We start from the raw sequence: 116,900 nt of genomic DNA, 5'->3' as shown, positions 1-116,900 counted from the left end.
GTATTGCAGAGTTCACTGTCGGGTTGCATGACAATGGAGCAATACATCGAATCTTGTGACATGGGGAAGTACAGCAAATTCTGTGAAATATATAAACACTTTACAATATGCTTGAATATTAAAAGATAATAAAACAAAGAATAAAACACATAAAAACATAGAATCTCATAACACTCCGGTTTCTCACACTACTGAAAAACAAGATTAACGCCGCCTGCCTGAGACATTTGAGTGTCTCACTTCTTGATTAAACGAAAAAACAACAGACGGCAGCCTCTGTGAACCGTTTGACTCTCTGTACAAAGTCTCTTTGTCATCTTTAGCTTGAGCTGAGCTAAACTGAGTAGACGGGAGAGAAAACTGCTCTGTAAAAGAACAGTGTTACCCGTTTTATCCTGATTATCTTGTTTCATAATCATTTAAACCCAAACTCTAAATCTCACAGCTCCAACATAAATGAACAAAAAATAAATAAGTGATGCAGGGACAGCCGTCAGGTTTCAAATGTCTTTATATTTCAGTAAAATCTACTTTAATACACTTTGAAACAAGAGTACAACAAAATAGAATATACTTCAAATGTTGAATATACAAACAGTTCAGTCTGAACACAAACTTCTCTCTCTCTCTTCTTCTTCCCTCTTTTTAGATTAAAAAAAATGAAATGCAGGAGCCTCGTTTTAAGCTGGAAGTAAAGTGACCTGGGATCCACAGTGAGCCATCTTTGCATAAGCTTGAGAAAAACTTGATTCATTTCTTTCTTGATTTTACAGACATTCCTATTTTCAGATGTGGCAGCATGCATCGGCTCAGAGTCGTGTTTTTTGCATGCAGCCTGACTGCAGGGTCACAAAAATGAATGTTCCAAAATTACCAAGTAAAAGGAGCAGCCAAGATCCTTTCTAGCCACATCCTCAGATGTGCTGTGAGCAGTCTGGCCTGTTAGATTCAACCTGTGTGAGCGTTAAAACAGGCAAATGGAGGCAGAAGAACCAGTAGAAAGAAAAATTAGTTCCCCTAGTTTCAATAATACTGTGCTTGGTACAAGGTATCAAAACACAAAGAAAAAAACAAAACAAACAACAGCTTACCGTTCAGACATCACATGAAGAAGAAAATTAAAATCTAAGGCTGTTCTGTTAACATTAGCTCCGTAAACTGTATAGCAGATATATTTATATTTATGTACATACATGACCGTGTTCTGTCTGATATCGCTCCTCGTGGGAACTCCTCTTCCTCTCACTCTCATAGCACCACCTACACTTGATCGGCACAGTGATATCATAATAATAATAAAAAAAATTGCTGGTTTTAACGTTCGTCTCTATAAAAGCTGCATTACACCCCAAACCCGTCCTCCATGTCCTCTTAAATGTGACGGTTCACATTTTGCTTTTTAATTATTTGCTTTAATTTGTGTTTGTAGTGTTTCGCTTTTTTCCCAGATTTCGAGTCAGTGACGGTGAAACATTTCCAAAGCATAAACTGTAGTGATCAAAAGTTGGTCCCTTTTCCTTTTCCCAACACATCCCTTTCCTTCAAGTCTGTTTTCCTATGTCGGAGAGGTTTCTGTACGGCTCTGAGACAGACATGATTAGTTCTAGGCAGCAACATGGAAGATGTGAAGACGGGCTCGGAAAGAAAAGACACACAAAAAAAAGGGAAAAGGGACTTCTGGGCATCTTTAAAGTCTCACAGACTGCTGCTGGTTATTACGAAGTAAAGTAGAAATGACTTCAGAAATGTACAAACGAGCATGCTCTGGCAGAGGAGACACAGACGCATTTCAACACTCGGGCTCTTCTGTCTTCATCGTCACGTCGGCCGAGTCCGTCAGCTCCGATTTGACGCTCTGGGCCATTTTTGGGTTTGCCTGATTCTGCTGGATCGGCACTGGCACCTGCACGGCCTGTACCTGGACGCCGGCGGCCTTCAGCTTCTCCACTGCTCCGCCTCGTATGACCAGCTCCGAGCCATTGATGACACCGCTAATGATACGAGGCTGCGCTGCCACCGCCTGGTTGGCCGCGGACACCGTCACAACGCCCGCCCCGCTGCCCGGCTGCGAAACCACCAGAGTCTGTTGCTGCGCCTGTGTCGGCACGGTGAGTCTCATCACTTGCGTTCCTGGCGCGACGTTGACGGGCGCGAGGGCGCGGACAGTCAGGGGGCTCCCGAGGAGGCTGATGCCCGCCGGCGAGGCCCCGACACCGGGCTTGTTTGTGCCCGTGGAGGTCTGGATCTGACACTGAGCCAGCTGGTGGGCTGGGATGGTGATGATCTTGGCGAGCTGGACAGTGATCTTGTCTCCGTTCTCCGCAGTGGCCGGCACCATGGTGGGGATGGTCTGGATCACAACCTGATGAAAAATAAAAACCCATCATCATTTTCAGTGCTGCGCAGTGACTTAACCGTTTCATCACCAAAACAAACGTAATTACTCAGAGTTATAAACACATTTCTAAACTTTGTTTTGCATCATTACACAAACAGTTTTCCAGCTTAGAAGGATTTTTGCTTTTGCACACCTTCTGCTGGGAGTTGGTGTTTCTGGCAGCGGCGCCGATAGCCGAGGTGTTGGTGAGCAGAGTGGTTTGGCCGGCTGCTGCTGTTGTTCCCGCCGGCTGCTGCACTGCGACTGTGGAGATCTTCTGACCCAGCGATGTTGTCATGACTACAGGCACCTGCATAGCCACCCGCACCGTCCTGCAGGAGAGACAAAGAGTCAGAAGGGTAAAGATCCGCAGGAGCAAAGACGCCACATAGTGAGCATCTGTGTGCAGGGGCCTCACCTCGGCCCTGTGGCGTTCGGGATGATCGCCGCGTGGGACTGCTGCTTCTGGCTCCCGTCCGACGCCGCTGAGACCGTCACTATTCTTCCTGCCGTCAGCGCTCCTCCTGCTGCTGGCTTGCTGCTTGTGGCAACTGGAGTGTGGACGATGTTGGTTTTGTTAGCGCCCCGCAAGATGTTGGGCTTCTTGGAAGACGACAGCTCGGTGGCGTGGAGCAGCATGTCTGACGGCGGCGGCACACGCTCGTAGGACGCCGCTGTGTCTGAGCCGAGCAGGTCCTCTGGGGCAGGAATCTCCGCCTTATCGTCGTCGATGATGACAATGTTTTTGGGCATCTCTTTGAACTGGTAAACCAGCCGCTGGCCCTCCACCTTGGCGAGGATGCCGCGCTGGTAGTAATATCTGAAGAAAAGACATCAGAACATAAGATGCTGCTTTCAAAGAAAATAAAAATGAAATGTCAGCAGAGGACCAGAAATCAGCCTCTGTGAAGTCCAGCAAGGTAATCCTAAAGAGACCGAGCTATTTTTGTTTATCAAACCTCTACTGTTGCCTTTATCGTTGCCAAATTGTTTGTGTTTATTGGATCATAAAGATGTAAAATACTTTGTTTCTTTCAAAAATGTAACACATCAGATTATAATCACAAATAGGGACAGTCTACCTGAGTGCCCGCCCCATCGTCTCATAGTTCATGTCTGGCTTGTTCTTGTGCTTGCCCCACAGCTTGGACACGGCCTTCGAGTCAACCAGCTTGAAGATGCCCTTCTCCCTCTGGGTCCACTTTATGTATCTGGGACAGGTGTTTTTGTCCTGGAGGAGGTCCAGCAGGAACTCCCAAAGGTAGGTGGTGCTCCCTGCTGGAAATCAAAGATAATTAACATCTGTACTGTACATCTGTGTTTATGCAGCGCTGCTGGACTGCTCTGTAAAAATGCTCCACAATTATTCCTCAAATGAGGAAACCAAAACATGAAACTCAGTCATCACTAAAGAATGTTGAGGTTTTCTCAGTAACATGACTCAGTCTTCGCCTGGCTGTACAAAGCATTCTGAGGCGACTGCTGCTGAGAGTTAAACACTGAGCACTGTATAAATAAAACTGAACTAAAGTGTATTTCATGAAGGAGACCATGAAGGAGAAAAGCTAACTGAAAGGTCATGTTAATATTTAAGGCATGTTGACCGATTCATGAAATAAAAGTGCGAGTTGCCGACAGCTGCAGGCACAGTGACTTTCTGCCTCTATGTTAACCAGAAAGCAGCATTTTTATTGTGTGGAAGAGCTAAAATGCTTGTTTATCATTAATTCACAGAAACTGTGTATTTAATATCACACTGCCTTTTTCTTAGGCCAAGATGCTGCACTGTGCAGGAGTCCTGTTTTCTTATTCCTTCTGTTTGGTGAGCATAAAAGGTATTTAAATCTGCTCCAGTGTCCGAGACTTTGGAGAACAGTGGTTTCCTTGATTATTGCTGTCAAAGTGTTAAATAAAGCATATATGACTTCGATCACAAATGTGAGTGAAATGAGTGAATCCAGCAGTTTTCCATGCCACAGCTGCTTTATTTCAGTAAAATTAAAATGCTTCCTTTAATGTGAAAATACTGATTGCAAGAAAAAAGTTCCCAGTCAAAGTTGGCTTTAAACGTGAACTCATAAAAGTGAAAAGTTGAACCCTGAATGTTTCTGCCAGTGGAAGAAAGTTTAGTTACTGCTCAGATACCTTTTCCTTCTCTTGGTTTCTTCTTGATGCCGACGTCCGGTGAGCCGTTGGAAATAGCTGACTGATGCGTCTTTGGCTTCCGTCCGGCTGGGAAGGGAAACATTTGAAAGAAGTCAGTTGTGAGACCGAGGTGTGACCCCCTCCGTAGGATAAATTGACCTTGCTCTTGGATAAAGTCACTGAGTATAATTACAAGATTCTGGTTTTGGATTTGGATTTACAACTTGGCATCAGTGATTCCAGATGTTTTCCATTTAAATCTTGGCTTGAAACACTAAATATTTTCCTTTTTCCAAAGTTTAACAAGCTCCCAGAAAGTTAAGGATATCAAATTAACATTTTGGGCTCTGGCTTCCTCCACATAACAGATAAGTTAACTTCCAGCTCTTTTAAGTCTACCTCGCTTCTTCCTGACTGGCTCGTGGTCGGGTTCTGGCTCCGGATCGTCCATAACCGTGGCCATATCCTCCTCCTCCTCCTCACAACATTCCTCTGTTGATATCTCCACCTCGGTCTCTGTGATCATGTCAGGCCGCATGGCAGCGTGGAGGAAGTCTTGTGTCGCTCCGCTTTGTGGAACAAACGCTTCTGCACAGAGGAATCCAGGAGAGGGGAGGGATGAGCGGTTAGTGTAATAACAATATTCGTGAATTTGTTCACATGGTTGATGAGGATCTACTTGACTGACCAGCAGTTATACTTTAAGAAACTGAGCGTATAAACCTGAGTGGTGGTCCATTAACAGTGTGTCTGTGTGTGTGTTACCTGGGCTGTGGTCTTCTTTGAGGCTGGACGGCGAATCCATGCGTAGCAGAGCCTCTGCAGCCTCAATGGTTTTGTCAGAGCAGTGGACATTGGTGCCGTGAACAGAAGCCTCCACTGCAACACACAGAAGACACGAAAACAGTCAGCAAACATTCGCCTGGACTTTTAGCGGTTAGTGTTTTTCTTCTTTATTAAGCCTGAGATCCCAGCAATCGACTTCTTTTTCATTTGAATGAAAATATTAAGAAAATTTTAATCTAAACAGATGTTAACTTGATGAGTTTTAAATAACTGAGATTGACTTCTAGCATCAGTCTGCAGAGTGAAGAACAGGAGCAATTCTAAAGCAGGGGGTTCTCCTGGACAAAAAATAAATATCTGGCACCCCCTAAAGGAAACCACCAGTATTGCAATACAAGTATTTTGACAACCTATCCATGTACTTAAGAATAAAATAAACTTTTGCTCATAAAATAGTCAAATGAATTAAAAACCCCTTTATAAATGGTGACAGAATAGTGTTTACGAGCATACCTCAGTTTTTACCACAGGCCTGATCACTTGGTCATGCCTGTATCCTTAAAAAGAAACCCACTACGCTCAAGCACAGCACTGTGCAAAAATCTTGAGCCACCCCTTATTTCTTAAAATTCTGCTAGAAAAATGGGAAATAGGTGTAACATGTATGTGCAAAAATACACGGAAATACAGTTTATAAGAAGCAAAAACAGAGTCTGAACAATTTGTATGAGCTTGACTTGGTATGACCACCTTTACTCTTAACATAGCCTGAACTCTCGAGCAGTTTTCTTGTAATTTCTTTAAACAGTCTTCAGGAATAGTTCTCTAGGCTTGAAGGATATTCAAAGCTCTTCTTCGAATCTTGGCTGCTGTTTGTTCCGTCTTCTGCTAAGATGATCCCACACTGCTTCGAAAACTTTGAGGTCCAGCCTCTGGGGAGGCCAATCCATGACTTTCTATCCAGGTATGCTTTTACTGCATTGGCAGTGTGTTTGGGGTCATTGCTATGCTGACAAATGAAGCTGTCGCCAATCAGGCACTTTTCAGATAGTAGTGCATAGTGCACTAAAATCTGACGGTACTTTTATGAGTTCATAATTTCACCATTTTTGGCTGAAATGAACCTTCAAACCATGACAGTCTCCACTGTGTTTTACAGATTGCCGTAAACACTGTTGTACCTCGCTCCTGAATTACTCCACACACACTTATGATAATTTATGCTGATTTTTCATTCCATATTTCTTATGCACATTGCTTTCCAATACTGTTCCTCTGCTGCACATAGTTTTTAGGCCTGTCAAACTGTTCTCTTTTACTTTTTTTCACAGATTCATTTAAAGAAATGTGAAAAATGATGTGTTTCTCCAACAGGTTGCTTGTAATAATGCGTGTAACGACGCAATTTAAAATTTGCTCTAAGCTGTTATGTGTTCGTCCATTGGTTAGGGGACTTCTTTTTTAATGCTTGCCTGATTCATAGTTCAGGGTTGAATACTTCGACAAAACGGTCAGGTACAAGTATTGGACTGAAAATAAGTGAAAAAGCAGCAAATGTCCAAACAAAGACTTTGTAAGACCTTCATTAATGAACTATTGCTCAAAACCACTTAAAGAATTACTAAGTCTTGTAACCAACATGTAAAGAAATAACATGTGACTCAAGACTTATGCACAGTACTTTATTTCCAGTTCACTCCCTACCTGCTGGATCTTTACAGTGTCACAGTACAATACAATACTGCAATATAGTTACATCAAAAAGGTGTATTCCTATCCAGGAAAACCTTGCAAATCTGGACCGTCTTAATCTTGAACAGCACAAATTTTGCACTGGTTTACAGTAATTAATGTGATTAATCAATGTTTTGTTTATGATATATAATTTAAAGTAATTTGAATGAATTACTGAAGGATACTAAGATCAGATCATCATCATGAACTCACACTGTCAGCACAAAGACCGCATACAAAGTAGATTTAATGTTTTAATTTCAGTTCTTTCACCCCATTTATATATGTATGTTTTCCTCTCCATTGTTTTTTTTTTTTTTGCATGTATGATTTCCCCTTTGAAATGTTTTTGTTTATTCACCCTTCCAAACAAATTAAAACTAGAAACATTTGTCACCTGGGTAAACTAAAACCTGCTTACAGGAACAAAAAAATTAAAAAAATCCTGGTGATTTTTCTTTAGTTAAAGGTCTAAACCTCTCTGAGGACCAATTTTTTTTTTACATGAAGGAACAACACCATTTTCCTGCATATGAAGCCCAAACTCACTTCCTGCAAAGCTGGATGTTTAATTCAATATGTTAACGATCAAACTATTGACCCACTCAGACGTGAGCAGCTCTCCTGTTTTATTCAAAAACAGGATCCAGCCGCTGTCAGGGGAACTGTACATGGACCTGTCTGTGGGAGCCCTGAGAAGGCACCCAGGAGCACCTGCTGTCGTTGTCAATCACCGGTGGGAAACTCGAGATCCCATTACACCCTGCCCTATCCATGTTTGGCTATCTTGCTGAGGCAATGGGCACTGTGTCGAGGAGAGAAATAGGCTATATTTAGGCTGTCCCACTCATTCACAAACAAACAGGACACACAGCAGAGGTCCTGTGGCCCGCAGAGTCGCCCTTGAAAGCAAGCAGAGGTGCTGCAGTAAGGCCACCGAAAGGGTTGAGGTCAAACAGCTGCAGATGTGCCTGACCTACATGTCAAAATCTGAATGATCAATGTTATAACTCATCTCTGATTATCCAATAAATTTGCAAAATTGCTCAGTTTATTAGAACAATTATTTAAGTGTGAGTAAAATTAAAATATATAAAGTTAGGAAAATGTGTCATTCACATTTACAGCTCGGTAACGGTGCCAAGAATAGCAGCAAGTCCGACAAAAAGTAGTGCTGCCCGTGATGACTTCCGTGTTTACACTCCTCACCCGTTCCCTCCAGTTCTCCTCGAAGAGGCACACAAATCCTCCTGTCACTCAACACCCGCTTCGCCTCCTATTGGCTGTCGCTCAGCTCAAGAGCCTGCCCCCAGACGCATCTGATTGGACTACTGCTTACGTTCGGAAGCAGCGCGCGCAGTACAGGACTAACGGACGAGTCAATCAAACACACGCCCCGCCCCCTCACATAAACAATGCTTCCGCCATCGAAATATTAGAAAAAAATACTTTGACATTAAGATTAAACAGAGGCGGAAACAAACGCGGCGTTTAAGCCATAAACGCCCGTTAGCCCGAATCAGGAAACGCACAGGTGAAGCGAGTTTGTAGCTCGAAGTCTGAAGCCAACAACAAACGGCTACAAGGAAGAAAGCGCGTGAGCCAGGCCGTCCCACGCGCCTGCACAGCGGCTGCACAGCACGGTAACGGAAACCGTGAAACACACAAACACACACACCAAAACCCGAGACCCAGAGAGTGCCACCGTGAGCCGATCACACATTAATCCACAAACATCACACAGGACGGCGCCTCACTCCCCGGAGCTGCTAATCAAGGATCAGCCCGCAGATTATTCAGGCTAAACTGACCCGAAACCGAAGCCAGCCGCAGTCAAACACAAAAACAAACGACCATAAAAACGATCACAGGGAATATTTAACTGTGCACGCGTCGTTAATGCTGATAAAAATAAACCCACATGTCCTTCCGACTCAGACAGCGTGGCAAAGACGTAGGAAAGACAACATCTCCACACTTCCTGGTTGTGCAGCCGAGCTGCAGACCGTTATTCTACACCACGCCGAGGGCAGAAAAAACTCCTCCCGCGTGCAAAACACCACTCATGCAGGTAACTCTCCACCTGTACACACCACCGCACCCAACTGAAGTTTCCCTTCTTTCTAAACCGGCTCTGATCAAACCGTGTGGCGACGCCATGCAGGTTGCTAACCAAGGTGATCACTTCCTGATTGCCCTCCATTACTTCACCGCACTTCTTCTCAGCGGACGGCGGCGCAGCGGCCGCACTTAAAAACAACAACCGCGCAGCAGCTCAGATCGAAGCCGTGAGTGCGAAAAATTACGTTACCGGCTCTGATGAGTAGATCGAGTTGGTTTGCGTGCCCCTCATGCTGCGAAGTCGCCATGTTTTCCCCCTCGCTGCAGATTCACATTGACTCCTCACTGAATTGTATGGGAAGCTACTAGTTCAGATCACTCCGCCGCTAATGGGAAATCTCTTCGTATTCAACGCGACGCGTCACAGCGCAAGCAAAGGTACCCATCCGCCACCAACACAGGAAATCCTTCCGTCGACCTCCCCTTGTTGCGTAGTGAGTACGTCAAATAAAAGCTGCACCGTTTTTTAAAATAAGCTCACCGTTTTCACATCGCTGAAGCAAACTGACACGGATTTTTACTTTGAGTCTCTTGAAAAAGCATGTCAGTAATAAGATCCAGCACATTTTTTAAAATAATGCTTTAAAGACCTAATAAAATAAAATTAAATAAGTATTATTTTAGTGACCAGTAAAGTTCTGCTACTGAAAATAGGCTGGAATTATTTATTTTTTATACTTTATATAAACATTTGGGCAAATTTTCTCATGTATCTTATTCAGACTTTTTAGGAACCCAATATGATTTTTTTGGAGCTGGACACATCAGCGTCACTTTGTGCTGAACATTGGGGGGGGGGGTCAAGATCTCTGTCAAAATAAATAAATCTGGGTAAATTCTCAGATGATTAAACATGCAACTATTTTGCTGGTAAGAACTGAAATGAGTAAAGAATATCAATAGCCTAATTACGCAAGATAATTCATAATTTTATTGGGGGGTTATATTGGTTGGGTCTGATTATGGGGGGGGGGGGGTCATAACCCCCCTAACCTCCCTGGAAATTACACCCCTGGAGCTGGAAAGTATTTATTGTTGTTTTATTTATTTTGTCATATTACCATTTTATTAACTTAATTTTGACATATAGATACATATTCATGCATGTGCTTACAGGACACGGCACATAATGCCACAGGAGGGCAGAGCATCACTGTTTTTTTCTGTTAATCATACAGTGGATTATTCTGGACTTTGATATTTTGGATGGATCATCTTTTTTTTAAATAAATGACAGCATTTTGTATTGAAATACAATATATACACAAGGGAATGTGGGTTAATAAGAAAGAAACCTGAATTGTGAGGATTAAAATAAAGAACTTATGCAAACTAAATTACGATTGGACACCTTAAAAGAGCTAGTGGAAAAATAAAGAAGATCAAATCTTGCATATGTTTTGACTTAACACCTTATATTCATACAATTATGTTAAAAGTTATTTATTGATGAATGTCAGTGAGCTTAACTGTGATTCAGTGGTTTCTGAGACGACAAAGAGAAAAATAAACTACCTGATGATGATGCTACACATGAAGCATATAGTATAAAGTATTCACCTGATAGAAAAACCCTGTATGTCTGAATTGATTAGGTATCTTTCTCATCTTGTACTAACTTCAAAGCCTGATTTCAAGCGTGGAGCTCCAGGCCTGTCCAAAAAGGTCAGTGTGCCCCTTCAGCTGAGTCTTACTGACATACTGTTAGTTCAGAATCTCTGCACACCTGAACGAGTGACAGGTTTGTCAGAGGAAAAGTTCCAGTAAACAATTATGGTCTGATTGACCTTCATCGGGTACAAAGGAAAATATTCACACATACAAACAGAAATGTTTTTCTGGCGGTAGTATAGGGGCACAGTTCCTGCTTCTTTGAAGTTATTTAAACATTATTCTGAATTTAATCTTGAGCAGTTCATGTAGTAAATTGTGTTCAAGTAACTAAATAAATGAGTGAAAAACATTTGCCCTATATTTGTGTTATTAATTAATTCACATTGTTTGGAGGTTAACAACTACGCATTCTTCTTCTTTTGACTTGTGCAGATATAGGTAATGATGTAAATTATTTTTATAAAAGAAAAGTTCAGAGGTTGTGTGGATGACCAGTATTATCATCTCATTAATGACAAAGTGTTTGATTTAAGCTTTTTCAGTTAATCAAAATGTGGCTATTTACACGTGTGTGTATGCAATTTAATAAATCTATTATCTATGTGGGAGTTCATTTTAAATCACGTACTTTACAACTTAAGTAAAATTGAGACATGGAGTTTGGTAAAGAAAAGGTTAAATACTCACACATGAACTACTGCACTAACAGCTAGTGTGGTAGGACGACACTTACGCAAGTCAGGCTTTGGAAAGTATTTATGTCTCTTTGGGATTAAAAATAAATCATTTAAAAGCTGACACGGCTAATTTTAAAGCACGATCTCACTGAAAAACTGCAAAACAAATGGAAATGTGTTGAGGATATTCTGCGCTCCGTCAGTGACCCCCAAACCAAGTGTGCGGTGAGTTCATTAATCCACTTCTACACCTTGAGGAAATGCCTTTCCTGTTTTGTGCACTTGGTAATCTAACCCTTTAAAGTCTGAGCCGTGAAATAATTGCAAGAAAACCTTCTGAGCAAATGAAGGGAAAAAAAAGAAAGAAATAATAATTTGCATATATGAGTTTACTACATCATCAGATTTACTACATCAGGTATTTTTTGTGTAGCTAGTAAAAGTTGTCCAGGTTTATTAATTATATCAGACTGCCTCTTACACGTCTTCAGTGCATCATCTTAAACGTGAACTCAACAGGTTTCTTACTGAGAGCCTCCATTCTGTGGACTGTGTCTTTTTTTCCACATAACACACACACAAAAAAGTGTGTTCACGCATGTAACTGCATCTTGAAACAAATATGAGCAGAGGGACAGACTTTTACTAATAAAATTATTATGATAAATTATTCTTATTATTAAATTATTCTTCTAAAGTATTCTATTTTTAAAATACACTTTTTCTATCATCTTTAATAGAGACGCACAGATCGACTGACTAAGGACCAGAATCAAAATTTCCAATGCTCGGGGAGGTCAGTCTCACATATGTCCAGTTATGAGCTGGTCTATTTCATGCACGCACGACATGTGCACAGCGGCACACACACACGCGCACAAACACACACTGATATCTTGTTGGTATGAAAGCTTTTCACTGTAAGTGAAGACACAAAGTTTGTTTAAGTAAACTGTGAGGGGACTGTCTGAAACAACTGTTTGAAACAACAAACACTTAAACCTCCTTCAGTCAGCTGAACATGGACATTTTACAGAAGCTAAGAAAGGCAAAGTGGCTAACGCTAAAGCTATCCACAGTTCAGATCCAGCCACAAGCCAGCGGCCTCGATACGAGCATGGAGCAGGCCAAAGCTTTCACAAGGAAAATTATGGAGATGAGTGAAAAAGAGAAAAAGGACAGATGGTGAATTTATAAACTCGCTGGAAACATACTTGTGTTATATAAATCTGCTGCCCCTGCTTTTGTTTGGTAAGGTAAAATGTGTCAGGTAAAGGTGCGTGTACTCATTTTCAGTTGATTATTTGTTCCACTTTATTTTGAGGTGTTTAAGTGAGAGAAGATCCTAAAACTTAGCAACTTTTTCTTATGATCAAAACTATTATATTTCACTGAAGAAAAGTTGATTTTTGTTGAGAATTTTAATTACATGCTGCAAATTAAAGTTTTTAGAAAGAAAATTAAAATCTATGCATCTCTGATCTTTAAATATGTTCCAAATTACTGAAAACAGCAGGTATCACAAATATGGTAAAAACTAATTATTAGCCAGTAAATACCGGATAAAACCTCATAAAACAGAAAATTCAACAACACAACAACACCCACAAGGTGGCAGTGCACTCCCAGTGTGCTGACTCCCATCACCATAGAAGTGCTGGGAGTTGAATAGTGACAGAAACAAAGGAAGCCCTGCTGTAATCACAGGAATCACTAAAGTGATGTCCACGTATTTTTCATTAGGTTTTATGACAGAGTAAGGCCTGAATGCACCGAGTAACTTTTAAATAGTTTAAATATATTTTAAAGATTCAGAGCTCTAATTTGCACCTCTAAATATATTAAAAGAATGAATTCACACGCTTACCAATTTTCTGCAGTTTTACTCTCTTGCTTTATCTGTAGCACGAGTGTTGATTTCTGACTTCTTAAAAATATTCTTTATTGATCTTTATCACCCGTATTACTGATTTGATTAGTTGGTCAGTTTTGTGCTAACGAAGAGTGAAACGATGGATGAAACACCGCCTGAAGCAGAAAGCCTGAGTTAACAGAAAGTTGATACTCACCATCATAATATTAGTCATCTCTGACCGAGGTTTAAGGATTTACTCATCCAGCTAACACAAAGAAAGCCTGGCTATGTTGAACTTGCACTGCATTAAAGTCCAGCAGTTCTTTTCTTTTTTAAGCACAGCACAGATGTTGCTCAGTTATTTAGTTGGTGTCCTTTGTTAAGCTGACGGGTAGAGTTCAGTGTTATCGAGGTTCTTGTAACTGGCTGGGCCTCTTTAATCTCATGTTTGTATGTTTCTCCTCACACTGCTGTTCTGTATCTTTGGGCAGGACGGTCTGCTGTGGGTCTTTTTTTTAAATACTTGCAGTTTTAAAAATCATTCTGATTGCTTTCAGGCAATAAAATAAGCTCTCCAAAAAATCTGATTTTATGCTGGTTTTAACTGGAAAAACTATTCAAAATCTGATTGATGCAATAACATAACAAAGATCGTGGCACACTTTTAGTAACACAAAACATTTTTGCCTCACCTGGGTCCCGATCTGTCTCCACTTCCTGTTCATTTCCCACTTCCTGCATGATATAGGCCTCATCACCATACAACAAGACTTGGGCTGAGTAATTCTGCCCCTCAGCCAGGCTGGCACTAGGAATCTCTTCCACTATGACTGCTGGGTAGTCCTCAGCCTCCTCCCTTTCCTCTTCATAGGCCTCCTCGGCTTCACACTCACCCTCCACCTCTCCTTCCAGCTCCAAGTCCACCTCACACTCTCCCTCCTCCTGGAGAAAGTTGTCGAGGAGAATAAAGAAAAGAGAAACTGTTACAAAAAGATTTTTCTAACTGAAAGAGTAAGATAGAAATGAGTTTGTGTCTGCCGCACCTGCTCAGGGTCCTCTTCAGCTGTGACATACTCCACCACTGTCCCACCAGTGTCAACCAGCACCACTGAGGTCATGACTCATGCTCGTCTGCAATTTGCCACAGCTGCTCTGCCTGGTGGGCTGGAAAAAAATAGAAGCGGCAACAAAAACAAAAACTCCGTTAATACAAAAAGTCCACACACCAGTCTCACTAAAAAGCTCCCAAAGCTGTGAAAATCAGAGTACAAATCATTACAAAACAGAAGTAAACTGGCCAGCTCCTTGCTACACCTTCCTCCTTTGTCCAAACTACAGGCCAAGATCTCATTAAAGGGAGCAATCTCATCTCGCTCATCTCCACCCTTCTGGCTTTAGCCTACAGGAAGTGCCTTTCTGCTGTAACAGGAAGAAATGCGCTGACAACAAGCCAAATCCATCCCCTGAAACACATGCACAGTGTCCAGTGGAAGATCAAGACAAGGTGGAACCACAGGGCCCTCACTTTCCCGTCAGAGCTGCTCTGCTGGGCCAAAACATATACAAACATGAACACAACAGCAGGAAGTCATTTAAATCTTTAACTGCCCACTGTTTAAAGGGTTGGTGTGGTCTCATGTTGTCAAATGGAAAGTAAGGAAAGAAAGGTACTTCAAACAGAAAAGAAAAGAAAAAACGCAACTCAACTTCTCAGTAAAACTAAAAGCATCAAAGTATCTCACCTCCAACCCTCCCTAAAACAGTCATAGTTCACCAAGTATAGACACTGAAACCCCGTCAAACTTCCTCCATGTACTTGAAAGGGGTTTAACTCTAAATACACTAAAAAGTGTAAGAAGTGAATTAAACAGTGCTTTCATATGCTCTGCAGTGCAAGCATTACTATGTCTGGCTAACTAACTATGTCTGGGTAACAGTAGTAACCAACCCGCAGGGCTTTTACACTGTGTCTGCAACTGCATGTGCAGGACTAGTATATCCACTGTGTGGAGAGCAGTCCTTAAGGTGGACGTATTATGGTTTTCCTTGTTTTTTAACGTGATATAAACTGTTACAATACTTGATGCTCATAACACAAACGAAAATCTCTTCTGAGGCGAGCTCGACTCATGGCAGCTGATAGTTGTTGCAACTCAGAAAAAGAAAAGAAGTCACCACTTCATCTCTGGAATATTAACAGATGTTGAAATAGGAAACAAAGCACTTGAAGCGGTTTCCTTAAATGTTTCTGCAGTAATCTCCCTGTGTGCTAGGAACCTCTGAGCTTCTGCACCCATATGTCATTGACATGCTGGCAGATAGTGGCACAGTCATGCCTCTAGTCATGAGCAGTCGGTCACGATGCCTCACTTGTTGTAAGAATGACAACAGTGAGCATCAGCTGCCTGCCAGTCTTTAAACTCCTCTAAATGCTCACTCTCACTCACTTTTTTCTACTCTTGGATCTGTATAATGTCAAAAAGGAGGAATATTTTTGTTATGATCATTTCAGCACATAGCTCTAAGCCCCACCCAACTGTTGGTTAAACGTTCTGTTTACAGGGGACAGCCAATCAGAAAGAAAGAAAGGGTGGAGAAGAGCTAAAAATGCTTCATGTTTCAGATACAGGATGAACTGAAGGTATTATTTTGAACTGAATAAAAATATAGAGCATAATAAACATAATAGGTCCCCCATTAAATGCCACTAAAACAGAGTGTTGGTTAATATTCTGGCCGTAATTGGCTAGGGGTTGTTTATCCTCCAGTTATTCCACCCAAACTCACTACACAAACAGCCTGTCATCACACGTTCAGTCTCATGCACATAGCCATCGAGTGCATTTTAAAACAAGCCACGTAGCTGGTAGTTAGGATGCTAAAACTTGGTTTTGTAATCTTAAAAACTTTCAGATGTAAGTAAGTATGCATTTCAATACATGTTTACTAATGTTCTGTGCAAGAAAGGAAAGCCAGCATGGACAGGATTTTAAAATAAATATAGGATTTTAATGCAAATATAGCTTATTGCGGATATATTTTATACAAAAAGGTTTGTCTGAAGCATGCACTACACTCTATTTTCAATATCAAAGAGGACACAAACTGAGCAGGTCATTAAGTACAATACACAAGACATGGGATTCATGCATGGACCAGGGCTTTTTGCGCCATAAAAGGCTGATTGGGTATTGTCGTCACCCTGATGGGCAGGTGGGCACACAGCCTGGACACCCAAGTTTGTGAATCCGAGAATGAAGCGATTCATACCATAGGGGCATCTACTAAGAGGCTGAGGGGTACCACTGGCCACTGCTAGTATTTTATAGTTTTATACCCACTCTGGTGTACCAACCTGACCACAAAACGCCCTCTACAGTGTGTTTCAGGTCACTAGGACATGCTCGGTTACTCTGAGTGCTGTATAATGGATGAGCCATGCTGTGCTGGTGTTCCCTCGGCTACTGAAACCAGAATGCTATCAGCTCAGATAGAAGTCCTCTGCTCAATTATTCAGCATCATATGGCAGACACTAATTGGGAGAGCTGTAAGGGCTACGTTATCCTCACAAACATGTTTAGCAATCATGTGACCCCTCTCAAAGAAGGACATTTAGTGTAGAGCCTCCAGAAATCAAGACACCGCAGGTTTCCATTCTGATGTTAAAAATCAGAAAGTACAGATGAGTAAACCTTCCTTTACTCTCAAGCAATCAGGCTACTTAACAGCTAAAATGATTGGGCGACCCCATTGTATTCTATACTGGAATACTTTTTAATGGCTTTTTGGCGTTATCATAACTGTTTGCTTTATCTGTAATAAAATCATAAAATTTCCAGTGCACTTAAAACGAGACGTTAGAGACACTGTACCTTTTCAGGTTTGAGGTTTCATGCCTCCTGCTCTCTGACACAGAAACAGGGTAACCAAATATAGGTGTGTGTGTGCGCGCTTCTCTGTGTTTCATTACTCCGCTCAAACTGTCAGACGTTATTATGCAAGCTCATGGAGAAGTCAGCGATTGTGACACACAGGGTTTTTGTAAACTAAGTTATCTCGCTCTGTCCATCAGAAAGCGACTGAGTGTCAAAGTACAGACTCCTGCGTGTGGCAAGTGTACTGTAGGTTTTCACTAATATGACAACACAGATCAGCAAAAACCCTTTCACCTACTCAACTAAACAATCAGCAGTGGTATTGAATACGTAGGTTGCAGGGCCAGTTCCACAGTGGGTTAATTACATGCACACACACACACACACAAAAGAGATCTGCTAAGAGCCGGCTCTATCAGGCCGGTTGCACTGATTCAAACAAGTATTACAGGAGCTGCCACACGACACGTGGCTGTCTTTCACTTCTCAGCTCAAACATAAATGAGTAAAAAGCTAAAAATCGTAACGTCTCCACAAAACTGAACAGTCATTTTAAGTCAAAAGCAGCCAGTGCAATCTTTTCATTCTTACAGTTAACAGTTAGTCATGCTGGTATTCCAGGAATGGAAAATCTTTGCGCCGGTCTGCATTTCCTCTGCATGTGTGCGAAACCCACCTTTAACTTCATAACCGATTGCCAGGATGAGAGCAGAGTAGCAGCTAAATTTAATTACAAATGTTGTTCTGGATTCACAGTAAGCGAAGTCTCCAGATTTTGTGAGGTTAAGCAGCCATTGTGACATCAGGTAAGCCATCCCACCACCACCACCACCACCACCCAATCTCAACGAACTAAAAAGAAAACTAGAATAAACTTGCCTCGCCGCAGAGCCGATGCGAAATGCTGCGTTGCATCTTTACTGAAATCCAAAAAGAGAATCGAGGACAGTGAAAGAAGGATGTGATGTTTTCTTGCTGTAGAAATGAGAAAGCAACAGAACTTATTCTGAATCTTTCTGCGTCTCTCAAAATGTGTCTGTCTTCTTCTCTGTCCTGACATCCATCCACCCGACCGGCACTCTCCTCTCCCTGTGTGCATGCTCGTTTTCTGCCTGCTCCCTGGGTGGAAGGAACCTCTCAGAGCGACTCAGCACTTCTCAGACCCTGCCCTGAGCTCACATCACATGACAAGGGTGGAACGAACACACACACACACACACACACACACAGTCACATGATCTCTCAACAACAGCCCTTTTGTTCCAAGTAACTGGGGCTGCTGGTCACGATACAACGCCATGCCTTGTGCCCTGCCCTGCTGGCCTTCGCCAAACACACACAGATGACAGAACAAGCACATACACACCAAGTATGACCTCAGGATTTACTTGACACCCACCCGACTCCATTCATACAGGCACACAAAAGAAAAATATACTCCGCTCATATAAAGTATTAAACAGCCATTAAGTTACTGATTATATATTTAATGTTTAGTTTGCTTTACAATACACAAGCCAGCACCGCCAAAATGGTGCGAAGTAAATCAGCTACGCTGAATCTTTAACTTCTGGATGTCAGTTATTCAAATAGTCAGTTTGTGAATTGATGGTGGAGAGTTTAAGTGCCACGCTTCACGGGGGAAAAGCCATTAACAGCCGAGTCCTTGGTCGACCTCTGCTGCATATGAAGTATCTGATATCTCCGTGTTGGTGTTATTCTACCAGATCATAATGCAGTTCCAGGACTATTGTTCATATCATTATCAACATGGAAGATAAGAGACGGACGTAGACATTATGATATCGCCTACTAGTTCTGGAGGCTGCATTTTGAAGCTTGACCGTAATTTATCATGTCAAACTCTAACATGCAGGTGCAATGCACACACACATTCTAGTTAATTATTTGCCAACTAAAAAGAACTAAAGACAAACTTCTCGGATGATCTATACGTCACATCAAACTATAATATCAGTCAGACAATCCATTAAAAACACTCCAAAAGTCTCCAACCTGCACAAACTGACTCAATGTAGTGAATGAAGCTCAATAAAAAAAAATAACACATAAAAACGGATAAAAAATAAATAGATAATTCATCTGTATTTCTGACAGACTAATCAAATATTTAATTCAAGTTTAACTTGTTTCAACTTTCATTTTAAAACTACTTAAAACTGCCTTTTATAAATGTTAGAAGGATTGAATGACACGATTATTACAGAGATATTTATCACAATACAATTTATAAATGAGATGGAATTAGCAGTTTAGAAATGCATTGTTTATTTGTATCCTCTGTGCAAATAGAATAATGCATGTGATTCAGAAAACTCATCATTTACAAATATGGTTTGAACAATTATAAGAACATAATAACTGAGATAAAAATTATTTTGCTTTGTTCCTTTTATACTGTTGATCTTTTGTTTCTTTAGGCTGAAGCATTTTCACTCTTCTCTGAAACCCCAAATTCACTCCCCCTACAGGCTGTTGGAGATTCAGATGAAGTAAAATGACTTCATCTCTTTTGAAACACTTTGGTTTCATGTGTAGTAAGGAGCAAGAGCACAAGTGTATGATGTCCCCAAAATCAAGTTATAACATTAAATAATAATGGGCATAATTTTGGCCACAGTCACACAACAAGTGCAACCTTTTGTGATTTAAACTTGCACACCTCTCTTGTATCCCATTATACATCATCTTCTGTGGCAACCAACCCTTTGTATTCCAGGGTCCATGTTTGCAGTGGAGAACATCTGTGGAACCTTCAGACCACACAGTTCAACTGTTGACTCAAACTGCAGGATACGCTGTCTGGTTAATGATGAACGAGCACAAAGAGTGGACACTCCCAGCCTGTAGCATTTAAATAGGTCCTTTGCCCCCACACAATCAAACTGTAAATACCTCCACACACCAACGCACACAGCTGCGAGAAAGAGGGTGAATTCTTTGGAAATACTAATGTAATAATTACCCATACAAATGATCTCAGATCATTTCAGGAGCTCTAAGAACAGTCGGGATATGTTTAACCTTTCACAGGTTATTCCTCAGAGTCTCAGATAGATTAAGATCAGGACGTTAGGCTGATGCATGCACCAGCAGGGGGGCACATGCTGGGCCAGAATCAGGCCAGAGATAAATTTAAAATAAATAAATAAATCCATTTATCCACTCGTTCACTCACAAGGCAGAACCCCAAAACCATGATGCTACCTCCACCATGCTTCACAACTGCAATAAGGTTTTAGTGTTGGTTTCATTTTTGTCCCACCTGTCCAAGAACTGTTGCAGAAGAACGAGGTGCGACACAGATTTAAGAAAATCTGCAACATGTATTTATTATTATTATATTTATTTTATGTTATCGTATTTATTTATTTAAGTCTTGTAAAGCAATGCACCCCACCCCCCTGCCACTGTTGTGTCATTTCATTTCCTATTCAGGATATTTGTAGGGCCTACATAAAATAAATAAATTAACAACATTGATGGCAAAATGCATTACAGCGTGTAGAGAAAATCTTTCAGTTGTCAGCTAATCACATTTTCTAACAGGAAATGAGGCAAAAAAAAAGAATAAATACATGAGCAACAATGACCTACTTGTGACCACAACACCTGTTACAACATCATAATGCAAATCTGCCTCTTAACCCGCACACTCACCTGTGTTGACACTATTCTAAGTTTGCTCAATGTGGCACCTCTGACGCATAAAAAGCAGTGGAGTCAGATCCAAGATTATAGTTTATATGTTACATGCATGTAGTAGTTACCAGATCCCAACAAACTAAATGTGGAAAAAATTACTGATGTCAAAGGTGTTAATAACTTTAAAAACAAACAGCTGCTGTATTTTGTATTATTGTCTGATGCCTTTCCGAAAGCAAATTAAAACCTCATAAAGACAACATGTTGGTGTGTAGATCTATAAAAGTTATAGATATACTGCATTTTATTTTTATCCAACTTTTACAGCTTCTCATACATATAAATGGATGCTGAAGTCGGGGTTTTTTTTTACGTTGGTGTCTTACAATTATTCTCTGATTGTAACACAATAACTTAAACATGTCAACTGGACTAAGGCTGAAGGTGCTGTGCAGTCCCACACAAACTGGGACACCTGCTAACCCTAACCTGTAGTCAAAGACTATGTTGGACATAAAGAGCAGCCCACAGGAGAGAATCTGTTATTGAAATGATACCTCCATGAACTAATAGTCTACTCAACATGTAACGCCCAAATCTCTTTGAGAGCCCCGAGCAGAAACTGAATGTGGAGCATTAACTTTGCTAACGCTAGCTAGCTAAGTTAGCATTGAAAGAAAAGCAAGTAAACAGAGGATAACAACAAACCATGTGGCTAACGCTGCTACAGTCAGCTCACTCACCGTCTAATCCTTCCTTTCAGCTCCTGATCGGCTCACAGGCAGCAGTGTGTGGTTAGCTGGGTGCTAACCCCCTCCTCCTCTGAACCCGCCGCTGCTGTAAACTGTCAGCCCGGAGGAGTCCCGCTGTTAGCGGACACTGCTCGGCTAGCGTTAGCTGGTCGCCTTCATGGTGAGGAGGGGGAGGAGGAGACCTCCCGGAGCCTCTCGGCCGACCAGAATCAAGTCTTCCGCGATTCTGGGGTGTAAATGCGGGTCAGTGAGTGAGCTGCGAAGCGGTCGTTCGAGTCTGCAGAGGCTCATGGAGACTGGCTCGGTCAGTTTACTCTCTGCTTGTTCAGGCAAGTGACACTAGTGACGTCACACCGTATCATAAACAATCCCAGCCCACCAACACATTAAAGAGTCATTCGTTACAGCAGTACACAGTGGGGTTTAAATCAAACAGTCCACACGTGACTGAAGTGCAGACCACATGCTGTTTCCTCTCATGTTTGTTTGTGGATCTCTGCCTTCGGGTTTGTCTTCAGCAAATGAAAAGCATGCTCTGTTTGCATAGAGAACATGAGATCATTACTTGGCCACTGAAGAATATCTGTTTTTTTGTTGCTTTTGCAGTTTGGGTCATTATCCATTTGCACTGGATCGTGTTTGCCACCTTTGCCAGAATCTAAGCAGAGATTATAGCCCTGTACACTACAGAATTCATCCTGCTGCTTCTGTAAGCAGTCACATCATTAAGGAACTCTGTCCCAGTGGCACATGGCCATGCCATTACACTGCCTCCACTATCTTTGAGTGGTGATATGTTCTTCAGATCATGAGCACAAGTTTTTCTCAGTTTAATCTGTCCAACCCTCTGCAGGATCTTTTAGGTGTTTTCTTGTAAAGTCTAATTTTGTCTCATGTACATTAATGTATCTCTTGATTGTAGACTTTGACGGGATATTGTGAAGTTGTTTTTCGTAACCAAGTAAAGAATTCAGCAATCACCCACCTTAGATGTCTTCTGTGGTCTTCATGGCCTTTTGTTATTGCTGAACTGGCCAGTGCTCAGCAATAACAATAAGCCTCCTTTTTTAAGAATAAAGTGAACTGTAGATTTTGGCACTCCTAAAGTTGACAACACATCAACTTGTTCTGCACCACAAACTTGAGCAAAGGGGACACATAATTTATCTTTCTTCTGTTTGCCTTTGAGCAAGTTAATCCACAAAGATCAAAAAGAACAGACAAATGCTCAAAAACATATGATCTCATGTGTTATTACATCACTTTATTTAAAATTTGAGCACATTATCAGACAACAGAGAAGTCATTTGCAGAGCAATTTGCTAATTACAAGCTTTAAAGTTACTGTTTAATATGCAAATATATTAAACAAAGTTTCAATCTGTATATCTACAATCATTTTCTCTTATTCTCTTACCCAGTCTGCACATAAATGGAGATTTGTGTAAGTATAGACAGGTGTTGGTATGGATGTGGAAGTGTGTTTACGGGATATTTTCTGGCATCAGGTATTTTTCACCTCCGTATGTGTGTATATGTGTCTGTGTTTGTGTGTTTAACCTTTCAACACTTTTTTCTAAACTATTTTAGGTGCTAGTGGTATCAGAAAAGAAGGAAAAGTGCATCAATAACATGTTTATTTCTGTATGTAAAATAAAGCTTTTGTGTCACTCTTACATAACTGGAAGCACTGACGTTCACATACTTAATATTTAAACCACTCAAAGCAAACTTTTGTTGCAGAAGCTAAAATATAAACAACCACAATATTTTTCTGCCATTTGACAAACAAAATTCTTTTTTCCTTTGAGTAAATTAAACCCCACTTATTTTTTTTATTGTAGTTGTAGAGGAAGACTAAAACCTAGAAAATTCTAATATATATGGATAATAAGACAGTCATGTAAGTACCTGCCTTTGTATTATGAGAAAAAGATTGTCATCCATCCATCCATCCATCCATCCATCCATCCATCCATCCATCCATCCATCCATCCATCCATCCATCCATCTTCTGCCGCTTATCTGGGTTTGGATTGTGGGGGAGCAGCTTACACAGAGAAGCCCAGACCTCCCTCTACACAGGCACCTCCTCCACCTTATTTATGGCGACAGCAAGATGTGTCCAAGCCAGCTGAGCGATATAATCTCTCCAGCGTGTGCTGGGTCTGCCCTCACCCAGAGGGCACCCAGGAAGTATCGTAGTCAGATGCTTGAATCACTTCAGCTGGCTCCTTTCAGTGCTGAGGGGTAGCGGCTCCAGTCTAAGCCACTCATAAATAACTGAGCTCCTCACCCGATTTCTAAGTTAGAGGAATTTCCATTACTTGTATTTGAGATGACATTATTGTATTCACTACCTTGAGCTTGTGACCATAGGTAAGGTTGGTAACTGGTAAATGGACAGCTTTATTTTCATGCTCAGCTCTTTCTTCACCACAACAGACCGGTACAGTGTCCGCACTGCGGATGGAACACTGATCTGTTTATCAGTCTCCTGTTCGTTTCACTTGTGAACAAGACCCCAAGATACTTAGACTCTTTCACTTAGCACAGCAACTCATCTCTCACCCAGAGTGAGCACTCCACCCAGGCTCAGAGGAGATCATTTTCATTCTCATTGCTTCAAACTCAGCTGCGAACCACCCCAGTGCGAGCTGGAGGAGGTCACCTGATGAAGCCAACAGAACCACATCCATAAAAACAGATATTAGATGGTAAATAGACTGATTCTTATAGCACTTTTCTACTCTGCTTGAGCACTCAAAGCACTTGAGATCGAGCAGCCACAAAACCGGAGACTTTCCAGTGCTTGGCTACACACAGAAATCCTGTCCATAGAAATTAGGAATATAATCCCCGACAGAGGACAGCACTGGCTGTCAAACTGCGATCAGGACTAAATCCAACTTATTATTGGCAATACGGACCAAGCTCTCACTGTGTTGTAAAAGAACTGAACAGCCTGTAACAACAGGCAAGATAACTCACACTCAAATGGATGGATAGATGGATTTCTCACATGCTTACTTCCCTCAGTGTTTCTTCCTGTCTTGTGGATTGTTTTTTTATTTTATTTTGATAGTTTGTTTTGGGTTTTACTCATCTGTCTGAATATCCTGATTACTTTCACCTGTGTCTCATTCTCCTGTTTTAGTACCATTTCGTTAGAGTAACACAAAACCGGTTAGCCCCGGGTGTATAAATAGTCCTGCCCTTCTCTTCTCTTCTCTTCTCTTCTCTTCTCTTCTCTTCTCTTCTCTTCTCTTCTCTTCTCTTCTCTTCTCTTCTCATTTTTTTAAGTAACCAATATTTGACAACAGCATAATAAAACTGGAAATTCCCAATATTTTTAGTGGCCCCCATATGGCCACTCCTATGAAAAAAAATTCTGAAGATGCCCCTGCTCTTCACTTCATTGTCTGTGATTTGCCTCTTTTGGATTTTGTTATCTGTTATTAAACCTGATGCTTTTCCTCACATTTATACATCTATTTGTGCAGTTCTCATTTTATAAACATTCTACTGTTTTAAGATTGTTTTTTGTAAATATTTTGAAGAACTTTGTAACTCTGGTTCTGAAACAAAGTTATTACATGTATGTGAGCTGATATGAGCAGGTAAATCACACTGAGGTGACACTCCCATTAAAAATTCTTGTCCACATTGGCAAGCTTATTATCTATAAAAGTGGTCTATCACAGTACTAAAATAAAACACAGTATTACAGTAACCCACTTCCACTGCCTACTGAAAGATTTAAAGAAGCCTCAGCTGATCATGAAAGGTTTTGCAACAGTGGCACCTAGAGGACATGATAGGAATCACCTCACAAGCACTAATACAGAAGACAACTCTGATAACATTTCAGAAAGGACGTTCGAGTCAGTTACACCTGTGACTACCTCTATTCATGTTTTTTGTTTTCCGCCGGTCGCTCTGGCTTGGTTGACAGATAGGCGAGTGTTGTGGAAGGCACACTGTCTGTCCCGTCACGACTGGGCTATCACCACCACCGTCGCCTCCATGGCTGCAAGAAAACAAGCACAGCTTCGATTTAAAGGAGACAGAAACGCATTCACTCAGTGTACATGACTGTAGGATTTTGCAGTGCAAATATTGAATTCACAGCTGTGCAGCTCGAACTACATCTTCTAACATTTGAAGCAGAGAAAAGTGTCTGTGAATGTTTATGAGACCCACTGGAGCTGTTACAGTGTGAGCTGCTAAAATATGTGCATATTTGTCCATTTAACTCTCTTTAGGTCCGTGTACAGCTGTGCTGCTTTACCTTCTTAACTGTAAAATTACATGACTGAGCAGCGTTTTACAGTCCAGTTGGACTCCTTTGTCTCTGTGGATACAGGCAGAAATACATCTGGTCAGAGCCAAATACAGGAAAGGCTTTACTGCTGTCTTTGCTTGCTTGTTTTCGAGGGCAAACTTGAACAGGGATAAATTTAGCGTTGGGGGAGTTCACAAAGTTTTCATGAATGAGTGGCAAGGAGGCCGTTAGGGAGCTCATGAGTGACCTACTACTTTATTTATTTACTGATAATGTGTTGTATTTGGTAATCTGGGAAGGTTCGGTCAGCTTTGATGGCCATAACTTTGGTCTTGTTCACCTCTGAGAACCCGAGGTTTTGCCTTCCTGTGGTGATTCTTTTTATCTCTATCTTAGCTTTATCTAAATGTAATATAACTCCCTGTATTTGTCCAATGATTGTGTTGTTGGTTTCTTTTTTTTCTTTGGGATTTGATTTTTGTGTTTGTTGAGTTTTTGGATTCCTGTTTTGATTTTTCTTCATTCCTTGTAGCTCTGCTTTGGTTCTCGTGTTTCTAGCATCCTCATAGTTTCCCTCTCTCTTTGTTTCTGCATGAGCTCCTCTGATCTCTTGTGTTTCCTTTTTTATGCCATCTTGTTTGGTGTTTGTCTCAGTGTTCTTTCCTTTGGGCTGTTTTATTTTAACAATTTGATAATTGTTTTCTTTTATGTGATGTTTTGGGTTTCACTTCCCAATATTTTACCCTTCATATAGTCACAATTCCTGTTCCCGATCCTTAAACAGCAGTAAAGTGCACACAAAACCTGAGAACATATATTAATACACACTACAAACTAAGTTCTAGAGCTTTTTTATACTAAGAGATAAAACTTGTTTGTTCAACCTGATAGGGAAGTGCTACAGAAATATCACCAGACAGAGCTGTAAGTCTACTGAATTCCTCCCCTGTGTCACTGTGGCTGCACTTCAAGTCACGCCACTATGAAGCTGGTCATGCCGTGCACCAACATTTGCAACATACCGACTTATCCTTATTTTTATGTACATATTGCATAAACATACAAATATAAATGATCACCGTTTATTTCATATATCATCACTGCTGTTTTTGTGTCTTTGCAATTATTGTGCCGTGTGATCAGCCAATATTTACAGTGCTGTGAAACAGTATTTGTCCTCTTTTTGATTTCTTAGTTTTTTTGTTTGTTTTTTGTTTGATTTTTTTTTTGTTTCAGATCATCAGACAAAGATAACCCAATGAAATACAGATTTTATATTTTTACATTTATTAAGGGAAGATAGTATCCAAACCAACCTGACACCTGACAAAGTAATTGTCCCCTCTTGTTAAATCATGAATTAACTGATTCACTGTGTGCATGCCCAGGACTGACTGCTGGCAGACCTGCTTAACCGAGAAATCACAAAAATAGAAGCTGCCTGACAAGATAAAGTAGGCTAAAAGCAACAGATCCTGCACTCGAAGTTCCTCTTTGTCTTTGGTTTGTTCAGTTTTGTTAGAGAAGAACTAAACTAAACCTAGGATTTTAGTTTTTGTCTGATTTTTGCATTTTGAGGTAAAACTAAAACCTATTTGTTTCAAAACTACAATTTGTTCCTCGTGTATAGCCAGCTTATTCCCTCACAGTCACTGTAAAATACTTTTAATAACTAAGTCCTTTGCTCTTTATTAACCTTTTGCTAGTAAAGTAAAAGGTGCAACATCTGCAGCTTTCACGTATAATTGGAGAAGCTCAGAAACAATAACAGCAACATGAGCTGTGAGCTGATCAGCTCTATCAAGTCCTGTCAGCATTCTTAAGAAGTAAATTAATTTATCAAAAATAGATTCAAATAACAGGACTGATTACAGACTCCCAGGTATTTGACATAAATAATGAAAAATATCTAACTAAAATGTTGTGCTTCCTAAAATTAAAATGCATTTATTATTAATGGCACTTTTATTTCACTCACCTTTCAGTCCCCTTCACGTTTACACCAGCCACTTTGAGCTTTTGTTACCTCTGCAGCAACACTTTAAATGTGTACTTTGAATTTATAGGTGTTTTAACTTTATGTGAAGTGGTAAATAATTCTCACTTCACAGTTTCGCTACACTGTTGATCCCTTGCTTCTCAGACCAGGTTGGAACATTTCAGCTGAAACAGTGTTTGAGTGGAGGAGTTTTTATTCTTACTTTGTGCTGAGGCTGCGTCCTTGGCTTCTTGTGAAGTATCCACAGCTCCGTCGGCGATCAGCTCCTCTCCTACAGCAGCAGGTGGCGCCACCTCCTCTCCTGCTGAGGGAGCAGAGTGGCAGGAGTGGCAGGGCTTCTCCTCATGCACAGGAGCTCCTGATGTAGGCTCTGCTTCTGCAACTGAAAGAACCTCTAGGTCTGCTCCAACGGAGGCTGCTGCCAGCTGAGTTGTGCTGACAGCAGCTTCAGCTGTCTCCTCTGCAGATGTTTCAGCTGCTGCCTGGTCAGCTGATGAAATCTCATCCAGTGGGGCACCTTCACCGGTGACTGTGGCCTCCTCGGGAGGAGCAGCATCTTCAGAGGAGACAGCCTCATCTTCAGCAGCATCTTCAGCAGCGATGGCCTCCTCAGGAGCAGGTTGAACTTCAGCCTCTGCCTCGTCCACAGTGGGCATTGGAGATGTTGTTTCCTCAGGATGAGATCCAGCCGCTGCCTCCTTGTCCACAGCTGCAGCCAGAGCAGATGTCACCTCCGCTATCACTTCTTCAGCAGCTGGAGTCTGAGCATCTTCTGCACTTTTCTCACCCTCTCCAGACTTCACCTCCTCCTCACCTTCTACAACTGCTCCCTCTTCAGATGCTTCCTTGGCCACTGCCTCTGAGGCTTCTTCCAAAGCTTCTGTTTCAAGCACCTTGTGTCCCTTTCCTTCACCTTCAGTTTGTTGGACAGTCTCCATCGGATTCTTCTCACCAACAGAAGCAGCAGCAATTTCAGCTGTTGAGCCGGTCAAGAGCTTAACATCTGTGAGCAGCTCTGGTGCAGACTCTGATGGAGGGAAAAAGACATGAGGTAATGGCTGAGAAACAGGTTTTGATGAAAAACCTTCAAGCTGTTAAAAATCAACAGATTTACTTCAATGCCAACATTTTAATATCTACTTTAGTTTTGCACTACATCACAAGTGTGACTAGAGTTTATTCTAAACTTATGTTGTGCTTATTTAAGACCTTTAAATGGAATTTAAACCCTTCTCACTAATTTTTATGAATATAAAACATAATTTATTACATCTTCTATTAATTCCACTTACCTTGACCAGGAACTATTATTGGATGTTTTACAGTCACCACAGTTTCAGACACTCTACAGGAGACTACAAATCCCAGGTTTAATGCAATATACTCTTTTCTGGTATTGTAGACACTGACTAATTCCTTATTCACATTCTTATATTGTTCTCCAGATGAATTTCTTTTTCAAACAATCAAGTGTTTAATCGAGTATTAGTCATATCCCCTCTGTGCACTTGTAACCATGTGGTTATTTTTGCATTCAAGTTTATTTTTCAGCACTTTTCAAACAGATGTTTCTTTCTGCTCTTTATTCTGTGAGTGGGAGAAACTGTGAAATCAATTATGAAGGCTGGAAAAACTTATTAGTTTGATGGCAGTCGAGCTGAAGCCTGACAGGAGCATGAACACAGCACAGGGATTCTTCAGGATAAGGAGCGTTTCTGCAGGAAGTAGGTGTTTCTACTCCAAATACAATATCAATGGTGTGGAGCAACAAGCAAAAACATCTGAGGACTAAAGAAAATCTTTATTACAGCTGTACCAAAGACCATTTTCAATGCACGGACATAAGGCTGAATGCATTTTCTGTAGTGTTTCCTGAAAGACTAAAGGTTCAGAGTAAAAGAGGAAAGAGACAGCAGTAACAAAAAGAGAACTTTGAATTTTTAGGGAACGAACTGGCAATGAAATAGAAATGTGTGCCAGGCAAATAAAGTGAGTGCAGGCCGATGTAGCTGTAGAAGAATAAGATGGATATGTGGTAATAATGAATATGAGAAAGCATCTAACTGCACGAGATTAAAAAAAGAAGACTGAGAAAAAGTAGGAAATGAAGTTTTAACCACGTCGCTCTCTGTGCAAAAACTGTTTTATAGTTTGAGAACACAAGACCAGCACTGCATTCTGCTAACAAAGAGCTAACTGGTTCAGGTAACTCTTCACAGTGAGTTCAGAGGTTGAAAGAAAACATGGCTGAACACATAAAATACCATCTAAACCTGCTGGAAAAGAACAAGAAACAGGGCTGTCCTGTTTTAAGAGCACTTAAAATCAGATTTTTCAGAAAGCATTAATTACCAACTTAGTTCTGTCCATTATATTTACCCCGTGTACTGCACAGTATCCAAATTATAATTTGGATTTCTTCCTTTTTGTGATAGATTTTCTATACAGACATAATTTTCCACAGTGGGTCTAATCACACAGACTAATTCCAGATGTTTCTGGATGTGAAGCATTAGGAGAGCTAAGGGAAGGAGGGCAGCTGAAAACTGGACTGATGAACCCCCAACAGATTTTTCAAAAACGACTGAAACTGCATTTTTTTCCCCTCATTATCAAAAAAATGGGGTTAATGAGTCCGTTTTTCTGGGGCAGGGAGGAGGGACAGAGCACATCCAACTGGGTGAACTATCGAGCCATCACAGGTTTAAGCAGCCACCTCTGGAGCAGGGGCGACCTCGGCTTCAGCAGGTGGAGTGGGATCTACTGCTGCCGTACCAGCGTTTTCTGCCACTGGTTCCTCTGCTGGGGCCTCCAGAGCTGCTTCAGCAACCACCTCTGCCTCCACAGGTGGAGCGGCGTCCTCCGTCTCTGCCGACTCAGCTGCCGTCTCAGCTGCTGCCTCTGGAACGACCGCCTCAGAGACGGCGGCAGCTTCTGCTTCTTCAGATGCAGCTTCCACAACAGGTTCAGCAGCTGTCTCTCCTACAGGTTCTGCAGCAGCAGCAGTGGCCGACTCAGCAATGACCTCAGCAGCAGGGGCTTCCTCCTCCACCGGTGCAGGCTCAACTGCAGGTGGAGCTGCCTCTGGTGCTGCCTTTGCTGAAGAAGCTGCAGCGTAAGAGGCCAGAAAGAGAAACATGTGAAAGATTTCTCTCTAGTACATGTTAGCTATGTGATGCTTGTCTTATCTGTGCCTGAATAAAGTTTTAACCTCTGGAGATTAAAGGTGAAAGCAACTGTGCACTTTTATTACTGTAGGTTTAATCTTTCCAGAGTATGTTGCTCATCTGTGCATTAAAAGCTATTTGACATGAGACTTCCAGCAGCAGATAAAGAAGGCTTAAAGGTCAAGACTTAAGGTCTTTGAGGACTAAAAGGTGACATAGCTGCTGTTAAAACTGTAAACATGACAGAAATATATTATTACCACTCCTATAACTGCTTATTGACGATTGTGGAGTGAAAAAGTCAGAATCAATGCTCAGTACGACTTCAGTCAGCACTTCAGAGATAAAGTTTAACGTCTCAGGCTCCGAATCTGAGCTAATATTATGGACATTTTGGGCTGTTGCCATTTTAGATTTCTGAAACCAGTATCATTAACTGGGAAACAGAGCACATGCATAGAGTACTGAGTTGTCACTCATAAGGTAGACTGGCCTTACATCATACACTGATTTATTTTCCTATTTTCCTCTAACAGCGACCAATCGTACAATAATGATTTTACCACGTATGTGTGTGCGTGTAATATTTTAGAAATCACAGTTATTTAGATTTTTGTAGCCTTCATCCTGACGTGCGTGTGATGTTACAGTCTCCGTTTGTGTTTCATTCACGTGTCGCCCATGGTCACCCATACATAGCTTATTGGTCACCAAAATTTGTATCCAAGATGGAATTTTGTTCGAGTCACCACTAAATATGTGATGAAGAATTTAAAAGAGCACCACAGGATTTTTAACTAGTTTAAACATAATGTGGTTAAATAGCAGGAAAGCTTTTTCGGAGGTTATACATCACGTGAGTGGTAGGTTTGTTTTTTCGGATTTATGTTTACTGTACTGGTTTTTACAGCAACACAATTCACCCCCTACTGGCCATTAGAAAGAATGCAGGTATAACTTGCACCTTTCAAACCCGGAAGGTACATCAATCTTTTAGTCTATACTGTTCTTTTCTGTCCAGTTGGTGTCAAGGAACTTATACTATTTTGCCAAACGTATTTACTCGCTGAGCTCAGGTGTTCCAATCACTTCCATGGCCACAGGTGTATAAGATCAAGCACCTAGGCATGCAGACTGCTTCTGCAAACATTTGTGAAACTCTCAGGAGATCAGTGAGTTTCACTGTGGTACCGTGATAGTCCAGTCGTGACATTTCACAGTCAGCTGTTGGCGGTATTTTAAGAAAGTGGAAGTGATTTGGAATGACAAACTCAGCCATGAAGTGATAGGCCAAGAAAAATCACAGAGCGGGTTGCCAACTGTCGGACTCGTCTGACTGCATTGTGCCAAGTGTAAGGTTTGGTGTAGGGGGGTTTATGGTGCACGGCTCGTTTTCAGGAACTGGGCTCGGCCCCTTAGCTCTAGCAAAAGGAACTTAATGCTTCAGCACAAGGCAAGGTCCATAAAGACATGGATGAGTTTGGTATGGAAGAACTTCACTGGCCTGCACAGAGTCCTGACCTCAACCCGACAGAACACCTTTGAGACGAATGCACCGATGTCGGCCTTCTCATCCATCATTGGTGTCTGACCTCACAAATGCACTTCTGGAAGAATGGTCAAAACTCCCCTAAACACACTAAATGTTATGGAAAGCTTTCCCAGAAGAGCTGAAGCTGTTATAGATGCAAAGCACGTCAGGTTAATGTGTGCATTCAGCTCCTTAAAGACCAAAGGTGGTTTCCTCTCCATCGATGTAAGCAGCAGCATTTTGACTTCTTATTTCGCAGTGAAAACAACACTTCCATGCTGCATGATCACAACTAACCCACTGACAGCTGCTGCTTATCACCATTACAGCACAGTTGACAGCTCTGGGCACAGCGCCATGGCCTCTCCGGGCTGAGTAGACAAAACTTGCGCAGACAGAAATCAAAACAGACAGGCACGATGAAGCCATTCAGAGTGATCAGTCTACCGTGCAGCTGGTGAAGCTGGAATCAGCCCTGAAATAGATTCACTTCTTCTTTTCTGCTTTCTCTGTCTTCGATTAAACAGTTACAGACTCCGACATCAGACTTCTGTGGTCAAACAGCTAGTACGAATTACTGCTGCGGCTGTCACATCATAAAACCGGTCCTTTCACAGTCAGCGATGGTGTTTCGGGGCTCTTCACTCATCGCTGTGTTTGAACCCACACACGGGAGCTCTGTGGGGAGTTTGCACTCTCTCACTGTGACTGTGTCAGTTTCCTGTAGGATCTCCAGTTTTTCTACTATCAAAAACAAGCTAGGTTGGTGCTGCCTATCCTTGAGTTTCACATACTGGTTAAATAAAAGGTTTTAAAATCCTTTAATTTACAAGAAATTAGTGTTTTAAGTTGCATATCAGACCTTCGCTTGCTTTAGCTGCGATAACATAAGTTGAAATCTGTGTCTTGTCTGTGCAGCGTGTACGGCTTGCACAATGTCATGTTCACAAAGCTGAGTTGTGGATGACGGTGTTTGTTTTTGAGTGTGTGTGTATGAGAAAGTAGCTGACCCTTCGCCATGGAGCCCATGTTGGCGAGTCTTTCCTCGTAACGCTCGGTATCATCATTGACCGTCTTGTATGCCTGAAAGAAACACAGCAGACATGTACTCATTACATTCCAGCACACAGCTAATGATAACGGCGCGACTCAAAATCCAACCTCAAGCTGACATTTTGTCCAACATGGACTAACACAGTCAGACACACTTGTTTGCTTTGCCAAGAGCCTGACGGTGAATGGGGTACAAATCTAACCGAACAATGGCTGCAAAAAGGGAGAGATTGTCAAAAAGCACAAAGAGCCTCTTTTGTCCCGTCCAGCGTCTGAGCTGTGGTAACGTCTGCAGACCAGGCTGGCTTCAGACTACATTGCTCCCAGTTTGCACCAGCAAGGACAGAAGCCTGTAAAACTACCAGGTAACTGCATCTATCCAATACAGCAGCTTATTGTTCTGGTTTTGAATGAGTATTAAAGTTCTATGAAGATGTAAAAAGAGAGAGCAGACCTTTTTTACACTCCTGTATAACACTGAAAAACACGGATTTATTGAAAAGTATAAAAGGGGATGAGTTACTTTCATTTCCAGCTCTGTGTTTCTATTCTTGCACTAGCTTTGCATGACTAACACTTCAAAATAATCCTCAGTCATCTTGTATTGGACCTTGAACCTCTCAGTTCATCCTCTGTCTTAACCCCATCACCCCCTCCCTTTTGGAAAACTTTCTTCACATAAACAACTAGTTCAAAATCTTTGCGCATCTGAACACATGACAAGTCTTTAACGAAATAACTGAATATAACTGCTGCATGTTTAGCTAAACTTTGTGACTTAGTAAATTTATTCTCATTGAGAATGTGTGCAGCAGTAATATTTAATTATTCTGTGTCCTGTAAACCACGTGTTTAAGCAGCAGGTGACTTGTGTGCCAGAGATGACCATATTAGGGATATCCTCTCCCAGTGACATCACACAGAGCCAAGAATAGAAACAAACTGTGTGAAACAAACAAAGGTAAGGATTGGTCAGCAAGTGTTATTTGATCTTAAATTTAAAGGTTACTTGTAATGTTGTAATTCATGTTAACTACAGTGGATCTGTAGTACTAGGTGGTTTTGTGCAGGTTAACCTCATTTTGCAGTGATGAAGAAGGCCTGGTGCAGAGCAGGCAGTGGTTCTTATAGGTTCTCATTCTCTGGGATGGGCACCTCTGATCGGACATGAACAACCAGGTGAAAATGATTTTCTTTGAAGGGGAAATAAATTAATTCAATGATGCTACTGCACTGATGACATGCACCTCTATTTATGTGAAATTTAACATGGATTTGCTTATTGTTAACTAAATGAAATATGTGACAAAAAGTCACAAAAAAACTGGGTTAGATCAATGTTAGCAGTCATCAGTGTTCAATTTAGACATGAATCCCTTTGTGGTGGCATCAGGAAGGGCATCTGGAGTAAAAAGTGCCAAATCAGTGTATAACACCTGCTTATTACTGAATTACATTGTCTAAATCAAGAAAGAGCAGTAAACCTCAGAGCAGCAGCACCGCAGGGCAGCTGATCACGGCTCATATAAAGGAAAACAACACAAATAACAGATATTAATACAAATGATCGCAAAGATTTTCTTTTCCTCACGCTGTAGCGTTCCTCACCTGAAAAATCCATGTGTAACACCTACTTACAGCAGTCAAAACAGTACACACATGGTGAAAAGGTGGACTTAGAAACCATCGCCTATAACCTGATCTGATACTCACATAAACAACTGCCGCAGTGAGGCCGCCACCACACAAAACAAAGTACGTCATGTTGGTGGAGCCTCCGGGAACACCGAAGGCCATGTGTCGCACCGGAGCTGTGGAGAGACACACACGGGTACAGTTATCCGGCGAGCTTGTAATAAAGACATTTATTCATATAAACACGTAAGTGCATTTAAAATAAGAATCAGTACTAATACTGGAGAGTCATGGATAGAAACCACTACAGCTCTGATACTTTGTGAGTTTATTTTGTTCAGAAAACTGTCGCTCCATCAGAAGCACGACGGGCACGAAGAACAGTGCATTCTAACAGCGTCAACATGTCTCCATCCCTTAATCCAGTTACACAATACAGCCCGGTCATTTGTAGCAGAGGAGATGGAAAGATTTAGCAGCAGCCAAGCCAAACACTGAATCTTTGCTTAAATTAAACCCCCGATACGCACACACACACACACACTACACAAACACTAAGACTTCCTGAATGATGATCTCAGATTTGCATCAAAACAAACAACATAAACCAGTGGGTTCAAATTCATATGGAATAGTCCTTTAGCACATATCAGGACTGCCGCTGTGGTGTTGGTGACGAGTGCAGCTGCAAAAAGATCAGCTGGTGTTTAAAGGTGGTGCCGGTGGTGCAAGCAGGGTGGCATAAATAAAATCACACTGCCTCAGTCTAATCTCTTCCTATCTGGACCTCTCACTCTCACACACTCTGTGAGACTGTGCAGTCACAGAACACAGGGTGCAGCACATCTCGCCCCTCTTTGTTTGTGTGTGTTCATGCAAATCCTAACCCATCCTGTCACTTTTGACTTTTCCACTGACTGACATTTAAACTTTATCGATTGTTCTTTGTCATCCAGCACATACCTCAGCAGCCACTGCTTTTCACAAGGTTGAAACTGGTTTAATCAGAAAGACTGAAAACAGAGCCTGCGAGACTCAACCTCAGCTCAATAATACAAGAAAAGGGCTTGTCTTATAAACGTCACTTTGTTCTCACAGGTTCAGAAGAACTGCGCCAAATGGCGTAGGTACATTTTGAAATCTTAAATGAGATCCACTATGCATTTGCATATTTTCTGTCATATATTAACTGTTAGAACGGTGGATGTGCATATTACTATTTACAAAAGTTTGAAAACAATCCCTGTGAACCAAAAGTTAAAGCTTCAGCCTGCTTCAAAATATTTTCTACAGTTGGCTCTGGATGATGTCAGTGAAAGCAGACATCCCTAACATCAGGCACACAGCTCTGGAAGGAGGGATTGTTTTGAATTGTGGATCAAGCAAAGCTACTCTCGTAGAGCACTAGAGGTAAAAAATAAAAGCATAATGTGTTCCTTTTAAAGTAGCTGAAATGACACCATGAACCCGGAAAGCACTAAGGCTTAAATCTATCTACAGCCTCTCAATGGCTTCAAAAAGCTTTAAACTGAATTTATGTAATTGTTTAGCTGTCCTGCCTGAACCTAACCAAACATGCTTTTCCTTCAGTGCCTAAACTTAACCAATGAGCTTTCAGAGCTTAAACCTATGATGGTAGTTTTGAGTGAGAAAACACATAAAAGTCCCAACAGGATATATGCATATAATACAAAGTCTGTGTGATGTCCTGTTAAACTGTCTGACTAAACCAGGGTTTTTCTAGCATTGTTAGTATGTCTGACCATCATACAGACCTTTTCCATTTATATGCTACATGTGAGAAATCTGTTTCCAGCATCGTCTGGAGTTCCTGCGTGAGCTGTAAAAATGGCTTCAGTGAGCTTTAGAGGTGCTTTTACATTATTTTTATCTTTGGACAGAACCATTTACCTCCTCTTCCCACTCTTTGCGCTAAACTGCAGCTTTATTTAACGTCCCATCAACCTTTTATCGAAGCCAACTCGCTGTCTCTGTTTTTGACTTTATATTTAAGAGCACTGTGCAAAGTTTCACTGCTGCACCGCTGAATTACAAACCCAAAACAGAGCTGAGGTTTGTCCTCCCTCCTGCTCTAATACCAATGACACAGCAGCACAGTGCAGGGACAGGTTACTTATACAGGTTATTTATACAGGTAATCACTTAATCCTGGCTGCTGGGTTCAAGCCTGTAAACATAGACACGCATGTCAGGGAACAGCAGACAAGACAGACATGTCTGAGGACATGATGGTCAAACAGGAAGGGACCTGCTGCATACTTAGGATGCAGTGTGTCGAGCTGGTGTGTAGTTAGAAAGCAGTAGCAGTATCCACCTCCTTTCTTTCACGTCACATCTTCTGTTTTTTGCCTGCTTGTAACTTCAAAAACACAAAAACCTTCTATCATGGCCAAATGTAGTCTGGCTTGCAGCATTTTGCCACAGATTTCTCAGCAGGAAATTAAAGCAGCAGCAGCAGAAGCAGCAGCTTTGCCTCGGGCTGAATTCCACAAAGCTCTGATCCCAAACTAAGGGATGATCCGGGCCAGGCAGGCAGGCATGCGTGAAAACAGAGCCAGTCTGAAATCTCCGTCATTGCACGCACTCCAGATTCAGATTTGAAAAATAATTATTCTGAAAAACAGATGTTTTGTTCACTAATAGGTTATAAACGTTGTTATCCAGATAAACTGCATTTAGGACATGATTTTATCGTCTACACTCCTGAGATGCATCACAAAGAATCGCCTTTAATTGTTATTTCTGTTCAAACATTGCATTATTTATAAGTTATTATTTTTTTTGTAACAAAGTTAAAATATGTGATATTTTAAGTGGTACACTTCTCTGTGTTCCCAGAGCACACGCCTTCTTTATCAGACTGCTGCAGCTCGACTGGAAAGCCCTCAAGTGCGTCTCTTTATGGGACTTTTACTTTTCCCTTTCTCAACCCACAAAATCATTAAAAAAATAATAAACTGAACTGGCAGAAAATAAACGAGCACAAACTCCTCTATAAACTCTACTTAATTACTCTAATTAACGCCACAGTAATAATTCCTGGAAAGTCCCATTAAATGTCCTGACTCACCGTATCTGTGTGTCGGCTTGAAAGACCTCCGTGCCAGCGGCCCGACTCTCTGCCATGCCCGTCTGCAGAACATGATTGCTCGGGTATCAGCTGCAGCTAAGCGAGTTTTTCTCCGGCAGGTTTTACAGAGAAATGATGGGAAGCGCTCAGCTGCTGCTCACCAGTGCTGATGGGAACAGAGCACACCCCCATTCAAAAGCAGACAGCTCCACCAGCACGCCCCCTGCAGACGAGAATCTAACAGAACAAAAATAGCAGAAACTGAAGCGCCAAAGAATGAGCAGAGCTGTGATTTTTATTTTCTGCTCGTGTTTGGATCCTTCTGAGGCAGATGTTGACCTGCGTATATCATATAATCCCCCTCTTCCTTCATTAAATCATTTTGCTCTCTCTCTCAGCTGTGACTGTGAGAAGGAGAGATCCCGCAGGCTGGATTTAAGCGCATCACATCCTAGTTCAGTTGCACGAAAACGGTCAGCTGTGGTTGCGTAATGCGCACTCTGCCAGAGTGTGCACGGAGTGACAGAGCCAAGGACAAAAGACTGGCCTGTAGATCAGATCTGGACATCCATAAAAACACAACGCCGAGCGTGAGAGTTTATCAAAGTTTGACTTCTCCTAAATCTATGAGAGTAATAATGTGTTTGCAAGGTTTGTGTAACATCCCATGATATGTCCGGTTTTATTCATTTAATACCACCTCACAAAAACAACAGGTGCTTTATATTCAAAGGTGTAAACCACAAAAACTACAATATTAAAAAAAAAGAAAGAAAACCTCATCAGTGTTCAGCTGATCCTCCATGAGCACTTGGCCCTTTTAATAGGAAGATTCAGCAAGGCCGTCTGCTGTGAGCAGTAAGGACGTGTAGGGAAAGAGAGGAGAAAAACAGATCACATAAATACAAAACACTAAGCACAGAAGAAAAAAGACAAAAGTTAATGACATGGAGTAATAAAAAAAATGGAAGAGAAGTGATGCATCATGGGAAGTCCTCCAGCAGTTTGAGCATATAGCTCAGGTCCCCCTTGGATCGGCAGATATCCATGAATGTAAGGCACAGGAAAGAGACAAAAACTGAGGTAATTGATGTGCACAAGTACTCTGAACTCAAACAAATATATATTTAAAAAGTATTTTTCAGAGTTCAGCTGAAGTTGAATAAAATAACTATTATAAGTTATTTTATTCATTTTATTCAACTTCAGCGCTAATTAACGCTAGTGTTTACTTCCTGAAACTTTTTCATAAATATCTGACATGATGTGTCAAAATCATATTTGAGTTTTTCTAGTGACCCACTGATATTCTGAAGTGATGCGGGGATCAATAAAGTACACATTATTATTATTATTATTTATAAGGAACCCCATTAGCTTCCACAGTAGTGGTTGGTAGTGTTCCTGGGGCCCAAGCCATCAAGTATAATCTGATGAAACATTACCCCAGAACGTAGATGCGAAAAAGTCCACATAATTTGGCTCTTACAACCACCGTAAGGTTTTACAATTGTAAAAATATAAGCATGCAAATATCAATAACATTGAGGCACAATACACACGAATCAAAAACAGGTCACAACTTTGCAATCTTAAAATATTTACAATAAATAAAAACTGTGTAAACAGGCTTTTAAATGTTTTTTTGTTTTTTTTTAAATTATGAATAGTTTATAGTTAATAGGACTTGGCCTGTTTGTGGCAATAACTTTATATTATTTTTTAAGTAAAATAAAATTATTAAATGTTTACAGTGTGCACGGTCGCGCCAAAGCCTTAAACCTGTAGCTGAAGTGGAAATTTGAGATAAAGTGAGTAATTTTACTCTGAGAGGTTTCCTGTACAACCATCATACGTTGCCGGTTAGGTCAGACCAAGAAGTGCCAAAATATTATCTCATTAAAGTCAGACTTAGCATTTTTCTGATATAATGGACATTGTGTTATAAGACTTAGAACAGACAGGTTGTAGTAGGGCTTTAAACCTCAAAACATCAGACCCTACACTCGCTTTATACGGAGTCCCCAAGTCATGTTTTAGTCCCCAGTTTAAAACTCATTAAAAACTATCTGTTCAAAGTTTACATGCTCCAAGCTAAACCCCCACTATGAAATTATCAGGAGGCATTTCCTCTCTTAAACCACCTGCAGGAGCTTTATAGAGCTTCTTTTGGTACAAAAACAGCAAATCAGATTTTACTTAAAAATGTCAGAGTAAGGAAAGCAGCCTCTCCTCCTCTGGTTCCACTCCTCCCTGCATTCAGAGAGACACACCTACCGCTGAGCTGTTGAATGTTGCACAGCTGTGATACTTTCATGTGTGCACACGTCCTTAAACACCAGACGCTGGCTGTTGTTCAGCTGTAGGATCTGCAGAAGTCTGGCTGTTTGACTTTAATCATGTGACAAGCTCTGAATCATCGATTAGACACAAAGTCGTGAAAACACATGTGATGCACTTTTCCAACGCCCACATCATGCACAAGACCCGAGCATGACTGCTGCCGAGTCCGCGTGCAGCCAGGATGAGATGGTGATGTATCAAAACAGCACCAGCTCATATTACACAGTTAGTGAATCACATATGTGTTACATATGTTTTATCCTCCTGAGAAAAGGACGAGTTCACCACAAGATTACATTTAAGCAGTTTTGCCCCAGAACCTCTAACTAATCTGATCTATCAGAAAAGAGCAGTTTAGATAAAACAATAAAAATTAATTTGACCTTTCTGTAATAAAGAAGCATATTCTGAAAACATTTAATGAAGCATCCGTTTATAAACAGCCTGAAATGTCTTGAGAAAAATACATATTATTTTCCACATTCGGTGAGTCTGTACATGTTTACCACAAATCACAGATCTCAGAGGAAAGGCAAAACCCGCCATGTTTAATGGTTTTGTTTTTCCAATAAAGTGTCCAAATATTTTCACGCCTCCTTCTTCTCATCTAATTGGAAATATTGGAGTAAATTTTAACTCAACTACAAATTTCACTCTGTGACCCTTGGATGGGCTGCATGCTTGACACCCCTGGCACAGGATGATTTGACTCAAAGTTTTTAAGCACTGGAGAAACCAGAAGCAGAGATGTTTGCTTTCTTTTGAACATTATTGAACCAAATGACACGGTGACTCATTATGGTGAATGGAGGCAGAGTGCCAGGGTTGGTGGGTGACAGTAGGAAGAAAAGACGTTGCACAACATCACACTAAGTTTGTTCTTTTGAGTAACAGAGTCAGTTTTTCCAAAGCCTGGAGTTATTTTTTGGTGCCATCACATCCCAGAGAAGACTCGCATCTTTGCAGCTGACATTTCCAAAACAAGGAAACTCACAGAAAGAACATCCAGACCAGTGGGGTCAAACTTACAGCCCAGTTTGGTCTGGAGTGGGACAGGCCACTGAAACCACAGTACACACACCTGCACCGCTCTTTGGGTTTACACTTTGAGTAATAAATACACAAAAGCTCATCGGTGAGCCTGATTGGACCCTTTGACCGGCTTGTTCTCTGTTTGACACCCTGATTGATACAGATAAATAGCACACATATCAGGATATATGAATTTGTAATTTTAGGGTAAACTGCTTTTTAAGAGCTCATTCTCAGAGCTATGCACCTTGCTTCAATGCATCCAGTCATATTGGACATATTGGATCTGTGGTATCAGTTCCTGGGTGCACATTCAGTTTGAGTCAGTGAATAACAGCAGCTAAAGAAGCTGTAAGTTTAATGTGACTCGTGCCAGGTAGGAGTTTAGGATTTGGGCTGCTGCTCTGGGTCACAGAACTTTCTGTTAAATTCGGTGAAAGCTGAGCTGCTCGTAGACGATTGCATTACGTTGTATTTATGTCTGAGAAGTAATCGCCTGACACTTTCTAAATCCACAGTAATGGCTCCAAATTTTCATCGCTATTTACTCCGTGTTGGTATCTTTGGCAGCCCTGTTTCTGAGCTGTTATTTTACATGAATTAAACATGGCGTGGTAAAGCAGACCGTTGTAATTCATGATCTGTCACGCGAGAGTATCAGAGTTCCTGATAAATTATCTCTCTAGCTTTAAATCAACTTGCAGAGTGGGCACAATGTGACAACAATGTGTGGATATCATGCATTTTTATTATTTTATTAATTGTAAAAACAGAAATAAAACACCTGTTTTTAGAGTCCTCATCCTGCCGTGGTTTGCATATTTGTGCATACGTCACAGATGGAGATAACACACCTGTGCTCGTCCTGCAAAGCCTCCTCTCTCCTCGAGACGCACTGTAGGCACTGAGATACAAGAAGGAAAGAGGAGACAAGGAGGAACAAAACAGGGAAATGAGAAAGCCCTGAGCTCAGCCAGTGAGACCACACACGCTGAAAATAAACAGCGTCACTGCATCGAAAGCTCACTCGCATGTTTACATTCACAGTATTTTATTTTGCAGCTTTTGTAAACACTGAGATCACAAATATACACTAAATTTCCGAGTGGCACGTTTTGCATTTTTAAGAAGTTAAATATTAAAGTTCTGTGTGGGAGTGACTGGATTTGCATGTCCTCGTCCTCCTCACTCTCAGCAGCAGGCCATCGGCTCCTTCTCCGCCTTCTTCTTGTTAGCGAGTTTAAAGGAGCCGCTGTACGCCAGGGAATTCGCTGTCGGGAGTTTCTTCTGTCTCTTCAGCTTGAGGCTAACAGCGGTGACGATGTCCTCCACATTATCCTGCTGATACAGCGCCTGCTTGCTACCTTGCTGTCCGCTCATGGCTTTCTTTGGAAGATCCTTGGCGGATGTCTCAAAGAAGATCATGCCGTGGGCTTTGGAAAAGCTCATTGCCCGCTCCTGGCTCACCTGGCTGTCAGTCTTTTTGGGGTCACGGAGGTCGCTCTTATTGCCCACCAGGAATCTGAGAGGAGACGAGGAAATGAAAGGTCACAAAGAGTTTGGTCCAAGTTAAACAAACACTTTTGCACACAGAGAACTGATGCAGGTACCTGGGTATGTCCTGGCCGAGGGAGTGCTGCCGGCATTCTTCTACCCAGGAAGTCATTCCGCTAAAGCTGGCAGGACAGGTGACATCATAAATGAAGAGCACCGCGTGGACGTTACGGTAGTAGTGTTGCACCATGGATTTACGAAAGCGCTCCTGTCCGGCTGTGTCCCACAGCTGGAGCTGATGTTGAGGAGGGGAAGTAAGAAAGGAAAGAAAGTGAGAGGCTGATTCTTCTTGAAGGCTGGCGCTGGCACAAACACGAGAAAAAGGACGGAAGGAACAGAGAGGAAGTGTTGAAATTCGTTAAACTCAGTGACATGCACAGAGATGTACAATGAGTCATTTCTGAGAGGGAACCAAAAAAAGGAATAAACAAGCCGATCCTGTTTTTTTTTTTTTAACCAACGATTTCTCTTCAAGGCTTTGTCGAGGTTTATTCAAAGTTTCAAAACAGACCACCCTGACCCCTCAGACATACAGTCCTCATGTCCTCAGAAAAGACAGTAAAAAATAACTACATTAATGCAAAAATAGGGAAGAAACTTGACAAAGAGGGGCACGCAGACCAGGAGACATGGCACGCAAAAGAAAATCCTGAACAGAAATCTGTGGAGGAGCTCTGAAATGCCAAAGTTGGTGGCCCCTGGCCTTTCAAAGCCAGTCAACAGCTGAAACAGGAAATACATTAGCCAATCATCCCATTGCACTGCACGCCTTTACATGTGATCTTAGTAAAGACGGTGGTGAGTTTATTAATGTAACTTATTGGGGCTTATTGGATGCACAGCTCTTCAAGAGTTTTAAACCCGAAACAAAACATGTCATTTGTTCGGTTCTCCTGTGGGACGCAGCCATAACGGTGCAAACCTGTGTGCATGTGTTGTCGTTTAGGGGCTTCAAATAACTGTCTGGATTCGGACCAAGATGGCTGCTGAGCTGCAAACGGACAAAATCAAAGGGGGCCCAAGGGTTAGACGTGGCCTATAGACCAGACCTTCTCAATCTGGACACTGATGTCCTGCTACAGTTGATTTACCGGTCAATCTATTCTTGCCCACACCTATAACTGATAAGGAGTGGTTAGTAACACACTGAGGAGTGCTGGTTTTCTCTTAGAGACAGGGTGAGGAGCTCAGTCATTCAGGAGGAGCTCAGAGGACAGTTTCTACAGGGGCGCCTCCTGATGCCTCCCGACTGCTACATGAGGTATTTCAGGCATGTCGTACTGGAGGAGACCCACGAGGGCACGATGGAGAGTTTCTGCTTCTTGGATTGCTCAAAAGCACATCAGGTTTCACCTAGAGGAGCGGAAGGAAGTGAACAAGGTCTGGACATCTCTGCCTAAACTGCTTTCACGTAGATGGATGGATGCTTCATCAGCAACCTAAGCAGTGGTGCATATCAGACTTTAGACCAATTACATTTTGAGTTCAGTGATATTTTTATCCTCTAACTTTCATTTGAAGTTGTGATCTTTTTGGATTCAGTTGTTAGCACATTAGCTTCAGTGAGTAAGTCAGTTTGGGGTGGGGACTCTGGCCACTCCTGATCCCAGTGACCCCTTAAACAGAAGCAAGCATCCCAAGAACCCTACTGTTGGATCAAATCAGCATTAACAGGCGCAGTTTAAGCATATTCTTACTAAAATATATGAAAGTGTTTACTTCCTGAAACTTTTTGACAAATATCTGACATAATGTGTCAAAATCATATTTGAGTTTTTCTAGTGACCCCTGATATTGTGAATGTGAGGAATAGATGTTGGCATCCTGTGTGGATATATGCTTTCTAAAAAATTATTTTGCAGAAACTTTGGCACCACTTTGGAAGCCTCTCGTGTACAGAAGTTGAGTATTTTAGGTAATTAGATCTATGCTCTGAAGCTCGAAAGCAACATTTAAAATATGCTTACTACCCACACCACCAGGATCTAGTCTTTACTTGTTGCCACAGAGCTGGGAGTCTGAACAGACCTGCTTGAGACAGGACCTGCAGTAGCTGCCTCTAAAGCTCTGAAACACTTCTCAATCATTTTGGAGCTGCTTATAGGAACATTACTAAAACATAAATGATTCATCCTGATTATCTGGTTTTCATTATCACTGAAATTCAGTTCAACTGAATCTTAGGAGTCGCCACCCGCTGGTCATTAGAAAGAATGTCCATTTTACGGTTTGACTGCACTGGATGGACCCGAAACACTTATGTCGACTGACTTGATCACGAACTTACGGTTTAAGATCCTGGGCTGTTGTTAAACTGTGTCAGATACTGGTAACTAAATGCACCGCTAAGCAAAAGGAAAAAAATATCCTAAGGTTACAAATCCTGTGTCACCACTCAGACACACTTCCTCTATCATGTGGTCATTTCAAAAGACAAACTGAGACTCACATTTTTAGTAAATACCGGATTCGATTTTCATTTCAACAAAACAAACAAACTTTCTCCACATCCTAGCTACAGCCTAAACATCTAATGTGTGTTTTTGTGGCTGTGGACGCTCGCAGTGATTTAGAGGCTGACACAGGCCTGCAAACACAAGCAGGTCTGCTGATTTTCTGCCATCCAGAGAATTTTTCAGTCGTCCAGTCTGGGACAAATAAGTGTGTGTTAATGCAGCAGAGCCACACTCCAGTGTAGACACTTACTGACAGCGATCCTGAGATCCAGGAGCTGACAGAGGAGATAAAAATGATTTAACTACACATAAACACGAGGGATCGAAGCCGTGGTTGTGTATTTTTCCTTTTATCATGAGGCTGATTTAAAAAAAATACAAATGAACTCACAGAAATTATTTCTAAAACTTCAACAAACCGAAAAGTTACTTAATTGTTTGGGGATTTTCAAAATAAGAGAGTGTTAGCTATGCGTAAAAGTTGCCGTTCAGAACCCTCATCAGCGCAAATATCTCCAACTTGGTTCATTAATGCTTGCTTTTTAGTGGTGGATGACCGTCACCAGTTACCTTGATTTTCTCTCCATCGATTTCAAGCACTCTCTCCCGAAAGTCCACGCCGATGGTAGCCTCCGATCTGCAGGGAAACTCCCCGCCGCACAGTCGGTGGGTGAGGCAGGTTTTACCCACCCCGGAGTCTCCAATCACAAGCACCTTAAATGTCCGACAGCGGGTTAGCAGTGAGGAAACACTACCCAAAGAACCGGAAAACTCGAGAGACGAATCCATTTAGCCCGAGTCCTTCAAGGTAATAACAAAGCGCAAAAAATGCGCAGTTGGCTTCAAACGGCGTCTCCAAAGATGCAGCCTCTCCCCGTCTGACCAAAACTTCTGCAAACACAAAATCTTCTGCTGGTTTCGTAAACTTTTCCAAAATCTCCGTGCAGACTATCCACAGTGCTGCCCAGCGTGGGTGTGAGGAGGAGGACCCGGCGTTTCAGTGTGGTGATGAGGGTGGAGAGTTCAGGGTCTCAGCTTCCTGGCACATTAACGTGATTGGCTGATTTTAGTTCCTTTCCCTTTTAAGTGTCTGTGAAGGTTCTCAGTCATCCAGGTCATCGTAGTCAAAGGAGTTTGCAAAGAAAAGCGTCTGGACTTCTTTAAGTTGCTTGAAGACGTTTCACCTCTCATCTGAGAAGCTTCTTCAGTTCTAAGGTCAAATGGCCGAAAGTCCCAGATTTAAACCCAGTGGAAGTATCCCCCCAAGGAGGGACAAAGGACCCCCTGATGATCCTCTAATCACATAAGTGTTTTCACTTCACAACAGCGCGGGACATGGTGGTACCTTCTCCTGCCAGTGCTGGAAATGACAGGTCATCTTTTTTGGGGGGGTCAGAGGATAAAGAGGATAAAGGTGTCTCGTCTTCAGCACGATGCTGCCCCCTCCTGGTGGGCAAGTGACTCCGCATCCTGACCATTCATATCCATGAAGTTTGGTGGTTCCCTTTAATGCTCTGTTTCTTCATTTCTGGTTAATTATACTTTATATTGTACATAATACTTATGATGATTTGGTCAGGAATGACTCCTCACTCTGTGACAGGAGACGGCTACATTTTAAAAACTACTAGATTTTATAGGAATTTTAGGATAGCAGAGAAAAAAAAAACTTGTTGAGAATCACAGGTTTCCTGGTTTGTAACTGACAAGTGCACAAACATTAAAACTTTATTAAAATCACAGCTTTAAGTTAAATCAGTGTTTTGGAAGTGTTCAGTGCCAACATGATGGATCAGAGAGAAGGTCTACTTTTGTGTTTGGGGAAAAAAAAAAAAAAAAAAGGTGTTTTCAAAGGACTTTTTCTGGTAGCATCTACACCAGGTTTTGCCATTCAAAAACTGCATGCTTGGATTAACCAACAAACATGATTTAAAAAAAAAAAAAAAAAAAAAAAAAATACTGATTTTTCCCCCTCCTAAAAGGTTTTCACTCTTAGTGACCAGACATCATCTTCATTGTTACAGTAGGGAGCACTGACAGCGCACACCAAGAGGGTCACAGGTTCAGGTTTTCAGTGTTCTCTGTGTGACTGAAGGCTCTGTTTGAGGATATTAGGCTATTTGGTGATTCTAAATTAACGTTCTCTAAATTAACGTGCCCTCTGACAGTTCGAGTAGGCTCCAGCAACCGTGAACTTCATAAGCGGTTTCAAAATAAAACATATTAGACTTCCCAAGCAAGGGAAGTCAACAACGTGGCTATAAAATGATTTCTTTAACCCGTTTTGTTAGGTGGGATTTGATGAAAATAAGTGAAAGCACAAATTTCTGTCAAATACAGTGTAAAAGCCTTTAAAGCACACAGTGTGATCATGCCTGTGTGAGCAGGGAAAGGCTCCAATATAAAGTACCAAGACCTAATTGTGGGGTTTTCCCTACAACACATAAGCACTGATCAGCACAGAGAGGAAGCATAAAAGTCTGTTATCTGACAGAAGTCTGTGCATTGTTCTGTTGTTTTTGGCCATTTGATAAAGTACTTCTTTAAACTCTGTAACTTAAAACCAGCTTGTAAAAAACCTGGCCAAACATTTTCGTTTTTTTTAAAACCACAGTCCTGGTGAATTCCCTTTGGTACGAGGCCAAACCTGTTTGGTTAAAGTGCAGGAAAAACCCTGCACCTTCCTACTTTGTGACAGGTACGAAATCACCTTTGTTACCACTGAAGTGTCTCTAAATAAAGAGGTAGTGCTGACACGAAAGGGAAAGCCCTGGTGTTGGATAATCAAGCCAACACAGCAGTAACAACAACTGCAGTTTTTCTAAAGGCCACACGAGTCCACACAGACTTCGTCATGGTTGAGTTTGTGCTTGAATTTTCTGTGAATGAAATGTTTATATTGCATTAGTCCTTTATTCTGTCCAAGGTAGAGACTGAGATGCCCTCTCCTTTCTCGTAAAGGCTGCTGCATTAAGATCACCGACAGGAAACTCTTCCTACTCTGATTTGAAATGTTCCCACTCGTCTTCTTTTTTATTATTATTGGGATTTTTAACACTTGACACTATGAAGCACCATTTGAAAAATCGTGAAAGCCATTTTATTTTATTTTATTGGTGAAACAGTCCTCCTGAAATAATCACACAGAACAAAATTTTTTGCAGGCGTGTGGATTTTCCTCCAGCTCACACAAAACAGGTGCTGCACATTCTTGATGTTTGGTTACCAAGCCCGCATCGGTGTCACAGGGCTTTGTAACCCACTTCCACTCAAGGTTAGTTTGTTTGAAACAGCAGGTAAAACCTGGTCCTCGCAAAAGCTTTACCTAACCCCTGCAAAGAAAACACGGGCAGCTCAGGGAGGCTAACAAGCATTTTTTTCCTGTTGGTTTTAATACAAAAATCCAGAGATATCATACATCACCATCTCAGATTTCATCTTTCACATTAGAACCAAAATCAGAGGAAGAAGGGGAAGAAAAACAAGATGTGGGGGTGGTACAGAAGTAAAACAGCTTCCAGATGTTTGTACGTTTACTCGCCTTTGTTCAGGTCTTATTTTGGCAAAAGGGGGGCAGTGGATGTTGACTTCAGACTTTCAAAGTTAGCAGAGAAGATCCCTCTGAAAGCACTACAGGCTCGTAAACGCCTTCATCGAAAGAGTCTCTGTACATCATGCAGATAAAACCATTTCTAAAGAGCAACAACACAAGTGACTCTGCCTCGTCTGGAAAGCACCCGGGGCCAAACTCCTGTTACTAAATGTGCTGCATAAATAAAAGTGACCGCCCGGAGGCTCCGTGTAACCGCTTCAACCAGGTCCTGGAATTATTATCATCTGTAAGAGTGTCTGTGGTATTGCTTAGGTCTATCCATCTCTCTCAGAGCTATATAGAAAAGTTAAGAGTAGCTGTGTATTTGAAACAGAACGCATCACACAATCTTTACAGTTTTTATTCTGTGCTACGAGGTGCTCCACGAGGACAGAGGGTTACGTGTTCCCATGTTGGACCTGGAACTGCGAGGGAAGCACTTTTTTAGGGGGGAAACTGTTCGACGTGCGAGGCGGCTTTCTCCGGCGTTTTACTTGAGTGAGCGTCACAGCAGATACAGAAACACCTGTGGTCGTCCTCAGTGTCCGTTTCAGGTAACTCTTCCCGCTCGGCTTCCTGTGGACCTGTCAGAGATCAGATCCGCTCCACTCAGTCCCCCCATCCCCCGTCCCTCACCGACAGCCGGGTCCCATATTCATTTAGATTAGCTTTTATTTTAAAATAAGAGGAGCAGAGTATGCGACGTGTTGGCAGTCACGCCCGAGTGGTTGCCGTTGCCGTTATTGTTATTAATCAGAGGAAAACCAGCGCTCAGTTTCTCCTGATTCTTTATTTTCATGTTCAGCATTGCCAGCTCTGTTTTAAAAAAGTAAAATGGACACTCTGTTATCTTCTTCTTCCCCTCCCTCCTCCTTCTGTTTCCAACAAATACACAACCGCACACATGCACGCACACAAACACGCCCTCCAAACACACACACACGCACGCACACACAGAGTCCTGATTTTCACCCATGTGGGAGAGAGCCGAGCCGAGCCAGGTCAGAGCTGAGCTGAGCCTGAGGACGAAACACCCATTTTTCGCTTCCTGTGTCCGGCTCTACAAAAATGGCTGCCGCAGGCGTACCACAAGGCTCCGTGCTCGGCCCAGTTCCTTTTCTCATCCGCTGCTGTACTGCCGTGCTCACATCTCGTTGGCTAGCTCCTCCGTTTCCGTGGAAACGTCTCCGTTGGCGATCTTGGTGTTCTCCTCGTATCCGGGGGGCATGAAAGCTAACGTGTAGGGATAAAGCTTGTGGCACTCGGCGCGGTACGACTCGGCGTGCTCCTTACAGTCGCCCAGGGCGCCACTGCGAAGACACTCGAGGACCTCTGTGCAGATCTGAAGACGAGAGGACAAAGGTTAAAAGAAGCTACGTTCAGGTAGGGAGGAGTGGACAGTTTATCACAGTCTGTCACAATCCCAACTCAAAAGGAACTGCTGTACTTCCTGACGTTATTGGTTACCACGGTTTTTATTGCAACTTCTCGATTGCGGTCGGTCCTTTGACCAACTTTTTAGGAAAACCTGTCTGGCTGGTTTCACTTCAGTGAAGAAACTTGCTTGTTCTGCTCCAGCCCTTTTTCAGGTCGATCCAAGAGAGATGGACACACTCAGCATGTGAGCCATGAGGACCTGGTACACTAACTTTTATTCCACAACAGCAGAGAATCCAGTGTGTGTTTAGCATAAGAATAGTTGTAACTGTTTCTTTGCTTCCCTCCCATCTTCTCACATGATGTCAATACGTACCTGTATGGTTCTGTTGTTCAGGGACTCATCCAGTGCACCGGCCAGTTCTGCTGCTTTCGTTTGCATCGAGGAGTCCAGATACACCATCATCTTCGCAGCTGCAGGCGGGAGAGAGAAGGTGAGTCTGAGAGAAAGTGTGTTTTTAATAATTCTACATTTTAAGTTCAATCCATCGTAGAGATGTTTCTGCAGCATGAGGCTGGTCCACAAACCTTTAAAGGCATGTTTCAGGGGTAAGTCTTGGTTTTGGGTTTCATGTTAGGGCTGAGGTTGGAGTCGGGAGTTTAGTAAGGTGATTAATATTAAGGTAAGAGGTAAGGGCATGCATGATGTGAATCAGTGACTAAGATAGAACAGGTTGGCCATCGTCTGTGCCCATCTATCATTCTTTAGGTGCAAAGTTTCCACAACGGGACCAACGAGCAGCAACGCCCGCCCCCAAAAAACCTGGCTTGCTTAAAATTTAAATAGAGTACTTGTAAGTAGGTACCAACTTTCTCAGCTCTAAAATATTTGAAAGAATTAGTACTCAGAGTGAGGATACCTATGACTGACATAGGAGGCGGTAAATGAGTCTGAGGGTTACCTAGGCAACAGGAACCTGAAATGTCTGCTAGTGACCACCCGGCAGCTACAAAGCCCTGTGGACAGGGCTTGAAAAATTACATTTTAAGGGATCGTTGGGTGCAAAGATGAACTAAGAAGGGGGGAAAAACAAACAAACAAACAAACGGAGTGATATTCAAGCAAAAAACATTTGCAACAATGGAAGAAACAGCCTACAGGTCATTTCAAATATCCTTAAATGTTTTCATGAGTACGGCTCTTAAGAGTCAATTGAACTGTTGTTGCATTAAGTACCAAAGTATTAGAAGTGAGGGTCAAAGAGGCTTACCAGCCAGTCGGTGTGGTATGGAGTTGGAGTGCTTGGTGAGGTAGGCCTGGTTGAAGCTCTTAGCGTTGCTGTCTCCGAACAGCCGGGTGATCTCCTGCTTCAGCACCGTCCTGACCACCTCTGGAAGCTCCTTGCTCTCTGAAACTGCAAAGAGGGAACAGAGAAAAAGGATGATGCAAGGATGAGGTGGAGACAGAGGAGAGAAGAGCAACAGCATAGAGAGGCAATTAAAACAGAGTGCTTAAGAGCGTGCGCTGGTAGTGTAATAATGAATCCTCCCATACCTCCTTTAAAGAAGCGTACGAGACACTGGTGCAGCCACGGGTGGTCGGGGTCGATTGCCAAAGCTCTCTTCACTGACTGGAGCATCAACAGGTATTTTTCTGAAAGGAGAACACAGTAAATGTGTAAGGCAGAAATGGGGACGAGGGTGATACTGGCGGAGTAAAAAACAAAAGATAACATGTGCGCGCCAACCTTTCCTGAAGTAGATCTCAAAGGCCAGTAGGTGGGTGTCAATCTTGTCTTTGACCAGGTGTTTGAGAGGCGTCAGGAACTTGATGGCTTCTTCCAGTGGATTTTCTACCTGTAAAAGCAAATGTGCAAGACAAAAAAGTAAAACTCGAGTCCAAAAAACTGATACACAGACCTTGATACTTCAGGTATCGGCCACTGACCTTCACCAGCTTGTCAGGAATGAGCTCTTCTTTGGGCCCTCCGATCTCCTCGTCGTCATCCTCCTTCTTCTTCTTCTGGTTCTTGAGTTGCTTTTCCTTCTCCGCATTCTTCTTCTCTTCCTCCAGCTGGGCCTTCTTCTGGGCTCTTCGCTGCTTGTTCCTCAGCTTCTTCAGCTCTTTGTCCGACAGGTTAGCTAGAGAAGTGAAGACAAAAAGGACGGTCAGTGAAGGCCTTCCCTTGATAAGAGCCTCAGTGACTCAGAGCTTGATCTTCACTGTGCGTCTCTCACCAGTGTCCGCCTGCAGCTCTTTGCTGTCATCCGTCAGCGGATTGTCGTGGAGGCTCAGGTAGATCTGGATGGCCGTGATTGCGGCCTTGTAGTAGAACGGGTGCATCCGGAGCACATCCTCCAGCTTCAGCAGGTCCACATATGAGCGTAGCGTCATCTTCCGCATGCAGTAAGTGTGGAAATCAAACTGATCGTCCGTGATCTCCACAAAATGCTGATGAGAGTGAAAAAGGAACAAGTTTAGCACCCAGACAGACTTTATGTGGGCGGTTAGGGAGCATGTACTTCTGCACCGAGTTTAAATCCCGTCAGCCTCACCCTCTCAATCTCATGGCACTTCTTCAGGGCGTCTCCAAACTTGTTCATGGCTTTGTAGGCGAGCGCGCACTCAGTCTGGAACCACATACACTGCATCTCGTTCAGGTTCTCCACTGCGGACGCTCCCTCCTGCAGAAACATGAGACATAGACATGAGCACTGGCAGTCTGACCATTACTGTATGTGTTCCATGGGGATCCATTCTTAACTGAATGCTATTGATGAGGTGAACTAACAGTGTTGAGCCTATGGTCTGCATTAAAACCCTACATGAGTGTTGCGTTAACTGGTCAAGAACATTAGAATAGCTAGAATCCTGCTAATGTAGGATTATTTTAAAGTCCACAATTCTGTGTGTGCTTGACTATGGAGATGTTTATGTGTATGACTCATCCTCCACTTTAAAACGATGTTGGCTGCGATTGATCACAGACAATTACTTTGCCATTCATCACTACAGCTTGTACGAAAAGTGGGAATCTATAGCTCTCCATATCTCCAGCACTCTATCAGAGATCTAAAGATAGAAAGTACTCATCATGATGAGTACAATGATGATTGTACTCATCATCACTTGCCAACATTTTGTTTTGACATTTTAAAAGTCCTCATCGGTTGGTCAGCTGTCACTCTGCACGGTTTCTCTCACCCGGGTGAACTTGGAGCACATTTCCTCGGCCTCTTTGATCATGGTCGCCTTCAGCATGTACTTGGCACACTTTGAGTTGATGAATCTGTCAGCAGTGTCCAGAGCCTGGGCCTCATCCATCCACTGGGCAGCCTCTTTGATGTTGCCAGCATGCTGCAGGAGCGAAAAAGGTCAATCGAGAACACCACCGCAGCAGAACTACGCGCCTAAAATAGTACACAATCATACAAATCAGACACGCGCGCCACCTTGTAAATCTTGGCTTTGATGAGGAAGAGCTCGATGAGCGTGGGCGTGCTCTCGATGGCCGTGTTGATATAGTCTAGAGCCAGTGTCTGCTGGCCGATCATGTCATAGTGCTGTGCCAGGAAGTACTGCACCCAGAGCAATGTGGTTGGAGGCTCCTCCTTACCGTCATCTGGAACAGCAGAAGCAGACGCTCGTTAGGGTTGTAACCAAACGACTGCAACAGCTACACAAAAACTTACAGCTGGTTTAACTTCGTCTGGTTTGTTAGGATGCTGAAATGTTTCTCTCACCGTTCTGGTTGAACATTCGGCAGCTTTTTAATGAGGTTTCATAGCCGACCACCAGTTCCTCTATAATTGCCACCTAAAAGGAAAGGAGGACAAAGTAAATATGAAGCGTGACGCAAAGGGGATTTTTCAGAATCGTGCAGTTAATACAGTGACTTATTGTTCATAAATATTTCTTACAATGGTGGATGCTAATTTCATACGTTTCATACAGAGGATGAGCTGAGGGGCTTCACTGAGGCCCAGGATAAGATAATAAGGGATAATTTTGAACTCATGCAAAGCTATTCCAATTTTTTATTTATTTATTTTAAATGGAGCTGGAATTGAGCCTCGTTAAGACTCTTTTGGTCCGAGGATGTGACTGTGGTTTAAATTTAGATCAGTCAGCTTCAGCAGGTGTGCCGTCACCTTTTCTTTGTCGTTGTACAGCGATTTGAGCGTGGTGAAGACGGGCGGGCAGCCTTTACTGAAGTTCATCCTCAGATACCTGTCCAGACACTCTCTGAACTTGTCACCTTCAGAGAAAAACAAAAAGACAAAACAAAAGAAAATTAATCTTTACTCTGCAGTTTTATTCATTGTTAATTTCGTTGACTAATGATTTTGGTCAGTTTTCATTAACAAACCTTTTTCCCTGATGAAAAAAGCCGATAACTAAACAAAAACTAATGTACGAGGACAAAAGCTATGATGAAATGTACTTACACTTTCATCACTAATAAAAGTGAGATGAAAACACGAAGCTTTGCAAACCATTTGCAACAACTCTGCCAGTAAAAACAACCAACCTCTTTATATTTTAGTCACTGAATAACCTTCAGATTTAGTCTACGATAATCTTATGATATTTAGTCAACTAAATATAAACTATACTAATTACAGGCCTAAATTATGACTAGAGCTAAAGGGTGTTTTAGTCAAAAGGCTGACTAAAACTAAATCTAAGTTAACACTGGCTTTATTCTGTTTGATTTAGCGGAGAAAGGAGCTGCATACCAGAAAGGAAGTTGAGGGGTAGGCGGCGAGGCACCAACCCTTTGGGAAATTTCTCCCAGGCTTCTTCAAAGATTTTGTATCTCTCCTCTACAGTACCTGAAAATAAAATAAATAAAAATTGAGAGGAATTCAGGATTCAGCTTCAAAACCGATGTGGATATTTTAGAAGTCAGCGATGACAAGACTCGTGTCATACTTGGTTTGAGCGCCTTCTCCAGGCCGTGATAATAGGACCAGTTCTCTGGGTTCCTCTCCAGCAGACGGCGGTAGACTTCTGTTGCTTCATCCAGACGCTCCAACTTCAACAGTAACTCTCCTACAGAAACATGAGCGCAAACACTTAAATCGAGATAACAAGCCAAGAAACATCATGGCTGCCAGCAAAAACAAAACAAAACAAAAAACCCAGCAAACTTCTGCTCACAGGAATGTCAGAGATAGAAAAATTAAATCAGCCTCAGAAAAGTTTTCTAGACAGCTTATTGAAGCTTGTTTGCCCTTCTCTCCTGCAGCTGCTTGCTGGAGCACCTGCATTATGCCAGATTACTGTTGGCATCACTGCTCCCCCTAGTGGCAGCAGGTTTTATCACACCATTAACACCATTCCGCCACTGTGAATGAAATGTGCTCTTTAAATAAAGTTTTGCTTGTTTTGTGTTACTTTGGTAAAGATGTTTGCACTTCCAAGGATTAACAGAGAGACTCTGCAGTCACCCACCTCGTGTCTCCTCCACTGCCAGTTTATCGCAGATCTGCTTCTCGTAGTTGGACAGATGCTCGAGGGCCTCCTTGTGCAAACCTGCTTCTCTCAGCACCTGGTTCTGGTAGAGCAGGAGCTCGCTGTACTCGTAGTCCACTTTGTCCGGAGACGTCTGAACAGACCAGACCACTGTGAGTGTCAGTAACATTTTGTACCAGGCACGCATGACTGAAAACCTCCAGGAGCTGCTGTGCTTTTCAGGAAACTCTGAATTATTCAGTGTGTGTGTGCACGGTCACACCAGCTCATTGTATTACACAGATGGCACAAAGACAGGAAGCAGGCTGGTCTTATCAGGAGCACGCCAGAGTGAAAGCGAGTGAGCTCTACTGCTGTTGTGACCAATGCAGAGACGACAGAAAAAACACCCACCGGCTGCGAAGCTACAAAGCACTCACTGTAAATCAGCGAGTCAGACACCTACAGCGTCACGAATACGAGTAAGCCTGTTACTCATCAAAGCGTGGAGCAGTGCATGGTGTCTGTAGTACACAAAATAGTTCATATCCAAGCTTCTTTAGTGGCAGGGGTTCTCCCTTGCACAAACTTTCCACGCAGCAGGAGTTATTGGTCCACACTGGTGTGCGTCTGCGTACCGCCCCTGCTGCGTAGAAACAAACACTGCAGGAATGTGGCCAACGCAGAAACTATGGCGACGACTCGGGTGCAGCGCTTTAAAAAGCCAACAGGGTGTAGCCAAATCAGTGTGTGCTGATTGAATGACAGGAAGGTTCACCACAAAGGAGGAGAAAAAAGTGCAAATGAGCAGCACAAACAGCAGCTGCAGTGAACAGCTTTAAAGTTCTTTGTCTTTGTGTTCTGTTTTAGCCACAGCAGGTGGAAAGCTAAAGCATCAACAACGCCACAAGCAAATAAGATCAGCCCACACTCTGCCAGCAATTTTCAACTGATACTCACAAACTAACCTCAGCACAATCTCAGGTTTTTAGACTGAAGGATTATAAGGACCAGTTGGCTGTAACAGCTACTTGTACCCCTACTTTTAAGGATAAGTAAGATGGTCTTTATCAGTGATAGTGCAACTTTTTAATTTTTATTTTTTTAAATGCCAGTCAAAGATATTTTTGGACAAAGAAATTAAGGGAAAAACTACAAGTTTTGCTTAAGGTAAGCTGTTAAGATTTATCTTGGGTTCTTGGTCAGAGCTTGTACTGAAATCTAACGCACCGACTCCCGCTGTGCCAGCTCTGAAACACTCTCTAAACAGAAATAGGTGCCTGGTCTGTGTTTGCAGTAGTGGCCTCTGCACAGCTGCAGAGTCTCGACTGAATAGTCTGTGTTTGTTTCATTTACACTGTATCCCACTGGTAGCTAGCAGAAGGTGCTACTGGTGTGAGCAAGTGGCCACTATCTAAAACTGCAACATCAGAAGTAAAAATACTGGCAGCCTTCGGTGCATCCCCCTCAGCCTCCTAGCAGATGCACGTATGGTATGAATGTCAAAGTCCAAGGTGACTTCCTTCTCGAGTTCTTGCATTCACAATACTGTCAGAAAGTGTGACCTCTGACCTTGGCATTGAGATCACTGAAATTCAAACTGAAATTCAGGCCAGCTGCACAATAGGGTGACAACAAAACTGACAACAACTGAAAGTCGTCTCCTGGTTCGGGTAAGACAAATCCGAAACTGTCGCTGTGTCTAACCTGTTGTGTTTTCCTGAATTCCTCAATGATCTTTGCTGCCATCTCATAGTCTTCCAGGAGGTGATAGGCGATGGCATAGCCGATCCAGGAAGCCCGCTGGGCTGGACGCAGCTGCAGCAGCTGGTACCGTGTCTCCTGGAGAAAGACAACGTGCCGGCATTGGGTTAATTTGACATCAGGTGGAAAAATACTACGTTCCCTATAAGCCCACATTATCTCAAACCTGAGGCAGTGCTGGGAAGATAAACAAAGAGAAAGTGATTGTGCTGACTCATGGTAGTGACACCAGGATGTTGCTAGCTGGCTCAGGGAGAACTAAAATTAACACCTAATACACTCCGAGTGAGAGCCCCTCCCTGTCCTCTCATCCATATTTTTTAATCCTTTCAGCCAGACTTTCCTCTTGCCATTTCATACCTCTCACTATAAAAGCATCTAAATCCCAGGAGAGCTGTTCTACATTGTGAAGACTGACTGCAACCTGATATCTGGATGCTGATTCGCCCAGTCCTCTCTAATTCAGAGCCATACTGCGTCCTGGATGAGGCAGGGCGACAGATGGAAGTGTGTGCTTCTCTTCAGGAAAGTTCTTTCCCCACAAACTGAGGACTGTTTTTGTTTTCCTTTATAAAAAGTTTACTAATTTATTTTTTAAAAATATGCCTCCGCCAACAAGGTTTATCTCCTGTGGCCAAACTTTTCATCAAAACCTCCCAGCTTTTGATTAAGAACATGCAACATCTCTCAATTACTATTTAAAGAGACATAACCCCCCCATGACTCACCCTGTAGCCCTCCAGGTCCCTCATCTGGATCTGCAGCAGGGACAGGTCTCGGAGGATCTGCAGGTTGTCCTTGTCCCACTTGAGAGCATTGCGGTAACACTTGATGGCCTCATCGTACTTCTTATCCGAGCGCTGGAGTAAACCGTACACATGCCAGCCTGGGACGCAAGGCCAGTTAAGGAAGATGCACAATGCCCTTCGTATGATGCAATCAAATGAAGTACAAAAAAAGGGTAGTGGGGTTCATTGGACCTCTTCTCTTGTGGTTGAACTGAAGTGATGTGATCTTTTAAAAAGCTGCTTTCAGAGCAAAAGGATCTCAGGAACTAGGCACCTTCCTGCATTTTCTGTTATATGAACTCTGAAGCCTTGTAATAGCTAAACACTAGTTATGCATCATGTGGTCTTTCCTTTACTTGCAGCCCTGTGTCATCCTCTTCATTGTGTTGCTGCGTGGTGGGAGCCACTGTGATGCCACCATGTTTCATTTTGTCTGATTCATTTAAAACCTTCACTGGTGATTTCTGTCTCCTTGTTTTGTTCCATCATAATATCTACATTTAGAAGAATGTGAAAGTAGACTTTGTACGAGTAATTACATGTATATCAGTTTAAAATCAACAGGGAAACCAAATAAGAAGTGTTTGATTGTGTTTATAGATGTTGCTCAAATGTAAAAATAAAAACCTTGTCCCAAGTTTGAAGCACCTTTGACATACAAGCACTTCTGGCTTAAACTGTGAAGAGTAATTGTTATTCTCAAGCCATTTGTCATCAAACTTGCTTCTTACCCTTTCCGTAGTCCAACAGCCACACTGCTGGGCCAACATGGACCTCGCATAAGATAAAGTGCATCTTATTAAACTGCTGTTATCTTTAACCAATTTTACCCACAAAACTGTAAGTGTGAGGATTTAATAAAACAGGCTGCGCTGAATGATCTACATAGAGACACACAACAAAATTATATTTAAGCTAATTTAATACTTTTAGTTTAGAAAACCAACTTTAAAAGTTGTGTTTTTAATGGCTGCTTCTGGTGCTGTATTCATGTGTCCCAACAATCCATGAACATTAGGAGCTGGACCAGTAACCTACACCTACACTCAAAGGTCTCTGAATACTGGGAAATTTCCTATCCTTCTGCAGGAGCTAAAAAAAGATCCTTAAATAGAGTTGTAACAATTATGGCTTCTACAGTTCCTCCTGCGCAAACAAAGGGGGGGAAAAAAGAGGCTATTACCTCCAACAGTAGCTAACTATGAAGTTGTTCATGCTGTTCAAAAATCATCTCAACGCTGTGTTCAATGTGGGTTGAACACAAAGTAAAAACTACTAGCACTAGCTGCTGTGCTGCCAAGTCCAAATTCTGTGTAAACAGTGTTTTGATTAAGTTTTTATCCAGCACCACTGAAACTAAAGCAGGGAGAGGCCAATCTAAAAGGCTAGTAAGAGATAAATCCATAAAACATTTATGGACAGGATAATGTTTCTGAGGCTGTTCACGCTTCGTCTCCAATGTGGCTGAACATGATTATTTTTAAAACTGATTAATGACAAAGGAATGATCTAAATGAACTACCAATCATAATTCTGAGCTTATGCAACGCGTAACGCCGTGATTTAAAATCCTGATGTGTTGCAAAGCCTCGGCTATTTTAAAAGAACACACCTTTTTTTTTTTCTTTTTGCATACGTGGCCCAAAGCACGCCCTCTGAGGGACGGAAACATGCCCCGGATACCGAATTACTGTGGAAGCTAAAGAGATAGCAGTGTATCTGCAGAGAGCTGCTCTGTCTTGACTTTAGGCGGGGTTTAGGTTCAGATAGACCTCATCCACCAGCAACGTGCACAGACTTCACTCTCTGCAAGAGAGTAACAGAGAGAATGTGCTGACAGTGCTCCACCGAGAGCAGAGCTCTTCTACACAATATGAGGCACCTCAAGGTCCTTTTAGCATCACACACACCATCCTGCAAAAAGACACTGCTAATAGTTCAAAGCGACAGCTGCTTAACCCAGAGGATGCAGTGCTGCCTATAAGGATACAGACATGGCTCTTGAGGTCATTGCGCAGGCCTCTCCTCACCAGGTCGTATGCCTCCTCCTTCTTCCCCAAACAGTTCAGGGTCAAGCCTTTCATTGCCAGGGTCTCTGCAGCAAGAAAAGGATGCAGTAGATGGTGAAAAACACATTTAAGAGAAAAAGAAAAATTCCGTACAGCTACATTTTTGCTGCTTACCTCCATGCTCAGCAAACTTGGGGTTGGACAGGATTTGTTTGCAGAACTTGAGCCCATTTCTGTATTGTTTGTGTTCGTAACATCGCTGTGAGAGGAAGGACAGAAATCGCTTTAGGCCAAAGTGACTTTTAAACAGGTCAGCGGGTCAAGCCCGTGTTCTCGGTCTCTGCTCGTTCTGCTTTTGCATCTACTTAATACCAACGGACTTCATCCAGGAAATGGATTTTTCAACATTGCTAAGACACGTTCTGTTTTATTAAAAGTATAATAACACATTTTTTCCAGAGTCTGTGAGTGATCAGTCTTGCCCAAAATAATCGTGATTAAGATTCTTGGACCTAATCATACTCACGTTCATTCCCCCCCCCCCTTACACAGAAACTTCTGGCGCCGTTTTAATCAACGCCAAAGAAAAATTGTGAGAATATTTTTTTGAGTAATTTAAAATGCAAATGTTTTTAATCACAGACAGCGATTGAACATGCAGCACATAAACATGAAGTATTGTGTCCAACTTCCAACACTCAACTCTCCTCTTATCTACAGCTGCTATATTTTACACACAGGCCGGATCAGCTGGCTAAGCTGCAGTGTTTTAGACTTTTATCGCCCACAGTCCGAACGCTCGTCAGGAAACGCTGTCGGTTACAGCCCAGATTCTCCCGGTGGCTTTATCAGTAGTACATTACAGGCCTGCCGACACTGGTGACATGTGCCTTTGCGTTGTTCAAGCACCGGTGCAGGTCCGTATCACCCATTCCAAGTATCAGAGAAACCAAGGACCAACTTTTATTTCCTACAGTAACGTCCCCACAACAACAGGAAACCCAGCAAGCTTTTCTAGTCCACAGAAAAACTTTTCTCTCCTGTTTTCTTTGCACACATTTTAATTCAGTTAATTTCAGAACAAAGCCGTTGTAAAGGCTATTACGGCTAAAGCAAACCAGTCTTTACTTCAAAGTCACTGTTAGCCTGCTTCTCTTTGCTGATAAAGTCCACACAATGAAACTGTCTGATGACTTTGACTATATTCACAAGTTAAATGACCAATCGGAGAGAAAGTTTGAAGTCACATGAGGCTAAAGCTTCTATTTAGTGAATATACTGATGGTCTTTTATTATTTAAAAAAAAAAAAAAAACACACAAACCAATGCCAGCCTTCTGGAAATAGAAAACAGGGGCCAAAACATAGCTGCTGCAGCACTGTATAGTACAAAGATTATATCATAGCATGCAAACTTAGTCTAGTCTTCAAAAGGACGGTTCACCAGTTGCCATATATTTAAAAATTCCTTTCAGATAAGAAAAACCAACAAGGACTCTAAAAATTTAACTTTTTAAATTCACAAATCCAACTGTACAGCTGTTTATCTTTACCCTGTAACTAGGGCTGTTTGATATAACGATATATATCGGATGACGATATAAAAACGTCTATCGTTTCATTTTACACTATCGTTTGTTTCGTGGTGTCGCAAAATAAACTGTTTACGGCAATATTTTTTCATCGTTTTGATGGTCACTGTAGTGGCTATATTAATTTCCTAAAGTTCTCTCTTTCTCTTATATTTAATATAACCACATTACAGACGGACAAGCGCTTGTTTTTATGTGTTGTCGTTAGCAACAACGACGGTAAAACCACCTCGTGTCCGCTTGTTTATTTTCCACATAAACCTTTCACAATAAAGCTCAAGGTCCTGTTGAGACTTTTCAAAATAAACTGAATCACGTGAAAGATGCAGAGTATTTACGGATGAGAAGCAAAAAGGAGCTGTCAGGTGCTAAAAAATAAACCTTAGACTCAAACGTTAGAACAGGCTTTTCCCCGCAGCACAATGTGTAATAAATACTCACAAAGAAAACGGCGGCTGTTACAACTTATGTCTAAAAATGTATCGTTTCATGCATCAGTTAAAACTCGACTCCAGGTACGCGACGCCCAGCTGGAAACACTTCACGCAAGTCGAGCTGCCCGACATTCACAGAATTTACAGAAAATGTTACATTTTTGTGATTTATATCGTTATCAGACGATAGATGTTTTAATATCGGGATATGAGATTTTGGTCATATCGCACAGCCCTACCTGTAACACCCGTTTAACACTGACAGCGATGCTTTCAGTGTTTTATAATGTAGGAATTGAGTTTAATCAGTTGAATAATAATGATAAATAACACAAGCTCATTGCAGTCCAATTTGCATTTACTGCCATCTACTACATACTACCCGTCTGAGCCAGGAAAAGCCTGAAAAAATACAAATGTGTGGTCACGCTGCCCAGCACTGTGTGTACTGCACATTTAAAGACCTTGAACAACAGATTTCTGGTCAGTCAACACTTCAACGTTGTAGTCATAAACTACCAGAGTCTCCCTGTATTACTGCAGCGAAACATTATCAGACATAGTTCTGAGCATCTACAATTTCCTTCCAAAAATATTAAAAACTAGCTACACTGGTTCTACATTTCCAATAAGCAAGCAGCTGCTCAGTCAGCAATAAACCCCCTCTGCTTTTTAAGCTGGTGGTCAGAGGAGACTGTGTGTTTGTGAGGGAGGCAGGAAGAGTTAAGCTGGCAGATGGCATTGCGTTGTACCACCAGCAGCTCCACCAACAGTGAAAAAAAAACAAAACAAAACCCCAGAAATGACGTCAACGTCACATATGGGTGCCAAGGTTGGTTACGAAATTAAGCAATTCACTGTTGAACTATGGGGACAGTTACACCACCAGCTGAGATGTGGAGCTGGAGGACAGAAAGAGGCTCAGGTCCTGCCTGTGGCTGGAGTGTAAGGCTCCATCTTCTTATTGTACTCTGGAACAAAAGAATACCTGTTCATGGCTGTAAGACAGTCTTCAAGTTAATCCTGCATAAATATGATTTCAGGTTTATTTTCATTAAGGTATACTGAAACCATTCGTCGCTGTATGTAAATGAGCCCATATATGGCAGCGTGCTTGTTGTGGATATGTAGTCATTACTTACTCTTCATGCTGGAAGTGGGAATTAAATAAACCACCTGATGTCTCGCTACTCTCTTCACCTGTGTGCAGATGTGCACGTATGCAGCTCCACTTTTTGTCTGTGCTGCCATACAAAGGACACTAGGGATGGGTACCGGTGTCCTGTTCTGACATAAACGGTAGTAACCAGACCGAAAAGCAGCGCACATTTCGGTGCTTTTTTTTTCCTGAGCCAATTCTAGCCAATCATTTTACGTTTCCGAGGTTAGTAGGCGGGGCCAGGTACGTACGTTCTTTTAGAGCAGAGTTATAGATTAAAAATGCCCAAGGCGAAGCGATCAAAAGTCTGGCTGTACTTCACAGAAAAAGATGCAAACTCAGCAGCCTGCAACAAGTGCTTTAAGCTGATACTGTGATACTGTCAAAGGAGGTAACACCTCAAATCTGATGAAACACCTGGCGACACAGCGTTTTTTTTAAAGCCAAGAAATGCACCGTGTTTGATAGCTTGCTGCGAGACCTCACACCGTGCACATCTACTGCGGGTGTGGTGCCTGTTATCGGACCTGGAGTTAGCAACATCCCCCAAAAACCCGACGACTAGAGTCCTGGCCCCTAGCCCTGTCAGCGTAGCAGAAATGATGACGGATGATGATGGCAGCAGCAGCCGTTCTCCTCTGCGTGAGTAGCTTAATGTTGTTCGTGTGTAATTTACGTTGAGTACGCTAACCACATTATTACATTAATGCATGTAAGGTGAACTAGCAAACACCGTCGTAGTTACATGCGGCTGTCTTCTTGTTTGATGGCAGATACTCCCTTCACCCTGGGCAAAAAGGCTAAAATGACCAAAGAAAAAGTGGAAAACAGTTAAACATGAGAGGTTTTTGGACAAAGTTTGTGTTTTTTCCATTGTTTAAGCACTGCTTCCAGCCAAGAGTGATACCATATATGCCCTATAGCTGCAGAAAAGGCTAACATTGTTATCTTTTTACAAAAAAAACAAAAAAACCCAGCTGAACATGAGAGGTTTTTGGACCAATTTTGTGTTCTCCATTCTTTAAGCACCGGTTTGAGCAGCGTTTAAGCACCGGCACCGTTTCAAAAGTACTGGTTTGGCACCGGTATCGGATAAAACCTAAACGATACCCATCCCTAAAGGACACTCAAACTGTGTTCAAGGTTACAGAATGTCATGCATCTGTCCTGATGCATGCTCAATCACTCAGGTAAGGAAATCCCAAAAGTTGATTCTGTTCATCTGGACGTAGCGTTTTCAGAGGGAGAAACGTTTCATTGCTCATCCAAGTGACTCTTCAGTCTCCGCTGACTGCAGGTTTCCTCAACCTTATAAACGGTACATTTACATAATGAGTGAAACTAGGCCTCCTTGACTCCGCACTCAAACCAGCGTTCCTCCCTGTCCAGGATGTGTACATTCCCATCATTGAAAGAGTGTCCACTGGCCTGTAGGTGTAAATAGACTGCAGACTCCTGGCCTGACGAGGCAGCTCTTCTGTGTTGTGCCATCGGCTTAGCTAGAGGTTGTTTGGTTTCCCCGATGTATAAATCACGGCAATCCTCCTGGCACTTAACAGCTTTCACTATATTGCTCTTTTTGTGTCAGGGGACCCGATACTTTTGGTGGACCAATTTTTGGTGCAGCGTGTTTTTGGGTTTGAAAGCCACAGAGATTGTGTTTAGAGAAAATGCGTCTCAGCTGTTCCGATACTCCTGACACATACTGAGGGTTTTCCTTTAGGCAGCAGTTGTCCTTTTTCTCTCCTGGAGCACCTGGAGCTTTCTTTAGGTGCCTCCATGTAGTGCACCTCTGTGGCACCTCATAGCCCAGTGCTAAACACATTGTCAGTCCTTTGTTTAATAAATCCATTTAAAGAACATGCAGCAGGCCCAGTTACTGAGCTCGCTGCCTGTGAGTAACTTTGTTCTTTAACAACCTGTTTATTCGCCGCAATGATCAACGTGATGATTTACCAACATCAGTCTCTTGATTTAAGATAAAGGCACAGGAGACTTTGAATTAACATGATATGATCAGCTCATGCCTCCGCTGGCACTCAAAGTTGAAATTCTGTTGACTTTCGGTGTCCAAGCACAGGATCCGAAATTCAGTTTGACAATACATGACACAACCCTACTTAAAGTGAACAGTAAGCGAGAGCACTGAAGCCCGAAACACACCCGTGTAGATCCTGCCTTCATTTGTTTTACTGCAGTTTTATTTAAGGATCAACAGTGCACCATCCCTCCTCATTATCAGGTCATGTAAAAGAGGCAGATCTGGTCTGCAGTCTGAGTTCTGAATGACTGCTTTCCTGCCATAACACATTAATGTGTACAATGCAAAAAACTGAAGCCAAGCTTTATTTAATTCAATATTCTAACATATGTTGTGTTTTTACTGGAAGTCTAAATGAGATGCTAAATATTGGTCTCGTCAATTACTAATAATCAGAAATGCTGGTTTAATTGTAGAACAACAAATCAAAATGACAGCGGCTTGTGCTCTACATTGTCTTTTAATAAGAGCTAACTGTTCCTCTAGGAAAAATTCCCAAAGTTTCCTACAAGTGAAACTGGAGTGGAAATTATGATTTCTCTTCCCTGGAAATCCAAAAGAGAAGGAAGAGGCATGTAACACAAGCCAGAGTGAAGAACACAATGTTTGGTATGTATTTAGAGAAATAATATCAAGAATGCATTAGGCCAATGCCAGACTCAAGTGGGTATTAATCAATGAGCAGTGCAGACTGGTAAAAACTAAAGTACAGTCAGTCACTTTCAAACTGTGTCTGCTGGTTCTCTGAGTCCTTTCTATATAAAACTATGTTTTAAATGATTCATTTATAAATGATTATGATTCGTTGACACAGACAATAAGTAATCAGTCCTCTGAGATAATACCATGTGTGCTTCATATAAATTTAGAAGCATTAAGACCATCAGCTGTGCTTATCAAGAATACTCTCTGCCACCACCAGAGACGTAAGTCAGAGTCTCAGCTCTAAGCTGCACAGATCGCTGCAAGAAGTCCCAAGTGCCAATGCTAGATTTCGATTAGACATTTCAACGCATAGTTTGATTATTTCAGATCAAAATCGTGGTGGAACGGAGGACGTGAAAATGAAGGCCCAACTCACAGGAGTTCATGTCAGTAGTGACTTCTTACTCAGTGCTGGGGTGTGAACTCACTTTATCATCACAGGCAGAGCCCTCAGAAAAAACACCAATCATTAGTAATCCCGCTAAAACTTAATCTTTCCTTTAAACTCAAAATATTACTTATAATAAAGCCAAAGAGGCGTAGACAAAGTTTAAAGTTCAGCAGTTGATTGAACTCCATGGACGGTGAGAAAGCTCTGTTGCTCACAAACAACTATTATTAATTTAGCCTGATGTAATTAGTGCAAAATCAGAGGATGATATCAGCTGAACAGCTGAAACAATTTATAACAACAATTGCCTGGCTCTTTACTTTCTTCATGCTCTAATTGTTCAGTCTGTTTTTATACATATGAAATGTCTCCCAGGTTTTTACTCAGCTCTTCACCACACACAGCCATGTCTTTCACAAATGCCCTGTGGAGATATACAAACATCTCTGCTCCAATTTCAAATCAAATCAACAGACATAAACACCCTCCTTCTGTTTTCACTCATTTGAAGAGGATGGATGAAGCTGGTCACCACACACTTTTATTTCATATAGGGCAAAACTTTGAGGGAGATTTTACTATGAATCTCACAGAACAATATAAACTCAATGAATTAATGGGGCATTAAACTAAATATATACTTGATTTGTGACCTACATATCATGTAATTTGGAAGACAGAGCAAGAAGAGCTGTAAGAGCAAACCCCCCTAGTTTGACAACCCTAGAAACCCTTTTATCCACAAGTCCCGTAGCTGAATGCATCCCAGGACAACACACACGGCATTTTTTAGACCTGAAAAGTGCAGATAAGTTATAACAGCATAGATAGTACAAAGAACACATGTGCTTGCCACTGTTTTTTTTTTGTCCCTTCCTGTGATGCACTTGTTAGATGGATTGCACTGCCCTTCAAATTCAAAAGCCTTAACAGGACAGCTGATGAAAACCACCATTACATTAAGATTACCGGTACAGGGCACACTGTTAGGTGAGGCAGGAAAATAGCAGCATGTTTGTGAATCCTGAAACCACAAAATGGAAACGTATCCACCTCAACTGTCAATGAAAAGCTAGACAACTGCCAAATTCCAATAATGCACTTGGGAATTCACTCTGGGAAGGCAATAATAAAGAGAGGTGTGGTCTGCTCCTGGCTATAGCCAGAGGGGGACAAAGCTTGCATCACATCTCTGCAGCAGGAAGAGTAATAATAGTAATTTCATTTTCTACAACTCCACCAAATGATTTTAAAGTCCTTGTTAACTCTGAAGAAGACGTAAAGTTCACCTGGTTCTATTATAGAGTTTTTGTTAAAATGACGTTCGCAGTATGTGAAATGTTTACCGTACAGAGATCGTACAAAATTAAAGACCACTCAAACTGAAAAGCAATTCAGTACTGCACAAAGTATAACAAGAATGTTTCTACTTGTTATGTGATGACGTAACAGCTGTTGCTAAATCAAGCTTCTACTGTGCTGGATGAGGCCCTTACTGTCTCGCTCTCTCTCTTTTGCTGTGTATTCTTTTTTTCTGCAAATAATTAAGTCAGAACATTGTATTTAACCTTTTATGTCAACATAAATCCTCTTTTTATGGACGTCAGAGTGTTAAAGACGCACTGATAATTTTATTGGAGATGAAAGAAACCAGATTGTTTGTAACTCTCTGCGGTGCCTGAGTGTTTGTTTTCTTTTGGGTAATGAAGGTGAATTTGGACCTGGCTCATGACATCAGACTTAACAAGCAAACACTGAGTTTGTTGGTGGAAGATTTTCTGTTAACCATTTCCTACCTTAAGAAACATCCAATTATTTATACTACTAGTTGCCTAAATTAAGAGTTTTTGCAGAACTTCTACATTTTTTTTAAATATGGAAAGTATGTAATTTCATTCCTTTTTGTAATTACAAGTCAGCTTTAAAATAACCGATTATCACCAGTTCCATGAAAGGCTAAACTCCCACCAAGGAATGCAACACGTACAGCTACTAACGTCTCAAGTTCAGGTGCAGGTCACACAGGTTTGTTTTCTGTGCCAGAATTATAGGGACTGCCAATACTCAGATAAAGAGCCGCTAAGTCCCAGCTGAGTCCCTGCCTTTTAAAACAATGATGTTTATCAGATCCAGTTTGTGACGCTGAAGTGCTCACTGCCCACAAGGCTCCACAGTTCCTGGAAAGTGCGTTGCTAGATGCCCATGCAGCACTGTTTAGTGGTACACACCGCCAAGCACCAGGCATGATGGCAGAGAGAGGGGGGGACTAGTTTGGCATGCAGCGCACAGAAAGTTAACCGCACTTCCTGAAAAATACTGTGACAATCCTTAACTCACGCTTGTTCAGCCACACGTGTGGCCCACGTAAAACTGCCCGCAGATAGGACATGAACAACCCAGCAACACGGGAGAAAGGGAAGGATGGATCAGTAGCTCAGCAGGCCTGGAGTGGCTACAGATTTGCTGACACGGTCACACCGGTCCTCCCCGGACTTCCAGTGGCTTTCACACATCATACACATCTACGTCGGCCTATGCTAGCCTCTAAGGTTGATCATGACGGAGCCTGCAGGCCCCCACAACTCAGAGATTGCTACTGACATTTGTTTAGTGCCTCACATACCAAGATAACTAGCTAGGTAGAGTTAGCCGATTAAGTAACGCCAGGTGGCCTGCAAGCACGTTACTTTGTCAGATGGCACACATCTGACCAAGTAAACGCAATCCGGCTAAGAAGACAGCAGCTATGCACGCAGCCAGGAACTAAAATGCCACAACATTCACAAGACTGAGTGAGAAGCTAAGTAAGTGCAAGCTAATTCAGCAGCACACACGGCTAACGGGTTAGCTGTCGCTGAAAGGAGCATTAACGTGCTTTTCCCAGTGCTAAGGCCTGTCGCAAATAAACCACAAATACCGACTATTTAATCCAAAATCCAGATGTTTGTAGTGCCATTTAACCACACTGGAAGCATATATCGGAATAACATCAAAGTCATGAACAACCATTTTGGCTTTGTACCGCAGTGACAGCGCACATCAGGGGCCGGGCTAGCCAAGCTAACCCCATTCAATGATGCCATTTTGCTAACAGGCTAAACGCTACCAGCCGGAGAGCTCCGGTAAGAGCCGGACTGCGCCAACAGAGCTCCAAACTCGGCTGCCGTCGCTGTGCAGCTCCTTAAAAACCAACTCACCAGGATCCTCTTGAAGAGAGCGTTCTCTTTCGGCGGTAAAGTAACTGTCGGCATGGTTGCAGGTGAGATCAGTTTCCCCCCTCGACCTCAGCACATGTAGCTAAAGTTAGCCCGGGTAGTCAAGACGAGTTGAGTGATGTTTTTTAGCCCTGGCTCGCCCGCTTCGGCCGCTCCGCTCGATTGCTCCGTTTTCTCTTTTCACTCACTTCCTCCTCACATTGACGGAAGCTCCGACAGCTTCCAAAATGGCGGGGAAAAAGCTTTCAGGTGGACTGATCATGAAATATTTGAGATAAATAAAATGAAAAGTGTCGTTTAAGTATCCTTTAATGCATAAGACAGATAACATTACTTGGGCCATTCTACAGCTTCACGTAAAGAACATAAAGAAAAATCCAAATACCGCGGAGCACCTTATTATAAAGAAGAATTATGAAAGATAAAGGACACTATAGGAATATAGATAAGACATAAATATTTAAATCTATAAACAGAGCTGCTTGTGAGATGTAGTGCAATGGCCAACAGGTTTGACAGTAGTTCAAATGGTTGCAGTATTCGAATATAACATTTGTAAATCCATTTTTTTTTGTTTTGATTTTGTTGGCATGTCTCTGATAGTTATTAAACTGTTGTTTAACATCAACATATTTTAAAGAACGGAAATTATACTGCAAGTTGTGTCCCACTCCACATGTGCAACCCTGTTACCAAAACATATTTAGTCTGGAAAAGGAAGAGTAACATGACGGCTACAGCAAAAGTCAACGCTCTTTGATATATTTTGTATTTTTCTATTCTTGCCCAACTAGATTGAAGGTGTCACTCTAACCAGTGCAACCTGTATCCCATGTTACCGAAAGAAAACAAATTAATTTAAAATTTTCCTTCTTTTGTTTCTGTAACTACATTTATTCTTGACTTTCACAGTCATTGAAAATATGTACTGAAATTACCCCCAAAAAGCCCCCAAAGCACTTTCTAGTACAAGTTTTCATTCACCCATTCACACACAGATTCATGGAGGGCTTTTATGTAGACCTAAGCACTTCTACCTAACATTCACACACACATCACGGGTACCTTGGGGTTCAAGGAGACTTTGATACAGAAAGAGGAGTCAGGGATTGATCCACTGACTGATCCAGTGACCTTACAATATATAGATGATCTTCTCCACCACCCGAGCTGCAGCCACCCATAATTGAGATATGTAATGAAAACGTAAATATTTCCCAAATGTTTTGGCAACTTACAAGACAAAAAATACAGAATGTAACAGAGCTGGGAAATTGGACTAGTATGTTAGCTCTTGGCAAGCCCAAGTCCTTGACTGGTGTTTGTTGTTGTTTTTAGATCAATAAAATCTTTTTTGTGATTTTGGGTTCTGATTTTTGTCTCTTTAAGGTTTTAACTCAACTTGTAGAAGGCCGTTGCTGAATGGTACACAAAGTGTTGCTTCCTTCCTCTTTTTGCTTTGGCAGTTTAAAATTTTCGCCACGTATGATGGTTGGTGTGTCGCATAGTTGATGCTTTAGATTAGGGGTGTCCAACTCCAGGCCTTAAGGGCCGGTGTCCTGCAGGTTTTAGATGTGTCCTTGATCCAACACAGCTGACCTTGAGGCTTGGAGTTGGACACCCCTGCTTTAGATCAAAGGCAAAAGCACTTGTGACCTACAAAGCTCTTCCAGAGTTAAATGAATCACATATTGCTATCTGTTCTCTGTCACCGCCACACCTTGTGCATGTTTACCCCACTCTTTTCATCATTTATAGGCTGCAAAGCCCTCACCTGGCTTATGTTGTTGTTGTATGGGTAGGCAACTCCAGACCTCAAGTGCCGGTGTCCTGCATGTTTTAGATAACGCCCTGGGTCAACACACCTGAATCAGATGATTAGTTCGTTCCCAGGCCTCTGGAGAACTTCAAGACATGTTGAGGAGGTAATTTAGCCATTTGAATCAGCTGTGTTGGATCAAGCACACATCTAAAACCTGCAGGACACCGGCACTCGAGGCCTGGAGTTGCCTACCCCTGATATGTATGAAGGAACATAAGTGTGTTGGCCTGTGTGTTTGCAAATTGGGGTATGTGCACTTAGTAACACATGTTTTATCCATACAAGTTGTAACTGTCTGTTTTTAAAAAGTGCAATACAAATAAACTCATCCATATTTTTCTTTAGGTCTGAAGTTGTTTTTAATAAAATAAATTTAGTTCAGACACAATATAGAAGGAAAATTATTTACATAAACACAAAGACAACAGAAATACCAATCATCACTGAATACAGCACCAAACGACATTTTTTCTTATGTTACCGGAAGTAAGTGCAATGTGCTATAAGTAGATTCAGTAAAAGCCACCAAAACAGTGTTTGTTTGTTAAAAAAAAACCAACACGATTAAACAACACGTAAATATGTTTGTGCATACAATTTCTGAGCACAGCATGAAAGGCAGCAACATTCCAGCGATAAGCTTCAGATAAAATCTAATATGACATAAATTTCCTGTGCAAAAGGTTGGCAAAGTGCAAAGTGGACAAACGTACAAGGAGCCACTTCCCATTTCAGCCACTAGAGGTCACCAAATGAATTTAAAAGAGGCTAAACCTATCATTGCCCTATCATCGCTCACCGCCAGGTAATTTGTTGTCTATTTGCCAACAAGCAGACTTCTGCACTACTTTAAAGCTGAGCGAGTGTTCACTTCACTAAGCATGTGATTAAGTACACGTATATATTTATACATCCTGAACATGCTGGGGCGGCGTAGAGAACACTTTTGCACAGTCCGATGTTTTTCATTTAAATAACTCAATGAAACAGTGATAAAGTCATCTGAAGGTAATTAGAAATCTGTGTGTGTTTGCGTGTGCGACAGAGGGGTGCTTTATTCACGGTGTGAGACAGCTTAGGCCTTGCTCTGCTGTTATCTGGTGGCCTCCTACTCCTCCACCGCCACAATGTCTTCTGCTACCACATTTATCAACTTGACAGGCACACTTTTCTCTCTCTCGCTCTGCACCATCCTTTCCCCTGTTCCCTTCTTCCCCTCCATATGTCTTTCCACTCCACACTTCTCCAGCTACATTTCTTCACCTTATTACTCTCAGAGAGGGGAGAGAGTGAATGATTCTTCTAACTCATCTCCCACTCTTTGTGACACTTCATTTGTCGTTGTGATTAGAGCCCATAACAGTGCCTCTGGAGTGTGCACAAGGCTGACGGTGTGTGTCTGTAAGCGTTTGGCTACAGGAGGAAACGCGCTGTAATTAACTCGCTGTCTGCGCCGCTGACGATTTTTGAGGACCGATGAAGACATTTGTGAGAGTTCATGAGGCCTTTTACCACCTCCCCTGCGCAATAATGAAATTGCACTTTGTTAATCTAACCAAGAAAGAGATTAGGTGCTTTTTACCTACATCTTTAGAAATATAACATAAAGAGAAGTGCAGACGTTTATACTCCCTGGAGGATAAAGAATTTTCATTTTTTAATCCTTGGATTTTCCACTATACTAAAGGTATACAGGCCCAAACTAACTTAGACACAGTAAGCAAAAGGCCATGCACCGAAAAACTGAAGTATTTCCACCATTCGCAGTACACACCTAAATGCTGTAATCAGCATTTTCATTACTGAAACTGGAACAAGACAAACAAACAGCAAAAAGCAGCCTCCAAAGTAAAGAGGGAAACACCCAGCAGAAACAAGAAGACTTTACACTGAACATGACAGCAGAGGCAGGAAACAGACACTAACAGATAGCTGAGGCAGGGGGAAGGAACACTGAACAAACTTCAAATGCAAGAAGAAATAATGTGACTCTAACTTTGTGATGAACAACCTCCTCCAAACACCCAAAACACTTTGTAACTTAATCTTACTTTTGTTGTTGTTGTAAGTTTGCCTCTGTACACCACCACAGAGCATTTTAAATCAAGCAATCCACCAAACAAGCTACCAAATGCAAGTTAGACACTTGGAATTAACTCTAGATCTTTAATCTGCTTGATTTGTCATAGAATAACAAGAGAGCAGGTCTCAACTGGCTATCAAAGTGTTTATCACTCACTTATCTACTTATGTCTACTTGTCTGCTGTGGAACCTCTGAAAATGAGGGACTACATATAAAGAGGGCTGTAATTCCTAAACAGTTAACACAATACTTTATTCAAAGCCCTTGAATTAAAGCTGAAAGTCTGCACTTCAATCACAGTTTGATTGTTTGTTTTAAAATCTACTGCGGTGATGTGCAGAGACAAAGTTACAAAAACTGTCCCTGTCCAAATATTTACGAGACAATTACTCAAACATGGTAGTATTTTCCAAGTTTTGAGCTGTATTTGGGGTGTGGTCATTATTGCTCATGACATCAAGCTTAAAAGGCCTTTTTTTTTGGACTCTAAGATATCTTATAACAGGAACCAGGACTCGAATAATACAGCCAGAGCTAAAGTCAAACATTACTCCCACGATAATTCAATTCAATTTTATTTATACAGCACCAAATCACAACAACAGTCACCTCAAGGCACTTTATATTTTAAGGTAGACCCTACAACAATAAGAAGAACCCAACAATCTTATGACCCCCTATGACCAAGCACTTTGGCGACAGTGGGAAGGAAAAACTCCCTTTTAACAGGAAGAATCCTCTGGCAGAACCAGGCTCAGGGAGGGGCGGACAAAACTCCAAAAGTCAATATAACAAAAATTCAAAAACTAGAACTTCAATAAAAACCAAACAGAAACCAAAACATAGAACTATTTACCGTTTCACGGCCAAATAAAAAGTCTATTTTTAAAAAGGTATATGCTACTTTTTAAACAGATGTTAACCTCGACTGGTACGCACCATTTAGATGTCTTTTTGATGGGTTTTGCACATTACTGAAGTCTTCTTTGTATCTGACCCAGCGTCTTAGCTTTTTGGAAAATGGACCCCCAATACAGACACTTCTTTTCACTTCTTATTGTGTGAAGACCTTAAATTAACAGTGTGCCTCTAATCCATAGTACATACTTATTCTAGCAGGCTTTAAGTATGTGTGTTGAGGATGGAAAAATGACTAAATTAAGTATGAATTAAATCCACTTGAACTAGATGGCATGCATATTAAATGTGTATTAGAAGATTATCTGTGAAACTAAAATGTGGGTGACGGTGAAACAGCTCTGGGGGGAAAAAGATTTATTGTATAATGTCCTGTTAGTATAAAAGTATATTTTAAAATGTAGTTTGCTGTTACTTGAATCATGTCGTTCAGTTATTTTTCTGACATATTTCGGATGCTTAACTGGCCATAAAAGAAAACGTGATAGTATTTATCTTACTGTTGCTCTTCTGCTGTTATTGAGCTCACTTTGACTCCCCTGACCTGTTTTTCTCTTTATCCTGATGCTGTGAAAAAACCCGTCCAGACAATGCTTTCATTCAGCCAGCCACAAACTCACTCTCGACCTTTGTGTGCTTTTTGTATCAAAAGGGTGGGCAGCAACAATTTCAACATGAATAAACTTCCTGAATCTCAGCCTGAGGATGAATCTGTAAATGTTTAGAGAAGCTGTTGCAAGCTCATTTAGAGGTTACTGGCTGAGTAATTCTCCTCGGTGAAATGAACCCATCTGAAATATAGTTGGTTTGTTTTGTTTTTTTTTTGATGGACATTGAACACAAAAACAAAGCTGACACCCCCACACTGTCCCACAAAACGTGAGGCATTTAAATCATTTCTTTATTGCTTCTTTGTTTTTGTGTGACCTGCGAATAAGTGGGCACTTTTTTTGGTATTTTGTTTCTGGCATGAGAACTTTTTGCTCTATTGCAAGTGTGTAGAATCAAAAAATAAGAGACAACAGGCTTTTCTCATTTCTCTGAGTTGGCCTCCTCGTCTCCTTTGTCCTTCCTCCTCCTGCCTGTGACCCAGAAATCAATCTCAGTGTGTTGTGCTGACGGATGTCTCAACTCCTAAAATGCCCATAGATGAAAGAGGAAAGATGGGTGCAGGAGGAGATTAATTGAGGATGCTCTGGTGTATCCTTTGCAAAAGTGCTTTTACCTTCAGAGTGAAATAGATGTAAAGCACACAGCTGGAATGTACAACCCACCGAGGGAGGACGACTCTTAAAATTTCTTTTCACAAAACAAACAAATCCTAATATTTTTCCACATTGCACAATTTTTTTGTGAATTTAGTTAAGATGGCTATAAATTTAAATATAGTGCACTGAGCACTGTTACATCATAAAATCATAAAATCCAGCACTAGTCAAAGTTAAATGACATCACTTTGAAATGAGGATGTCTCATCTTGTTAAACGTCTGCTGCCTTCGCTTCTCTCTCCTCGTGCCTCTTCCTCGCCTCCTCAGCTCCTCCTCCTCCTCGTCTCAGGTGGGAGTGACTGAGATGCAAGAAGAGGAATCGGGCATGTGCACAGTGTGATATGAGAAAGGTGGATTAATGAGAATAACACAATAAAAAGAGATACTTATAAAAAACATGATGGGGAAACCAGCCCTACCACCCTTTGTATTTTCCAGACTCTAAATTCCTCTCCTTACATCTTAGCTCCACCTACCGGAGACCTTCCTGGTACGTATGGATGTGCTATCCTGGAAGAGCTGGACTACCTGTTCCAACTCAAAGGGCTACAGGCATCATTTCATGCTGCAAGGACACTAGCAAAAAGTAAAGCAGAATATCAGGAGAGAAAACCACACAGGAAGAACACCAAGACTTGACACAGACAGGCCCTGGCTGGTGAATGGATTTGTACCCAAATCCATAGGGGATATCCCTAATATGGTCATTTCAGGCATACAACTCTAACTGTGAAGCTCTGCCTACCTGCTGTTTATACTTCTATAAGTATGAGGGGCAGCCAATCACCAAGTTAGCCTAATAGAGGAGGAGAAAATCAGCTTCTTTCATACAAAGTAGGAAGTGAGAGGCCACACCAAGGACCAGTATGAAATAAACGGCATTACTTTGAACTGCAAGTCACTCTACTAGAGCTGAAGATGATAAGGTCTACTTATAAAAAATCCTGCTTTTAGGCATAGTTCTTATTAAAAATTCACTTCATTCGGAAGGAGTTTGTTTTGATCTCTGTTGATATCTGACAGATACTTTACTGTTGAGATTTATACAATAAGTGACCAATTAAAAGATTTCTTGACAAAGAACATATTAGTTTCTTGCAGCTTTATTTGATTTATATCTGAAACTGATTACTTTCAAGTGCTCAGATGCTACAATCCACAGTTATTCTGCTTTTCACATCAGTAATGATCAGCTCAACATCGTGCTCTCTGGAGATGTTAACATTTGTAGCAAACACCTCCAACTGCAACCTCTCTTCTCCACCCCCTTCACTCACCATCTCCCTCCCATCCTGTCCTTCATCCTCCCTCTTACTCTCGTTTTTTTTTTTTTTTTTTTTTCCTGTCCTAGGTGGTGTCGCTGCTGAACATGAGTAATGATGCTGTCATCTCTGCAAGTCTCCATTTATCAATGTCAGAAGGGAAAGCCGGAGTGTTTGGTGGATATCTGCGTGTGTGTGTGTGGGGCGATGTTGGGTGGGGGATAGTGAGTGGATAAGAACCAAAGCAGCATGGGAGAGAAGGGAAAGATGTGGCAGAAATATGGGAGGAAGAAGAAGAGTATGGTGGCCATGGCAAAGAAAAGGGATGAAGACGAAGAAGAGTGGCACAAAGAGGAATAAGGAAGAGTTTGGAAGGGATGGAAAAGATGAATTTTGACGAAAAGGTCGTGGCCCTGCATGTGGTCTGTCTGTCTCTCTGTCTGCCTGACACCAACAGGGTGTCCCTGATTCATTGTCACAGTTACAAGCAGACAGCATTAAGGCTCTGCTCTTTAGCATATTCCAGTCTAATTATGTAAATTGGGTGTGTTAGACAAAACATTACTGAAGCAGTTAGTCAGTCTGCTTTTAGGCGCCACATGATTGTGTGTGCATTTGTCTCTGTCAGTCTTACAACCTTGGAATGAAATGAGCTTGTCTACTTAACAGAGTAAGTATGAATGTTCCCTGTGCACACACACAGGGTCATTGTATGCAACCACCAACTACCACCAGCCACGGACCAGCCTGCAGGAGAACCTGAACGTGTTGAAATCTATAGATGTATAAACAGAAAACCTACATCGTCACCCGGGCTCAAATTAATTTTACACCGTGGTTTTGCATGACCGAGTTTTATCTTTAGTGAGATGGACAAGTAAAATTTTGGCCTAATAACCTATAGAAGAAGAAACCACGTCCAGATTGTTCCCCTTTCCTACAGTGTAAAGAATTTTATCTACACGTTTAAGCTCAGAATTGTCTTGAGAAAAATATGTCTCCGTTTTCTACCTTAGAAAGAAATGTTGCTGTAGTAAAGAAGCTGATTCAAAGAAACTCTCCAACACAGCCCCCTGGGCTTACAATATAAGAAAAAGGACTTTGAGAATAAATGCATACTATTACAGAAAAGGCACTGGCAGCTCTTTACCCTGACTAATACATTTTCTGTGAATTCATAAAAAATGTATTGTACTGTTGTACTGTTTACAAAACAGGAAATTCTACAGCGAAAAGTGAAAAACAGGAAGTAGGTTCTGTTATTTTATGTAGCATTAATAATATTAAAAACCACCTTTATATCTTTATTTCTGTCATTTAATGTTGTATTCCTTATTTCGCTGCAGGAGAGGCTGTGCAAAAAAATGAGAATGCACTGTACAGTCCAGTCTTTATGTCCTCTTTTGCAGTTTTCATTTTTTCCAAAGCCATCCAGTGGGCCTAACTGGAGCCTTTGGTGGGCTGGTTTGAACATCTGGGAAGGATGTTTGACACCCCTGTTATATATATTAGTTTTACCTTCTCATTTCCGTCAGGTTTATATCCATCCATCCATCCATCTTCATCCGCTTTATCCGAGGCCGGGTCGCGGGGGCAGCAGCCTAAGCAGAGAAGCCCAGACCTCCCTCTCCCCAGCCACCTCCTCCAGCTTATCCGGGGAACACCAAATGCGTTCCCAGGCCAGCCGAGAGATATAATCTCTCCAGCGTGTCCTGGGTCTGCCCTGGGCCTCCTCCCGGTGGGACATGCCCGAACACCTCACCCAGGAGGCGCCCAGGAGGCATCCTTGTCAGATGCCCCGAACCACCTCAACTGGCTCCTTTCGATGTGGAGGAGCAGCGGCTCTACTCTGAGCCCCTCCCGGATGGCCGAACTTCTCACCCTATCTCTAAGGGAGAGGCCAGCCACCCTTCGGAGGAAGCTCATTTCTGCCGCTTGTATCCGCGATCTCGTTCTTTCGGTCACTACCCACAGCTCGTGGCCATAGGTGAGGGTAGGGACGTAGATCGACCGGTAAATTGAGAGCTTCGCTTTTACACTCAGCTCCCTCTTCACCACGACGGACCGGTGCAGCGTCCGCATCACTGCAGCCGCAGCACCAATCCGTCTGTCGATCTCCGCTCCCTTCTCCCATCACTCGCGAACAAGACCCCGAGATACTTGAACTCCTCCACTTGGGGCAGGAACTCATCCCGACCCGGAGTGGGCACTCCACCCTTTTCCGGCTGAGAACCATGGCCTCAGATTTGGAGGTGCTGATCCTCATTCCCGCTGCTTCACACTCGGCTGCGAACCGTTCCAGTGCGAGCTGGAGGCCACCACCTGATGAAGCCAACAGAACCACATCATCCGCAAAAAGCAGAGATGAGATTCTGAGGCCACCGGGCGAAAGCCCTCCGCCACTTGGCTGCGCCTAGAAATCCTGTCCATAAAATTATGAACAGAACCGGTGACAAAGGGCAGCCCTGGCGGAGCCCATCACCCACCGGGAACGAGTCCGACTTATTGCCGGCAATGCGAACCAAACTCTTGCAATGGTTGTATAGGGATCGAATGGCCCGTAGCAATGGGCCAGACACCCCATACTCCCGCAACACCTCCCACAGGACACCCGAGGGACACGGTCGAATGCCTTCTCCAAGTCCACAAAACACATGTAGACTGGTTGGGCAAACTCCCATGCACCCTCAAGTATCCTTGAGAGGCTAAAGAGCTGGTCCAGTGTTCCGCGACCAGGACGAAAACCGCATTGTTCCTCCTGTATCCGAGGTTCGACTAGCGGACGAACTCTCCTTTCCAGCACCCTGGCATAGACTTTCCCAGGGAGGCTGAGGAGTGATCCCCTGTAGTTGGAACACACCTCCGGTCTCCCTTCTTAAAGATGGGGACCACCACCCTGGTCTGCCAGTCCAGGGGTACTGCCCCTGATCTCCACGCAACATTGTAGAGGCGTGTCAACCAGGACAGCCCTACAACATCCAGAGCCTTCAGGAACTCGGGGCGGACCTCATCAACACCAGGGGCTCTGCCACCAAGCAGTTGTTTAACTGCCTCAGTGACCTCGCCCGGAAATTGGCGGGTCATTCCCTCATCCCCAGACTCTGCTTCCTCCTCGGAAGACGTGTCAGTGGGATTAAGGAGGTCCTCGAAGTATTCCTTCCACCGCCTGACAATTTTCTCAGTCGACGTCAGCAGCGCTCCGCCAGCACTATACACGGTGCAGGCAGAGCACCGCTTTCCCCTCCTGAGACGCCTGACGGTTTGCCAGAATCTCTTCGAGGCAGTCTGAAAGTCTTTTTCCATGGCCTCTCCGAACTCCTCCCACACCCGAGTTTTTGCTTCAGCCACTGCCCGAGCCGCATTCCGCTTGGCCTGTCGATACCTGTCGGCTGCCTCCGGAGTTCCACAGCCTAACCAAGCCCGATAGGACTCCTTCTTCAGCCTGGTGGCTCCCTTCACCTCTGGTGCCCACCATTTGGTTCGGGGATTACCACCACGGCAGGCACCAACCACCTTGCGTGGTTGGTTTATATTTAAATTATTTTTTTCTGTCTTTTTGTCAGTCTGAATCAATTTTATCCAGCATCACTATATTAAAATATTTTTAGTTGATTATTGTAAATTTGTTCAACTTCACGTTTCATATTTTTAACTTATTTTTTTCAAGAATTGTTTCATTTTATTCAATTATTTTTAGTTTTTTTTTTAATGATTTCTCTTCTTAATCCATTTGCAGGATTTCTTAATTTTACCACTTGTTTAATCCTTTCGTGTTTTATTTTTTCCAGCAACACATTATTAAATTACTTTTAATTTATTGATAATTGCAGATTTTCTTATATATTTTCTTATTTCATGTTGGCTTTTTATCTTTTAATTGTTTTGTTTTGTCAAGTTTGCTCTTTCTTATTATCAGCTTATAACTGTCAGTTCAAAGAAAAGCCCTCTGAAGTGCACTAATGTATGAAGGGGCGCAGTATCAAAATAAAATAGGATTGATTGAAAGCTAAAGGCTCTTAAACACCCTAGGAACCACAAGTTAGACAGCAGTCTGTTGGGGTGAAACAGTGCTGTGAGTTCTTTAAGATAAGATCGGACCTGAATATTCAACACATTGTCTCTGAGGAGAAGGATTTTAAATTCAATTCAGAATTTAACAGGGAAAGAAATCAAGAGAAGCCAATGTGAGAGGAATATATGTAGTAATTTTAAATTATTATAAATTCGAATAAATATAAATGATATAACAATATATGATAATAATAATTTTGTCCATCTGAGAAGTAATAAATGCATGAGCTAGTTTTTCACCACCATCCTGAGACCGGATGTTTCAATTTTTATTGCAAAAGAGGACACAAAGAACCCAGCGGGTCCTCACCCATCTGTGGAAGGAAAAAAAGGTAATGTAAAAATATCAGGGTTAAAAAAAAAGGCATACTGTCATATTACAATGGATGGACTTAATTGCTTAGCCAAGATAATTGCTGGAATTTTGGGAATAGGGGCAGTGGATCCAACCACCGCCTAGCGTCTTTGAAAGCATGAACATGTATTATTTTGCATCTATAACAAGCACAAGCGCTTTATATTGTAAGGTAAAGCTTACAATATAAACTTGCCATACAATGCTACAAAGAGAATCCCAATGATCAGAAAGTTCCCTATGAGTGAGCCATGGCAAAAGGTGGGAATGAAGAACTCCTTCTTAACAGGAGGAGACCTCAGCAGAACCAGGCTTGTTCTCCAATCAGCTCCCACTGCTTTGGAGGTGAGAGAGGAGAGACAACAGAAAAGATGAGTATATGAGTGTACCCATACACCAACTATGGGGAGAGTACACAAAGTTATGGCAAAGAAATACTGGCATATAAATGCATGGGGATCACTCGGTGAATGATGGTAAATCTCACAGGAGCCTGAGGCTAAAGTAGCATAAATAAAGGATGGTTCAGGGTTACTTTATCAGGCCATCAAGGTTAGGCTTCAAGTTTGAAGTCTAACCTTAAAAGTAGAGATGGTATGTATCTCTGCAGTCAGAGTGAAGTGCTGTATTCAAATAACATGATTCCAAAAAATTTTTATGTTACAAAAAAGACAAACTTCTGTTGCTCAAAGTTTAGTTGAGCCTTTATGTTTAGTTAATTTAGCCTAATGGATCAGTCTGGCTGTGATTAGAGCAATACTGAGTGAATTCCAAGTAAATGGTTATAAACACTCACCAGCCACCTGTTCTACTGCTCGTTAACGGTAATATTAACACGGTCAAGACGAAACGCTGACGTTCAGAAACCTCGTGGTTGTGCTGCAGACGCCATCTTGTCAACATGGACAAAAACCTCGGAGGAAGTTTTCCAGCACCTTGTTAAATCAATGCAATTAAGAACTAAGGTGAAAAAGTGGGTCCAACCCAGTACAAACCAGGTGTACCTAACAGTGTCCAGTGAGTGCACGTTTCATGTGTTGACAGCTGCTGTGTAAATGATGTAAATGAACCCAGTGTAAACAGAAGCTTTCATGTAATATGATCAGCGAGAATAGTCTCTCTTTATTTTATCTTTTTGAAAAAACAAACAAAAAAAGTCTCTTGTAATTATCTTTTGTTAACATTTTCAGAATTCTGTACAGGATAAAAAGAAATAAGCACTGCTTAAGAACCGAGTCAACTCTCAAACTAGAAAAAACAACTGAAAAAAATTCCAAAAAAGAGAGGAGGTTTACAATACAAATTAGTAGTAAGACATTGTCTGAAGTGCAATGGCATAGCTCAGATGGGTTAAAAGTGAAACCAAAAAACTTCAAAATAAAAATACTTCTCTATTTTCCAACAAACAGTAAATTCTTTACAGAGTAGAGACTGTATTATCTGATGTATTTAAACCTGTAAAAACATATTTACAAATAGCCATTATCTTTTATATACTTTTTTTTTCTCATAATCACATATATGTCAGCACCAGTAAAAAAAATAAAATAAAACAAAGAACATCAATAACAACAGTTTTCGTTAAAATGTTGTCTACAGACTTGGTCCCGGTACATAATGATATTTGGAGGAAGCTTCCTTTCTCTTCCTGAAGGGATTTCAAACCAGGTCACGCTGCCTGACTTTGGCTGTGACCTTAACACTGACCCACACATGTTTCTATACCTTCCTGCCTCTGCGTTGGACTCGTAAACCTCAGGTGTTTTCCCACAAACTGCCTCTAACATGTGATTTATGAGCCTGCCTGGACTGGCATCAAACTTTTGGAAGCATGAGCATCGGAGCCCCCGCAGGTTTGGGCGCTCCGCTGCTTTTCCTACACGAGGCAGGCTCAACGACTGAGAGGGTTTTAAATTTGTGACCGTGCTCCCCCTGGTAAAACTCGGGAATGCTATAAAACCCCTACATATCCGCCCATCCTTGACATTCAGTCTCCACACAGTGAGATGGAGGACTTCCCGAAGGTGACAGAAACCAAAAAAAAGTACAGAAATTCATTCGCGGGTGCTGCCAAACGCAGCGGCGCTTACAGGACGACGGGCGTGGTGGTTAAAGTTCGTATTTAAAGGGTTGGATTATACAACACCAACAACCATGAGAACAGATGATGACAAGGAGTTAGTTTACAGAGAAGAAGGCTTTTTTGGTTTTGTTGATTACAGCATCGTCCTCCAAACTTTCACTCTGATGAGCTAAATACAAAGTAATGCAGACACGCTTTCATTCATCTTTTAAAGCGTTAGCGATGTAAGATGTTACCAACAAGTACAGTAATAAAACCTTTTTGACACATATTCATTATGCAAACATCAGGGCAGAGGAAGTTGACGGGGAAGGGAGACACTAACTTCAGTGGAAGCACTGATCATCTCGATACTAACTGTTGTCACACTTTAAAGGGACTGATCACCCCAGCCTTCATTTTATGTTTTTCCTTCAGCCTCCAGTTTTCTTTATTCATCTCTATGAAACAGCACTTTTTGCAAACATTTTTATTCTAGGAATCATGAAACGGTTACCTCAAACATCACATAAACCGTGGGTAAAATAAATAATAATAAAAATAATAATAATTAAAGTTGCAGTTCCTCTAGTGGCCACTTGAGGCTGCCTTCAAATATGATTCAGTCCCCATAGACTCCCATGTTAAAATGCCCAGCTTTACAGCAGAATTAAACATGTTTACAGTCTGATGCAAAACAACTGGGGTTACTGAACTGCACCTCTCACCATTCGGTGTCTTTTGGAGCAACCCATGCTTCAGTTTTGATGAGTAAAATGCTCATGTGTTAAATCTGTTAGTTGTCACTAACTAGCCGGTACCTGTGGCTGTGCAGTGCACCTGTACAGTTTAATGATGCGGTTTCCTAACCAAGCATGCAAGTGTGAGCTCATAGCTTAGCAGTCCACTGTCTCATACAAATAGGGTCATATTTGGGTCCGAAAACCCTTCAGAGTAGTGGCCACAAGCCAACATTAGGACTTCAAAACCAACAGATTTTCTTTCTTTATACTGAATTACAGCTGATAGAAGTTCCAACTCAACTCCATCACTACTATGTGTACAAGTAGTGATGGGCTGACGCATGTTTGCCTCTTACTTCTGCACACTGATGTTGTTGGTGGCTGTAGTTTGGTAAAGCACATGGTTTGTGGATGTTTTCTGTGTAACCAGATCATGATTTCTGCAATGCAATTTATTTCCATTACACTTAAATGAAGGTTGAAATCTCTGCAGCTGACCGGAGGAAGGACAAATAAAACTACACACCTGATGAAAAGTATGAGAATTTTATCTTTGGGGTGAGCTGTCCCTTAAAGGCTATCTGAAGCTTCTCTCTCTCCTTAAAACAAACTCAAGGCTTAGCAGTGGTTCATTTTCCTTGTAAAGCGCCAGAAGGGCCCGACTTGTATTTCTTCACAGTAGTGTTACAGTATAGCACAGTTATAGTTTGAAACGAGGGCGTTTTACAGCTGAGAGAAGCCACGATGTAAAGCAGGGCTACGGTGACTGACGACAAGCTGAGCCACAGTGGAAAAGGAAAGCTGTGCTGCGACTGGAGGACAAACAGATTCTCAAAAGATGATGAACTAAGAAACAAAACTCAGCAAAAAATAATTTAAACTTTCTTTTCCGTGTGTAATTGACAAACTACCAGCATCACTGTAAGAGAAAAACACAGCGACTAACAAAACACTGCGGGCGGGCTTATCAATGAGCTTTTTTTCTCGTCTCTTTAAGACGAAGAAGTCACTTGTGGTGCTTGAATACATTCAGTGCCCAGCGATCGTTTCTGTCTGCCTGATGCATGCGATGTGGTTTGTGTCACGCAGACAGAAGGTTTAATGTGTAGCCTAATATTAGTTCTGTTTGCTGCCTCTCACACATCTGCACATCCTCCCGGGCTGACGCTTGTTTGTCTGTTTGTTGTTGTCTACGTGTGCTTGCTTTAGCTGCCTATTCTCTCCTCCTTTTCGCTGCTTTTTACTGCCTTCGTCTTTGTCTACATGTGCAACCACAGCGACACAACACAGGAAATGAACCACAACCCCCCTTTAAAAAAATAAAATAAAAATGCCACTCAGGTCGGTTGCCTAGCAAAAGCACTAGAGGGCAGAGCGAGCTTGCGTGGCACAATAGAGGAGCATCATTTGTTCTGTTGTGATGTGCAGAGTTTAAACAGAGAAAGGAGCGTTGAGAGCGAGGAACGAGTCTCTGGAGAGAGGGTGGGAAAGACGGGAGGAGAGAGGAATGGAGGATGAGAGGGAAATCAAGTGAAAGGAACAGAGTGAAGGAGCGTGAGGGAATCAGATTTGTGAGTGTGTGTGTTTGTGTGTCTGTATGAGGGGGGGCTCAAATCTAAGAGGAGAAATGGGAGCGTTGAGAGTGCTTTCTACTCCCTTCAGCTCCTCACGTAGTTGAGAGATCTGAAGCACTGATCAGGGTGGCACAAACACACAAACACAAATAAATTGCTGTCTTGAGAACAAGTCTTGCTTCCCCTTCATCAGTCTACAGTTTTCAGTCAGCCCTGCTGAAGCTCGGGCTCAAAGCGCCTCGCTTTCAAACACTGAAGAAAAATTCATTCCATAGAGAAAAAAGGGAAAATTAGGAAACACACCTCTTAATCTCTATATTGGTTTTTCATTAATATGCACAAGACAAAATGATAGCTCTCTCCATCACACACACATACATACGCACAAAACGTAACACAGGAACTCATTTATAACCTTGCTCATGTTTTACAAAACAAAAACATGCCAGTCCACGTCATGTCGTCTTTTTGTTTTACTTTCTCAGGTTTTAAAATTTGTCCAACTTTAAACGTTTTTAGTTCATCCAGTAAAAACTTTCCCCGCTGGCTATTAGCTCGAGAAAAACTCCTCCATCCAACCGTCACTTGAGTCCAGCTCTGCCCCCGAGCCGTCGCCCAATCCAAAGGCTCCTCCGCCTGAGGGCCCGCCCCCGTATCCATAGGATGACATGTCCTGATTGGCTGTCCTCTGGTAGCCCTGCGGCTGACCTCCAACCCCGACTGCCCCTGGTCCGTAAGATCCACCTCCTCCACCTCCACTTGCCCCTAATCCTGGCCCCCCAGGTCCTGGCACGAAACCCCCCATCCCAGTTATTCCCTGGCCCATCACCCCCTGGTTCATTCCCTGGTTCATAACCATAGGGCGGGGTTGGTTGGTCCTTGGTTGACCACCCATGTGAGGGCCCATCATTGGGCCAGCCATACCCGCAGCTGGGTTGCCCAACCTAGGGTCCATCCCCTGGCTCATCCCTTGTCCCGGGCCCTGAAAGTGTTGCTTAGCCATGCGTGGGGGTTGACCCGGCTGCATCCCATAACCCTGGGCAGAGCTGAACCCCACCATATCTCCTCCCCCTCCTCCTGTAGTCCTTCCAACTCCACCCCCCATGGCCTGCAGACTCTGTCCTTGCTGCTGCGGCCAGCCGCCCGCTGCCATTCCCCCACCGCCTCCTCCCAGCATGCTCTGCAGTCTCTGTGTTTGAGCTTTGGCATTAGGAGGTCCTTTAAGAGGTTGTTGGGGCATGGAGTTCATTAGCATCCCTTGCCCTCCATAACCTCCAGCTCCACCACCTCCGGGTCCTCCCGGCATACCTCCGACTCCAGGACCCGCACCTGCCTGCCGGGGTGGCCCCCCGGTGGGGTTGTGCTGTGGAGGAAGACCCATGGGGGCTTGGACGCTTTGGCTCTGGTGCTGCTGCTGGTGGATCATTTGGCTCATGGAGGGGTTGAGCCCATACAGGGAACCCTGGTTGGATCCCTGGTTACTGTAGGGTATTCCCATGTCAGTTTGGGGTCCCACAGAACCACCCTGGGCCTGAACAGAACTCATCTGGACCATCTGCTGCTGAGTTTGCGGCTGCTGCAGGAGGCGGGTAGCCCGAATGTTCTGGAGAGCCTGAGGGGTACCTAGGAGTGGAAAATAAGAGGAGTTAGCAAACAGATTCAGGAAATAGTTGTAGGGGAAAATCTGAGAGCCTACACAGTAGAGCCACTTAAATGAACCAAAGGCCATAAGACGGCTCTAATAAGTCATCGCTGAGGCAAAGATTTATGTTGGACGACAACCCCTTTACTCTGGAAACGAATGCTTCCCATCCAATTTGGCTGAAATCCTACCCCACCAAAATAAAACTAAACACACTGAAGCACCAACATCTCACTCCTCTACTTTTTCCTATTAGATGCTCGGAAGCAGCTGAGCTGAGGAGGTCTGCTAGCGTGGAAATGGCTTTAAATCCTATAATAAACCCACTTCTGACATCATTCCACTAATCCCCCACCTCACAGCTCAGGCTGAAAATGTAACAGAGGAGCGAGAATGAAGAGGATCACTCACTCCAGTAAGTAGGAAGTGAGTAGAGGTGCAGGTAACTGTCTATATACTTCACAGATCACAAATACATCGAGTGTGAGTTTTGTAGGTGATATGAGCACAATCACAGATACACTGCAGGACAGCTGAGTTAATGTGTATATCTGTAGGCCGGAGTTTCACACTGGAGCTTCCTCTTCCTCTCCATATTATCTCTTTCATTTGCAGACACTGATGGCTATAAATGGTTTTTCAGCCTGACTCTCTTCCTGATTCTCCTCCTCTCTCTCTCTCTTCCTCTGTATTTTCTTTGTCTCTCCATCATCTCTCTGTTCAACCTCTCCTTCTGCCCACCGAACCATCTACCTTTTCCTCTACTTGCCAGCCACCCCACTCTCACTCCTCCTCCCATTCTCTCCCACTTCCCCTCCTCTCATCCATCTCTCCGACTTCACCGGAACTCTGGGGGATCCAGGACAGACAAGTTGCCGTGGTAACAGGCAGAGCAGGATTTTTTATTTTTTTATTTTGTATTTTTTTTCCCGGAGAGAGGAGAGAGAGAGAGGCTGGAGAGCATCTGAGCGCCAACTGATGTATCTGACAGAGACAGACAGAAAGGACGAGGCTTGGTTTCAGGGTGATGTTTGGTCAGTGCTGTTGTTTGCATACATATCTGTCTGTGAACGTGGCACCGAGTGAACTGCAAAATCTGTTACGTCCCTAAATGTCTTGGAGCGCCACCATGTATACCATACTTGTTGCTAACAAAACATGCGCGTGTAATTGTAGCCATCCCCCCCCCACATAGCCATCTGGGTGCTAAATCCATTTTCTAATTTTCCAATAAAGAATAATGTGTGAGAAAATCTTGTGGGGTGCTGCCATTCTTGTGCGGACGCATGCCGTGTGTGCATTGCTGCACAGGTGAAACGGACGCACGTGCTCATGTGTCTCACCTTGGTACTGATTGACTTGGGGATATGGATTCCTCTGGCCCTGGCCGATTTGTCTGGGGAGATGTTGCTGCTGCTGGAGCTGCAGACACAGACAGATGGAAGTTGTTAAGCATGTACGCTGAAAGCGTGTTACATCTGCTCATACCTATTTCATGAATTTTGTATCATTAGAGCGTGAGATACACAGAAGAACAGAATCACACTTGACAGTAAGAATAGTTTAGCAGAAGAACCTTTCTTTTGCTCCTCTATAGCCGGATTGAAGCCAATGTGGTAAAGTGCTAAAAGCTGCACTTCCTCTAATGGCCACCTGAGCTGGACCCATGCCTGCCCTTAAAGAGCCAATAACAGCCAAAACTACAGAATATAAAGATGCAGGTATTTGTCCTTAGAGTATTTCCTTCTTACTTATTAACCACATGAATTCGCATGGTGTTTTATCAGTGCTCTGGTGGGAGGAGCCAGAAGTGTGTTGATCCTCTTGTTTAGAGCCCCTAATGAAGCCAGAATTTTATGTATAGATCACGGTACACAAATGTTAGATGAAGGAGATGTTAAGTTACAGACAGATGTAGCTGAGAACAGATAGATGCTTGTTACAGTAGATGTTAGTTAAGTCCAGGTACAATAAGGGTTCCGGTACAGTGAGGCAGTGAGACTTGAGACAGTTGTTCATACTGTCAAGATCAGGCACAGATTTTCCACAATACTGATACAGTTAAAGTTTGCTGAAGTTATATAGATGCTGGGAACAGCGGAGACCTCACATACAAGGTCTCGAATAATCAGGCTCCTTATCTTAAAGAGTTCATATTACTGTATCCTTCGGTCTGAGACTGCAGGCTTACTTGTGGTTCCTCGAGCATTTAAAAGCAGAATGGGAGGCAGAACCTTCAGCTTTCAGGCCCCCACTCTGTGGAACCAGCTCCCAGTTTGGATTTGAGACAGACACCCTCTGTACTTTCAAGATTAGGCTTAAAACTTTCTTTTTTGATAAAACATATAGTTAGGTCTGGATCAGGTGACCCTGAACCCACTCTTTGTTATACTGCAATATGGGGGCATAAAATCTTTCTGATTTAATTTGAAGCTTTATTTAAACCTATGGACAGAAGCCATTTTTAGTTTCCTGTTTGCACGTTATTTTTTTGTTTAAATACTAGCATTTTAACTTGTTTTACCTAATATTTTTATTTATTTCATTTTTAATGTAATGTTAAAAATACATTTGATTATTTTCAAATTCATGTGTTTCCTGCTGTTTTGCTGTGGGACGAGACAACTGGGTGCAGTTCACAGGTGGTCAGACTTAAGCAGGTGAGTCACTGGAGCCTAGAACAGAAGGTTGGCCCACAGGAAGCAGAGATAAGAGTCAAATAATCATTGACTAATCGACTAATCAAAGAAAATTGGCAGATTAGTCGACTACCAAAATAATCTTTAGTTGCAGCACTACTCTGCATTTAATCATCAGTTAATATTTATCTCGGGTTCTCTTCCACAGCGTGTCTTTGTCCTCTCTTCCTCCCCTCATCCTAAAGAAAGTCACCAAGACTCAGGGAGGCCCCCTCTACCTGAGCCTAGGTTTATTCCTGTTAAAAGGAAGTTTTTCCTTCCCACTGTCACCGAGTGCTTGCTCAAAGGTCCTTTGAGTGTTGGGGTTTTCGCCCCATTATTGTAGGGTCTTTACCTTACAATATAAAGCCTCTTAAGGCAACTACTGTTGTGATTTGGTGCTTTGGGAAGATGTGTTGGGTAAACGGCGTTGGGGACAGCAGAAGAAGATATCAGAACAGTTGAGTTCAGACAGATGTTGGTATAACTGAGTTAAGATAGATGGTATAATTGCATTAAGACAGATGTTGTTACAGCTGAGTTGAGACAGATGTTGGTACAGCTGAGTTAAGACAGGCACTGGTACAATTGAGTTAAGATGGATGATATAATTGTATTAACACAGATGCTGGTATAATGAAGTTAAGACAGATGTTGCTAGAGTTTATATGTTGGCCACCTGATACAGTGGAGTTAAAATAGATGTTGGTACAGCCGAGTTCAGGCAGATGTTGGCACAGCTGAGTCAAGACAGGTTCTGAGTTGAGACAGATGCTGGTACAGCTGAGCTGAGACAGATGTTGGTCGAGTTAAGACAGATGCTGATACAGCTGAGTTAAGACAGATGTTGGTATAATTGAATTTAGGCAGATGTTTTTACTGTTGAGTTTAGGCAGATGTTGGGTATAACTGTACTAAAACAGATGTTTTGGTATAGAAGAAGAGAGGAAGATGTGTGCTGATGGGGTTAGATTTGCGTACAGAACCTGTGTGATGCTCTTTTGCATTAACAGCATCATAACTGATTAGTGTAATGATGTAGCCACAGTTTGTTTTGCAGGTATAAAGAGAAACCTGAAAGGTCTGGTTATTAATAAGCAGTCTGCACATTTTAAAGCAGGTCCTGAATGTATGCATGGACAGGTTGCTCGTTTTATACTCAGTTAACAACATACACTAAATCCCAGCAGGATGGCGTTCCTTTTGGGCACCTATATTTGCGTGTCTGTGCATGTTTTTGCAGATCCAATTAAAACCCTTCGTAGTGGGTGGTGACTTCAGAGTTCAGAACTCTTTTAACACTTGATTCCCTCACAGAGAGAGAAATAAAAAGAAAACACCATATTATCACAGCAGGCGGCATGTGACAAAAACACATCTACACACACACAGACACACACTGAAGAGATGAAAAGGAAGTAGTGAAGAGGGGGCTGGTTGAGGGTAATTATACATGCAACCAGACAACAGTGAGGAAGAAGAGAGGATGAGCTGCTCTTGTTTGAGCTGAAGATGCTGACAAATCTACATGGATGTATGAACAAACAAGGCAAACACACACACGCACACGCACAAATTATAATTTAATGGGTGACAGATGAGTCACAGAGGCCTTCCTTCCTGTTTAATCATCACCCCACTGAATGACATGAACATAAACTCACCTGTTCAGCCAAGAGTTGCTGCTGCTGCTGCTGTTGTCTCTGCTCTCTGAAGAGCTGCTGCTTCTGCTGCTCCATCATGTGCAACTGCGCCCTCTTCTCCTGCTCCATCACCATCATCTGCTTCATCACGTCCTGCCGGTAGACCGGAGGCGGACCTGATCCCTGGTTGGGGCCCACCCCAGAGGCAACACCGCTGGCGGGGTGAGGAGGTGGTATGGCGCCAGGTGGTCGTGCCATCCCCACCACACCTTGCTCCTAGAAAGAAGAAGGCAGTGGGTCAGCTGGGCAATCAGCTAAGAAGACATCACAGCACACTTGCACAGCTGTCATTTAAATATGATGCAAGCAGCCAGCTGGCTTAGCCTAGGATAAAGCATGGACTGTATATAAGAGATGAAAGTAGCCACTATGATGTCATCAGTTGGCTCCTCCCTAAAGCAAGCCCTTCTCTGTCACCCTTCTTGAGTTTAATAATGACAACAATTAACAAAATACAAAGAATTTAATGAGGTCACAGAGTAAAGTGGATAGTCAGAGGACTTGACCCCTGCTGGCCTTTAGAAAGAATGCAGGTTGATGATGGTTCTGCATCATAAACCTTCTCATATTCAGAAGCTATGTCAACTTTTTATATACAGTCTACAGAATAAAGACAGGAAACAGTAGGCTGTAGCTCCACCTTCTGTGTGAAAAGATAAAAAAAATCAGCCAACTAGCATCTATAAAGCTCTATAAAGCTACAGCTGCAATAATATTATTCCTAACCAGCTTGTATGTATGTAGTCTATTTGTCTGTCAGTATATCAGGATAAATTACACGAAACTCGTTGACGGGAAGGCAAAGAAAGAACTTCCACAAGGTCACCGGTGAATCACTACATGCTGTATAGCTAGGTAGCATTTAGCCACATGGTAAACAAACTCTTACAGTTTTTCTGTCAAGAATTTCTCTTTAGCAGTGCCAAGTGAGTCAAAAGAATACACGCGAAGGTGTAATTGTAAACCATACAGGTCAAAACTCTCAGTGCTAACACTCTCTTTGCAAGAAAGAAAAGTATATGTATTTCCCAAGATGTTTAAATATTCCACTGAAGCCATTTTTAATCATGTATGCTCGGTTAAAGGCGTAAAACCAAACAAAAAGGAGCCGCATTAGCTTCTCGGCATCTAACAAAACCATTTCAGACTCTAAAAATCTCCTCTCCACTGAGTCATTGTTATCGCTCTTTATCACAAGTGAAAGCCACACAATAAGATCAGATACATAAGGAAGGCATATTTGATACACTATCAGAGATGCAGGCATTTAGACTGCCGGCTTTGCATGGTCCTTTTTTGGCATAACGCTGCAGTCGAGCCTTGTGATGTATTTTAACTCACAAAGACACAGTCCAGCTGTCTGTGAATGACAGTGAAAAACAAGATAAAGACAAGACTGCCTCAAGATTCAGCATGCTGGGCCACCCTGAGTCCTCCCAACGGGGGCACCGGCTTGTCCTCACTGTGCTGCATACATTATCTCCTCATTAGCATATAAAGAGCACTTCCTCCTCCACTCAGGCGTATGCTAATCTCTAATAGGATGAAATGGCCTGCTCTGGCCAATGGGAGTGGAGTGTTTATGGATCTATTAAAGGTTAGACAGCTGAACGAGAGTGGACATTGTTTAGGCCTGCCAGCAATAGAAGGGGGGAGGACTGAGAGGAGAGGAAAGAATGATTCAGGCCAGTAAAGAGTGTTTGCTCGCATAAAAATGCACCAGCACACAGGAACAAAGAGTGTACAACAAATCACATTTAACTACAGGGCAAGAAACAGCGAGCGCGGGATTACAGCACCAAATCACAGCGCTGGCTTGAGTCAGTAACACACCAGTATACTCAATATGTTTTGAAAGAGCCAAAGCCTCATAATCCGCATTGAGGCTCGGCTCTTCTTAGAAAGGAGTTACGTGTAGATAAACCTCGTATATTAGAGCACAAAAAGCCCTGTGGAGCAAACAGAATCGGCTGCTTAGGACTGGCTCACCAGACAGCCAGACCAGACTGATCGATGTTCAGAGCTACGTGTCTCATCTCCGGATGGCATGTTTGTGCCCGGATGGCAGCGCAGCAGTTAGACAATGCATGAGAGCGGAGAAGAGACGGCAAGCTGTAGTGTTGGGAAATGACCAACGGGTGGCAGTGGTGATCTTTAAGCACAGGCGTGTGTGTGCGGGTCTCACTGGCCTCCTCTCAGCAGATGGCTCAATCATGACGGCTCTGATCTACGATCTCTCCCTCTCTCACTCTACCACTTTTCTTTCCTTCTCTCTAAACACCCCCCACCCCCCCATCAAAGTCCTTTTTTCTCCACTCTTTCTTTGGTTCCATCTCTTCTCTGAAGAGAGGGGGCCCTGAGTCATGTCCACACAACTGCAAAGGAGTGAACAAACGGAAGAAAGACGGGTTAGAGAGGAAAGAGGAGAGGAAAAAGTCTTAAAGATTTTCCTGGAGGTGGTGCAAAAGCAGCACAGTGGCATCTTCCTAAAGAAAGCACAGCTCCGACACATCTCCTACTTAAATAAAGAGACATGGAGAAGACAGACACGAAGAGTGAAATAATGGAAACACAGTAAATGAATTAGTATTAGTAATATTTCAGCGCTGTTAATACTTCGCTGGAGCGTCGCTAATATACAAAGAATTAAATCTCAGCGCGGAGCAGATGGCGCTCGGAGGAGCGGTTATGGCCGCCGCGCCTGGTCACCCTCCGCAACAACCGGGCAGACCCGAACAAACAGCATACAGTACACACGGGTACAAACGAGTCTCCCGTGCAGCATTAATATGTTCGACCAATCTTCCACTCTCTTTGTCCTCTCTTGTTAATAATGTAACAAAGAGCACGCTCTGTGTCTGTTTTCTCTGTCAGCCCCGTCGATCCAACTCTCTCTCCCCCAGACGCTTCGTTTTGGCACCTCGGACCGGCTCGAGTCAGCCCCCAAACTCTGAGCTGTTCAGCAGAAATGGGTCAGTGGATAAAGTGACTTGAAGCTTAGCTGCTAACGAATAAGAGCTCAGTCAGAGGCTGAAGTTTGTAACTGAAACAGTTCCTGTAAGTCGGACGGTTTGTGGCAGAAAAGATGAGGCAGAAAGGAGAAGAAATCAAGAGAGAGTTGAATGTATTCTGGAGCATGTGTGTGTTTGTTTGTGTGTATGTAACTGTGTGTTGGAGACTGTCAGCTTTATTGGGTTAGCAGGCATGGAGAGCCTAGGTGATTACATTACACATGAAGTGAGCGGAAATATGTGTGTGTGCATGTATGTGTGTGTGTGTGCATGTATAAGAGAGGCTGAAATATGCGTCTGCTGCATTAACTGTATTTGTGTTTATGTGAATGCATTGGTATGCAGGGACTGGCACCCAGTTTGTTCGGGTCTGATTGAGTCACTGCAGTCTGGTGCTCTATTTTAGGGTCATGACTTTCTGTGCACAAAGTGAGTACGCCATATATCAGTGGTATCTGTTCACACTGGTTTAGTCACTTTATTGTTTATTTATTTATGTACTTATAAGGGTTAATAATGCATTAATTAGTTTAGATAAATACACTTTGGGCTACTTCATTCGGTAAAGCTGTACTGGGTTGGACCCCTTTTGGCTTCAGAACTGCCTTAACTGTTTGAGGCTTAGATTCAAATGGTAAATGGCCTGTATTTATATAGCGCTTTACTAGTCCCTAAGGACCCCAAAGCACTTTCCACATCCAGTCATCCACCCATTCACAGGCAAGCTACATTGTAGCCACAGCCACCCTGGGGCGCACTGACAGAGGCGAGGCTGCCGGACACTGGCGCCACCGGGCCCTCTGACCACCACCAGTAGGCAACGGGTGAAGTGTCTTGCCCAAGGACACAATGACCGAGACTGTCCAAGCCGGGGCTCAAACTGGCAACCTTCCAATTACAAGGCGAACTCCCAACTCTTGAGCCACAATCGCCCTACATTCAACAAGTTGCCAGAAATATTCCTCAAAGATTTTGGCCTCTGTTGCTGTAGATTTGTCTTCCGTGCATCCATGATGCAAACCTCCCGTTCCACGACATCCCAAAGGTGCTCTATTGGACTGAGATCTGGTAACTGTGGAGGGCATCGAGTAAAATTTAGTTCAATTCAGTTTTATTTATATAGCGCCGATTCATAAACAACAGTCCCCTCAAGCTGTTTTTTTAATGTACTGTAAAGACCTTACAATAACAGAGAGAAAACCCAACAATCAGATGATCCCCTATTGAACAAGCACTTGGCGATAGTGTGGAGGAAAAACTCCTTTTTGAAAGGAAGAAAGCTCCGGGAGAACCAGCCTCAGGCAGGGGCGGCCATCTTTCCCAACTGGTCGTGTGTGAGATGAGGTAGACAGAACAATGAGTGTTCAAGAAAGCCGTTTGAGATGTTTTGAACTTTGTGACATGGCGTGTTTTTTTCTGCTGGAAGCAGCCATCAGAAGATGGGTCAGCAAAAACACCCAGAGAGACCTTGGGTGTTTAAATGATGTTCACTTGGTACTAAGGAGCCCAATCTTCTACTGTCCAAATCTTTTAGCCAAAGTTTCCTGTTATTGGCACCTGGTGTAGTGTTCTGCTGCCGTAGCCCATCTGCTTCAAGGTTTGATGGATACTCTCCTGCACACCTTTGTTGTAAAGAGTGAAATTACTGTTGTCTTTCTATCAGAAAGTCTGGTCATTGGCTTCTGACCTCTGATATCAACAAGTCATTTTCACCCAGAGAACTGCAGCTGATTGTTTTGTTTTTTGTTTTACCATTCTCTATAAACCCTAACGATAGCTATGCAGGAAAATCCCAGTAGATCAGCAGTCTGAAATGCTCAGACCAGTCCGTCAGGCACCAACAACCATGCATGTCACTTAAATCACCTTTTTTCCCCAACTTTAGCAGATCATCTTTTCCATGTCTAATGCACTCAGTTGCTGCCGTGTGATCTGATGATTACAGTAAAATAAAGTTGATTTTTTAAAATTTTTGTATTATTATTAGTCATTTTGCCCTTAATAAATTTTTTTTGTGAAAGTCAGCACTGTGTGTAACACATTACAGTAATCACATTACATTTTTCTATATGGCAGTAATGTAAGATATTTCTGCCCTAAATTCAATAATCACAAGACAGATACAATTATGGCTCCTCAGTCACCTACAAGACAAGTAGATACAAAACCCCTCCAAACATGCAATTTTCTTTCCTCATGCTGCAATCATCCAGCTTCAGTTTGTGTGCAGGTTGGAGGGAAATGGCGTCACAGTCAACAGTTTTTAAGGAATTTAGATACGAACAGTAGCTTAACTATAATTGCACGAAAGGGAAAGAACACAATAGCAAACTGTATCCTGTCTAGAGATCACTGCTGCTAACACAAAACCAGCTCTTTGTGAGCATCTGCATAAAAGCTGATAAAGAACTCAAAATGACTTGAACGGTGAGCGCATGCAGACCCCAGCCAAGCAGCCAGAGGCTGTAGGGTCTACCTTACAATATAAAGCGCCTTGAGGCGACTGTTGTTGTGATTTGGCGCTATATAAAAAAAACTGAACTGAATCATCTCCACCAGGTAACAAAACAGGTAATAACAAAAAAGGTAACCTCTTGGGCTTTTTATTTTATTTTTACCGACTTTGCTGTCGGCTTTGTGTGTCTGGACTGGTTAGGACTGGGATTTGTTTTTGTTTGTATTGTTAACTGGTATGATTATGTGACAACGTATTTCAGACCATATTACAGTAGCAGCAGTGAAAATTATCTTCTTGACAGAGTACTTAAGTAATGTGAAGCATTACATTTTCTAAAAGTAATCGATGTGTACTGCATTATTTTGATTAACGACCCCACATTGGTGAAAATTGGACATTGTGACATCTGAAGCTGAAGGACGGCAAGCAAAGCTTTCGATTTATCAGCTGACCAACCCTCCAACCCTGGCCTGTGGTCATGAAATGTGAGATATGTCCGCAAAAGTAAGGTTGGGAATACAAGCAGCTAAAATGGGTTTTCTCCACAGGGTGGCTGGGCTCAGCCTTAGGCCTTGATCATACTCTGTTACGGACACGGATGGCTGAAGATCCAATGGCTAAGTAGTTATTCCTGTTATATTTCTGAAGTCCACTGCCTGGGGCGCATGCCTAGTCGCTGCATTGTAATATAAATTCTCTGCAGATGAGTTTACGCAATCATTGAAACAGGCAAGCAGGTGGACATCCGCAAGGACCTTCATGTTCACTGTTCATGAAATTTACCTCACTTGGACCCGAGTGGACATGAAAAGTATAACTGAGGCTTTAGTGATAAGGTGAAAAGCTCTGAGAGCTGTAAGGGCTCAGGATAGAGTTTCCTTCCTGGGAGACAGGTGAGGTGGTTCAGGCATTTGATCAGAGTGTTGCCTGGATGCGTCCCTGTGGAGGTTTCCGGGTACGTACAACTTGAAGGGGACTGCAGGGAGGACCCAGAACCTGCGGGACAGATTACATATTTCATCTCGCCTGGAACATTTTCGGATCCCCAGGAAGAACTGCAAAGTGCTGCTGTGAAAAAGAACATGTAAAATATCCTGTTTGCCTCGCTACAACCATGACCTGACTTTGGATAAGTAGAAGATAATAGATCCATCCATTTTCTATCAGTTATCTGGGTTCAGCTCACAGGGGGGCAGCAATCTAAGCAGAGAAGCTCAGAGTTTCGTCATCCTGGCGACCTCTTCCGGGGGGATACGAAGGTGTTCCCAAGCTAACCGAGAGATATGTTCCACTCAGTGAGCCCTGGTCTGCCCCAGGGACTCCTCCCAATATGACATGAGCGAAACGCCTTGCCTAGGAGACGGTCCATCCTGGACGAAAATGGACTCCCCCTTAAACGCGCCGCAGTGCCTTGGGCCACGTCCTGTAATTCTCTAAACCCTTTATTTAGCTAAACTAAGCTAAGCTAAACAACTACTTCTACCACCCAGTACAATAAAACATATTGACAGTTGTAGCAATTCTGCATTTTCTCAGCTTCATTACTGAAGCATCTGCTGCCATATTGTTAAGCGGCAGCCATGCCTCCGAATGCAGGAAATTTGCTCATGAGCTAACAGGACTCATTTTTTACCCAGTTTTTAGGTGATTTATTTTTCATGTTCTGGTTCTCGGTCCCCCACCCATTTCTACACCATTTAGAAAATACTGGAAATACCCCTGTTGGCATGAACATCTACTCTCCAGCTGAGATGAAAATCCCATCTGCGACCACACAGCAGTGAGATTAAAGGCTGCACTTGCTACACTGAAATAACACACACACCTAAACACATGCACCCACACTGGAAAAGCAAAGAAAAAAGGACAGATTACTACAGCACTACTACAAGTTTATGCAAAAAGAAACACACACACACTCACACACAGCCTATAAGAGCATCGGCGCCTGGCAGCCGAGCGCTGGGTGTCTGCGTGCTCTCCAGAGTGGCTCACATCTGTCACCCGCTTGTGTAAGAGGAGGAGGGGGAGGGTGTGAAGAGGAGAGAGGAGATGCAAAGCGAGGGTTGGGTGGATAAGGAGATGCTTCATTAGTCTGTTACAGAGGCTACAGCTGCAATCAGACTGAGACAGTGAACAGGAAATGTATTGGGGTTTTTTCCCCCAAGTCTGTATTCAGATGAGCAGAAGATCTGCAGCAGGTGAAGGTTTATGGGCAAATCCAAGCCGTGTCCCTGGTTACCGTAGCCAGCTGAAGGTCACAGAAGGCGCTTTCGCAGCCAGGGCTCATCCATGCCTGAATGTCCTTGGGATTCATGCTGGCTGACCTTAAACTGTGACCCCCTCCCATGACGCATGAGAGGTGTGGCAAAATATGCAAATCAAAAGCACTGCATCGTGAAGAATGAGGTGGCAATGTGACTGCCAAATGTGCCTGTTTGCTGGAGTGGAGTTTGTTATTTTCAAAGGTTTCAGCCTGAATGAATGGAGATGTAGACAGCTACAGACGCATGAGGGATTATATTTCAAAACCTGTGAAATGGATGGCAGAAGACACCGTATGCTCACATACAGGCTATAGCACACAATTTCCCTTGTGTTGTAAACCCCCAAAATTCCCACAATATGCAAAAACATGGGGACAGAAGACAGAATTTTCCTTTAATTTGAAAACCAGAGTTTGTTTTTGAGGATAAAAGCAATAATTATGTTATTTAGTCTATAATCCACTGTTTTCATTTGCCCACTCTTTGTCTTAAACTTGAGTGTCATTTGGCTTTTTATTACCCATCATCAATTTCCATTCATCAGTACTAAAACATTGTTACTTTTTATGTAATTCAAATATAATTAAGAGTAATTAACTCTAATTAAGTGCAATTAAGTCTAATGAATCCAATGCCGAGTGAGGAAAGCCACATATGAGACTGATAAACAACAGGAGAAGATAAAGATCGGAAACAGAATTGGACAGAGGATGATTAAATCATATACTGCATATAAAACTGAACATAGCAACCATGACATGACCCACTAGTTTTTGGACCCTGCATGTTGAAACCTCAGTGTTTTTAATAACTGCAGTGGTTTTTTGGGGGTTTTTTTGGAGCCAGAAGTCACCATATTTGGACAACAGGTAGGAATGCTAAGCTGCTGTATCAGCTGATGCTCAGTATACAAGAATTTCTGCTAATTAGCGCTAAGCAGTAAACTATTAAAATACTAGAATCGAATTCAACTAAAAGAAAAACCTCTTGGAAGGGCTCTACCATACCACAGGCCAAACTATTTCTCAGGAACCCATTAAAAATGCTCCAAAAGGCACTGACAGCACAACCAAGGCAGAAAGCTCTGGTTCCAGCTGATTCTCAAAGCTGCTGTGGCTAATTCAGAGAAAAGATGTTCTTTGGCTTCTGTGCCCTAATTCGGTGCGACTTTTTCAAAAATTCCCCATTCCAGCCTCCCAAACCTCTTGAATTGTTCTGAAGGAGCGAATTAGCTTCGGAAGCCTAAACAGTTTTTTGATTTCAGGCTACAAACACGTTTATTTCTGTTGTAAAGTTTGCATGTTAACACATGAATCTGTAGGGAATGACAGTGTTGGCATGTAGCCTCGTGTGGCCATTAGTGGAACTGCACTTTGACACCAGTATATTGATTTCTGCGTCAATAAAATCTTCTATAAAGGTCGTCTTTAGCTTGTCGTCAGACAGACAGCTTGCTATGCTTTTAAATATGTGTTTAACACAAAGATATGAAGTCAGTGACTTGGTGAAGAAAGTATTTGATTAAAAATAAAAGATGGTGCACTGCAGCTTATGGTTAAAGGCAAGATTTATGCATGTTATGCAGCTCCTGCTGAGAGATTCCCATGCATATACATAATCACACATACACACTAACACCAAGCAGATGGTGAAGCCAGACCTTACAGTGTTGAACTATCCCCACAGCTTCCAAGGTAAAGAAGACATCACTTCAAGAACCACACACACACACACACACACACACACACACACACACACACACACACACACACACACACACAGAGTCACGTTTCCATCGCTTCAGAGGACATTACATCGCTTTACATGAATTTCCTGGAAGCTTAAACTGGCCCAAAAACAAGTCTTCATCCTAAAACGTGAAGGTTTGCTCCCACAGGGAAAAATAAAACCGAATATGTAAACACATTTGCCCCCAAAATACAAATATGCGCTGAGCAATAAGGACAGATCAAAGTTTGATTCTTAGCCACATATTTTTCACATGTAGAACAACACATACACCCACTAACCCAGCCCGGCCCCCTCAAACACACACACAGGCACACACACTTGTAGACTTACTCAGTTTCTCCCAGAAGAGAGTTATATTTAAACTGCTGGAGAGGAGTTTTGCTCCCCACAGAGGTCTGTTTAATCTCTAACATCTCTCTACTTTAAACCCTAACTGGCCTATTTCGGAATCTTTTGAATCTACGCACACTCATCCTCACGCACACATAATTTACGGATCAATGTCAAAGTGAAACACACTCAACCCTCCACTTTCTTTTTTTCCCCTTCATAAAATTCACCTCACAGGCTCAAAAACAATCGGCTGGGTTAACAGGGTTTCTTGGGGATCATCCTTTAACCATAACTGAACCTACATGATACCATGCAGCGACGCTGTGAAATGCATGTAGGCATGCAGGAGTGGATCAGTTTGACTAAATGAGTCCCTGCAGCATGAACGCTGTTTGGAGGCTCTGTGTTTAACCGAGGGATTTCTGTGCAGACACAGGATGCCACCCACAGACAGCAGCAAGCCTGGAATGTCACTTCACGCTCGTTTGCAGTCGTGTAGCGTGAAATTCCTTAAACTATGATCTCTGCAAAAAAACACTGTATTGATTCACATTTACTTTTACAGTTAAAAATGAGAACATTATATGCATTATATGCACACTTTAGACTCAAACTCTTATTCCCATAAAGTTGGGATGCCAGGGTTTCCACTAGAGTGTTGGAAAACCTCTAAAAATGAACGTTTTGTTTTCCTTTTAAATGTAGCATATTAGATGTTTCTTTAAGCTACTGTCAGGTTAGCCAGTGTGTGAGTTTAGCTTACTGTTACCTTAAAATGTCTTTGCACTTATAAAAACTGCCTGATAAAGGAAGAAGAGGTTGAAAAAATACAAAAGAGCCAGGTTATTGAATTAATTACAGTTTTTTTCCTCAGACAGCACAACTGTTCTGGTAGAAATCCTGTGTGGGGATTTAAAACAGGCAGCACATGCAACCCAAAATGTACAAAGCTGGGATTCTGAGTCTGGTCCCAGATAAACTTCCATGCATACGTTTTTTAAATCTAATCAAACAGGCCAAACTAAACACACAAATATCCACTGCCTACACTGTAAGCCCCAAAAGTATTCCCCACTGCCCCCTCAGGCTAGGACAGCAGACTGGATTGCACACACACTTTCAACTCAGTTTTATTTACACAGAGCTAATTCACAACAACACTTGCATCAAGGCGCTTTATACTGCAAGCCAAAAGCCCTGTAATATTAGAGACAGAGCACAGAAAATCAGATGACCCGCTATGACCATCACTTGACGGTGACAGTGGGGAAGAAGAACTCCCTTTTAACAGAAAAAGGCCTCCAGTCGGACCAAGAGGAGGGGCAGCCATCTACTGTGACCAGCAGGGGCTGAGGGGAAAGAGAGGAGAAACAAAAAGATGAGCATAGAGAGACAAGGACAAAGTAGGAGAAAGAAGACAAAAGTTGATGCAGTAGGAGTAAAAAGACAGGAGTAAAGGAGAAATGCTCAGTGCATCATGGGAAGTCCCTCAGCAGCCAGACCAATAGAAGTGCAACTAAGGGACGGTTTGGGGACCAAATCCATATAAGCTTTAGGAAAAAATGAAGGTTTAAGGATAATCTTAAAGGGAGGCTGTCACTAAGCACACCCCTCATTGCAAAAACACTCTCAGATGGCAGAATCCTCCCCCAGCATCACAAAGATGTGGAAAAGAATGTGAAAAAGAGCCCACAGAGTCCCATCAGCCCAATCTGACGGAGTGCCTGGAGGACCAGAAGAAACCCGACCCACCGAACACATCTGCACTGATCTGCAGCCAAGGCCCCAGTGTCAGACAACAGAGGACGCTCATGTAGTTCAGAGCTGCTGTGGTAACACAAACGAGGCCTACACAGTATTTGGCAGGTGGTTTTAGTGTTGTGGCTGACTGATATACCTTTAAAAAGGACCTAAACAGCTAAAACCATCGACGCAAAGGAGTTCCTGCTGCTCGTGGCTCCGTGGTTAGACAGTGTCGGTTCAAACCCAGGCCAGGACTCCCTCACATCTTCCTCCCTGAGCTTGGGGTGATTATAAATTTTCTGTTAATCATCTCTAATCAATTAAGCGTCTGGTTCAACACTATTAATCACTAATGTTTGTTGAACCTTGTAAAGCATTTCATAAGCTAATCTAATGAGCTCCTTCTTATGAATACCTTTATTACCACCTCTATATCATCCTGATGCTTTATATAAGGTGAATAAACGGTCACGGACGGCTGAACATGACGAGCGGCGAGAGGACAGAAGACGGGTGTAAATCACATCTGCGACAACACGGCAGGAGGAGAGGAAGAAGAAGAGGAGGAGGAGAGCGGAGCACAGGGATGAGATCATTGGTGGCCGGGGAGTGATTGAGGCGGGCAGGCGAGTGTACCACCCTGAGAGGGACCAGGTGCTACAGTAAATCACCTTGGAAACGGTCGCCATGGAGACCTTAAAGACAAAACGGGGAGGCAGACGAGAGGGAAGCTGGGATCTGACGGTGTGTGCGAGTGATTGAGCGATGTCAGCGCGCGCGCGCGTGTGTTATGAGAGAGAAGACTGATGTGTTCCTGTGTAATCTAATCATGGCGGCTGAGAATGGAACATCTGAGGGACGACTCTGAGCTGCAGCAGGCGGGACCGCTCTGTCTCTTCTTTTCACTCGTCTAGATCACGACATGCGTTGTGCACACACACAAACACGAGCGCGCGTCTCAAAGGCGTGCGAGTACGTGTGATATCACCACAGCGACTGCTCCGTCTCTTCCCTGAGAGAATTCCCAACTAGAGGTTTTGAATTATTCACAGCTGTGATCAGTGCTATTACACGGCTGTTAACGGAGGTGAAGATACGTTCCACGCATCCGTCCATCCTCCCATCTCCGTCTACCTCCCCTCCCCTCTCCTCCCCCTCGTTGTGACAGTAAACTGCCTTTTTATCCGTACAGCCATCCTCCATCTCTCACTCAACAGCCTCCTCTTCAATTTCCTCCTCTGCTGTCACACCAGCTCTGTCTTCCATTCTCTCAATCTCTTCTTCATCTGATTGCTTTTCCACTTTTTTTCTTCACTCCTCCACCCCATGCCACCATTTCCTCCCTCCCCCTCGTTCTCCATCCACCCCTTCAGCTCCATCCATCTTCCCATTTATTCCTCCGCCCTGCTTTGTTTGCACCCTTCTCGTCCGCCTCATTCTTTCACGCTTTCATTTGTTTTTTCTACCTGTTTCACATTTGTTTTTCTTCGTCCACGCTCATCCATCTTTATTCCCGCTGTTGCTCATTTAGCAGCTGTATCCGTCCCTCCCCCCAACCTCAGCGGCCATCATTCACCTCCCTCGTCTCCACCTTCTCCTCCCTTTCACCATTTACCGTTTTTCACTCTCTTCTCCTGTTTTCTTTGACTCCATCTTTACTGAGCGGCCGTGTAACCTCCACCTCTCTTTGTCTTTCTCTCCATCTACCTCTCTAAATCTATCTCTGCCTCTGTCATAGCCCCCTCATTATGCCTTCTCCTCCCATCTCTCTCTCCTTTTCCCTCTCTCCAGAGAAGCCATTAGGTGCTGCTGTAAGGCTATCACTCTTCTGCGCTCTCCCTTTCTTTTCACTCTTTTTCACTCTGCTTTAGTCTCAGGGCAATGGGTTCCCCTTCCCTCCTTCCCTCTGTCATTCTTCCTCAGTTTCTCCTTCTCTCTCCCTTTCCTGTATTTCTTCAGGCGCTCTTTTCTCTCCTCCTCTTGACTTCACATCCTTCCTTCTGCTTCAATCCACTTCACCTTCCCTCCATCTTGATTCCTCCACCCCTTTAACTGCCCCCACCTTCTATCCTACCATATTCCAGTGAGATCGTCTTCTGTAGCTGTGGGCTTATAAGCAATCTATACTGTGCTGTCTGTGGCTGCTACACTTACACCCACAGTTATGTACGTGCACTCAATCTCTCCATCGGTTCAATTCTTAGCATATATTTCTATCGTAGGAATCAGCTGCAACACCGAAGCAGCGACGAATCGGGCCAACAACTAAATATCACTTTCTCTAATAACGGAGATCTTATAGTGATGTCTTCAAATCCACTGTTGCAGCCAACCAAGAGTCCAAACCAACCCATATATGTACCCTGTTTATATGACTGTGTCATATTTTACTGTATCTGAACAGCTGACGAGGAGTAATATGCAAAGTAAGAAGGAAAACTATAATGTTTGATTGTGAAGGAGAAGATTACAAGCTCATGAACATGGATGTAAATTGAGAGGTCTGTAGCTGCTGTTCCATCTTCCTGTTTAAGCTCAGTGTAAAAATGCAAACAGAGATACTGGATTATGGGACTACTGTGACAGCAAACTGAAAGGATGTTAGCCAACCATGCGGTGAAATAAACAGTTTAAACGAGAGTCTGTTTACGTGATTTATTGGTGTGAAAGGCACGCTTTTTAAATATATTTAGAGAAATGGCTTCGGTGATGTGCCATGTGGAGCTGTGGTTAATGCCTCGTTAAAGCATGCTAGTCTAGTGGAAGCTGTGAGGAATTTGAGAATAATTACAGCCATAGACTCTATAAAAGATGGACGAAGCTTCCATTTTCCCTTTTAAAAGTGAAAATACACAGAATGTGAAAAACTGTGTTTAAAACACAGAAGTGCGACAAACCTGCATGCTTTTTAATGGCCACCAGGGGGAGAACCCCGTCACTGTGGAAAGATTGCAGCCCTGTTTAAATCTGTGATAAAAGAGGCCTCGGCCCTGACCTCGGTAAACACTTTTCAGATAAATTCACTCAGTTTGGGTCACATTAAGTACAACTTTGAGTCAGTGATATAAATTTCACTGGCTAATGACTTGTTCACTCAGCACAAGGGTTCATGGGGAAGGAAATGTATTTAGCATATACCAATGATGCGACCCATTGGTTTGTCGAGTCCTGCTATGCCTCGATCTGCAGTTTTGGCATTTTAAAAGTGTGACGCGTGAGGGGCGGATCCAATTGTGAAACTATTATAGCTAATGTCTTAGAATGATCACAGTTTCCTAAAAGTTAATGTTTGAACCTGAAACAAGTGAATGACCCCATAAAGTCATCAGGAAAGTGTTGGCTGAGGTAACAGAGAAAAGGGCTGAGGGGCGTTTTCCTTTTTATGCTGTAAAACCACAGCTATGCCCCCTGGTGGTGATTAAAAGAATGCAGATTTATGTAACTGTTTGGTTTTATGTTTCAGAACTGGAAGCCACGCCCCTTTTTACACCATTTACGTTTAGACAAAAGGATGCACTGTGTGCGACTTTATGCACACTATATCAGGCTGGTGTGCAGAGTTTGGCTTAGCTGTTAGCATTAGCAGCCTTCCTTTCTTGCCTGTACATTAATGTCGAGCAGTTTTAAATCATTTTACAGCCTAGACAACCACAGTTTTTAAACTGAAGAACCAACCTTATGAGATGTCGTCTGTCTCACTTTCCCTCTTGCTCCATATGATGGGAGCGGGCTGCTGTCTAATAGTACATTACAAACCTTTTTTGCATGAACAAATTAAGAATCATTTGTTTAAATGACAACAGTTTTTAGTTACAGCTAGTGAGGGTGGCAATGTTGAATCCACTATTTGAGTAACTGTGCACATCCCTAACAAAACTAGCAACCGATGTTAATACTGTTATTCATCTTTTTGGTGATTTCAATCCCATTAAATGCTGTAGCTTTCCTCAAAAACATACTTTTTATTCAGAGATGCAAGCAATCTGTGGATAAGATAGTCAAAAAAGCCAGATATTTAAGATAGTGTGAGCCTTTAAGATATGAATTCTGGTGCTTTCCTTGCTCTGGAGAAGGGATATAATGACGAATAAATCCAATTTTCTGATCCACTTATTGTATTAGAAGAAAACATTCACAAATCTGTCTGAGCGTGCACACAAACACACAAACTACGGAGCACAACCCATCTCCCCCTCGCTTTGTCTTACACATTTAGCTGCCTTTCTACATGCTGCACTTTCTGCTATCTTCATCGCCCCCAACTCTGCCCATCTTTGTATGCTATTAATCTTTCTCCTCCTCCCCTTTGCTTCCTCTGCCTTACCTCTCCCTCTCACATGCAGGGGAGACAGAGAGCGAGGGAGAGTGACCATTATCTAAGGCAGCATCTCCAATAATTCCACAGCAGCCTATTATCCACAATAGAGCCAAAATGGCCTTTGGTAATATGATGAAATCTGCCGTAAAAAGTAGAAATGGGGCTAAAAGCGTCAGAGTGTAGAAAAACCTCCATTCCTCAGCTGCTTTATCACATTATTGCATTCTACTCATCTCCCTCTGCCCGCCGCCCTCCCTCCCTCCCACATTCAGAACATTACTGTGTCTTTCTCTAAATTCTCTTCATTTCACTCAGTTTGTCTCTTTCTCGCCGCATGTTTAGTAAAACCCCTCCCTTCATCAGTCACACAACTCTGTCTCTTCCCATCTATTGCTTTCCCTGTCTCTTGCTTTCCCCCCCGTCCGTCTCTTCATCGCTCGCTCTCTCGGCTCTCTATGCGGCTCTCCGCGAGAGCGTGTTGATCCGTCATCAGATAACACTGTGCTCTCAAAAAAGTAGAAAATGGAAATTCCATTAAACTAAGTGTTGGTCTCAGTCTCTTCCTAATGCAGCTAAAACGCTAATCCGGCTCGCGCACGCATGCGGACGGACCGGCGTGGACGTGACCGCTCATGCACGCAAACGCAGGAGAGAAAGGACCTTGCAATCAGTAGTGTGCCACAAATAGGTGCAGGGAAAACAATTTGCAGTCATTGCTAACAGCTGCTGCTGGTGCTGTGAAGGCGGTTTGAGTGTGTGTGTGTGCAGAGAAGACAAAAAAGAGAAAGAGAGATAGAACCAGTCCAATCTCTCCCCCTTTTCCTTTTCTCCCCTCCTCCACTGCGTTGTTCCACGGGAGGTGGAGAGGTGATGTATAGACCCTCTCATGATCGCACGACTCAGCAGAACAGATGGACAGAGAGAGGGAGAGAAGGACAGAAAGAGTTAGAGGTATACTGTAGTAGACAGAACAAAAGGGTGATGCGATGTGTGTGCAGACTGAAGACGATGTGGAGAGCTAACGTGCTGTTTTTAGTCACCCTTAAAGCCAAGAACCAAAGTGTGTATGTGTATACACCTGCATGGTAGGACGTCTTCTTCCAACTCTGTGGCAGGAGACGTTCCCGATGGTCTGGTCCCGAGCAATATTGATCAAATGAATGAAAGACAGCTTTTTGCTCATACTGACAGTAGATATGTTATATGCAGATATGTAATTAAGGTGGAAATGTTTCGCTGTCTCTGTGGAGTCCTTTTAGAAGCAGGTCTTGCCATGTCCCACAACTATAACTGCAATCATATCTGCCACGCTGCTTCTCTCACTTTCTTTTGTTTGTTAGCAGAACTACTCATAAAGTTACAGACAGCTTTGAATTAAAATTTATAATAGTCGGGGCTTATTGGAAGAATCATTCGCCAATGTGAGAGCGCAATATTGGATATTTGGGGTCTTATCTTTGGAAATGCATCTCAAATTGAAATGAGAAAAATTGGGAGATGTCTTCTTGATGTTCTCAGGAAAATATCACAAATAAATCAAAAGCCAGATTTCCTTCTTTGTCCAGAGACTCAGTTCCTGCCTGCTGAGGAGAGATTTTTTAAAAGCCTGGTGGAGGTACGGACCGTTTCAGTGGTTGTTTCGATGGCCATCACAGCACAAAATGTGGGTGTTAGGAGTCATAGGTCAAATCTGATAAATAAAAAAATCTGTCTTTAATAAGGGTTTCTATAACTTGAAAGCTATACTTCTAAATATAAGCAAAACACATCACAGCTTCTTCATAGCTCAATTTAACAGCCAAGAAAAGAAAAACTATCATAAAAACGAAGTACAAATTTTTACTAAAACATCAATGATCCCGCTCATAGGACCTCAAACCTCATAAACATGCTCAAGGATTCCTCAACTCTCATGTCTCTGTAAATGCTTGCAGTCAAAGAGTGATTGAAGATAATGTGGCCATCTGTCTGAAAGCTGAACCAGAGGTGGGCCTTTCAATGCAACAGTTATGCTAAGGCACATTAACCATCCTACCAAAGAACTGCTCAACAAGAAAAAACCTGAGTTTAATGGAGCCATGCCCACATCTGAACCTGACTGAAATGGAGTGGGAGGATTTAAAGGGTCAGGAAGACCCTCAAACATCTTGGAACTGGAGGACTTTTAAAAAGAATAATAAAGTAAGCTTTTCTACTTGAAATAATTTCTTCCAAAGGGGGCAAAAGTAACTAGTGAACATAAATTTTTCCACTGGAGAACATGACGTGTTTATATTTTTACATCTCACATTTTCTTGTCCAAACACGTCCCAAAAAGTCAGCAGTCCTCGGGATGTACTTATTTTCCTCATGACTGCAGCTCATGAGATGGATTTGTGACTGTGATGACAAAGCATGAGCAGACTTACTCATCAAATATCCTCCATCTGCTTGTTTTCGTGGACGTATTACGTCTTTGAAAGTCGGCCTGTGCAGATAATTGCAGACCTTTACTGTTAGTTTAGCTGACACGACGTCACGGGGCTCTGCCGTTGAGGCTGCAAAGTCAGACTAAACCGAAGCACTCTCAACACAAAACATGAGCCATAAAGTGGCAATTACCTCGGCTGCGACCAGAGACCCTTCCTCCTCCCAGCCGCCTTATCATTTCTACAAAACAAGAGCAATCGAGGGGTGGTTAAGAGAAAAAAAGAAGGGAGGGGGGCCAATAGAAGGAGGCATAACTTATAAAGAGGAGTGGAAGGAAAGATGTTGATAGAGGAAGGGAGGAAACGGGCACTCCGAGGAGATGAAGACAAGCAGCAGAGGATGGAGGGATGTACTGGGGAAATCGTTTTTGAAGGAGCGGACTGTCGGCCAACCTGGAGGGAGAAATAGATGTGTAAACAAACAGTGGCTATACGGATAAACAAGAGTGAGCCAGGGAGAAAGAAAAGAGTGCGGGAGAGAGAGAAAAGAGGGAGGGGAGGGTGGGAGCAGAGTGGGAGGAAGGCACAGAGTGAGAAAACAAGCTCGACCATGTGTTTAAGTCAACAGCGGCAAGAGAAACCTCAATAGAGAAAAAGGTGTGGGCGGGAAAACACTCCACGGGGAGAGAGGAGACAGATGTAGAAAGGAGCCAGGCACTGAGAGATGTAGGAAGAGACGCAGAGGAGAAGGAGGGAGATTAAGAGAGATGTAGAGAAAAAACAGATGAGCGATTGAAATGAAAATCAAGACAAAGTGGAACGTTTAGAGGGTGATAGAAGGTGTGGAAACGTCCTATAGCTTAGTGGCTGTGTTGATTGTTGACAGCAAAAAAAAAACTAGATGGGCGGAGAGGGATGGGGTGATGAGGGGATGGTGGGAATTAAACGACAAAAAGAAAAACTAATTATTCTGTGATTCCTCTAATTAGCTCTGGCTTTACTGACAAACTCTGCAAGGCACCAGACGTTTACCAAAGGATCCGCACTACTCTGATGGGCCCGGGTGGGAGGGACCGAGAATGAGGGAGGAAAGATGGAGGGAAGGTGAGCTGGGGGGGAAAGAAAGGAAGGAGGGCGGGGGTTTGACATGAACAAAGATGGACGGATGAGAGAGTAGAGGAGGAGGTGGAAGGGAGGGAGGCGGCAGCGAGGTGGGTCTGAAGTTATCTGAAATGACTCCATCAAAGTAAGAGAGAGAGAGAGGAAGGGAAAAAAGGAGCTAAACCCCAGGGGACGAACTCGTGACGTCTGTTTACCCATGCATTCAGCAGCTTTTACATAAACTAACAATTAAAAAGCCTCATTTAGTGTTGAGGATAATGCACACACTGGCATGTCGATGAGGGGAAGTCATCTTTAAACACTGACTGTGGTCTAATAACTGCTGCTGAGACAAGACAGGGGCGTTCTCAGTTCTCTTATATCAAACACTGAAGTGCATAATCCGAAAATTCAAGTCGTCTGACGTTAATGTGGATGTTTTTATAAAAAATGATTTTTTTTGTCGTTCTTTAAACGTTGCGCCCTCGCCTTCAGAAACAGGAAGACGAAGAAGGATTTTTAAGCTCAGTACCAAAGAAGCATTACTGTGCAGAAAAAACAGGTCCCGATGAAAACTTTGTGGGTTTTCTGGTGATTTGTTCCAAAAAACAAAAAACAACAACTTGTTTTTGCTCTTTTTTGTAGTTTTTTTTTCTATAAATTTAAAGAGCAGTAGATGTCTTCTGCTTTCTTTTTATTGTTTAAACATTTATATTACATGCTTTGCCTTTATCTACAGGAAAATGCAGAAAGTGACAGGAAAGTGGGGAAAGAGTGAAAGCGGATAAATGTAAGAAATTGGTCGGTGTATGCTCATCCAGGTGAGGTACTGTGGCACCAACATGTGTGCTTTGTTGGATTTATATGAGAAAAAGAATTGAAAATTATGGTTGAGTCATGTTAGTAAATATGAAGTATCTACTGTTGGCTCATTTCAACATTAAACACTGGAAATATTTAAAGAAAACCAAAGAAGTGCAAATAAAACAGATTCTGCATGAACAGTCGGCTTTCAAATATAATCTGGGCTGGTTAAAGGCGCCTCTTTTGTATATGTATATGTAGTCTATGTTGAGCCCAGGTGGGTGCATTGTAGTGAAGTCACACTTTGATGACAAGTGATGACAAAATATTTTTTACATCCAGCATTTTCTCTTATTACCACAGTCCTGGTGCAAGAACGACACAAAAACTTTCTCAAACCAACATTACGAAAGCTGAAATGTTAGCATGTGTAGATAGATTATTTATGCTCTTTAATTTAGTAACTAGCATAACAATACAGCCCAAGCCAAACGTTAGCATACTGTGTGGGTTTCTCGTTTGGGTAGAAACCCACAGTGACCACAGAGTCTGTTTCCCTGCATGGAAACATGGAAAAACGGAAATTTTAACAGGCTTACTATGGCTTGTTATGATTGTTAAGGTTTCACTGGATAATTTCTTCCATGCTTTAAGAGCAGTCCAGTGTTTCGCTTACTACTTTTACTGTTCGTACCACGTTCATGCACTGGCTGCAGGGGAACATGTGCCGAACCCACTTTAACACATTTTTCTCAGTGTGATGCAGGAAAGCCTTGTTTTGGACAATGTGGCACTGGTATCACTGAATCAGCACTGACTTTTTGCACTTTAAAAACACTGAATGAAGCAAACAAGTCCTGCTACCATCTGAACACAAGAGGAAAAGCTGCACTCAAAAAAACTAGCTCTAAGAAACATTAATGAAGACGTGCTCGTTTCAGTGCAAACACACACCTCACATCCTGGGCTCGGACGGGTACATTTTTCCTCAGATAGGTAAGCAGATTCTGTCAAGAAAATAGTGTGAAATTCCTGAAATATGAACCAAAGCCTAATATATGGTGTGCATCTGGGCTTATATATGCCTGCTGACAGGTACATATAACATACATACTGTATGGCTTTATGCTGGTGTATTCTCCTGGGGATAAACAAGAAGATAAATGTTAAAGAGGAAGAGTACCTGTGCGTGTTTCAGCCTATGCTGAGAGGCTCATTTGCAGTTTTCTTCTGGCAGTGAGGTTTGCCACGTGCCAGGAACGTGGCGCTCAACAAAGCATTAGTTTACTGATCACATACACACACACATATGCGCGCACACACAGGCACACTCCAGCTAATGGTTACTGGTAGATCCAAGCATGAGTGAAGGGGGCGAAATGAAAGAGAGGGGTTAAGTCGCTGAGTATGGAGGGATTTAGACCTCAAACAGTTAGGGAAAGAGAGAGGGGGGGAGAAAGAGGGGGAGGGGGAGTAAAGGAGTGCAATGAATGACTCACCGAGCGTGTAAGTGTTTAACTGTGCCGTACTGGTGTTAGTGAGTGATAGGGAACTCTACAGGGACCAGCAGTGAAGGTAATGCTACCAGTGCGCCTGTAACGCCGCTCCTTCTCTTGATTTCGCTCTCTGTTTTATGCTTTTCTGCCTCTCGCTGAGCCTCAGGAGATGCAGGAAGAGAGGAACGTGCTGCGGAAGGAAGGAGGGATATCCCTGCGTATCGTTCCTCTCCTCCTCGGCTCTGACTTTTTATCCTCCTTTCCATCCAACAGCACAAACAGCTGCTTCTTTAAACAGATGAGATATCCCAGATTATTGACCCGCTGTATTGACATGTTCCACATATCTCTGTGTGGATGTGTGTGTGTGTTTGTCCTGGGAGACTAATGGTATGCCTCTAGTTTCTACTGCAGAGAAATCAATGACAACACAACCCTTCCACCTTAGAAATCCAATGAAGGGTTGGGCAGCGGCACACGTGTGTTTACGAATGTTTATGCTTGCGTGTTGGTTGGTATTTGCACACACAACACACAAACTTGTAGCTACAGCGGTAAAATATGCTTACTTATCAGCTAATCCTCACCAGCGACGCTATTGTTCAAACCTGGAGGTGTCGATTAGTGCCGGCTAATGTCGGCCGTGGTGGGCTAATGCGTGAGGTCCTCTGACCGACCACAGAGGCCTGTTTGTGCCACGGCTGCTGAGATTGATTAAGGGTGGGGGAGAGCAGCATAATGTAGCGTCGTTAGCCTTGCTTATTGACCATATGGAGATCAATACTTAAGAGTGGCCTGAGGACAGTCAAACACACACACACACACACACACACACACACACACACACACACACACACACACACACACACACACACACGTGATATAAGCATGCTAACATTCCTCAGTGGGCTAACATGGAAGGAGCGAATGACTCACGTCCACAAACAGCCTGTGGTCTAAATAATGTTAATGATTCAACCATTAGGACCGAGGCATGAATCAGTGGTATTGGCTACAAGAGTGGCCGGTATTGATAAATGGTAACACGTGTTGAAGCACATAGGCAAAGAAACACACACAAAATAGTATAGCGGGAACATCCAATCATAGCCACAGCTGATCAGCTGGTCATGAAGAAAAAATACAGACGTGCTAACAGGACAATTAGCAGTTGACAACAGTTTCATACCCCCCCCCCCTTCTAACCGGTTAAACAACCCCTGAAAAATGTCCAGATCAAACACTGCTGCAGTTTGAAGCGTATTCTGATCATTTTCATCAAACTTAGTACAAAAATTAGTACAGAGGCCACGTTCCAAACTAATGTCACACCCAATTTCATCACAGCGCACAAAAGTTGAGCCGAGCTCAATTTTGCATTTGCCATATTCTTTTCATAAAAGCACCTGCACTGCAGCTTCCTCACAGCACCGAACGAGAGGGCTGCAGCTTTCACGCAGTGTTTGAAGTCACAGAGAACTGAGGAGAATGATTCTCCCTGTCACGAGGAGAACGGGACTTAAAAGTTCTTCTAGAGGCACGTAGTGCTACTCTGCATTTGAAGCATTAGCTAAATAAACACTAACTCCAACTCACCAATAAAATCTCTTAAAAAACTTGTAGACTTCGTTACAGCTCTACCACTGCCTTTGCTGTTCTCCCAGAAATTCAAATTCAGGATTCTCCTGATTTTTTCTCTGGTTGAGAGAAATGTTGATTAAAATTGCCCCAACTGCAGGAACCGTTTATACGAAAAAGTGAAGTCAGTGCAGAGGTGCTTCAAAACCTGGATTATTTCCAAAGGCCAAACAACAATAGATCTATGATAAAATGAGCCTCTAAAGGTTGGTTTCAGTCCAGCACAATGTTCAGTTTGCGCAATGTAATGTGAAGTAAAGAGTAACTGCTTTATAGTACATCACTATTACACATGAGGTTTACAATCCCTCAGTTTTTCTATCATATCCACAAATCCCTGGGTGTGTCACGTTCAGGACATCCAGCCAAAGTTAGAACGGATATCCAAACTCTGAAAGATCCGGCAAATTAGGTGACAGCTAATTTTAGATACTAATCTGATGTTTTACATAAAAATATACAAAATATATTGTAATCACATTACTTTACTCAAGGAACTAGAGTGAGACGCTGGCTACGACCCCATGCCGAGGTCACTATCTGTGCCTAAAGGTCTCGGATACATAAGTTGATGGCGATTTAGCGTTTAGGGCCCGTACTCCCAGGTGAGATTCAAGACACAACGCCTGCTATTTCAAGCTCATCTGCATGGAGGGGAACAGGAGGAGCAGGAGTAGAGGAGTGGGAGGGGAGGAGAAGGAAGAACGGAAACTAAGGCTCTAAATTTAGCCCGATGCGACATTCCAGAGAAGAATAATACTGTTTCCTCCTCCTCCTCCTGCTGCCGCCGCTTCTTCTGCTGCTGGTGGAGGAAGACGGAGACAGGGAGGAATCGGGAATGGGGAAACAGAAATGGAGAGACCACAATCATCCCATGAAGTTTACAGACATTACACAACAGCCAGAGAGGACAGAAAACTGGAGACAATGTGAGGCCAAAGAGAGTCTCAGATATCCTCTCCTAAGCTGTGGTGCAAAAAGTTTCCACTCGCTGGTGAATGTGGAAGTTTTCGGAGCCCGAGCGCTCCGAGAAACCGTCATGTGATTCTGTGTTTGTCCTCATATCCCTGACCTTCCACAGAGGGAGAGGAGAGGAGAGACAGAGGGAAGGAAGC

General features: G+C 42.7%; 6 protein-coding genes across 13 annotated transcripts in view; all 6 read right to left on the bottom strand.

Annotated features, from left to right (window-relative positions):
• Nucleotides 1-493: 493 nt before the first annotated feature.
• elf2b (E74-like factor 2b (ets domain transcription factor)) lies at nucleotides 494-21,947 on the bottom strand. Of its 6 annotated transcripts, XM_039613161.1 has the most exons (11): nucleotides 21,595-21,946; nucleotides 18,065-18,105; nucleotides 14,353-14,473; nucleotides 14,002-14,251; nucleotides 5,288-5,401; nucleotides 4,922-5,110; nucleotides 4,523-4,609; nucleotides 3,460-3,655; nucleotides 2,796-3,197; nucleotides 2,532-2,709; nucleotides 494-2,362 (listed from the first exon to the last, which is right to left on the bottom strand). In XM_039613161.1, exons 3-11 carry the CDS (start codon nucleotides 14,425-14,427, stop codon nucleotides 1,790-1,792), a joined length of 2,064 nt encoding a protein of 687 aa, XP_039469095.1. In that variant the 5' UTR covers nucleotides 14,428-14,473; nucleotides 18,065-18,105; nucleotides 21,595-21,946; the 3' UTR covers nucleotides 494-1,789. The 6 variants fall into 6 exon arrangements, with proteins under 6 accessions (XP_039469095.1, XP_031610038.1, XP_031610035.1 ...); XM_031754178.2 differs by lacking the exon at nucleotides 18,065-18,105 and having other exon boundaries at nucleotides 3,460-3,652; nucleotides 21,595-21,947; XM_031754175.2 differs by lacking the exon at nucleotides 18,065-18,105.
• A 905-nt stretch (nucleotides 21,948-22,852) lies between these two features.
• On the bottom strand, nucleotides 22,853-28,881 carry LOC120440728 (uncharacterized protein CG45076-like). Of its 2 annotated transcripts, XM_039613910.1 has the most exons (3): nucleotides 28,090-28,881; nucleotides 25,895-25,957; nucleotides 22,853-25,633 (listed from the first exon to the last, which is right to left on the bottom strand). In XM_039613910.1, exons 1-2 carry the CDS (start codon nucleotides 28,823-28,825, stop codon nucleotides 25,911-25,913), a joined length of 783 nt encoding a protein of 260 aa, XP_039469844.1. In that variant the 5' UTR covers nucleotides 28,826-28,881; the 3' UTR covers nucleotides 22,853-25,633; nucleotides 25,895-25,910. The 2 variants fall into 2 exon arrangements, with proteins under 2 accessions (XP_039469844.1, XP_039469845.1); XM_039613911.1 differs by lacking the exon at nucleotides 25,895-25,957.
• Nucleotides 28,882-29,669: 788 nt separating this feature from the next.
• On the bottom strand, nucleotides 29,670-38,542 carry LOC116331487 (cytochrome c1-like). Its single transcript, XM_039613804.1, has 4 exons — nucleotides 38,365-38,542; nucleotides 35,352-35,449; nucleotides 33,596-33,668; nucleotides 29,670-30,995 (listed from the first exon to the last, which is right to left on the bottom strand). The coding sequence occupies exons 1-4, from the start codon at nucleotides 38,435-38,437 to the stop codon at nucleotides 30,592-30,594; spliced, it is 648 nt and encodes a 215-aa protein (XP_039469738.1). The 5' UTR covers nucleotides 38,438-38,542; the 3' UTR covers nucleotides 29,670-30,591.
• A 3,929-nt stretch (nucleotides 38,543-42,471) lies between these two features.
• LOC116331511 (ras-related protein Rab-33B-like) lies at nucleotides 42,472-46,829 on the bottom strand. Of its 2 annotated transcripts, none has more exons than XM_039613078.1 (3): nucleotides 46,320-46,451; nucleotides 43,350-43,595; nucleotides 42,472-43,261 (listed from the first exon to the last, which is right to left on the bottom strand). In XM_039613078.1, exons 1-3 carry the CDS (start codon nucleotides 46,334-46,336, stop codon nucleotides 42,931-42,933), a joined length of 594 nt encoding a protein of 197 aa, XP_039469012.1. In that variant the 5' UTR covers nucleotides 46,337-46,451; the 3' UTR covers nucleotides 42,472-42,930. The 2 variants fall into 2 exon arrangements, with proteins under 2 accessions (XP_039469012.1, XP_031610084.1); XM_031754224.2 differs by having other exon boundaries at nucleotides 42,476-43,261; nucleotides 43,350-43,528; nucleotides 46,320-46,829.
• Nucleotides 46,830-48,832: 2,003 nt separating this feature from the next.
• On the bottom strand, nucleotides 48,833-70,486 carry LOC116331483 (N-alpha-acetyltransferase 15, NatA auxiliary subunit-like). The gene is given in 21 exon segments (XM_031754185.2): nucleotides 48,833-50,593; nucleotides 50,596-50,683; nucleotides 51,095-51,192; nucleotides 51,990-52,133; nucleotides 52,274-52,372; nucleotides 52,467-52,575; nucleotides 52,667-52,860; nucleotides 52,957-53,170; nucleotides 53,275-53,403; nucleotides 53,924-54,076; nucleotides 54,172-54,341; nucleotides 54,463-54,535; nucleotides 54,871-54,977; nucleotides 55,459-55,554; nucleotides 55,655-55,774; nucleotides 56,177-56,330; nucleotides 57,884-58,018; nucleotides 58,669-58,826; nucleotides 60,719-60,823; nucleotides 60,912-60,996; nucleotides 70,256-70,486. Coding segments are annotated over 21 exon segments (2,769 nt in total). The 5' UTR covers nucleotides 70,310-70,486; the 3' UTR covers nucleotides 48,833-50,309.
• A 12,662-nt stretch (nucleotides 70,487-83,148) lies between these two features.
• maml3 (mastermind-like transcriptional coactivator 3) overlaps nucleotides 83,149-116,900 on the bottom strand; it is a 132,383-nt gene continuing 98,631 nt past the window's right edge. The window contains exons 4-6 of the mRNA XM_031754200.2: nucleotides 92,418-92,672; nucleotides 89,419-89,497; nucleotides 83,149-88,056 (exon numbers count right to left, since the gene is read on the bottom strand). Coding sequence (XP_031610060.1) covers nucleotides 86,984-88,056; nucleotides 89,419-89,497; nucleotides 92,418-92,672 — 1,407 coding nt within the window. The 3' untranslated portion in view covers nucleotides 83,149-86,983. The remainder of the gene's footprint in view (nucleotides 88,057-89,418; nucleotides 89,498-92,417; nucleotides 92,673-116,900) is intronic.

The sequence above is a fragment of the Oreochromis aureus genome, linkage group 6, assembly GCF_013358895.1.
Source record: "Oreochromis aureus strain Israel breed Guangdong linkage group 6, ZZ_aureus, whole genome shotgun sequence".
In the NCBI taxonomy this organism is placed as follows: Eukaryota; Metazoa; Chordata; class Actinopteri; order Cichliformes; family Cichlidae; genus Oreochromis; species Oreochromis aureus.
This window is presented reverse-complemented; position numbering and strand designations above follow the sequence as displayed.

Coding starts and splice junctions, on each gene's coding strand:
- elf2b (XM_039613161.1), bottom strand. CDS start 14,427: ATGACCTCAGTGGTGCTGGTTGACACTGGTGGGACAGTGGTGGAGTAT. Junction 4,610..4,921: donor GCCAGTCAGGAAGAAGCGAG/GTAGACTTAAAA, acceptor TTCCCTTCCCAG/CCGGACGGAAGCCAAAGACG. Junction 2,710..2,795: donor CCGAACGCCACAGGGCCGAG/GTGAGGCCCCTG, acceptor TCTCTCCTGCAG/GACGGTGCGGGTGGCTATGC.
- LOC120440728 (XM_039613910.1), bottom strand. CDS start 28,825: ATGGAGACTGTCCAACAAACTGAAGGTGAAGGAAAGGGACACAAGGTG. Junction 25,958..28,089: donor GGACGCAGCCTCAGCACAAA/GTAAGAATAAAA, acceptor CTGTATCCACAG/AGACAAAGGAGTCCAACTGG.
- LOC116331487 (XM_039613804.1), bottom strand. CDS start 38,437: ATGTTCTGCAGACGGGCATGGCAGAGAGTCGGGCCGCTGGCACGGAGG. Junction 35,450..38,364: donor CAAGCCGACACACAGATACG/GTGAGTCAGGAC, acceptor GTCTCTCCACAG/CTCCGGTGCGACACATGGCC. Junction 30,996..33,595: donor CATGGGCTCCATGGCGAAGG/GTCAGCTACTTT, acceptor CTTACGCTGCAG/CTTCTTCAGCAAAGGCAGCA.
- LOC116331511 (XM_031754224.2), bottom strand. CDS start 46,538: ATGGATTCGTCTCTCGAGTTTTCCGGTTCTTTGGGTAGTGTTTCCTCA. Junction 43,529..46,319: donor TCGATGGAGAGAAAATCAAG/GTAACTGGTGAC, acceptor CCTCAACATCAG/CTCCAGCTGTGGGACACAGC. Junction 43,262..43,349: donor CTCGGCCAGGACATACCCAG/GTACCTGCATCA, acceptor GTCTCCTCTCAG/ATTCCTGGTGGGCAATAAGA.